Here is a 144,179-nt window from a genome sequence, read left to right as displayed (position 1 = left end):
GGTCTGAGGAGTATTTTTTTACAGCTGACTTGTGTCCAAACAACAGAACCCGTCCCGTAGTGATAACCCACTGTTAAACGAATCCAGGAGGCGGGTTACAATTGAAGTGAGGTATTTTGTTTTCCTTTCCAGCACAGTTCAGACCCATTGTTTAAACGATCCTTTATCGAAAATTGGCATGCCTTAACTCCAAGCTGGTCACAATGTCACTTTTTCTCATCAACCATCACTTTCCCGTTATCTTCACGTAAATGTCACTCACATTTCACATAAATGTCATGCTCAAAACTTGTTTGAGTCTACTCCACAGTAGGGGTGCAACGATTAGTCGACGTCGTCGACAAAAGACCAATGGCGGCGTCCGCTGCAACAGCATCGCGGGGAGAACTTCACCCTTAACATAGCCCGAAAAAAACTACGTGCAATATCTGTACGGCGGACCTGCTCTCCATGGAAGCAGGACACGCGCATTTGAGGAGAAGGTTTGACATCGTAACGTAAACTATGCGGACTCGCTTCGGTAAGATAGCCTGTTAGCTAGCTTGCTATATAAACGTATAAACCTGTGCGCAGGACTCTAGAATCCATTACAAAAATATGGTCCAATCGTTTTTTTAACAAGTTTAAAAACGCAATCTTATCTTATTGCCTGACAAACGTCTTTTTTAATCACAGTTATGCAGTCTGAAGAAGACTGAAGTTTCGGTTTTTTGATGTTTTTATTGCTGATACTTTCCCTGTCCTTTTTGTTAACAGGAACAATGGATACTTGATTTTAAATTTATTTTTAGTATCAGCACTTGGCCTGTTCTTGGTTTTAAATGGACAAAAACTTGATGTCTTTGCTTTTGTGTCAACAGTACCCTTATATGCAGCAAAATTTATTAAAAGACATTTTTTTTAAATAAAGTATCAATCTTTATTGTCTTTATTTTCAGTCATCACATGCCTCGAACAACCTCCCGCTAAATTTAAAAGCTGTTGGCTAAATAAGAGCAATTGAGAATTTTTGTCATTCATAATCCGATTAGTCGATTAATCGTTTCAATAATCGATGACTAATCGACTATCCGAATAGTTGTTAGTTGCAGCCCTACTCCACAGACTCACACACCACTCTTCTTGCGCGTCCCTAACCAACCGTGCTGGCTCCACCATGCACCTATATGAAGAACCGCCTTACAGCCTCTTCAAACCGTTGCAAAAAAGACGCAAACAGTGCTCAAAACAGAATATACTTGAATTTAGAGAACACAATATACAAAATATAATTCAACTATACAAAACTTAAACTAAAAAACCTGGAAATTATAAGAAAATATCAAAACATAAATATTTAACTATACACACACACTTGCTGCATAGTGGCTCTTACAGATATTGTGTATACTTGTGTGGTCCGGACAGATTTGAAGATTTTTTTTTTATATTCGGGTTAGGTCACGTTGGCTGGGCTTTCTGCTTTATTTTGTTCACTTCACTTGCCTGCAATCAGGTAAAACATCAGGCTCTGAGACAAAAAAACACCGGTTGGTATGCTTTCGGTTTTGAATACCTGTGAATTAGGGCTGCACCTATCGATTTTATTTGTATTAATTAATCAAAATAAAGATTTCAAAACTCGTGGGATTTATATTAATTTATTAAAGGTAAACGGTTTTGTATTTATAAAGCGCTTTTCTAGTCTTGCTGACCACTCAAAGCGCTTTACAGTAAAGTTTTACATTCACCCATTCACACACACACATTCATACAGTGCATCTATTAACAGCACTTTGTTGTTCTATGAGGGGCAATTCGGGATCTTGCCCAAGGACACTTCGGCATGCAGATGTGAAAGACTGGGGAACAAAATGCCGACCTTCAGGTTGGAGAACGAGCGCTCTACCCCTCAGGCACAGTCGCCAATCTTTTCCTAAATACAAACAAATCTAACGACAAGTCATTATTCCACTACAGAATTTAGCCCAGTCTGAACTGCATAACTGCCTTTTACAGTACTATATCTTTCCAGAAGAGCTTGTTCCATTCAAGTAAAAGTAATATCTACATTAAGCTGTCAATCAACAAAATGAATGAAAACCAAAGTAAGTTGTCGAGGAATATCAAAACACTGTGTAAATTCAAGTTTAGCAGTCTATCAAAAATATTATCTTTAAGTAGCCTAGTAGTTGTATAATAGTCTGTATGAGGTCAAAACCTGACAAACTAATAGTATTTCAATAATGTTTATTAATTTTCACACTGAAATAAGTGTACTAATGAAATACATATTATTTTCCCATTTCAAGTAAAATAAGGTTTGCATGAAAAATAAAGAGCTTTTGAAAACGTCAGACAGGAAGTCTGTGATCCACCTGCAGGTGGAGTTGGGCACACTCAGCTGGGAGAGCTTCTCCTGTAGCAGATTCGGGATCACTGTGTTGAAGGCAGAGCTGAAGTCCACAAACAGGATCCTGGCGTAGGTTCCTGAGGAGTCCAGGTGCTGGAGGATGAAGTGAAGGGCCATGTTGACTGCATCGTCTACAGACCTGTTGGCTCTGTAGGCAAACTGCAGGGGGTCCAGGAGAGGGTCAGTGATGGCTTTGAGGTGGAACAGCACGAGGCGCTCGAATGCCTTCATCAGCACAGTAGGGCTGTGCTAAAAAAATCGATATGGCGATATATCGTGAGGTCGTCATGCCGATGCACGCATTGATGCAGATGCTATTGTATCGATACGGCATCAAATGCTTTGACGGCCCCCTTGAAAACGAAACTTCACCTATGGTGCAGTGCACAATAAGGCCAAAGGGGGCAGCATAGGCAAAAACAGCACACGTCTCAACTCAAAACAAGCAAGGAAGAAACACCGGAAAAACTGGCGGAGTTATTGCACGTGAAATGCTTTGCTCGCAGTCTGAATTTGGCCGCTCAACGTGCGCTCGAGACGCCCACTGTTTCTTACTTATTCTCCACTGAGGTGTGGAAGAATGCCAAGGAGCTGTGGACCTTAACTGAAGCGGACCTGGCCTGTGCTGAAGATGAGGCTAATGCCCTTTAGCCGCTAAAACCTGCAACACTCGTAATGTCCGAAGGACATTATAGAACCGCTGAATGCCCAGATGTGCAACTGCGCTCATGTTCAAGCAACAGACTCGGCACTTACGAGGGAAATTAAAAACACCGTATCCGGGGATCTTGGAAGGAGATGCGTGAGCGACAGATCCATGGCATTGCTTTTTTTTATTGGGATTAGAATGATAATTATTTTATTTTACTTTTAAGATCTTTTAATGGCCAGAATTTTAAGTATTTTGAGTGGTGCGATCCCTAAGACTTCGCCTTTGCTGTTATATGGAATAATAAAGAACAACTGTTGTAGTCAATTCTGTGCAGGACATGGTCATTATTCAAAAGCGATACGTATCATATCGTGAGGTTGTAGGCAATACCCAGCCCTACAGCACAGAGGTCAGGGCGACGGGTCTGTAGTCATTGAGTCCAACGATCTTAGTTTTTTTGGGGACAGGGATGATGGTGGAGGTCTTGAAGCAGGCTGGTACGTGACAGGTCTCCAATGAGGTGTTAAAAATGTCAGTAAACACCGGAGACAGCTGATCAGCACAGTGCTTCAGGATTGATGGAGAGACAGAGTCTGGCCCGGCTGCTTTGCAGGGGTTCTGTCTCCTGAAGAGTCTGTTGAAATCCCTCTCCAGGATGGAGAGAGTCGTCCCTGTGGTAGGGGAGGAGGGGGGGGGATTCTGAGTTGGGAAGTTGTGGGAAGATGCAGACCCTTGCTGTGGTGGGGGAGGTGCACCTGATGGGCTGGAGTGTGGTTTCATGGGGGGTGGTTTCAGGACTGTCCCCTTGTCTATCGAGGCGACAGTAAAACTCGTTCAAGTCGTTGGCCAGGTGTGAGTCGTTAGTGGAGTGGGGGGCTCTGGGCTTGCAATTTGTAATCTGCCTTAGCCCTCTCCAGACAGAGGCAGAGTCATTGGCTGAGAACTGTTGTTGGAGTTTCTCAGAGTACAGTCGTTTAGCTTCTCTCACCTCCTTGCTAAACCTGTATTTGGACTCTATAAACCTGTCTCTGTCCCCGCTCCTGAACGCCTCTTCCTTCTCCAACCTTAACTTTTTGAGTTTCGCTGAGAACCAGGGTTTGTCATTATTGTAAAACACCCTGGTGCGTGATGGAACACAGCTGTCCTCACAGAAGTCACAGCCTCTGTAAACTCATCCAGACTATTAGTAGCAGTCCTGAACACATCCCAATCTGTACAGTCAAAGCACGCCTGAAGATCCTCCACAGCCTCACTGGTCCACAACTTTGAAGTCCTCACAACAGGTTTACAGAGTTTTAATTTCTGCCTGTATGCAGGGATCAAATAGACCATGACATGGTCCGAGAGTCCCAGTGCAGACCGGGGGACACCGTGATAAGCACTGCTTACTGTGGTGTAGCAGTGATCCAGAATGTTCTCCTCTCTGGTCGGGCATTTAATAAATTGTTTATATTTGGAGAGTTCACGGGTGCGATTTCTTTTGTTAAAGTCACCGAGGACAATCACTCCGGGTTAGTCCGCTCCACACACAGTATCTGATCAGCTAGCATGCGTTAGCCTGCGGTGGGATGTCAACACGGACCAGAATGAATGAAGCGAACTCACGGGGGGAGTAGAAGGGTTTGCAGTTAATGAAAAAATATTCCAGATCAGGAGAACAGTGCTGTTGAATCACTGTCACATCGTTACACCAGCCAGAGTTAATGTAAAAGCAGATACCTCCAACCTTCGTCTTGCCGGAGAGCTCCGTGTTGCGGTCCGCTCGGAAAAGTTGGAAGCCAGCCAGCTGCAGCGCAGAGTCCGGTACAGATCCACACAGCCACGTCTCCGTGAAGCACATAGCGGAAGATAAGGAGAAGTCTCTGTTTTTACTAACTAGTAGCTGGAGTTCATCCAGCTTGTTGCAGAGTGAGCGCACGTTGGAGAGGAATATTCCAGGAAGCGCTGTGCGAAGTCCCCGGCGGCGGAGACGCACAAGCGCGGCGGCTCGATTACCTCTCCTTCGTCGCTTCACGGTGTGAACAAAGGTGAGCTCATCTTTGACCAGAATGTCCAAAATATTTTTATTAAAAGAAAAAAAAAAAGTCACTTCAGGTGAGTCCATGCTTTGACTGTGCGTAGCCACCTTCCATACAACATGTCAACGCATGTTCCACGAGTCGACGTATTTACGTAATCAATGACGTCGATTAAGTCGTGGGTCGTCCCAGCCCTACTGTGAATACACCCATACACTGTGCTACAGACACATTATCTATCAGTCCCAAAAATAACTGAGGTTTGACACCTGGCATCAGACACAAACAACAAATCACCACAGCATCAAATTGTCCCCACTTAAAAAGACAACAAGAGAGAGTAGACAAAACACACACACATGCAACCACACACACTTTCACCCTTTGACCTTTGTGTGGGGGTTGTGTGTGTATGTGACACAGGCCAGTGGGAGGTCACAGTTTTTAATGGAATTGCCTAAATTTTGATCAAGTTTAGTCCGAAAAACATATAAAGTTATTATTGTCGGTGACTTTGTTATTCCTGTGACAATAATAATGACAGCCGTGGCGTTACATTTATTTCAGTACTAGACTCAATTGGTTTCAGTCAGTGTGTACACCAACCTATTAATTGTTGTAACCACACACCAATCAGCTGTGTGAGTTTCTCTAGGAAAGTAATGCATATGAAGACTTTCACTCAGGGTTTAGAGCCAATCACAGAACAGAGACAGCCTTGGCAAAAGTCACTAATAGCCTTCTAATAGCTTCAGGTCAGGGATTTGTGTCTGTCATCGTCATCGACCAGAACAGTTAATAAACATTAAATGAACCGCCCTAAACTGGTTTAAATCCTATTTATCAATTCTAATTTGTGCAAATTGATGATGAGTCATTTGTGTTGGTGTTGCACAGGGCTCTGTGGTCAGCCCAATTTTATTCTCATTATATATGCTTCCACTAGGAAACATTATCAAGACACACACTGTATATTTCCCCTGCTATGCAGATAACACCCAGAACAGTGTAATCAATTAACTAAACTCCAAGCATGTCTCAAGGAAATAAAAACCTGGATGACCCGAAATTTTCTCTGATTAAACTCAGATAAAACAGACGTCATAATACTTGGCCCAAAACACCTTAGAGATACATTATCTAATGATGTATCTGCGCTACACAACATTGCCCTTGATTCCAATGAAACAGTCAAGGCCCTTAATAATATGTCACCATCATACCTTAAAGAGCTGATGGTACCATATCAACCAACTAGAGCACTGCACTTCCAGAATTCAGGCTTACTTGTCATCCCTAAAGTAGAGTAGGTGCCAGAGCTTTCAGCTATTGTGGTATATTCAGCTAGTATACAGGTTTACAGCTAGGGCTTTCTCGTTCCTGGACTCTCAGAATTCCTAAGTATTATTCCATATGTTACTCGTTAAGTTTTCTCCCTCGGAGAAAGCTCTTAGACCGGTTCATAGAAAGGTCTGCACCCCTGTGTATGAAACATGTCTTTACTTAGAGGCCCCTATGTGTGATGTCATTTTATCTCAAGTCTTGGCGTAAACATTTTCCGTATGAGAAACCTTGTATGGCAACGGCGAGGCAGACTTCTGCATTGGCTGCGAATCGTCTCCGGGTATATCTAGGTGCCCGTCCTGACCACTTTCAGGCTGGGAGGCAGACAAACTCTGCACGTTTAAGAATAGGCTTAAAACCTTCCTTTATGATAAAGCGTATGGTTAGAGCCGGTCCAAGCTCATGACACACAGAGCCTCTCTTCCCAAGCTTCTCCTTCCTCTTCCCAATCCTTATTACATCAAAGAAATTAATATCTCATCAAAACATGTTACTGACTTCTATGGAGTCCCTATGCCTTATGGTCCGCAGATCCAGGGTCGCCGCTGCGGCCACATCGTTGATTATGATGGTGGATCGTGATAATAATGGTGGATCCTGAATTGTGTTGGAATCTGATAGTGGTAGTGGACCACGATCATAGTGGCATCTGATGGTGATAGTAGACCCTGATTGTGGTGGCTGCTGGCAGTGGAATATGATTACAACAAGACTGCTTGATATACAATAAGTCTCCTCAGATACTCGACCATTACTGACAATAATCCATCAATTAATTTTCCTTCCATTATACTACAAACTGTGTATTGTAATCAATTGTTATGCCCTATGAGACAAATGTGATTAGTGAATATGGGCAATACAAATCAAATTTGATTGATGATTGAATGTTCTACGGGGGCTCAGGTGTTAGAGCAGTCATCCTCTATTGAGAAAATAGGCAGTTTGATTTCAGTCTTCCCCGTTCAAAATGTCGAAGGGTCCAGATACTGAATCCAGATTTAGAAAAGTGCTTTATAAATACAGACCATTCTATTCTTTACGTATTAACTTGAGTTACTGTGAAACCTTTTCTGGAAAGAGTTGTCACATTTGAAAATGTTTATATTTTCACAAAAGGAATTTTTGTTTTGTTTTTTGTTGTAATACGGGAATCAAACCAACCTTTCTTTTTTGTATTGCCTTGAGGCCTAGACACACACAGACACACAATACATTGGCTTGTATCATTACTACAAAGTCTATTCTATTACAACATGCAAGTGGTACCCATTTAAAAGAAGGTTTGATTGACTGGAAGACTTAGCTACTTACACACTCAACTCAGACATGGATGTGGCTGTCTGCTAGGGTTGTGCCATATCATACCGTAAATAAAGTGTCATGTCGAAATATAAATGATATAGCTAAGCAATGACTTATGACGCATTTACTATCTGAAGTGTGCACAACAACGTCACAAGCCCAAACATGTCTGAGAGCAGCGTGTCAATAGTTTTGAAAAGATATCCAAGAAAACTGTTACTGCTAAAGGTGAAAACACAGCAAACATCACTTGAAGCGAAAACACACCGTGAAGTACAACCAGGCTGTGAAGGTATGCTAGTAGGAGACACGAGCAGCTTGTGATGTGTGGCCAAAAAGTAGACAAACGATTCAACCGAGCATCGCTAGTTGCTTTCGCTAGTGGCTCTCCATATGACAGGAAGAGCAACCGGTGGATGTAAAGTACTGATGCAGTTACATATCCTCCTGTTCAATGAATGAAGCATGCCGCAACAAACAAGCAGCTAAACTATCGTTGCAGGAGTTTTTTGCCTCAACCATGGACCTGTGGTCTAGCTGAACCACTGACCGAAGGGGGAAAATATTGCGAGTGGTTTAAGGGAGTTTCTTAACTACTGGAAGAGGACAAAAAGCGGGACAAATGTTTTCAAAGCCATCGCTCTAAATAACTGGACAACACTTTCATGCTTTGCCCATCGTCTGCACATTGCTATGTGTAGGTTTAATTTACCATTCTCAAATGTCAAATAAGAACCAATCACAATCGTCTCTATTATAACCCCCACTTATAGCCCCCAAGAGACCGAAAGAGAAGGAGAGAGATAGGGAGGGAGGGAGGGTGTGTGTATGTGTGTGAGAGAGAGAGATTAACTATCTATCTTTATCTTCAGAGAGGAGTGTAAAGGACCCCAGGATTAACATGTGGCTGCCTTTGCTCATTGATGGAAGAGGCATCTGGCTTCTAATGCTCAAGTCGAAATAGGCCTACCACAGCACAAACTGGTCACAGAAAGACAATATAGAATCCAGCGGCTGCAAGAAGGAGAAAAGGCTGCCAGACGGGTCTTGGCTGGTAACAGGTCAACCTGATGCTAACAACGCGGGAACCAAAAGAATGATGGAAAATGTCAATTCATTTTGTTCGGACCAAGGGGAAACATCCCGGGCTGAGCGATGAGGCCAATACAGAAGTGTAAAAAGCTGCAGTTCACTGGGTGGCCACTGCTGGCTGGCTCGAAGAAGGAGTCATTCCCATCGACTCCCATGTTAAAAAGTCTGATTTTAGAGCAGAATTAAACCTGTTTACAGCCTGGTTCAAAAACTCGTTTCAACAATATAGAGGTTTGAAATTCACATGACGTCACAGTCAGCGCGACGACTGCAGCTCCTAGCCTAATCAGTGAACACAACCTGCTCTGTGGATAGGGTATCACTCATATATCGGATAAATAATACGGTTTGATGGTCTGCTTGTTCTCCTGACGGACAAGTTAAAGACGTAAGGCTCTCGTTTCTGTGGTAAGTATAGTTTAGTATTTGATTTATGTGTAAGTAGTGATTCGCAGGTATCTGTTTCTCTGTACCTGGCTTGTTAGCTTAGCTCTGCTAGCCCACAGGCAAGATACAAGCAGTAATGGCGATGCTAACGGGACCAATCGGGAGTTAGTACCGACATACACCGACATGAGCCGGTCCACCCAGCAGAGAGAAACTTTAGAGTTTGATGATCAATCAATCAATCAAATTTTATTTGTATAGCCCGTATTCACAAATTACAATTCATCTCATAGGGCTTTAACAGGGTGTGACATCCTCTGTCCTTAACCCTCAGCAAGAGTAAGGAAAAACTACTAAAAACCCTTTTAACAGGGAAAAAATACATAGAAACCTCAGAGAGAGCCACATGTGAGGGGTCCCTCTCCCAGAACGGACAGAAGTGCAATAGATGCCACGTGTAGGAAAAATTCATCCCGATAACATTACATTTTTTGCAGCATTGATGAGGGTAAACATTCCGAAGGATAACCCCAACATGGCATGCCAAGCATCCAGACCAGATGCCACTCCAGTCCTCAGTCACCATCCACCGCCGCCCACCAGGACCGACCACGAGCCGCGGTCCTGGTCCACCGTCCGTACCCAATGCCAACGCGACACAGGGTCCGCCACCAGCACCTCGATCAGCCCACATGACACAGAATCCGCTACACTGGATCCACCACCGCGACCCCTGATGTGGGGTCTGGATCTGTGGATGATAAAGCAAAGGGATTCCGGAGAAGGGGGATAGGGATGGAGAAGAGGAAGGAGAAGCTGGAAAAAGACGCTCCATGTGTCATGTGTCATAAAATAGAACAAGTAACGTTCTGCCGCACTAATTAGCTCTAACTATAAGCTTTATCAAAAAGGAAGGTTTTGAGCCTACTCTTAAACGAACAGATACTGTCTGCCTCCCGAACTGAAAGTGGTAGATTATTCCACAGCAAAGGGGCTTGATGGCTAAAAGCTCTGGCCCCTACTCTACTTTTAGAGACTTTAGGGACAACAAGTAGGCCTGAATTCTGGGAGTGGAGTGCTCTAGTGGGTTTATAAGGTACTAACAACTCTTTAAGGTAAAAAGGCGCTATATTATTAAGGGCCTTGAAGGTGTGGAGGAGAATTTTAAATTCTATTCTAGATTTAACTGGAAGCCAGTGTAGCGATGCTAATACTGGAGAAATGTGCTCTCTTTTCTTTGTTCTCGTCAGGACACGTGCTGCGGCATTTTGGACAAGCTGTAGAGTCTTTAACGACTTACTGCTGGAGCCTGATAATAATGAATTACAATAGTCCAGTCTCGATGTAACAAAGGCGTGGACTAGTTTTTCTAAATTTGTTTTATGTGACTATTAAAGGATAAATCAGGATCGAAGATCACTCCCAAGTTCCTGACTGTTTCATTGGAAGCAAGGGCAATGTCGTCTAGCGCAGCTATATCATTAGATAATGTATCTCTAAGGTGTTTGGGGCCAAGTATTATAACCTCTGTTTTGTCTGAGTTTAATAAGAGAAAATTGCGGGTCATCAAGGTTTTTATGTCCTTGAGACATTCTCGAAGTTTAGTTAATTGATTACTTTGTTCAGGTTTTATTGAAGTATAACTGGGTGTCATCCGCATAACAGTGGAAATTTACCGAGTGTGTCCTGATAATGTTTCCTAGTGGAAGCATATATAATGTGAACAAAATTGGGCCGAGCACAGAGCCCTGTGGAACACCATGGTTAACTTTGGTGCGCACAGATGACTCATCATTAATTTGCACAAATTGGGAGCGATCAGAAAAATACGATTTAAACCAGTTAAGGGCGGTTCCATTAATGTTAGTTAACTGTTTGAGTCATTGTAATAACATTTGATGGTCAATTGTGTCGAATGCTGCACTGAGATCTAACAGAACGAGGACAGACACAAGTCCCTGATCTGAGGCTATTAAAAGGTCATTAGTGACTTTTGCCAAGGCTGTCGCTGTACTGTGATTGGATCTAAACCCCGACTGAAAGTCTTCATATATATTATTTTCCTGGAGAAACTCACACAGCTGATTGGCTACAACTTTTTGTAAGATTTTAGACATGAAGGGGAGATTAGATATTGGTCTGTAATTGGCTAAAACCTCTGGGTCTAGGATGTTTTTTTTGAGAAGGGGTTAGATTACTGCTATTTTAAAAGACTGTGGTACATAACCTGATGATAATGACAGATTGATTGTGTTAAGTAACGAACTATTAATTAGGGGCAGAATTTCTTTAAGTAATTTTGTAGGAATGGGATCTAAGATACAGGTTGTTGGTTTAGAACCTGAGATTATTTTGGTAAATTGATCACGGGTGATCAGAGAGAAGCTGTCTAAGTAATGGGTAGGATTCTCAGCCGTTTCTGAGATCTCTGTTGTTAGGGTTAGGGTTAAAAGATAACATGCGGCTAAACATGTCATCACCTGTTAGGTAGCGGGCCAGAGAAAACTACTGTGTCCGACATCGTTTTGCGAAAGCACACAACGACTCAACATTCACTTTAGTGATCTCCGACATGCGAAGCCGGGAGTCATTGCTCCCGACGTGAATTACGATTTTATTGTATTTACGTTTAGTTTTAGCCAGCATCTTTAGTTTAGATGCGATGTCGCCGGCTCTGGCCCCTGGGATACAATTAACTATGGTCGCTGGTGTCGCTAACCTGACGTTTCTCAGAACCGAGCCGCCAATAATCAGAGTTTGTTTATCAGCGGGGGCCTCGCTGAGTGTAGATAATCTATTTGAAACGTGAGCTGATGGTTCTTTAATTGTGGGCTTTTTAAGACTAGCACTATGCCCCCCTCCGGACCATCACCCAGCCGCCCTGGGCTCCCGGACTTAAGTTAAGTCCGGGAGTTAAGGCTAGGCTACGTACTAAGCTAGGTGGCTTCGCGGCTAGCGGGAGCCGGCTAACTACAGCTAACGGAGTTTCTAAGCTGCAGAGCCGAGGTTCTAAGTCGCTAAGCCTCGCCTCCATCGGTACCAACACACTACATTTATTACAAGTACCACTACTGTTAAGGGAGGCAGAGGAGTAAGTAAAAAATGTAATTAATTATAGCACACTTACTTACTTAAGAACAATTTACAATTTCAGGTTTTATATTTATTTTAAGCCTGGTGTACTTACGCCAGATAGTTTAAAAAAAGGTGTTATCTGCTCTGAGGGAAACTATTCTGATTTGCATTTGTAAAGCGCAGAGCATTGCCATTTCCACGTTAACCCCTCCCCTAGGCTTAGGAGCAGGGGGGTCACCTCCCAACATTCTCAGGCTTGTAAAACTGCAAGAAACTGTTAACGGAAATTCCTCCAGAAATTTCCTACGACAAGTACTGACACAAACTCTTCTTTTCATGCAGTGACAAGTGAGGTGAATGCCAAGTCTCCCTACTGCAGGTCCTAAGATATCACACACAGTGTAACACAGGAATATTGTGACTTCCCTGCACTTCTGACATACATACCAATAATAAACCTCTCCCCCCCCCACACACACACAAATAACTAAATAAATGTAATTGTCAGTTTTTGTTTGAAGACATCAGTCTCATCCTCTTTCTCATCATCCTCAAACCCGATATCGACTTTTATATTTTATTTACATATTATGTTTATTGCAATATAATACAACCTGACAACTTTTTGAGTTAATTTCTTGATGCCAGGCTGAGAAGTCTTACAGACTGCCCCGCACCACTTATTGTAGTGGAACAATAGGCCATTGGGAAATAAAAGGGGTTACAGGATTACATTCTAATCATTTTTTGCCACTACAATATCAGTGAAATAAAAGTCTCAAAATGATAATGATAATACTCATTTTAATTATAAGCAATAGTTATAATAATTATAATCTACTATTATTTGGGGTTTCTGAGTGACAGTTTCATCATATATTTTCTTTCTTTCGAAGTCAAAGTATGCAGTGATATGAAGAGTAAGTTAAGATAAAACCAAAGGGTATGAAAGGAGAAACAGATAAAAGAGAACAAAACTGGCAAAAACTACTTTTTCCATTCCATCTTAGTTTTTTTAAACTGATGTTTTCACATGCTCCACCTCCATATCTTCCTCTACTTGCATCACCCATTATAACAAAACATCCATGAATGGCAAGAATTGCTATCACTCTCTATGTTACATGTAGGTGCTCTCATCCTATTGGATAGTTAAGTCTAAAGTATACATAACTAAATCACATTGTGTTCTTACATCTTGCCACTGAAATACGCAAAACAGTGGAAGTTGGTGAGAGTTTATGTTGGTGCCTCTCTGTCTGGCGCATCGGTACTAGATATGAAAGTCCTTAAGCGTAGACACTAAAATGCACTGTTGGTCAGCCCTCTATGTATAACCTGACCTTGGGTGCTGCTTAGAGAGAGAAGGGAGTATCTGCGGACTTTCGTAGAGGGGTGCTACATTCCCAATCAAGATCGGCTGCCACACCACATAATGGCCGCAGATGAACACACCACAGCTCCCAGAATGTCTCAACACTTACACAGGTGTAGGTGTTAAAGGCCCATATTGTGTAAAATATTTTTTCTGGGCTTTTACTATCCGTCATTACTTGAAAGTACAGAGTTTTCCATGTGGTTGCAGCTAAAATTTATGTTTAAATTTAGTAAATACTGAATCCAACTGCACAATAAACATGCTATCCAATTCAACAGCATCATAAACATGCTATCCAATTCAACAGCATCATACACAGATAATCTAAGGACCTCAGTTCTTTAAGTCGTATTTTTAAATACATTAGCAGTGAGTTATGACTGTTTTCCCATAATTAATGTGCACTTAAGTTAATCAAAACACTAGTAATTGTGTACCGTGCTGCGAACAGATCAGGTCCAATCTAAATCCAGGACATGGTCAAACTTTACACCCCAGTCCGTCCACTCTGCTCTGCCTCTTCCAATCAGCTTGTTGCTCCCTCACGGCAAGCTAACCACTCAACAAATTCTAAAACCTAAATGGTGGAACAAGCTCTCCAATGACATAAGGACAGCAGAAAGTCTACACATCTACCGCCACAGAATAAAACACATCTCATCTGACTATATCTTGGATAAAAAAACAAAAACAAGTGGAATTTTAGTAGCACTTAAATGGTATTAATAAGGAAATACATATGTATGTGGCCAGATGCGTGCGCCCTCCCTGCTGCTTGGAGCGCTATACCTGCATGCGCTCTCCCCGCCAAGTCGGGCGCTATCGTCACCTATTTAAAGAAGCAGCAGACTTTTACTCGCCCTCTCTCTGGTGCCTTGTCTCTATTCTGGACTCTGGTTAGAGAGCAAGGTAGCGTGGTTGGGTAATTTCAGCTTGGAAATCTTATCCCTTGCAGTTGCTGAATTGGCGGACTGCACGGAATTGTTCCGCCGGAGACAGACGAGTACAGTAGCGCGCCAGCATGGTAAGTAACGTTGTCTGCCATCCTCGCAGCTACCTTGCTTTAGCTGTAACAGTATTCAACCTTACAGCTAAGCTACGAGACTCGGCTAAGGCTGAGAAGATCCCTCCCTCCGGGTTACGGAGACGATGCCTTGGCCTGAAACGGTGGTGCGTATGGTCCGTTAAGTCTTACATTGTGTATTTGTTATGGTCCATTTGTGGTGTTTGTGTTTTTGTGTTTATAGTTTGTTGCTGTGTCGTCTCCTGCCTTTCTGTGTTCTCCCTGTGTGTTGTGTGTGGCAGGGGGCGTGGCTGGCTGGTGACTGCAGCAGGACGAGGCACACCTGCCTCCAATCCACCTAATCATCCCTGCAATATAAGCCTGGTCGTCTTGTCACTTCGACGCCAGATTATTCCGTCTTCTACGGTAGCTAGTCGCAGCCTGAACGCTCCACTTTCGCTTCACCTGGATTTATGCTAACCGTTACTCTGCTCTTCGCTCCAGAACGCTTGTGTGCCTCCCTGCTCGGCTCTTCGTCCTCCAACCTGCCAGGACCTTGCCTCTCCAGCCTACTCCTGCCTCACCAGCAATAAACTTTGTTTATCAACTACCACTCCGTGTCGGCTTCGGGGTCCGAACCTTAACTTAAATCATAACACCATTACTGAAATTGTTTGTTTGATAGGGTGAGGCCCTTCCCCCTCATCGGCTACCAGCAGCCCCATGTCTCAGGACCTGCTGTTCTGGCACCACTGGAGTTTGGGGCCTTTGCTGAAGCTCTAGTTTTATACTGTATTTAATATCACATTAATATCACAAGACCTCAACTGCAGTTCAAGCATCTGAGTAACCGATACAAAGACCAGGAGTAAGACAGACACTACTCGTCTCTGCCGATGGACCTACTACATGGTTACAAATATCTTTGTTCTACACTCCGCGCCACACCTTCATGGCGCGTGGAGAGAACACGTTGGAGAGACGCCCATATTTTAGAGTTACCTTTTAAACCCAGTTATATTGTGTTTTGATAGTTTTGTATGTGTTTGTTTGTTTGTTTAACTTGTTTTAAACCATTGACTTGTTGTAACTTTCTTTTTATTGTAGACAGGTGCTGTGGCCCGAGGGCGGCTACCCAATTCCTGGTGGTGGGAGTTATTCACGACCCGTTTTGTTTGGTGTGCTATGTCACGGGTGGTTTGCATTATTAACCCCCCCCCCCTTTTTGTTTGGTTCTCGTTGCCGCAGTAGAGGCCGATTTATAGTCGGGTTTTACGCACGCATGCATTCACGCAAGACACGCAACACGCCCCTCACGCAGGCCACAGGGCTTGTGATTGGTCTGCTTACTACATCCCGTCCGGAGTCTAGTTTCCGGTTTCAGGCCCCATAATGCGCGGAAATCACGGAAGATTTAGAAGAACGAATATGGACCAAATAGATGAGCACTTGGCAGAAGAGATTTAAAGTATGACCACTTGTATAACCCGTCACTGGCTGGCCGATTTGTCTGCCAGAAATAGGCTATGAGGAGCCGGAGTGGCGACGTAAATAAACAGTCGACGAAGAAGAAGAAGACGTCTCTTCTTTGTGTGTTTTGTCTTCGACAAAAAACGTTACTCCGCCTAGTGTTCTGGCGGTGAATTGCGTTACAACACGCGCAACACGTTAGAGAAGCATAAACCAAAACGAGTCCGTCGTCCGTACGTAACTCAAGTGTTTAGTTTGTTTTGTGTGTATATTGTGTTTTGATTCTATGCATTTTGTTTATTAAAGTAATTCCTTATTGATTTAAACGCGTCTCTTGCCCCACTGATTCTAAAGAACCTGTGCTGTCGCACACATTATACATATTAATATTCCTGAGGTGAAACTCCTCAGGTGGCGTTGTGGCAACCATAATTACCCCGCTTTACCACCTCGCTACATGTACATCAAATTTTTTCACAAAAATCCAACTGTTGTGTATTGACAGCCTAAATTTGTCCCTTCACGGATTTTTTTACGCCCCCTTTTATGTTCTGGCTGACCTTGTTGCAAGCATCCGTTCTGTGTATAAACTAATACAGGTTTACGAGGTGTACTCATTATTGGCCTGATAACAGAGTGAGTACACAACACAAACAATGTTTTTTTTTTTTTATTTAAGTGTACAAATGGGTCCATTGTCGGTTGTGTAGCCCAACCTTTAAGCAAGTGTCCTTTCTGTAGCTTCTTCAATCCAGAGAGGATTACTTTAAAAAAGCAAAACGTAAATGCACTAAAGTTTTAACATAACATGACATTTAACTGTCTAGCGATGCGCGGCGCCAATGTGAACAGCACAATTGTGTAACAGGGCGGCGGAAAGGAGGCGCCTGGCTTTCCTTGGCACGGCGCTTCCTCGTCTTGTGTAAACCGGGCGTTCGTCTCCAAATGGGACATGTACTCATTAAAATGCACTGGAAAACCTGTCATGTCAACAGAATCAGGTCGTATCTCAGCTTCTGGATTGAGAAGCCTCTGCGTCAGACGGAAAGCAAAGAGGATCCCCCATCTATGTAGTCTCCTGCTGAATACATGTTCCTGACTTGACCCCTTCCCCGAAGTCCCTTTGCCTTATCGTCCGCAGATCCATGGCGGCCACATCATCATGGATTACGATCTGTGGATCGCGTATCAGGGATCGTAAGGGTGGATCTAGTTTTTCCTTACTCTTGTTGAGGGTTAAGGACGGAGGATGTCACACAATGTTAAAGCCCTATGTGGAAGTTGTGGTCTATGGCCCCAGTGCAGTATGCATCAATAATGAAGAGACCACAAGCTAACATTTCAGCCTTCAGCAAGAGATCTGCCTGACACCACAGCGCTCAAATATGTCAAAGACTACCACCATGAGGACACACAGGCTTTTATAAGTACACGCACGCTACTCACACATACAGAGGTATGGATCAGACATGTTGACACTCAAGCTGTGTCATAACAAATTGTACACAGTGTGGCATCACAAGAGGATGGGTGCTAGAGGGGAAGTATGTGCCTCTCCGGGAGTAGCTACCACGTCACAAGATGGCTGCCGGGAGCACTACATCTCCCAGAATGCACCACTCGGGGAAGTGCCAATGCCTCAGCCCTCATTAAAGCTGGAGCTAGGCCTGCTTGAGACCTGGCAGAAACTAAGTTGGGAATGATCCACATGAGGAGCAGGTTTATGGAGCCTACGTTTACCTTTTGATGAACTCTTATGTTTTGTTTCTTGGAAGATTTTTATTTGTTAACTAATGTGATGGGAATCTGGAGATAAAAGAGGCTGGAAACAACAAAGTTATCTACGTGTATTTAATAAGGGGCTTTCTGCAGAAAGGATCAACACACCGAGAGTCCTAAGGATCTCAGAGTGAAGATGGAGAACAGTCTTATTCATAGATCTTATATAGCAGGACTAAGGGCTGTCCCTCTGAACCAATCCAGACTGGTTCCATAGGTGGGGGAAGGAGAGGAGACTAAACACAACAGCTGATTCACATCAGTGATCGGTGATAAGAAGACATACACATGTAGAATCGAGTATTGGGCAGAACTACGACAAATTAAGGGAAGAGATACTGAGCCACCAGGGCCTTAACAAGTTCAGTTTGGCTCAACGGTTCCATGAGAGGACCTTTCAAACAGGGGCAACCCCCCGGTCACAAATGCATGAGTTGACGCGAGTAACAAACAGGTGGCTTGACCCGGGAAAAACAGTCCAGCAGCCATTGTAGATATCCTTCTCATGGACCGATATCTAAGAGGCCTGCCGTTTGAGGCTAAAAAAAGTTATCAGCCAGCAGAAGCTAACACAACCAAGCAGTTAGTAGAAGCCGTAGAACAGTCTCAGGCACCCATGGATATGCTGCGTCTCTCCCGGAAAGAACCAACAGCTCTGGCTCCTGTTCGGCGTAATGGAATCTGCCACGGAGTAGCTCAACAGGGTAGTTCTCCTGCTAGCTCACAGAGAAGAGTGCTTAACCTGTTTCAACAGCAACAGGGATCCTCAAACCCAGAGCCTCGTCAGTGCCTCCACTGTGGTCAAATAGGCCATCTCGTGGCAGTGTGACAAGCCGGACGAGCCAATGCCAACAGCTGCATCCTCCAGCAGTCTGCAAGCAAACTTTGCTGCTCTCCTTGCTCGATTCGGGAAGTGCCCAAAACCTAGTCCAGGAGTCTGTGCTGGAAGCATCACCTCTTGCTCAAAGTGAACACGTCCCGGTCGTGTGTATACATGGGGATACACGTGAATATCTAACCGCCAGGGTGAGGCTGAAAACTACCAAAGGCACATTTAATGTTGAAGTGGAGGTAATCAAGTCCCTCCCCCGTCCTGATCGGTAGAGATTGCCCAGCCTTCTCCATGCTGTGGAAAGAGGCAGGAAAGAGGCGTATGCAAGAACCACGAAAATGTAAGTTTTCAGTCACAAAAGTTTACAAGTCATGGGTCAATCCTTACCAGCCATGCGATTCCCTATCTGTTGTAGCTCAAGATTTTGCAGCAGACTCCGGTGGGGGGGATTGAGAACCGGAAGAGATGGCCAACTAAGAGCTGCAACCGGGGACAAGTGACGATGAGGCCGTGGACGTTGAAGCGAAACCCCCACTGAAAGGTCAGTTTGGAACGGCCCAAATACAGGATCCTACCCTAAATAATGCTCTAAAAAATGGCTTAACTCTTTCATTCCCTCACTTCGCAGTCAAGAATGGTCTCTAGTATCAGGTCATTAAAAGGCAAGATAAAGTAGTGGAGCAACTTCTTGTACCAAAACCTTACCATCCCACGGTTATGCAGTTAGCTCATACGCACATACTAGGGGCTCACTTGGGTGAGGAGAAAACCAAAGAGAGAATATTGCAGAGGTTCTTTTTGCCAGGTATTCACAGGGAGGTAGAACATTTCTGTCGCAGCTGCCCAGAGTTCCAGGTCACCGCTCCAGAACCAAGGCACAAGAGTACTCTCATTCCCTTACCCAATAGAGACTCCTTTTGAAAAGATGGGGCTGCATATTGTGGGTCCACTACCCAAGAGTGCTCAAGACCATTAGTACATCCTTGTCCTGATGGACTACGCTAATGCTAGACAAATAGCAAATGAGCTATTCCTCTTCAGCAGTAGGGTAGGGATACCAGAGGCCCGCAGAAAAGTGATTGAGGAGGCGGTGAGCAAGATGTTGGAGTTGAATGTGATTGAAGAGTCAAAGAGTGCCTGGTCAAGCCCTATCGTCCTGGTGGCCAAGCCTGATAACACAGTACGTTTCTGTAATGACTCTAGAAAGCTGAATGCTGTGTCTGAATTTGATGCCTACCCAATGCCTCCTGTTGACGAGCTCATTGAAAGCCTGGGTAATGACTGGTTCATAACTACTCTTGATCTTACCAAAGGCTATTGGCAGGTTCCGTTGGCAGCAGAGTCAAAGGAAAAAACTGCCTTCACCACTCCGGGAGGGCTCTGGCAGTGTCATATGTTGCCTTCCGGTTTGCCCGGAGCACCTGCAAGCTTCCAACGCTTAATGCAGTGGTTCTCAAAGTGGGGGGCGCAGACACTCTCCAGGGGGGGCGCAATGTCACAGACAAAAACAAAAAAACACGACCTGTCACTGGTTAGTGAAAGCTCCCTCAGTGGCAAAATGCAAGGGGCTGGACGTGCACAAACAAATCAAATACTGTTTCGTTCCTTATCCACCAATCAGAAGAGGAGTGTTATCATTTGAACGCGAGTTGCACGTACGCTTCAGGGTATAAAAGTTAGCGCAGGCATGGTCATGCCGCTGACATTGCGCCTCCCCCCGGAGAGTGTCCGCGCCACCCACTTGGAGAACCACTGCATTAAGCGTTGGAAGCTTGCAGGTGCTCCGGCCAAACCGGTTCAGGAGTCACCGGAGAAGAAAGAGGGTAAGGTTAGATTCATTAGATCCTTTTTCAGTTATATGTATAGGTGTGTGTTGTCATTGAACTGTGCTAATTGTACTGATTGTGATTACAGCTGATTGAAGCGGGACAGATGACATGGATCCATCCTTCCACAGCCAGGAGCTCTCCGACCTGTGTGCCACACTTCAAATAAGAGCAGAAGCTACACTGCATCTCACAGCTACACACCACAGACGTCTATGCACTGGAGAAGATTCCGACAGTCCTACAAAGAACATATGAACCAGAGGCTGCAAGGAGACTTTTCAAGCTTCACCTGAGTTTTTCACTGGCTAGGCCAGTTTTGTTTGTACAATATTTGGGCTTTATGTAAATAAAGCTTTGACTCAAAATATACCTTGTTCATGTTTTTTCCCTGTACAATATGTTCAACATATAACATCAAGCATCACACGAATGAATGTATAATCTTCATTAATTGCAGTTCTTTTGGTAAAGGCTAATATATATTAATATAAACATAATTAGTAACAACTATATATACAACCTACGTGTGTACTGCAATGAAACAGGGTGACCAATAGCAGCAGATCTACCAGCCGATCAAGTGACTTTTCTTTTCAAGAGTCTGTGGTTTCCTCCAATGGTGAATCGAGAGAAGCTCTGACCAGCGGATTCACTCTGATTCATATACTAATTCGATCGCACCTTCGCTCCGCGGCCCCCCTGGCGGCTCTCCCCCTTCTATCTATGTTTCCGCCCTTTACCAACCATTATTGTCGCTGGTGAACGCGGAACTGCCTTGGATCAGGTGAGTTTCAAGAGGTTTCCTTTGACGGAAATTCTGCTGTACCGTAATGATCCCGCCGCAGGTTCACCTTCAGAAACTTTGTTACGAGTTTAACTTCTTCTAGAGGTGACTGTGGCTAAGGGGTAGAGGGGTCATCCTCCAACCTGAAGGTCGGCAGTTCGATCCCCAGTCTGACCCATCTGCATGCCGAAGTGTCCTTGGGCAAGATGCTGAACCCTCAATGGCCCCCCATAGAATGGGGGAATGTAAAACTGTACTGTAAAGCACTTTGAGTGGTCATCAAGACTAGAAAAGCGCTATATAAATACAAAACCATTTACCATTAGAGAGTCAAGTTTGATCGTCTTCTAGGCGCTCCACCAGGGCCGTGACCGACTCTGGCAGGGCTGATCCGAGGATCTCCCTAAACCATCCAATCGGTAGTAGCGATGTGTGTACAAAGGGCAGGGATTTAATCAATGAGAGTCATTTCCCATCCATTAATTCCATTTAGAATTACCCAGGTGCTCATGCAGGAGCTCGGTTAAACTCAGTCTTTATTAGTCTGTCTGAAATTTGGCTGTCAGCAAAACTAGAATTGTCCAGTGATTTTTTTCTTCTCTGTACTAGCACTGTCCAGGCTGTTAACAAAAGAGAAACTCTTATTTTCTGTGCCTAGAACTAGTTTTCCTTTGCTGAGGGAGACCTTTAAGGCTGAAATATGCTACTCCTTTTCATTTATGGTTCTCCGAAGGCTGTGGGTGCTGAAAACAATTCACCGCCTGAACAGTAGGTGGCGCAACGGAAGGGTCCACGATTGTTTATTAACCTCCTCCCGGTTTTCCTAATACACAGTAAACGATGGCAACTAACAGACAAAGTCTGTTGATGGAGCTGGAGATGCTTGACATGGAAGAGGACTTGCTTGGCACGAGCTTAGAGAATCGTAGTTGACTCTGAACACGCGTAGTAAAGACAGCGGGTTTTTGTGCTGTTACCACCACCGCAGCTTGCATGGTGCATGCTAGCGCCTTTATGACAGGGCGTTATAACCGTATGTGACCGTACAAACATGCCGTTAGTGCTCTATCCAGCCACCGTTAGTCGGACAACTCCGCTGGCTTAACACACTTGTCACATTTATCGTAGAATCGTAGTTGTGTATGGGTTTTTCTGTGCTATAGGGAATGAAACAGGAAGATAGCCAAGGGCTATCCCTAGGCTCTCCGACATGCTGATGTGTAGTTAGAAAATCAGAGGTGCACGAAGAGCTCTCCGAGGTGCTCGGAGAGGGCGTTCCACAGTGGTGAAGCCGTTCCCATGTGTCCGTCTCCGTCAAAACGGAGTAGCATATATTGGCCTTTAGTATCTCATAATTATGAGATACTAAGTCATAATTATGTAATACTATCTCATAATAATGAGATAGCAAGTCATAATTACTAACAGGAGGTCACAGTTCAGGTCCTAAAAGTATTTAAAGCTTACTTACAACAATTAGTTATTTTTCCACTATAATTCTTAAACCCCTGCCTTTTGTGAAAGTGATTATTCATTCACTTTGTACCGGTTTGTTTATCTGTACAAGCTGTTCTCTCAGTTCTAAATTAATTCCCACGTGAAGTTGTTTGAATCGAATTTTTAATTCATTATCTGGCTTTCATGCTTTCACATTAGACGGTCTTTATGAGACAGTCTCTCTCTCTCATTTCATCTTTAATATAATACACCAACAGTTCATACTGCATGGTGTTATGCACACCATGAGAAAAATAATGGTGGTTTGATGCCGTTCTTTATTATTAAGTTTGTTTAATAATGAATGTGTTTTTTTCAAATGTTTGATTTACTGCTCTTTGCTTTTATCATCCTGTGTAAACAAGACACTCGTAGAAAAGAGTAAGCATAAAGACGCAGTAAAGCCAGATTACCAGATAAAGCACAACTGTTTTGGGAGAATACGGAGCTGTGTAAGAATAATATCTCTCATACAATACATCAGGGGGAATTTCATGTTCTTGTCCAGTTTTATTCCACAAATTGTCCTCATATTATTCTGAGCTGCAGCAACAGAATAGGTCTGGGTGTCAAAAAATAAAAAAACAATCTTTGCACGATTAAAATGCAGCAAAATATATTATTGTGTTACTTATTGTGGTCGACTAACCATTGTTTGTAGGAGGTCATTTTAAAACCACAAATTTAACGTAGTTGTTTGATTCATGACACAAATATAAGTTCTCATTTAATATTAGCTACTGTACCATTAGGCCTGAGGCACTGGAGGCTCTTTTTTAGGGACCTGACTAGTCAGTAGGGCTGTTGGCAGGTTTTGATCTGATCTGATGTTACCAGCTCCAGAAGCAGAATTTGCAGTTATCGGGGTAACTTCAGCTATAATTAGTTCAGGGCTTGTTGTCCTATAGCCTGTTCACCTATTGGGGTAAATGACCATGGTATAAAGAAAAAAAAGATCCCATGGAGCTTGGTGTGGATTATTAGAGGGTCTCTGAGGAGGATATTGCAATGATTTTATTTTGTTTGTAGTTTATTTGGTAATGATTTACCAATATTGTTAAGTATGTGCTGCTCAGCTTAAAGACATGCCAGTTGTTTTCACTGATCTAATCCTCTTGTATAAATAATGGCTGAATGAATTGACAAAACACACAATAAGATATTTAAAGATCTTTGAATTCTCTAGCTTTTGCATTTAATGCATTTCTTTTATAATATTATTTTTCCTTTTCCCTTTTTGGAAGAACTGGAATAAGCAAAGCTATTTATCACAGGTTTTATTTAAAATGTGTACACATAGCAATATATTACATGATATACTATTAATAGCATGTAAAAATTGTAAATTAATGAATGAGAGGATAGCTGTCAGAGCATGTTGAGACAATATACTGCCTTCATATAAAAATTTAACCACTACAGTGTTAAGTATAAAAAAACATTGTTTTACATTGCCTAAATGTTGTCTTCTTCTTCTGACAGAAAAATGCCACATCTTGGTTTAAGTGCACCAATATTTCCCCATCTAGCTACAAAAACAATTATGGATGTGAATCCAATGCTCATATGCATTTTTGGTGATTTGCCCCAGCGCCAAAAGAGTTAACTGGGAGCTATTAACACTGTTATACCATGGTAACCCCACTAAGCAGGCATGGCAAGTTGCTGTACAGAAAACATCCAATTCAAGCAGAAAATAACAATCAATGATAATGACTAAATCAAGTATATTTAAACTTTTTTTCTTTGAGGTTTTTTGGAAGTCGACACATGTTTCTGACAAATGTCACTATCCAGGTGGGCTCTGTGTGACAAGGAGCCTCATACACAGAAACCCCACAAGCACAGAGGAAAAAGAAGAAGAATCCCCTGGGGCATGTTGGAGTTAATACAATAAATTAGGTTAATTCTTCATGCTACTTTTAATTGATATCTATGTAAATGAATTGCAACATTAAATTCCTGAGTGACCAACTTAAAAAAATCCCCTATATATCCCAGCTGGTACTGGTTCTGTTTGACAGGCCGTGGTGGCAACAATGCTCCCATGTGACGCAAGTAAGGGGTTAGGCAAATATCAGTTTGTGAATCAAGTGACAGGAATCTTAAAAATTCTGAGTGTCGCAGACTTATTATAAGCCAGTTAGCCCAAATTTTTCTGCTTCAGGAACAATCATATTCCATGGGCCACCTGATGACACCCGAGTCTTATCAAGAGGCAGATGTTGGTAGCAGATTCAAAGTCATTTCCAGGTAAACAGTTCACATCTTTAAATATGAAGACAGGGAATGGTTTAAGTTCAGGCTTCCTTTTTTGGGGATTTTGTGCAGTTTTATCTTCACCCATTTCTCCCCTCTGTGCCCTGATGAACAGTACCGGGATGAGCATCTATCCAAAACCGACCAGTCAGCATGTGGGGTTGGTTGAGGATGGTAGATGGTGTGGTCAAGGCATTGCCTCACCTATTAGCTGAATAACAAGACTTTCACTTGTTTCTGACTTGATGAGCAACAAGCTGGCGTGTCTGCCTGCAGTGCTCGGCCTGAACTGGATGGGTAGCTTCAAATAGTGCTGTGATCTAATGTGTAGAGGAGAAAAACAACTGTGAAAACACAATCAACTTTAACACACACAAAACAGTAAAAGCATGAATACACAACACAAACATGTACTAGTGCTGTCAGTTAAACACGTTATTAACGAAGTTAACAAAACCCATTTTAACGACGTCAATTTTTTTTATCGCAAGATTAAAGCAGAGCTGCCAACTCTCAGGCTTTCGCCGTGTGACACGCGCTTTTGCATGTTTTCACACGCAGTCACACTACACATCCAATCTATCACGGCAAAAAAAAAACGGATCTTTGAAAATAAAAACTATGACTAAATCTATTTTAACTTTCGTTGACGAGACGAGACAAGACGAAAATGTTGGTGGTTGACTAAGTCACAATCATTTTTTAAAACATCATCATATCAGGCCGTCATGGGTGTGTGTGTGCTCCCAGATAGCGCACCGGTCCGGGGGCTCCGGAAACAGTGAAAACACAGAGTTTCTCTGGTCTCAGCTGCTCAGAGATCAGCGCCTCAGCGTCTTGATCAGAGCAGAAGCTGCAGTTGGTTTCTACCGATCTTCAGTATCTGTGTTCGCCTCCAGTCTGACCTGCTCTCGCTTTTTGTTTTAATATTTCGCCAACGAAAATTTATATTTTTAAGCTATTAGGCTGCGGCTATATGTTTTTATTTATTTAAAAATAGTGTACTTCTTATTTCATACATTTTCCACAAATATGGGGAGGACTCAAATAGCCCTACAAAGTTCTGTGTTTAATTTATTTCAAAGTAGGCCAACACTTGCCTATGTATTTTGTTTGTTTGTTATTTCGTTGCTTGTCTGTTTGAGTAGCTGGCTGAAAGCAAAGAAGTAGTAGGCTTACCTTTTATTGGTGACCTAACTGTTACGATTCATTGTTTCTGAAATAAGAGGCCAGACTGCTATGTTCACAGCCAACTTGAAAAAAAGAAAATATTAAGCCATGGTTTAACTGCACTATAGGCTGAGTCCTTGTTTACCTGAAATGTGCACTTTATAATTTTATTTTGTACCGCCCTGTTTGGCAATGTTGTTTTTCAATAAAATAAAACATTTGCATAAAGCAAGACAATCCACTTTCCCATGTTGATAAGAGCATTAAAATGGAAAAAAAAAATATGGAAAAAATATAAATGAAGGGACATTTAGAATAGATAAAAATGTGCGATTAATGTGATTAATTTTGAGTTAACTATGACATAAATGCGATGAATCGTGATTAAATATTTTTATAGTTTGACAGCACTAGTATTTACACATTCAAATCAAATCGAATACTCAAGATTGCACTGTATGAATCATGAAATGAGGCTATGGCTAAAATAATAATCTTAATTACAATGTACTGTAAATGCAAATCATCCATAACAAATAAACAATAACAAGGGCAGCATTGTGTTCAGTCGGGTGGACATGAGAGTGCGTGATACAAAGTTCAACATGCTGGGGTCACCATACGTTCAGAACAAACTCTCAAAACACACAACAGGCAAGGTTCAGGTTATGACGAAAATCTCCAGTAGGGCTGCTCGATTAACCGAAATTTAATTGTGATTTCGATTATGGGGTCAAACGATCTCCAAACTACTACAATCGAGTTGAAATGATTATTTGCAAAATTTTTGGGAAAGAGACGCGCATGCGGAAGTCAGTCCTTCCCCCAAAGCATCCAACGCGGCCCAGCTGACTGGCTCTCACTCTCAAGCAGCTGTAAAGTGAAGGAGTTGTGTGTGTGGTGACCGGTGGTATTTAAAAACCAGCGCGAGTGGAAAATGGCAGAGGGAGGGCAGGCCCGTTCGATCGACAAAAAGGGTAGAAAAGGTTCTCTTGTATGGGAACATGTATGGCAGCACCACACAGTGTAGCAGCCGCGCAGCGTTCATTCACTAGCGGGCTGACGCCTGGCTGCTACCCCAGCGTTTGAAGTGAGGGTCAGAGAAATCTACCTTTCGAGGGCTATAGAGCCATAACACTTGGCCCTACTCCTCTGGATTGGACCATAGATACGGAGTTTTATGAGAGAAATCAGTGTGGAGCCATCTCTGACAACAAACGGAAAAGTGTATAGCAGTAATAAGATAACACAAAACAGAGCTCAGCAATAATTACAAAGACGAGTTAAAGTTCCTGAAACCAGATTTTCAGTGGGCTGCTATCATGAATTGGAGCTTCTATCAGGGATAATAACGACTGGACTCACCTCAGAGAATATTTCGAATGCTTGATGTGGAATGGCTCCTTAGTGTTTACAAATTTCAGCTGCAAGACAATTAGAGAAGCAAGACATCAAATATCAAACCCAAGCACAGCGACAAATGTTAGTTTGTTGTTATTACATTTCTCATACGGGATGAATTAAGTAAATCATGCAAATTTCTACTTGCAACTCAGGGCTCCAGACTGCCACTATTTAGTTGCATTTTGCGACTGTTTTTTTTTTACTTTATTTTTATTGGAGAAACACAAACATTCCTTGACAACATCACAAATTATATATGACAGCGCTAAAGACAAGAGGAAAAAGAAAAAAAAAAACAAAAAAAACTTGGGGCCCAGAAAGTTGAGTAATACTGATTAGTGAAAAATAATAAATAAATAAATGGACAGTTAAGACATTCCATCATACCATAGGAGTCCCCTCAGTTAGAGAGGTATCCTGCAATAGGTAGCCACCTCCTCACAAAAACATCAGACCTTAATTGTAATTGAGCAGTTAAAGCCTCCATTCCATACACCTCCTTCAGCTTCTGTTTCCACTGTGCCACTGTAGGTGGGTGTGGATTCAACCATTTTATTGTCACCATTTTCCTAGCAGTCATCAAGAATATATGTAACAAGTGCTCTTGGTCTCTTGTGTACATGCCTTCAGGAGTTAGATCGAAAAGAAACTGACTTGGGGTGAATAGTATATTAATTCCCAAAACTTTATCTATCTCGCTCTTTATCCCCTTCCAAAAAGGAAGCATCATGGGCAATACCCAAATATGTGTGAGTGGTCGCCAACCATTCCACATCGTCTCCAGCAGTATATTTCCGCTGGATTATCTGCAAATTTGGAGACCACGGAGGGCGTCTTAAAGAACCTAGTCTTCATCTTCCAATCAAACTCCTTCCACATGTTACTATTGATACCTTTATGACATCCAATGCACATTGTTTCCCACTCCCCATCCTCAATTATAATATTTAACTCCAGCTCCCATTTGTTTTTAATATAAAAAGTGTTGTCTGATGTATCCAGTAACAGATTTCTGTATATATGGGAAACATGCTTTTTACTGGGTAATGATGTTTAGTTATATTAATAAAGTAAATTTCCATGTTCGTTGGAGCATTTTTTATTATATTCCAATCTGCATGGTTTGTAATGTAATTTCTTATCTGAAAATACCGGAACATATCACTTTGGGGTAAAAGGAATTTGTCTTGTAGATAGGAGAATGGCTGTATACCGGTGTCACAAAGCAACTGGTCAATAACCCTCAGGTTTCTGCCTGCCCACCTCTTAAAAGTGATATCTGTTGTTGAGGTGGGGAAATATGGATTTCCATTAATCTGCATAGCCCTTGAGACGGCAACTGATCCTGTAATTTTCTTCTGGACTGCCGACCATACTTTCAAGGTGTGTTTTACCCATACATTTTTTATTTCCTATTTCTTCTGGGACTGCTTGTTTAGAAACACTAACGTGGATAAAGGTATTGCTGGCACTGAGCTCTGCTCTATGTTCACCCATCCCGATTCTAAGTCATTGTTAATCCAAGCTACCACTGCTGTTAGTTGTGCTGCCCAGAAATAGTATTTTAAATTAGGGAGGCTAAGTCCACCCCTGTCCTTCCCAAGAGTGAGCGTTTTAAGTCTCACTCTTGGTCTCTTATTTTGCCATATGAATTTAGATATGAGCTTGTCCATCATATTGACGGCTGATGTTGGGATCCCGATTGGGAGAGACTGAAACAAAAACAAAATTCTGGGAAGTAGATTCATTTGAACAGCTTCTACTCTACCCAGAAGGGATAATGGTAGCACATCCCATCTTGCCAATTCATTTCTAAATGTCCCAAATATTTTTTTATAATCCGCCTGGTATAGCTGTGTTACCTGGGGAGTGAGTATGATCCCTAAATATCTGAAACCCTGTTTAGATCTGCGGAAGGATACTATATCATCAAGCTGACTAGGCCATGTCCTAGACACCATCATTGCTTCTGATTTACTAGGATTAACTTTATAACCGGATACTAAACCATTTTCATTAAGATTTTGTAGGAGACCCGGGACTGATTGAACGGGATTTTCAATAAACAATAATATGTCGTCCGCATATAGGGCTATTTTATGTTGTTCTCCACTCTCATCTCTTATTCCTTGTATAAGGGGGTTACTTCTAATCAATTCCGCAAGGGGCTCAATACTAAGAGCGAAAAGGGCTGGCGAAAGCGCGTCCCCCTGCCTTGTCCCCCTTCCCGGATCACAGAAGTCGGAACATTGGCCATTAATTCTAACTCATGACCTCGGACTCATATAAAACACTTTAATCCAACTCAAAAAGGTTTCATTAAAGCCCATATGAGCCATTGTTTGCTCCAAAAATGTCCAGTCCAGTCTATCAAATGCCTTCTCAGCATCTAAGCTAAGAAGCATTGATGGAGTCTTTCTACCAGAAGCAATAGATTGTAGATTTAGAGCTCGTCTGACATTATTAGTGCCCTGCCGCCTGGTTATGAACCCCGTTTGATCAGAGTTAACTAATTTCCGGATGTGTCTCTGTATTCTATTTGCCAAGATAGAGGTCAGGATTTTTAAATCCTGACATATCAGACTTATCGGCCAATAACCAATACACTGAGTGGGGTCTTTTCCATCTTTGTGTATAACTGTGATAATTGCCTCTGTCCAAGTTTTTGGGGGGTCCCTTTCATCCAGTGCATAATTATATACTCGACATAGAATTGGGTCTAGTTTGTGAACAAAAACTTTATAATATTCCCCGGAGTATCCATCGAGACCCGGGGATTTACTGTTCTTTAATTTACTAATACTATCTGTTATTTCCTGCACTGTTATGGGAGAAGACAACATCTCAATCTCATCCTGTGATAATCTATTCAATTGGATCGAGTCCAAGAGTTTTGTTATTTTCTCCTCCTTCCCTATCAATTCTTGACCTTCATATAATTTTTTATAGTATGCCGCAAACGCCTCTGCTACTTCTTTCAGTTGGGAGGTAATTCTATTTCTGCTGGGGTGTTTAATTTTAGGTACCACATGGTTCGATTGAGCTTTCCGTAACTGGAAAGCCAATAACCTACTTGCTTTATTCCCCATTTCATAATATTTTCTTTTCACAAATCTAAGCATTCCCTCTGCTTTATATGTGAGTAAATCATCTAATTTTTGTCTCTCCTGTTTTAATAATTCTAATGTATTATTTTTCCTTGAAACTTTGTGTTCTTTTTCTAACCTGATAATTTCAGTCTCCAATTCAAGTCTCCTGGCTTCCCTTTGTTTTTTTATTCTCGATGTAATTTGAATAATATGTCCCCTCACAACAGCTTTGGCACCATCCCATAAAGTACATGGGGTAACCTCTCCGTTATCATTTATATCAATATAATCTTTTATCTTATCACGTAATTCCTGTTGGATTAAGGGGTCATTCAATATTGAGACATTAAGTCTCCAGTATCTGAATTGTTTTTCTTGACCTAGATTTATTTTCTTCTTAATGGGACCATGATCTGACAGTTTTTTTTGCGACTATTTTAAGAGAAAGTGCGACAATTTTATAAACAGTGGAAATTACAAATATGCCCTCCATTTTTTGGGGTTTAAAAATCATTATCATATAGGCCATCACATTTAATACCAGGCACGAGCAAGAAACTGGGTGTGTGCACTCCCAGACTTATCAGACTGGAAACGAGGTTGAGTTTACAAAGAGTCCATTTTATAAATGTTTTATTTATTAAGGATATTATAATAGTTTTAATTCTAATTCAATTGTAATACTGAATATTCTTAAGAAGGGAATTGCTCTTTGAAAGGATGTACTTGCAGGATTATGTTCTCATATAATTTCAGTGGTATGAAATAGTTTCAACAGTATGGCAATAATATTTGTCACAATAATTTCTGGGACAATATATCATCCAACACACTTTGTTATCATGACAGGCCTACCTCAATATTTTACATCATGCAAAGAGTAAGAGGTTTCCTTTCACACTTTACTGCTTTAGTTCTCTGAGAATGTCTTTCATATTCAAGCAAAATTGGTATTGTACAATGAATTATCCCAAACAAAATCGATATTGAATGGAATCATATCGAATCGCGACCTTGTGAATTGGAATCTCAACCCCCTAAGAACCTGATTGGCCATCCCGTGTTGTGGTGATGTCAATCATTGTCTAAAGCTGATTGACACCTGTGGTTCTACAACAAAACGGAAGCAATGCGGAGACCTAGAGGCTGGGCTTTGTATAAAACTCTAGACGCCTTCCATCTTGAAGCAATACAGGAAGTAGTTCCTTGGCTCCACCAGTTAAATGCTGTCACTTCACAATGGACTTTCCTCATCGTGGTCACTGTAGCAGCCCAGCAATATTCGCCTGAGTTGAGGTAGGAATTCTATATTTTAAGGAATCCTTAAAGATGTCTCCATGAATAAGAAACAAACTGGGAGAGTTCTACAGTTTCCCACTAAATGAAGTAACTTGAATACCTACTTTTAATAACTGAATGAAGCTGGCATTGTGTACTGTGCAGTTTTCTTATGTGCTGTTGATAAATATCTGCACTTTATGCTACACTGTAAAAATCGAATTTGTAGTTTTATTTAGAATAAAATTAATTAAATGTTGGCTATGTCAATCAATCATTTTAGATCCACAAAGGGAGGAGACTGAACCTAATGATAACCGTGCTAAATGGGATTGCAGCAGCAAGTTCATCCTACTTTTGCTGCACCTAAAGGTATTTATAATCAAAACATTTATCTTACTCTCTCTTACTCCCACTTTGTAGTTTGGCTTTCTTGATGAAAATTGTACTAACTTGATTCTTGTTGTTCTGGGTTTGTACCCTCATATTTAAATGCACTTATTGTAAGTTGCTTTGGATGAAAGCGCCAGCTAAATGAAATGTAATGTATTAATATCTGTAAAACAGTTAAGATGGGAAAAAAACAGTTATGTGTTGTGTTGCATGTCGCAACAAGTGGTGCGTCTTGATTTTGTGCTGGTGCTCCTAAAATTTTCGGTACGGAGCGTCAGTGCTACCAGTGAAAAAAGTTAGTGTGGAGCCCTGCGACCCCATCCCATCTAGAAAAGCGAATGAAAGTAATGGAAATAACTTGTTAGAAAACAATTTGTGGTAACGTAAACGCTGAATATGTGTGTATACACTGTATTTCAGCTTCTGCTGCAGTAATGGAGAATAATAAATCCCTTCAAAAGTCTTGATGGGAATAAGTTGCGTCTCACCTCATGCGTGCTGGATGAGTTGTTGCGGATGCTGACCTTCAAAGTGTTGGACTCACCCACCCGTGTGGCAGGGAAGGTGTACAGATCCTGTGGAGAATACACACCCCTCCACACAGTCTCCTCCTGCCTGGGGGATTACAAATTGTGATAGTTTAAACAGGAAGCCTAACATAATTACATTCAGGGGATGTGAGATTAATTCCTAAGCTATCAATGCATCCACATATAGCTATCTCCCATACTGGCTGAAAGTTCTACAGGGAACTTGCTGAGGATCATATGCATATTTAGTTTTAGCAAAATATTTCTAACCTTTTTTTGCCTGCTGAGGCATCATCTCCCTTTCTGGTCTTGACTGTGGGCTCTTTTTTCACCACAGTGCTGTCTCCTTCCTGTGGTTCCTCCACAGATCCAGATTTTACACCCTTTAGACAAACAGACAACATTTTAGGATCTTGGCTAGTCATCTCAGAAAGGGAGAAAATAAAACTGAAAGACCCCTCAAAACATTGGGCTAATTAAAGACAAGTTCAAAGTAGGGCTGCAACTAACGACTATTCTGATAGTCGAGTTTCAGTCCAAGTGCACATTTGTATCAAATTAGACATACTTTGTGAGGCCAACATGACCTTGACCTTTGGCTACCAAAGTCAATTGATTCATTCCTCAAGTCCAAGTAAATGTTGTGCAGAATGTGACACTTGACAGCATTCCAGAGATATCACCTTCCCAAAACAAAATGTGCTTTGTGAGGCCACTGTGAGCTTGACCAACAAAAGTTAAACATACACATGCACGCTGGCACAACACGGTTGGTATATATAAATATATATTCAGAAAATCATGAAAATGATCAATTCCCTGATTTTTTGCTTGCAACAGTTCGAACTATGCAAAAGTAAAGCGAATTTATTTCATTATGGTTTACAAAAAGCATACATTAATGAGAAGTTATAATACTATGACCATTTTAAACTACACTACGAGCTTTTTCAATACAAGTATACGGCTTGTGCTGAAAATTTGGTTTAGTATGTTCTGAGAAAGACCTAGACAAAAAACTAAAGGCTGGGTTCTCTCACAGTGCCACAGAGCTGGAAGCGGGTTCTGGTTTTCTGCTGGGGCTCAGACACTGGGTGGCACTCCAAGTCCCAGAACTGTGCATAATCTCCTCGGTCCCTGGGCAGGAAAGTCATAGGCACCTGAGAGGATAAGAAAAACATTGGAGGAAAGGTATTTATATTGTAACTTTTTCTTATGCACTCACATGTTCTTCAACATCATAATGGTTTCATAATTTAAAAAAAATTGTTTTGACAAAATTTCTAGGAATAGGATAATATTTTCGGCTCAAGTACCCTTTTTTGGTGATTCTTACGACATCTTGTACGACTAAAGATGTACCTTCGTTACAGAAGCACCGGTTGGTTTGTATTTGTCAGTCTCCTGTCTGGGTGTGCTTCCTCTACACCTGCTGAACTGCGCTAAATTTATATTTTATAAATAAACACCAACACTAATTAGAAGTTATCAGGACCTGAACAGGACTGAAGTTAGACGACTCTGCATCGATGTAGTGACAGAACATAATCGATAAATGTTTTCCGCTACGTTCATTGTTTTAGCAATGTCCTGCCGCTGCAAAATTAAAACCACCGCTTGTTGTGGTGCTCTTCATTGTTAAATCATTTTTACAGTGTGCACCTCTGGTGCAGAGATTGCATGTTTTGTTTAAAGGACGTCGACACCAGCATAGGCCAGTGTCAACAGCGGAACTTCTTTATCATCCTGAGATATTTAGTTTTTCTTTTGTTTTTTTTCAGTTTTTCGACATTAGAAATATCATTCCCATGCCTACTCGCTAGTGGAGAATCCTCTTGATAATATCTTGCTAGTTTCTCAAATGGACTCACATTATCTTGACTTTTAAATTGGGGGCTGGCAGGTGAATCTATGGAGAGCTCTGGGAAATTTCAGGAGATTATCTGGAGTTAAGTGAAGGTCTGAAAGCAGCTCTCGTAAATCACACTGACTTTCTTTAAAAATGTGTGAATGCCTACCTGCATTTTCTCATTGGCTCCAAGAATTCCTGAGACCCTGGAGCATGTGAAAGCAGTGTAGGTAGCCCGGTAGACATCACCAGTGTTGTCAACACCCTGGGGAAAGAAATGGGTTGACATAAGTCACTGTTATCACCCAATGGTCAGTAATAAGACAGAACTACACGATCAATTAAACAAAATCAGGAGTGCAAACCTACAGAGAAAAAAATCATTAGCAAAGTCATTCATGAGACTTGACAAAAAACAAAACTAAATAAATGAAACTAGAAATAGTAAAAGGGAGGGAGACTAAAGGGAGGAAACATAAGCAGTAATAACAAAAAGAGTTGGCAGACGAAAAGGATAATGAAGAAAAGAGCACCTTGACATATGGTGGGGCAAATGATGACAGGTACCACCTCACTTCTACTTGCCCATTCTGCACCTCCAGCTTGGCCTCTGAAGTACAGCAGCAACACAAGAGTTTGAATAAGCACACTGTTTATTGACAGAAATGAAAAAAATTAAATGCATTATTTCCATTTAAACAACATGGTTTTATTGAGAAAATTTCACATGGCTATGGACGCAGTGAGAGGGCGCACAGCTGAGCCGCAGCGCCACCAATTCAGGGGCAGACACCCAAGGGAGCGGCTCAACAAAGTCCGCTTACAGTGGGGTCTGTTCATACATGTTTGGACAGTGAAAAGTTACGTTTGACAATTTTTACCGGATCTGACAGTAATTTACTGCCCCGCTCTGTGACTCTATCATTTGCACAACACTGCAAACCGAATCGAGCCAATCTGTGCTTGCCCTGCCATCTCGTCTGGCTCTCCATACATTGTCTAACTAGACAAATTATGTTGTTTCTACACGTCTGATGACACTGTGTTGTATGTCGGTGTTTGCATCGATGTGTGTGTGGAAGAGAGCGAGCAGGATGGACCAATGAATGCACACGTTGCTTTGAAGAAAGTTCAAGCAGTCTTTTGCGATACATATATCACGCATGTTGATGTTGCATGACAGTCAATTTTCAATATGTCATGAAGCCCTACCATCATCTACAATCCCTTAGAGGTTGTTTTTTTACACCAAAACACTTGTAGATTATCATTCTAAAGTTACTCAAACGTGACTGCTTATATACATTTAAAAAAAGAGAAACTTCTTTCTTCTAGATCAGGGATGCCAGGGTTACGGCCCGCGAGGTGATAAGGGGAGAAAATATATATATATTTTTTTTTATCAATTTTTTTTTATATAATTTTTTGTTAATTTTCGGTGGAATCCGTCAGTTGGTCTGTTGATGCTGCCCGCCTCAGCTGCAGCAGCGCCGGTAGTGGTGATCAAGATGTCGTTACTAGCTAAGAACACTGTGTTGAATTAGTACTGAGATGTCCTGAGGGTCAGTGAACAGGTCGGGGTGGGACATGTGACAGTTCTTGACCAATGGCTATTGAGTTGTGTGGGATGACAGGCTCTCATTGGCTGGTTTGTTGGCGGGTCAGGGGTGAATGAGGAAGTGGAGGGAGAAGATGAGTGTTGATGTTAGGAGTGTAGAGATGACTCACGGACATCTGAATGATGTTATGAAAATAGCCACTGCCCAGAAACTGTCCCCCGATATGGACAAGCTGGAGAAAGTTAAAAGGTGTGTGGCTTCGACAAGTAGCTGAAGTAGGCTGGTCTCCCCATTTATCATAATCCAGTGTGATATGGGTGGGGGGGAATAAAAGGGGTTGGGATGGACTGATAGCCAGGCTGGTGCCATATAGGCATATGGGTGTGTGGAAATATGGGTTGGGGTTGACCGGTGATGACTGGCAAAGTTAATGTCTCGCGTGCGCGTTAGACTCCTTGGTCTGTGTTTCTAGACGGCTGCCACGCCCCCCCCGAGCGACGCGACGCAGTTGAGGCGCACTGAGAACAGTCCGACCCGGTCGTCAGTCCCGACCCCGACCAGGGCGGGGCGGCGGTTGCCAACGTCCAAAGAAAAAATTGGGGGGTACGTAGCTGGAGATTGTGTGTCTGAAGGGGTACGGGACTGTGAAAAGTTTGGGAACCAGTGTTCTAGATAGTCATCTCCCTACCTGATGTTTCCCCAGTGGGAGTGGTGGCAAAGATGATACTCTTGTTGCTGATCTCAACCTGAGCTTGTGGGGTCTCCAGGGCCAGTGAGGGGTCAGTGATGAGTCTGGCCACAGGAAGAATAGGGGTGGCAGCATGAGGGGGCAGCGCTGACAGTGTCCTATCTGATGAGGCTGCGGACACATCCAGAGCCAGGTCCTGACGAATCTGGACCTTAATAAACTAAAAAAGAGGTAACAATGTTCACATTAAGCTCATGTTGAGTTCCCACAATTGAAGATAGCATTTGCTCACAAAGTTGGGAGTGCATTCTTAATATTTAGTACCTTCTGTCGACCATCACACTGGACATAAACCTGTCCACTCCATGGAAGCAGGGCAGATTTAGTTGTAAGTGAGGGGTTAGGGCTGATCCAAATCTGCAGATGGCACCTTGGTAAACAAGTAAAATGGAAAAAGTCACATATAGTCACAAAGATTATCATTTGAACCTCTTCCTATAAGTGTTCATCCATTAAAGATATGAAGAAAGCTGCCACAAACAAGTTTATTTAGTGTGTGCTGTGGACTCCTGTTTAACAAGTTGGTCAATATGCTCTTGTCTGGCTGATTACTGATGTTGCATGCATAAGGGAGAAGCACTACATCAATGACCTTCCAAGATTAATCCCTTATTTTCAGTGCTGGGAAGGATAGACTATCCTGTTTACACAACTTCGTAATTACCCAGTAATGCACACGTAATGTCTACATTATTTTACTTCTGTTGAACATTTACTCAAAGCCGTCTCTATTCAGATGGATGTAATGTCAAAAAGGTCAATAATGTGGCTTTGTTATTAAAAACCAAAGTGTCAAGTGGAACAACAAACATGACACATTATCTAAACACAGTAGTAGTATTAGTTTATGTAGCATGTATTTCAGAATTGACATTTCAATAAGTTTGGTATAAGTATATATTACAATTATTTAAGCCAATACGGCTACTAAATGTTTTTTAGCATGTTTCATGATTCAAGCATTTATTTAAGATTACACAGCTTTTACTGAGCCACCGAGTGTATTTTTTTCTTACTGAGGCTCGATCACTCCATGTTGAGGTGTGATGGTGAGGCAGTGAGCAGGCCAGGACAAATCAAAGCTTAGCTCTCTGGAAGTGTTGTTACAGATCTGAATCTGACTGGTGGTGGCCGCACCACCTGAAAATGAAAATCAACAATGTTAGATTCCATTGCAGCGCCACTTAAATGTGGTGTGTTGCAGAAATATAATGTAGACATCTATTATGATGATAAGTAATTTTGATGAAATTTCGATTCTACTCACTGATGGTAGGAGTTGTTAGAACAAGCTGTTCTGGATGGATGGTCCAGGAATCAGACTTCCTGCGTAATAGATTGGAAGCCTGAGGGAAATAGAAAACATCTTCTACAGTCTTTCTCATCCTGTTGAAAAAGCACTAATATAATAGCCACTCAAATAAACGTTATTTAATTTTAATTGAAGAGGATATCTGTACCTTTAAGGAGGTTTCTGTCACTCTCAGTGCTGGACCCTGGGGACCTTTGACTGGCAGCACATCTAAAGACACACCACCATTTACCAAACCGCTGAAAAACATATAAAAGCAAATGATGCAATGTGTTACATTACATGAGCGGACAATGATGTGGAGTCAGAATAAGATGCTTTCTTCTCTTTTCAGTGGTTTTGTATAAATAGATACAATATCGGTTGATAATGGAACTCTTCTCAAACCCAGTATTGGCCGGGCTTTAGACAGGTCTAATAACTAGGTTTATAACTGAAACCATACACTTCAAGTAGCTTTCAAATATCAAAATGATGAATGCCAAATCGAAAGATGGAAAAATGCTGATTACAACAAAAACAACTGGACTCAGCTAAATCCAGTTGACCTGGGGTTTTTTTTGGCACTTGGACAGACAAAATCAATCTTTATTTGTATTCCTGTCTTTGTGTTGAGAGGTGAAAGTGAAGGCTGGTATTAAGATGAACCAGGTCCTAGCATATGTACGTGGGTAATACTTTGGACAGTACCAGTCTGTTTCTGAATCTTGCCTAGCAGGGGGCAGCTGCAGCTCAGTATGGTCTCTGTCGTCACACGCAGTGTTCTTTCTACTTCCCAGCAACGACACAACCACCTTACTCATGTTGCCATAGAAGATGTGGGCCTCATTTGGCCGCTGGGGCAGGTCACAGGCTACAGGAAAAGTGAAATCATTAGTCAGACTTTAAACGTTAAGGCATAAATTCCAAAATGACAAAATTGGCTTTTCAAATAATTTATCAAATATAACATCTTACTCTCTGTGACATTTTCTTCCCCCAGGAACTTTTCATTGAAGTTGATGTTTTTCAGAAGACTATTCTCGGACAGAGCTTGCTGTGCAGCCTCTGGTTTGCTCTGAAGTAATCTGAAAGAGCAAAATAGTACAGTTTGGCCATTCAATAAATTTACAAAAGTGCATCTATGTGCAGTATTTTCTCTACGAGAAGGAGCCATTTTGGGGCTCAGTATCTTGCCTAAGGCAGGGGGAAAAATAAACTTCAGAGAGAGGCATATGTGAGTGAAGACAGAAGTGCAATAGATCCCGCATGAAGCGAAACACATCAACAAGATGTGTGGTTGCTATGTAGATTTCCTATTATTGAAAGGAAGAGTAATACAAATGATTTAAAGAAAGAATGTATACTATGTGTATATTCAAAAGACTTAGAGTGATAGTTCACACATTACCTCCTCACCACTATGCCAATGGAGGGGTGTATGTGTGAAGTGTTGGAGTCCACAGAACAATTTAGGAGAAAAAAATGTTTTTGCCTCCATACTGCTTGTGTGCTGTCATCCAATGTCTAGAAGCCCTGACATTCAAATTCGACTCAAACAGCATAATTTACACCGTGTTTTTAGCCTATGTCCTCTGATATCTTCCTCAGAGCTGCATTTATATCCGCAACACACAAACATTGCAAACAAGCTGTCACCCAAGGCTTTCTCTAGCATCCCTACTTCCAGTAGTAGATATTTATGCTAAAAACATGGTGCAAATTATGCTGTTTCGAGTCAAATTTGAATGTCGGGGCTTCCGGACAGATGGATGACACCAACCGAGCATGGAGGCATTTTATGTATTTTGTCTGTTTTATTCGATTTGAAAAATGTATCACCAGTTACTTCAATTGTATTTGATTTGGCTACAACAGTGTTAACCCCTGAGACAAGTGTAAATCACCATCACCCTGTTCAGACCTGATATTAACATCGAAGCGTTTTCTGAGTGGAGTGTATTCTTTTCACCTTATATTTTACATGCCCATTTATTTTTATTGTTATATTATTGCTTTTATGTGTTCAAGCTTTCATGTGACATAGCTCTGTTTATTAATTTAATTTGAACACTACCTCGTTTCTGACCACCTTAACCTGGTTGTCTGGCCTCCTTGTCACATTGCATTGGCTGTTAAGACTTTGATCCTCGTTTGAAAAGTGTCTATGTCTGTGTGTTCTCCTGTTCAACATTTCCATGCACTACATTTTTTTGTATTTTTGCACTGAAACTTGTAATCGTATTATACAATTGTAGAATTATAAGTAAAAAACACGATAACTGATTATTTTACAAAAGCCTTTTAGTTGTCAAGTGAGCGTAAAAGTGCTCTTCGGTGTGCGTAGATCCTGTTCTTGCACAAGTACGAAAAACATTGGTAAATGTCAGAACCTAGTGCAAACTGCGTCAGTGGGTTTTAAGAAGAAATTTCTTCTTATGAATTGGTGAATGAGGCCCATTGTCACTACAAAAGAAAATAAATTTATGAACTTTATTAAGTTTGACTAATAATAGTCGCACCTCCTGTATTGCTGCCTGGAGACCTCATCTCCACAGAACAAACAGACAGTAGCCAGCAGGGCAGTGACTGACTGACACAGGCCATGTTCTCTTTGGGTTGACTTCATGAGCACAGTTATCACCTGAAAACACAAACAAACACAAATGGTGAAAAAGTGTTAGTTAAGTACAAACCAAAGCAGAGCAATAGCACAGTTACTATTATTTAATTCTTCCCTACGTCTTACTGCATAATAGTGTCTTGTACAGTGCATCAATTTGATTGATTGATAAAGTTCAGTACAGAAATTCTCACGATTTATTTTCTTTAAGGGTTATTGTACAAGAGGAAATTATGTTAGCTGTATATAATCTTCTACCTCTTGTGTCCTTTCCTTAAGCACAAACTGTGATGGGGCAAGGCTGATGACAGAGGGCTCCAAAACTGATCGCGTCTGCATATCTGTAAAGGCCACTGCTTTGATGAAAGCTGCTCTTGATCCTGTGTTCCTCACGCACAAACACACTTTGCTGACGCGACCAATTGCAATGTTTGTTAGTGTCGCCACATAGCTGTCGGCCTGTTTCCTCTGGTCCTCCAGGATGATGTTGTTGGTCCCGCCATAGCCCGACAGTGGAATCTTAAGATGACAAACAAAAAATTACAACTATGCCACAAAACAGTGAAGGAACTGAAGCAGGAAAGAGTGACAATGTAACAAGAAAAATAATACTGGGAAATAAAAGAGCAGCGAAAAACGAATGGCCACATCCTCACCGTAAATTTGACCCCTGGCTGTGAAGGCTGGACTCCAGACTGTTTGATCTCTAGCTTGGACAACATTGAGGCAACCCTGGTGGGAGCAAAGAGCAGGTGGACAGCCACGTCCTCTCTGGGACGGATGGACAGCTCCCCATGTCGGGTTAGACGCTCTTCTGGACTGAACATACTCTGGAGCTGTGTGAAAATTAAGTTTGTATACTTTACATTAGAACTGGCAAGGTTATTCATTTAAAATTCAGAGAGCCACAGCTTTGTGGACTCAAACACTTCACCCACCCCTCCATCGGTATAGTGGTATGTTGATAATGAGTGAATTTTCATTTTTGGGTAAACTATCCCTTTAAGTGATCAGCTGTAATACTTGCTTTCCTCTTCCTTATTCCCCCTTAGATCCCAACCCCACTATCCTTGTTCAGTGAGACAAGAGAGTTCTAGCTTGTCATGCCAGGATTTTAAATATGATTTGGAATGGTATAGTGTTGCTTCATAATGCTGTTTTTTAACAATCGCCACAGTCTCATAGTGTGTACGCCTTTGTCCAGTCTTGATTAAAAACTCACAATGTGTACCTTTCCCTTTGGAGAGCACACCGTGTGAAGTTGCTTATTTACTTTTTACATCCATTCTTCCTCCTATCATCTCTACCTGGTGTGTTTTCTCACTCACTGGTCATTAGAATCAACACATTTGATTGCCTGAATGGCATCACTTGAGAAGATTTACAATGCATCCTGTTGGTCTGCAAGTTTGGTGGGCAACTAAACCAGTGCTGTAAAGGCGAGAAAATGTCAAAATATAAATTTACGAATCCCGAATGATTTATCAGTTTTTGGTCCAGGTTCAGACAGGATAGCGTAAGAGTCCGGATTTTAGTTTTAGATGATGAGAAAATTTAGCTAGGATGTGAAAACAAGTGTAATGTGAGAATATTCTGAACAATACGAAACACAGATGCGGCATTCAGTCATCAAGTACTCAAATATTAGAGTCTACCTGAAAACAGTCCTGATCTTGACCACGAATGAGCAACCGTAGCTGCTGTGTGACGTTTGTAGAGTTGTTCCTTAGAACCAGCTTCTGTTGGCTGACAAACAATGGCTGCTATTGGTTATGTGATTACAAAGAGTAAGAGTTCAGTTATAAATATGACAAACTTTGCATAAAAATTTGTGTAGAAGAAGGTAGCGACCAATGATTCAAGGTGATTGCTAAAATGTGCATTTTATTGAAGTTACTACTGAGGACTAACATCCTCTGTAGACAGCGTCTGTCCCTTCCCATGAATAACATTAGGGCTGCTCGATTAATTGAAATTTAATCGTGATTATGATTATGGGGTCAAACGATCTCCAAACTACTATAATCGAGTTGAAACGATTATTTGGCATTTGTTTTTGAAAGAGACGCGCATGCTCAATTCAGTCCTTCCCCCAAAGCATTCAGCAGCCCAGCTGACTGGCTCTCACTCTCAAGCAGCTGTAAAGTGAAAGAGGCGAGTTGTGTGTGTGGTGACCGCCGGTGAAAAAAACAGCGGTGGAAAAGCCGGGAGGGCAGCAGCACACCATGGAGCGGCCGTGCCGCGCACCGCTATTCTCAAGCGCGCTCCCGCCTGGCTGTTCAGACCGGTCAGACCGGACCCGCATTTCTCCGCGCCGGTCAGTCGGTCAGAGAGTGTTAGGGTTGCCATCATTAAGGGTTTGAATAAGCGGGCTCCGATATCCTGGTTTCACGGAGGAATAAGACACGCAGCCGTCATCGGTGTTTACCGGAGCAAGAAGCAATAAAAAAAATAAAGCATAGACTTCAGAATAATGGCATGTATTAATAATAGTTTAAATAATCGTGATTTTGATATTGTCCAAAATAATCGTGATGATTTTTTCCATAATTGAGCAGTCCTAAATAACATTATACAAACCTCAATAGAATAAGGTAGACCATAGCGCCTCCGTTTTTTTGATTATTTTCAGATGAATGACCGATATCTTGAATGACTAGAGTATTCTTTTGTAACCAAGTTATATATATAATGTAAATTGATGAAAACTGAAAAGTTGCTTACACAGCTCGTCCCAGAGAGACGCCTCCCCAAGCTATGAACTGTTTATTAGAGAGAATTGGTGGAATGTCTTTGGTCAGACCGGAGCCAAAGGCAGAAGAAGAGTGAACAGCAGGTTTCCCAGAGTCCTCTGGTACAACTTCTCCTTTCAGGGTTACCTCATACTGAGGGCCTGATGGCAACACCAATATGGTGAGGAGGCTGTAACATAACAACAAAGGTTATTGTACTGAGTGAATTGCATGTCCACTGAGCATGATATTTTGGCATATATGACACAATATAACTAATAATTTTGTTCAGGCATGTACTGCAACAACCTGGTTATAGTGTAAACCCCACATTGACATGCTGCTCAATTTTCTAACCCCATTGCTAGCTACATATTTGAACAAGGGCAAGCATTCTTTTTTTAATTTAATAAGTGGTTTGAGATTTCTTATTATTGATTTTATTTTGGTTTAGACTGGTGTTGCAGTGACAGGGCATAGTGTACAATATGAATGAAATATGTCTAGAGCCATTATGAAGTCTACTGTTAAACAATTGTGATGTTAACTTGTCAAGCCTTCATTCTTAATTTTGCTACTACTTTCAGTGTTAGAATTTGGATTAATGTTATGTATTATATAAAGACACAATATTAAAAATAATACATGTTTCCTTTGATCCCTCAGCACTGCTGTCACAGCAATACTTCACTATCTGAAGTCTAGAAACCTTACAACATATAGACGATCAAACTATCAGGTTCCTCCTGACTAAATAAAGTTGTCTTATCCTGGTTTCTCGGATTCTTTAAAACAGCTATTATATGGAGGAAACTGTTTCTTTTTTTCACAGGAATAATTTTTTCCCCAGAATATAAACTAAATTAACTTAAGAACTTGAAAATGCATTAATTGTATGCCAACCTTTCTCTGTTTTTCCTGTTTTTCTGTGCTTTGAAGGAAACTGTGACCTCCTGCTCATCTCCTACTCTCAGGAAGAGTTCATCAGGTGTCACAGAGAAACTGCCCTCAGCATCACTACTCTGTACACAGAAGAATGAAAGAGAAATAAAAGTTAGTAAATAGAATTGAGAAGAAGACGGCAGAACATAGGATAAAACCACAAAGGAATAGAAGGTTGAATAATAAGACATGGCCTCTAGACAAAGAGGCCACAGTGAATCCTGCAGAGGGTCTCCTGATATGTGCTGCCATTGGCTCCTCCAGAGTTTCTGCAGAAGTTCTAGGAGGCCAGGTGGAGGAAGTCCACAGAATCTCCTGAGGGCTATCACTCACTTTGTGTTCACACATACATATATCACTGGAGAAACTCCAGGGAAACTTTGGAGTTCAGTGCATGTCTGAAAGCAGTTTAGGAGTAAAAGGCAGATTAAATAGATGAAAAGAGAAAGGAATGGGGAAATAGTAGGTGAGAAGAGATAAGAGAAAAGGGGAGGATGAGTTGGTGAAAGAAGACCAAAAACATGGACAGCACAAGAAAAACAGAAGCAAAAATATTTAGGAATTCCCATTACATGTGCCATAGTATGAGCACAAAATGCAAGATACTTACCCAAAACCCTAGTATAATAAGAAAAGTAAAGGTCAGACTAACCTCGAGTTTCAGCTGCACATCAATATTTCCAGCATTCTTTAATGGCAGCATCTGTTTACTAGATATACCCAGCGGAGCAGACAGGCGGAGATTCTAGACAAAAAAAAAAAAGCACTTCTCACTGACAACTCTGATGTTAACAGTCAAGAAGTTATAGAACCTAGAAAACAACCGAACAAGAAAAAAAGAAAAGAAATATATATATATATAATCCTTAATAATAGCATCAGTAGAGTATTATATAAACAGTGGGGTTCAAAAGACCACAACTAACAGAGACCCTAAGGCAGGGGTCGGCAACCTGCGGCTCCGGAGTAGCATGCGGCTCTTCAGCCCCTCTGCAGTGGCTCCCTGTACAGTGCATATTGCGCATATTTTTCTCGAACGGTGAACTTAACGAATCGGTTTTCATTTGATGACCGTGAGTTCACGTAAATTTTTTAAATCATCATCATCGTATCAGGCCGTCATGAAATACCGGGAGCCTGTGAAGGTGTGTGTGTGCACGCTCCCAGATAGCGGACACACACACAGGCCCCGGGGCTCCGTGCCCCGCTCACTCGCTCAGAGACGCACACATTGAGATCAGAGCTTGTTCACGTGAAGCAGCCGCTCAGTGACTGACCGGCTGCTTCTTAACAGTGGAAACAGTGAAAACACAGAGTTTCTCTGGTCTCAGCTGCTCAGAGATCAGCGCCGCAGCTTCTTGATAAGAGCAGAAGCTGCATTTGGTTTGTACCGAGCTTCAGTTTCGGTGTCCGCCTCCAGTCTGACCTGCTCTCAAGTTTTGATTTAATATTTCGTCAACTAAAATATGTGTAACATCCTATTACGGCCCGGTGCTCTTCCCTACAGGTCGCTAATCTAGAGTTTCCGAGCACCGGCCTTGGTAAACTAACCAAGGACAAATCCCCAAAAAGAAAAGTCTGGTAGGAAAATAGAGTTTAATTCCGATAAATTTGCTTTCACTGCAGGGTTCCTACAGGCTTTAACAAGTTAAATTTAAGACTTTTTAAGACCTTTTTAAGCCACTTTGAATAGAATTTAAGACCTATTTCTCGGCCATACTGGCAAAAAAGTATGAAGGAAAATTACTATGAAAGAAGAAATATGTCCCAGAATTACTTGCAAAGTAAATGTATTCCTGTTCAACATAACAATGACTGAACATAACAGTACACAGAACTGTGTGTGTGAGTGTGTCTGTAGACCTGGTTGAGAAGGAATACAGGCAATAGCTAGCTAGCCCTGCACTGAGGCAAAGACTGAATCCCTGAACTTACAGCAGTCCTAACAGGTCCAAAATAGTAACAAATATATCAGAAATAACTGAGCCTTCTAGTCAATAAGGATGCTTTTGTTTGTCAAACAGTTACCAAGTATGAGTTCAATAAACGATTCTTTCAACATAGAGAAAAAAGTATGTTCCAAAAAAAATGGCCAGAGAAGAAAATTAAACATCCCAACCCAACACTACATACAGTGCCTTGCATAAGTATTCACCCCCTTTGGACTTTTCTACATTTTGTCATGGTATAACCGCAGATTAAAATTTATTTCTTAGTTTATGTAATGGACCAACAAAAATTGTGCATCATTTGGAAGTGGGGGGAAATATTACATGGATTTCACAATTATTTACAAATAAAAATCTGAAAAGTGTTGAGTGCATATGTATTCACCCCCTTTACTGTGAAACCCCTAACAAAGATCTGGTGCGACCAATTGCATTCACAAGTCACATTTGCAAGTCACATAATTAGTAAATAGGGTCCACCTGTCTGCAATTTAATCTCAGTATAAATACACCTGTTCTGTGACGGACTCAGAGTTTGTTGGAGATCATTACTGAACAAACAGCATCATGAAGACCAAGGAGCTCACCAAACAGGTCAGGGATAAAGTTGTGGAGAAATATGAAGCAGGGTTAGGTTATAAAAAAATATCCAGAGCTTTGAACATCTCTCTGAGCACCATAAAATCCATCATAAGAAAATGGAAAGAATATGGCACAACCGCAAACCTACCAAGAGGAGGCCGTCCACCCAAACTGAAGAGTCGGACAAGGAGAAAATGAATCAGAGAAGCAACCAGGAGGCCCATGGTTACTCTGGAGGAGTTGCAGAGATCCACAGCTGAGGTGGGAGAATCTGTCCACAGGACAACTATTAGTCGTCTACTCCACAAATCTGGCCTTTATGGAAGAGTGGCAAGAAGAAAGCCATTGTTGAAAGGGATCCATAAAAAATCCCGTTTGGAGTTTGCCAGAAGCCATGTGGGAGACACAGCAAACACGTGGAAGAAGGTGCTCTGGTCAGATGAGACCAAAATTGAACTTTTTGGCCTCAATGCAAAACGCTATGTGTGGCGAAAACCCAACACTGCCCATCACCCTGAGCACACCATCCCAACAGTGAAACATGGTGGTGGTAGCGTCATGCTGTGGGGATGCTTCTCTTCAGCAGGTACAGGGAAACTGGTCAGAATAGAGGGAAAGATGGATGGAGCCAAATACAGGGAAATCCTTGAAGAAAATCTGATGCAGTCTGCAAAAGACTTGAGACTGGGGCGGAGGTTCATCTTCCAGCAGGACAATGACCCTAAACATACAGCCAGAGCTACAAAGGAATGGTTTGGATTAAAGAATGTTAATATCTTAAAATGGCCCAGTCAAAGCCCAGACCTCAATCCAATAGAGAATCTATGGCAAGACTTGAAGATTGCGGTTCACAGACGGTCTCCATCCAATCTGACTGAGCTTCATCTTTTTTGCCAAGAAGAATGGACAAACCTTTCCATCTCTAGATGTGCAAAGCTGGTAGAGACATACCCCAAAAGACTTGCAGCTGTAATTGCAGCGATAGGGGGTTCTACCAAGTATTGACACAGGGGGGTGAATACTTATGCACCCAACAGATGTCAACTTTTTTGTTCTCATTATTGTTTGTGTCACAATAAAATTTATTTTGCACCTCCAAAGTACTATGCATGTTTTGTTGATCAAACGGGAAAAAGTTTATTTAAGTCTATTTGAATTCCAGTTAGTAACAGTACATAATGGGAAAAAGTCCAAGGGGGGTGAATACTTATGCAAGGCACTGTAAACCTCTATCTTCTCAGCCCTGCTGCCTAGGCCACAATTTCCTTTTCAATTGTCTCAAGCTCAGCCAACTTCTCCTTGCAGCCCCTACTCAGAATATTTAACTTGGAGATGACCTCGGCCATCTTCCTGCCAACCTTGCCCTCAGCCTCTCGAACACCGACGAGATGGCAGGAGTTTGTTGTTGGCTTTTCACTTCTCTTGTGTTTCTCTGACTATGCATGCGATTCTAAAGCCTTTATCCCCGATGTTCCTAGTTTTACTGTTCTCTTGCTAAAGGTGCAGTGGCCTTCAAAAACATTCCCCTCCACTGGTTTTAACCAAGCACTAAACGTGCTTTTATTCAACCAAGCTTTGTTGAACCTGCACTTCCCCATTAAGTTACAAAAGACGTTGACACACTAGTAGAATTTCCGTCTCATTTAGCTTGATTGCTGTTTGCTCCGCGTGTTGTCAATGGCTAGGCACTATGTATAAAGGCTGTCTATCCGCAGCGCGGAGGTTGCGCGCAGAGCACAGAAGGGGAGCGCGCGCTGCAATCCTGCAGTAAGGCCGGCGCATGCTTCTGCAACTGCGTATGTGGCCTTTCACGCAGCTGTGTTGAAGGACTCGTTGTCATTCATGCTTCTCAAATGGTTGCACGTGTTACAAAGCAATTCACCGCCAGGACACTAGGCGCAATAACGTTTTTTGTTGAAGACGGCCTGAGAGACGCCTTCTTTGTGTGTGGCAGTCGTCGTCGACTGTTTATTTACATCGCCACTGCGGCTCCTCATAGCCTTTTTCTGGCGGACAAATACGCCTGTCAGTGACGGGTTATACAAGTGGACATACTTTCGGATCTCTTCTGCCAAACGCTCTTCTATTTGATCCATATTCGTTCTTCTAAATCTTCTGTGGTTTCTGCCGGTATTATGGGGCCGGATACCGGAAATGCGACTCCGGAAAGGATTCCGGAAAGAATGACCGTATTTTCCGCACTGTAGGGCACATTGGATTACAAGGCGTACTGTCAATGAATGGTCTATTTTCTATCTTTTTTCATATATAAAGCGCACCATAAGACTATAAGGCGCATTAAGCGAAACAAAACAGTCAGTCAGTCAAACTTTATTAAACGTGTTGTCAAAGTCTTCCTCTTGAAAATGACCATGGGTGAAAGTTTCTGGCCATTAGCCTGGTAACTGAGAACTACAATGAAGGATGACTTCTCATTCCCTGTGGTGCGTATAGACACCGTTCTGGTCCCTGTTTTCTCCACGGTGCGGTTTACGGGGATATCAAAGGTGAGGGGAACCTCGTCCATGTTGGCGATTTGCTCTGGCCGGATCTTCTTTTCAGTGATCTTGTTTTTGCAGTATGCGCGGAAAGTTCGGTAGTGCGTATGGAGAGATTACGTCTTTTCATAAAACGAAAGCACCGAGAAGGAACGCCTCGAAAGTCATTGATATTCATGTTCCGTGCTAACGCTGTTGCCTTCAGTCGAATAGAGACTGTAGAGACGCTTCTACCTGCTGCTCTCTGTTCAATAACCCACAGTTCAATTTTGTCCTCTAACTGTGGCCATCTCGCTTTGTTTCCTCGGAAACTCTGTGTGGTCTTCTTTACTTGGCGCAGGTCAACTTCTTGCTTCCTCTACTTCCGTATCATTGATTCATTAATGTTGAATTCTCTCGCAGCTGCTCTATTCCCATGTTCTACTGCGTGACTGATAGCCTTGAGTTTGAAGTCCGCGTCGTAAGCGTGTCTCTTGACAGGTGCCATTTTGGGGTCCCTATACACACACACTGTAATATTATGGTGAAGCACAGTATGTATTACTCCGCGACGCTCCGGACTACGGTAGCCGTAATGCTGCAAGCGGTGCGGCTTTGTAGTTTACCAAAGTCGTACTAAAACATTTTGACAGAGCGCCGTGTACCACACAAAATCGCTTTGAGGTCAGTAAGCACAACCAGAATTAATCCATATGTAAGGCGCTCCGGATTATAAAGCGCACTGTCGTTTTTTTTTGAAAATTAAAGGCTTTTAAGTACGCCTTATAGTGCGGAAAATACGGTAGTTAGCAGACCAATCACAGCCTTACAGGCTGCGTGAGGCTTACGGAGCTTTGTATGTTATTAGTAGTTTCAGAGATCTTTATAAGTTAACTTGCACTGCCGGGGCTGCACGGTCAGCGTTATCTGTGGGTTCCTCGCTAATATGTATATACGGGTAGATAAGGATGTATATTGTTAATAGGGAGGTGTGTAGTCTGCATGCACGTATCTTTCCTTTCAATAGAACCACACGTATTCCCACCCATATCCTGCCCTGCCTTTCATAGGCATATGTTGTACTGTGCTGTTGCCAAATTAAAGAACATTAACAGAGAGAAGTCGTCTGACCAGTGTTTTAGCAGACACCTGGAGCGGAGCTGTAAATCAGAACCGGCAAAAAATAATAACTTCCTCATATACAGTCCTTACATCAATCCTCACCAACACACTGGGTGTTCTCCGATAAGTTTTCACCGGGGGCTGCAAATTTAGTGATGGTTCCATGCTGATTTATTTCCATACGAATTGTTGGGGGGGGGAACTGATTACCGTACTGCTTACTTTGCAGCAAGGACATCTCCTCAAGCACATCTACTGGAGAGCAAGTTTCCGCGAAGTCGCTTCCTAATCCAATTCAATTTTAAGACCTAGCTAAATCAAATTTAAGACTTTTTAAAACTTTTTAAGGCCTAAAAAAAAATGTTATGTTTAAAAGACATTTCCAGAGCAAGCACACAGCATCTGCTAAAAAGTACCAAGCTGGAGATGAGCAAAAAAAGCATAGTTCTGTGTTTCATTTATTTCAAAGTAGGCCTACACATGTATTTTGTTCTCCTCTTCATAAGAGTTTTGTGCTTTCCTTTTTTGTAACAGGTACAAATTGCAGTTAAATGTCTACAGATTTTGTTTTGTCGTTCTATAATTTAATAAATGCAACAATCTATAGTTTTTATATATATTGTATAACTATATATTTAACTTTATAACCTGTGTTATCAAATATGTTTTGCGGCTCCAGACAGATTTAATTTGGGGGAAGAGGGGGCAAAATGGCTCTTTCGATAGGAACAAATAGAAGAGCATTTGGCAGAAGAGATCCGAAAGTATGAACACTTGTATAAACCGTCATTGACTGGCGGATTTGTCCGCCAGCAAAAGGCTATGAGAAGGAGCAGTGGCGATGTAAATAAAGTCGACGACGACTGCCACACACAAAGAAGGCGTCTCTAAGGTAGTCTTTGACAAAAAACTTTACTCTGCCTAGTGTTCTGGTGGTGAATTGCTTTGCACGCGCAGCCCTTTGGTGAACCATAAATTTAAACGAGTCCGTCGACACAGCTGCGTGAAAAGCTTCAGCCGCAGTTGCAGAAGCATGCGCCGGCCTTAAGTCACCATTGACTTCAATTGTATTGGATTCAGCTGCAACAAAGTTTACTCCTGAAGTGTTCTGTGGACTCAAACACTTCTCCCACCTCTCCATCGGAATAGTGGTGAGTAAATAACGAGTGAATTTTAAATTTTCAGTGAACTATCCCTTTAAATGTAGTGTACAGAGAAACACTATCAGTCTAAAATAAAACGTAATTAAGCAGCTTGACTACCTGTAGGTCTTTAGGCGCATGGACTCTTGCAGTTCCAGACCTGGCACTGAGGGGAATACTCCTGATAACATGACTTGGACCAGGGGAGTCCAATTCAATGTCCACCCGAGCAAGGTACTCAACAGGCGGACCAAGCTCTCCTGGCAAGCACAGAGAGATTAAGTTAGCAGAAAATAACTCATTTTATTTCATCTGAAAAAATACAAGATTAAATAATTCAAAGATTATTATAGGTTCAGTGATCTACTGAATATTTGAGAGATCTTTTAAATGCCACTGAGGTAATCAGTCATGGTTAATCACCTGAAAATGTGTACTTCTGAGGGGCTTTGAAATGTACCCAGACCATGAAGCCTACTGTATTCTGGGGGGACAGAAGGACAAGTAATATTTATCATGAGTGTTTTCAACAGTTATCGCACCAGTTTAAATACACAAAATAATGTTTTGTGTATTTTCCATTACATCCTGGTGCATAATTACCATTCCATAAAAACCTACCTTAAAAAAAAAATGAATTAATAGGTGTAGCAAGAAAGTGTAAATGACTGAGATTATGTTTCAATGATTGAGTTATCTAACCTCTCCGTAGTTGGCAGGCATCACATGATTAATCACAGAGGGAGAAGACACTGGGGTGATGTGTCCAGCCTGTTGTGTTTCTTCGGGTGTCATGACAACTGGCTGCTTGGAAAAGGTAAAGCATCGGCTGGCTGTAGCGTTCTAGGAGAGAGATGTAGAATATGAAACAATGATTACATTTTTTTTATATTGCTGTTATCTAGCTGCATTACATAGCAAAGCAAAGCCAGAATGAGTTTATACAAAGTAAATTATTATCCTTCCTACCACACAACGTTTTATTTAGAGCAGATGCATTAAGATCACATTTATACTAGATATGGAACTTAATGCACCAGTAACTTTTAAATAGCTACTTAAAATTTCCATTATGAGAAGAAACCACAGCAAAATATCTTATTTGTTCTTCTCTAATATCCATATTATCAAAACAGTGATGCACTCAGATTTAGTGTTTGCTCTGTCATTAGCGTAGATGTCGTTTAACTCAGCAGACACTGCTTTAAATTATACATTTGTTATAGCCTTCACAGTAAAATCCATGGAGCTGCCACTGGAGGTCACTGCATTTCTGTTGTTGATCAGTGTGTGTATTGGTATATGGTTTAAAAATGTGGGAAAAAATGCTGTGGACTCACTGCACTGATTACGAGACGGATGGGCACTGTGGCATGAGTCTTGTTGACAAGTTTCAAAGGAAGAGATTTGGCACTGCCTCCCGGAAGGTCTCCAAAATCCAAATAGCAAAATTTACTTTCTTCAACCTGAGAATCAAAACGAATTAAAGTATCCTTCTTTGAGACACCCAATACAAAATATTTACTTTAATCCATAGCTCATTCAAGCGATGTCTTATCTGCAAATTTATCACCATCTCTTTGTGTGAATATTAACCTTTGAGTAATGTACTTCCTTTTATGATGGTTATTTTTGGTTAAGAATGTGATCCTTACCTCTACTGCAGGATTCTCCGCTATGGCAATCAACACCACCCTTTTAGCAAAGCTATTGGCCCTGGCAGCCACCTCTATCTCAGCAGACGCAGGCCAGGACCAAACAGTGAGGACACACTCGTAAACACCAGCCTGTGGAGCTATGAACAACACTTTCTGCTCCTCTGTGCTCTTTGGCCCAATGATAGTCTTGTTCTTGACTATGAGCCACTGATAAGGCAAGCCCTCCACCTGTAGGAGGTAACATTGAAGATAGAATTGAATTGAACTGCATTTTCACATACTCATCTAAGTCATGTCAGCTAGTTAAAAGGCCCCATATTTTACACCTTTCAGGGTATTCATTTTAGGTTTTGGTACCCCTAAGATGATATATAAGTGGTTTAAAGTCGAAAAAAACTGCTGCAATGTGTATTTCCTTGTCCTCTCTTCTGCCTCTCTCTGGAGCTGCAGACACAACAGGCAGTTTTCGGCTGCCTATTGAGCCCCTCCTCTGATTGGGTAACTGCATATTGAGTGACACGCGACCAGCACTGTTACCGGTCTCATTCTGGCGCATTAGATGATCTCTAATGTAAACAGCTGAAAGTCACATTATGTTTGGATATCGCTCTAGAAGACCAGCCACATATTTACAGTGGGTTACAATAGGATGTTTCTGAATGGTAAGTAACACCGTCCTCATGTTTGTTAAATTTTTAGAAAGACAGTCGGCCAATGTAGGAGTATCGTCCCGAGTTACAGTACGGAGTTTCAATATGGAGTAACGTCTGCAGTGTTTCTTCAGTGTTGTTTGTTGTTGTTAGCCTGTGGTAGCTAACAAGCTGCTAGCTCAGCAACATGTCTGCTTGGTGTTGCGTTCGCAGTGGAGGTGACGGGGAGTGGGGATGGTGGGATTGGGGACTGATATTGGCTGGGTGGGGCTGAGAGACGAGTGTGAACCCATATGACATCATACAGGGAGGAATTACGAAACGAGACGTTTCAATAACATATTTCATGGAATGGACTGAGTGAAAAAGATTGCGGAGTGACTGTCTTCATAGTTTGAGTGTACCTACTGCCCCCCTTCAAGTAATTATGGATAGTAAAAGCCCAGATAAATTTATTTTACACAATACAGATATTGCTCGGTTACAGATAATAGGAACTTGTCTTTAATCTGCACTTACTCAACATTTTTAAGTGATAAAATGCCATCAGAATTGTGTCCAAAACCCTGACAATTTAAAATGTGAAGTATGTATTTAAAATATGATCTAGGTGCTTTGATATTGCATAGAGCTCGACACCCCTGTGTTCTCTGCTCACCTTTTCTCCATCAATAGCAAGGCTGGTGACAGTGATTGACACTTGCTGCCATCTCTCCGAGGGGTTGAAGAGGCTGAGGGAGGTCTGTGAGGCAATGCCTACGCAGCAGGCATTAGGAAACCGCACTTCTCCTGGTACCACCACTTGGCCTGAGGATACCAGAAGAATGAGGATGACTGATGCAGGGAAATGCTGCTTCTCAATGCAGAAGAAGGTAATGTACTTATTAAAAGAGTGAAAATAATGAGATGCAAAGACTGTTTCCAACAGATTTCATTAGTTAAGGGTATCAAGAATATATATAAAACAATAACAGCCTAAATTGACATTTCTTAAACGTCTCCTCAGATTCTCTAATATATCTGAAAAATACATTGAAATATGTACAAGAGGGTATTTTTATAAATGCCAAAACCATTGCTACCTCTCAGTTCTTCAAGTCCACCTGTCCCAAGTGGCTCTGCATCATGGTGACTGTAAGGTTTCGCTATTATACCTATGTCCTGTTGATTCTGATGGAGTCTGGGGAGGCGAAGAGAGCCAGCAGCAGCAGAAATTTCCAGAGGCCCTGATGGTGGATGGGTGTGTCTCACTGTTGGATCATTATTGGATGTGCCTGAAAAAAAAAAAATATAGGACGCAGATAGTTTAATCATGTGTTTCAAAATTATTTGTATGACAGTTATATTTCCTGGTAATGTATTATTTTTCAGACATAGCATAATGACTATTAAGTTGCATAATCATAACTGGTTCTAAATGCAGATACAGTAGGAAATGTATTATGTTTTCTACTGGTTGTATTCATTCCACTCTTAAACATTAAACGGTACCCATATCACTCAAACGGACCCTTACAAAAATCTAGGAATTTGGCTAGATAGGTCACTCATTCAAAATACATATTCAACTAACCCAGAAATTTTAAATCAAACTCAGTTTCCTTTACAGTTCACTGTTACGGTTTTGATGAATTTATTTTTATGGTGTTATTTTCCTGTTGCTCGGGTTTAATTTTTAATGCTGATCGTGAATGTTACTTGTTCTCAAGCCTCTCTTGCAAAATAGATCTTGATCTCAATGTGACTGCCTGACTAAATAGAGATTAAATAAAATAAATAAATAAAAAGTGGATAGAAAAGGGACATGCCTGTAGAGGACACACTGTAGAGACCACTTCCTGTTGGTCCCACAGGATAAGCACCAGGATGTAATGGAGCTTCAGATCCCAAATAATGCTGAGCCAGCTGGGAGTTATAGAGAGAGCATCCAGTAAGGAGGGACTGCACATCTCCTTGGTGGGGAAGGTCAATAAAACCAGTGCACTGGGGCTTAAAGCTGGGGATGGGCACATAGTGAAAACCCTCTGATGAGCAGGACAGAGGAACGCCAAGGCCACCAGCATAGATGACAGATGACAACGCTGAGCTAGCAGCTCCCCATTGCTGGGAGCTCTGAGGAGCTGGGATGCGTCTAGTTTGCTGAATGTTCAGATTGCTACAATAACCTGAGTCCACTTTGGTGAGCTGCCTTACATTGGATTCAGAGAGGTGCCTGTGGGTCCTACAACCTGCTGAAAGATCACTGGTCCTGTCCCTGGCACAGTGGTAGTTACATTCACTCTGACTGCGAGTACAGCTCAGGGCAGAACCACTACGTGACGGCTCTTGTGTTTTACATTGCGTTGCTGGTAGAGGGTCCAGACTTTTAGAATGCTGTGGTTGCAGCTGATCTATGCTTTTAGATGAGCAAGGAATATCAAGGTTAGACTGTTCATCAGGTCCCACAGGTGGAGTTGGACTGAATCTGATGATGGTGGTGCTCAGTGCCATGGTGCAATTGTTCTGTAGAGTAAAACAAAGAAGACATTGGCCTTACTTGTAACAGATACAATTGATATTTTACATCTTGTCCTATGTCTTAAAATGATTACTACTGTGTTGACATTTTTTTTTCAACACAGATGAAAATACACTATATTGTATATTACCTTTTGTCTCTCAGGAGTTGGTATGACAGTGCCATCATTCATGGAGATGTATGTGAGCCTGCTGAGACTAGGGCTTGAGCAGGTTGACTGAGAAGAGAGGTCAAGACCTGGACGTTTGTCCGTCAGACATTCACTGGAGGATGAAGGTGACAATGTAAAGGCAGAGTGATTAATGGCTCAAAATGCTTACATCCTGCATATGTTAGTTAAAAGCATTAGCTTAACAACAGAATCAAACCAGAGACAACAGAGTAAATATTTAAGAAATATGGCATCTCCTTTCTTGTCTAATACTGTAACCAATTAATTTGGGTTACATTTATTTGAAAATTACCATTTCATAATATAGCTGACAGTAATACAATCTGCAGAAACGATGTGATTAAATACCCATTAGCACTGGGAATGGAGGTCTGACTTGGAGAGGAGTGGGTGAGTGGAGAAGTGGATGGTCTGAAGTTACACTGCGTCTCCTCCCCACATGGCTCTGAAAAACCCTTCGGGAGTTCTGAGAAACAAAGTCAATCCAATCAATCAACAAATTAGTTCATTATGATGATCAAGCCAGGCAATACCTGCCAACAATGTACAATATATCTGCTTATTTACCTGATGCAGGTTCTACTGATGACCAGATCTTTTGGGAAGGGGAGCCAACGTTTTTTTTCTCCTCAGAGCTACAAGGTAGTGGAGTTCCCACAATATTCCTGGATAGTGGTTTCTTCTGCAGAGAATTACTCAGTCTGTCCTGATGCTGCTGGCCTGCAGTCCTCATCCCCTGAGACGGGGGAGAGCAACCTTTAAGGTAGGGCAGACCTGACTGCCCTTTCCTCCATCCTGGGAAGGTTCTAGGCAAGCCAGTTGAGGAAGAAGAGTTGTCATCACTCTTTTGTTTTGCATCTAAAGAATACCCAGTATTGTTTTTTCCTGGTGGCTTTTGTTCTCCTGCCTTTACTCCATTATCTGTGGACGTGCTGCCTGTGGATCCACAAGTCTTGGTTGCAGAAGAAATTGTTCTATCACAAGCTGCCGTTTTGTTGGCAGGAATCTTCAGCATTGAAGATGGTCCCGATCTCATAGACATCCCAGCTGAGCTGAAAGATGTGTGGGGACAAGGAAGAGGGCTTCTTTTTGATACACTATTACCTGGCGATAATGAATTTGAAAGTGAGACTGCAGATGCCTTCTTTTGAGTCTCACTGTACACTCGCTGAAATGAGTTGTTCTGGTCCGCTGGATATCCTGTTTGAGGGTTCGTACTGAGGTTGTGCGCCCATCTGGTCAGGTCAAAGGTAGTTTGTGCGAAAGAGGCATCACTGGGGCAAGAGACATCAGTCGTTTTCAGGTACTTCTCCAGATCAAAGGCACTTGGCTCTCCAACATAGGTTCTTGTCTGCAGTGTGTCCAACATGGCACTCTCATCTGGTTCATAGAGGATCTATGTAGAGGCAAGTAGTGTTCTTTAAATTTAACATTCATTTTAAGAGGAACATTTAAAAGAGAACTGAGGAAATTATGCTTCATAATAACAGAATTAGTATTTAACGTCAGTCACCACAAGGAGTACATTTTCTTTGTCAAGTTCGACAGAAGGGTGTTTATAAGTAAACCAGAACATGTTTTAGGGTTTGTTATATTGAAACAGTACAGTAACAGAATAATTAAAGCTATTCAAAGAAACAAAATAGTTCAAAGGATGGAATGCTGGGATTAAATTTTTAGAATTAACAAATTGGTAAGCATTTATGTCATAACACCAGAAAGGACTGAGAACACTTTTGCTGTGCATGGAAATGAGCAACATATACAAACTAACAAACGTTACTTCAAAAATATGTATAATGATAACAAATATATATATATCCAAAGCTTTACATTTTCAGCTGAATGTTGATCCTCTGTGCTGTTAGAGGGGACTGAATCCATGGGTTGATTCCTCATCTTACTCTTCTTGGAGAGCGCCATGATCATGGCAGCCAGCTGTGATGGGTCAGTGCTGATCGATGCATCAGCAATGGCTGAAGCAATGGTGCTGATACTCAGCATCAAGTGACTGCTGTTGTTGTCCAGGGTGGCACCGGTTTGACTACCCAAGATTGACTCTGGAGAGCCTTCACTGTGGTCAGGTAATGCAGCACTAACAGAATGGTCCTAAAGACGTGAAATGATCTCATGTCAGAATGCAGGTTTTCCACTACATTAATTTGGCAAAAGTGGCCTGCCTCAAATTATAAGCCCTGTATTTTTTCACTATGTTGGAGTCTCCTGTCCGAGTGTCCTCCCCCAATTCCCCTGCTGACCTGCACGCACTTTACACTCTAACAATTAACACCAACACTAATCAGAAGTTATTAGGTAATTTACAGGCTACTATGTGCTTGTTTGATTTGCTACAGAATAGTATTTAAACATGTTGAAAAAAAGTCACATAACTTATAAAGGAAAAAGAAAGTAATTCAAAATGGCATAATAAAGATATGCTACAGGTAAGTAGTTGGAAAAAGAGTGGCGGGGAAGAATCACTGGTTGAGTAGTGTGGAGTGATGTGTCACAATGCAGTAGCACTGCCAAGAGATTGTTAATAAATCTAGAGGAAACACCGGAATGCTATGAAGATGTTAGTGTAACCCTAGAGAAATATTTAAATATAAAATATATGACATAAAAATATAAATAACATACTCATACCTCCTGTTCACTGGATTCTTGATCAATATCACCTTTTGGTGAAATCATTTCACCTGGAGCCTCAAGAGTTTTCTCTAGGTCCTCTGCATGTAAAATAAAAAAAAAAAACAGTTCGTCATTGAAAAGAAATACAACATTAGGTACTATTCTATGATTCTGAAATAATCATTCAGCCACAGAAACACGGTGGACACACCTGGGTTGAGTGTTTTGTCTCCTTCACTGAGCTCCATGGTGTCAATGTGAGGCGATGTTACGACTCTTTGGGGGTTAATGAGGGGAAATGGTTCCCTCTTCTCTGGAGAGGTAATAATGTAGCCAAAGGACGGCTATAGAACAAAAAACAAACTTTTAATGCACTTTACAATGTTGATGAAAACCTCAACTATAGATTTATGTTTAAATAACTTAAATTATTAGCCGAGGAGGTACAATTTTATTTTTCAATATCAATAAGCAATTTAAGCAAGCAGATCAATTACCCGTTTAGTTCCATCCACATCACTAATGCTGCCCAAACAGCCCAGGGCTTCAGAGCGTTGTCCAAAAAACTCTCCTAAAGAAAGCCGCAGGTAGCTCTGGTCTCCCTGATTAAATTCAGAAGTGACCTGGGAAGCCCTCATCAGGCTGTTGCTGGGGACCTTCCACAATGAGTCACTCTGAAAGGTGCTGCTGTTGATCAGTTCAATCTTCTCTTCCTATTTGAAGAACATTAACAAATCAAGTCTGTGCTTCACATTTAATGCAAGTCAAGAGTTGTAGAAGTTTTTAGGGTACAATTTGACAAACAAACTACAATAAATGATTTCTCATCCATTCATTCATTAATTTATGTTTAATTGAATAATAAATCAAATTTGTTCAAATTCATTTTCCGTAGTGACAACAGTAGAACTGCTCTTTAGAAAAAAAACTGCTGAATTCCTATTTCTGTTCATGGATAAATAGGGCATTGCTTCTTCTGTATCAATATAGTTAAAACACCGTTTCGTCATCAACACTTCTCTCCTGTCTGCAGGAGTGTGTGAGTGTGTGTGTCTGCACGTTTCTGTCGCTCATGACACATTTATTTAGTTATAGATCTATGGTTTCAGATCATGAATCCGGATTGTTCATGTCACGTCTCGTGTTATGTATAGCAAGTAAGCTTCATGCGCACAAAAGGTTGGATTTTTTTCCCAATGTGTTTAAATGCATGTCTCATTAACTCTAGAGCAAATCAAACAAACACAATGTAAACTTCAAGTCCTGTATTTGTCCTAACTTTTGATTAGTCAAGATGTTCATTGTTGAAGTGTAAAAGGAGCTAAGATCAGCGGGGGAGTAAGGAGGCAGGACATACGGCAGGGTTATACCTCATGGTACAAGGTACCCGGGGGTGCAATGATAAAATGAGCATAGTAGAAACCCAACGGAGTGAATGAGCAAGATTAAATCGGTTAGAGGTTATTAATGTTGGTTTCGATACATTTTCAATCAATTGCCCAGCCCTATGTGTATGTTTACCTGAATGAACTGGTGCTCTTTTTCAAACTCCTCTTCATCTTTAGCTAACTTTTCCAAAGCACTACCTGTAAAGGAGGAAAAAAGGGGCCAGAACACACAATTCACACATTTTTTGCAAAAAAACTAAAAAGAAAGTAAACAATGACATTGTATTATAGTAGTGCTGTTAACTTACTGGGATCAACAAAGTCCTCAGTATGAAACTGGCCAGCAGTCTCTGAGGTCTTCCCATCAACCTCTTTCTCAAAGGAGGAGTAATAAGCCAGGTCTGTCACCCACTGCCCTTCTTCATTCTGGTACACAACATTATGAGTGGTTCTGGCACCTAAAGACACAAACAATGTTGCAGTGTTAATTTTGGCAGCTATTTTTGGATTAAGTCTTAGTCTTAAGACGAAAATGCATATTATTTTTAGTAACATTTAGTCATTTTTATCCTTCTTAGTTTTAGTCTTCCCCCAAATAAAATTTGTCTGGAGCCGTAAAACATATTTGATAACAAATCTAATGCATTTATGAAATTATAGAACGACAATAAAGAAAACTGTTGACATTTTATTGCTATTTTTACCTGTTACAACAAAGGAAAACACCAAACTCTTATGAAGAGGAGAGGAAATACAGAGGTAAGTGTAGGCCTACTTTGAAATAAATTAAACACAGAACTATGCAGGGCTATTTGAATCCTCCCCATATTTGTGGGAAATGTATGAAATAAGAAGTGCCCTATTTTGAAATAAATAAAAACATATAACTGCAGCGTAATATCTTAAAAAGATATATTTTAGTTGGCGAAATGTGAAAACAAAAATGAGAGCAGGTCAGACTGGAGGCGGACACAGAAACTGAAGCTCGGTAGAAAACAAATGCAGCTTCTGCTCCGATCAAGAAGCTGCGGCGCTAATCTCTGAGCAGCTGAGACCAGAGAAACAGCCGGTGAGTCAGTGACCGGCTGCTTCAGGTGAACGAGCTCTGATATCACTGTGCGTCTGAGCTTGTGAGTGGGGGCGGGGGGCAGAGCCCCGGGACCGGTGTGTGTGCGCTAATCATATCTATTTTTTGCACATCATTCATTTCATGCATACATTTAAATGTTTTGTTCACTCTGAAGTTTAGTTATTCGATTCTGCTTTGTGTGAAAAAGAGTGAAAGTGCATTCTTAGATTTCCAATTCCTATTTCCTTTACAATATTGTAAACTCATTATAATATACAATAATTAAGATCAGTGAATATGATGGAATAGTGGCACTAGAATGTAGTAGAAGCAACAACTTTGGAACTTTACAACCCAATGTTCTCTGAAAGGGAATCTCCCCTATACAGTGCCTTGCATAAGTATTCACCCCCCTTGGACTTTTTCCATTATGTACTGTTACTAACTGGAATTCAAATAGACTTAAATAAACTTTTTCCCGTTTGATCAACAAAACATGCATAGTACTTTGGAGGTGCAAAATAAATTTTATTGTGACACAAACAATAATGAGAACAAAAAAGTTGACATCTGTTGGGTGCATAAGTATTCACCCCCCTGTGTCAATACTTGGTAGAACCCCCTTTCGCTGCAATTACAGCTGCAAGTCTTTTGGGGTATGTCTCTACCAGCTTTGCACATCTAGAGATGGAAAGGTTTGTCCATTCTTCTTGGCAAAAAAGATGAAGCTCAGTCAGATTGGATGGAGACCGTCTGTGAACCGCAATCTTCAAGTCTTGCCATAGATTCTCTATTGGATTGAGGTCTGGGCTTTGACTGGGCCATTTTAAGACATTAACATTCTTTAATCCAAACCATTCCTTTGTAGCTCTGGCTGTATGTTTAGGGTCATTGTCCTGCTGGAAGATGAACCTCCGCCCCAGTCTCAAGTCTTTTGCAGACTGCATCAGATTTTCTTCAAGGATTTCCCTGTATTTGGCTCCATCCATCTTTCCCTCTATTCTGACCAGTTTCCCTGTAACTGCTGAAGAGAAGCATCCCCACAGCCTGACGCTACCACCACCATGTTTCACTGTTGGGATGGTGTGCTCAGGGTGATGGGCAGTGTTGGGTTTTCGCCACACATAGCGTTTTGCATTGAGGCCAAAAAGTTCAATTTTGGTCTCATCTGACCAGAGCACCTTCTTCCACGTGTTTGCTGTGTCTCCCACATGGCTTCTGGCAAACTCCAAACGGGATTTTTTATGGATCCCTTTCAACAATGGCTTTCTTCTTGCCACTCTTCCATAAAGGCCAGATTTGTGGAGTAGACGACTAATAGTTGTCCTGTGGACAGATTCTCCCACCTCAGCTGTGGATCTCTGCAACTCCTCCAGAGTAACCATGGGCCTCCTGGTTGCTTCTCTGATTAATTTTCTCCTTGTCCGACTCTTCAGTTTGGGTGGACGGCCTCCTCTTGGTAGGTTTGCGGTTGTGCCATATTCTTTCCATTTTCTTATGATGGATTTTATGGTGCTCAGAGAGATGTTCAAAGCTCTGGATACTTTTTTATAACCTAACCCTGCTTCATATTTCTCCACAACTTTATCCCTGACCTGTTTGGTGAGCTCCTTGGTCTTCATGATGCTGTTTGTTCAGTAATGATCTCCAACAAACTCTGAGTCCGTCACAGAACAGGTGTATTTATACTGAGATTAAATTGCAGACAGGTGGACCCTATTTACTAATTATGTGACTTGCAAATGTGACTTGTGAATGCAATTGGTCGCACCAGATCTTTGTTAGGGGTTTCACAGTAAAGGGGGTGAATACATATGCACTCAACACTTTTCAGATTTTTATTTGTAAATAATTGTGAAATCCATGTAATATTTCCCCCCACTTCCAAATGATGCACTATTTTGTGTTGGTCCATTACATAAACTCACGATGAAATAAATTTTAATCTGCGGTTATACCATGACAAAATGTAGAAAAGTCCAAAGGGGGTGAATACTTATGCAAGGCACTGTAACTATAACTTTTTCCCACTAGCTAGCAACTCCATATCCTTGTGGAAAGGCAACGAGTATTAACTAAATGGCTTTAGTAAGTAGTTCAGAAATGTCCTACAGAGGATTTCCGGAGAATTGGGTCCAAACTTTCTCCGCAGTTTGCCTTTCACATATAAACAACACAGGGTTCTCTGCTTAGACGTGTACAACCGCAAAAAAACCTCCATAGGAATCATGTGGCCGGTGGTGTGGACTAGTGGTTAGAGTGGTGGCTCTCCAACAAGAAGGTTGCCAGTTCAAACCCCACTCTCACCCATCTGCATGCCGAAGTGTCCTTGGCAAGATACTGAACCCCTAAATGGCCCCTCATAAATGTTGAGTGTACTAATTGTAAGTCGCTTTGGACAAAAGCGTCAGCCAAATGACATGTAATGTAATGAATCAGGGGAGAGGTGGTGCAGCAGGCAGAAGCAGGATGTAATGTGTTAATTCTGATGCAGAGATCACGTGATTTTGTTTACAGCACATCAACACCATCGCGGCTCTTAAAACAAAGTCTCTTGACATCTTTGTCTATCTTGAAAATCCATGACAATGCCTTTTAACCTGGATATTGTTGGGACATGGTTTTTGTGCAAACCACAGGCCTCCCTTCAGTCAAACTTGAAACAAGGGAGCCGCATGTTCTGGAGTGAACTCAGTCTCCCAGAGTGCCACATGTTCCCTTTGTCTTAAGACAGTCAATGAACTCAGTCTCCCAGAGGATGTAACAGGATGCTGCATGTCCTGGGATTTGGGCAATATCACACAAAGGTGTCAAGAACCTGGGGGGGTCACTCCTATTGGTCACTCTGGTCCAAGACCTGTGAGGTCACCGGGGCCAATATAAGGAGAGGTCTCCCCTCTCTCTCTCTCTTTCTACAATCCTTCGAAGGCGGAAGGCTGCTACAGCCTCTCTTCTTCCATCACGCCGAGGGCGGAAGGCTATCTCTCTCTATCCAACCCACAACCGGAGGTCAGAGGTGCAGCTCCCAGCTCACCCCTCTCAAGGAAATCTCCTCGCCCTTCAAGCTCTACAAAACTCCTCGTAGCGACGCGATGTCCTGCAGGAGAACTTCAACCAGCATCTGAGCACACGGCTCGACAGAATCGCGAATGCAGAACTCTACGACCACCAACCCAGGAGACGTCACAGAACTGCAACTGGACTGCAACTTCTTTTCCCCTTTCCCTCGGACTGGTAACATAATCTGGGCTTAATAATTATACTACGCTAAGCAAGACTGTTTATTTGATCGGTGTGTGTTTATAAGTTTGATATGTGTTGTGATATTGTGGCAACAAGTTATTTGAAAGTAATTGTTAGTTAGGCCCTTCATAGGCCTCCTTTGTAGGTCTCTCTGACTCTTGCATTATCTGATTAACATCTACACAGACACACGCATAGTCTCCACCTAATTAAACCTACCCCCATAAAGCAACCTCAGAAGAAGGGGGGAGGGGGGCTCTTATCTTAGGGACCATTTTTAAAGCATGCTAATTTACATTCACACACACACTCACACAATTCCTTGTTAGTTAGTTTGATTGTTTAGTAATTTGTGTTTTTATACTTTATTATGTTCATAATAAATGTTCTTCTTTCACAAATGTTCTGTCATTAATATTGCATAAGTGAATCTTGCCAACTGTTACACTGTTAAGAACTCCATAGCCTTCATTGTTCATTATATAATCTTTAATGGTAAAATATTGAGATTTCTAATTGAACTAGATCTAAATGAGACTGATCTTAATCAATCAATTGGCTATCTTTTCCCTTCTATGAAGGGTGGTGCCCCGCGAGAACTTTAACCAATTAAAGTTATGATTTAATATTAATATTTTAAATATTAATGTTTTACATTTTATTTTGATAACCAAATTTATTGAGTGCCTAAAGACACACCATTCTATGGTAACACTTTTTACGTACTGTTGCACAACAATATATTTGTTTCCTTTACATTTATTTTTATAAATGTGAGAAGCATCATCCCCCCCCCCCCCCCCCTCACTCACAGTGATAGTGGGAATCTCTGCTGCGTTCTCAAATTGACTTCTGCAGACTTCTTGTAGATTTTATACTAGGGGGTCAAAGTCCACAAAAAGTCTGGAGCCTCTCACTCTGACATTTGCTTCCACACATACACCTCCTCCATAGAAGCTGCGGTGGATCTCTGGAGTTCAGTGCATGTCTGAAAGGAGCTTAAGTAAATTGTAAGTAAACAGCTTCTGATCTGAACATTGAGAAGAAAAAGGCAGCTTGCCTTGTTGAAACTCCAGCTCCAGGTTGTCTGGACAGTGATTCCACTCATCTGAATCTTCTTGTTCCTGGTGGAAGCTCTGGGAGAAATACTTGGGTTCCAGGGAGGTGGAGAGAGGATTTGTGTCATCCTCACTGGTACCACCTGATGCCTCTGCAGTAGTAACATCCCCACAAGGCCCTCCTCTCAAGCCTAAGGAGGGTCTGGCACTATCAGGTTCATCTACTCCACTGTGATCATAATCATCGTTGTCGTCCCCATCCTTGTCACAAAATTCTGGGAGCAATACCTGAAAGAAGGTGGACAAGAAGAAAGGAAGAGCTGAATAACCATTTTACATTGTGCCAATACCATTGTCTTACTTCTGAAATAAATTTTGAAATGAGTTAGATGTATGTTCAACTAATTCTGCAAGGACTTCAGAGTGGAAATAGAAGCAAAACTTTATCAAACTGTAATTATGTGTAACAGACAGAAATAAGTGATTTGCATCAGATCTTTGCAAATCACTTATTTCACCTAGTCCTGTATGTAATGTGTACCTGGGAGAGGTGGAAACTCCCCTGAGTGCCTTGAAGATGGGAGAAAGTCATATTTGCAACATCTTGGGGTCTTCGGAGTCCAGCTCTATTTCTCAGGTAGACTGAATCCAAAAATCGGTCAACAGTTGGCCCAGTCTCCGTGCTTTCCATTGCATCCTGCGATCCCATTAGAACCACAATGATGTCCACATCAGTCACAATAATATCAATGGATTTAATATTTAACACAGGTTGGAATTGGGATGACACGCCATCCCAATTCCAACCTCTGAATAACAAACACATTTATGGGTTATTAAAATGGCCACCAGTTGACCAGCTGTAGTTGAATTACAGTCAGGCATCTGTACTGACCAGTGTCTCCTGTCGATCCAGCACCATGCTCCAGTTCACAGGAGAGGGCTTTTGAGTTCCCAGTGACATTCCCCAAGAGGAGGTTGCCTCCCCTATTCCTACAGGACCCACCCGGTGACCAATCTGCACAAGGACAAAAAAACTCTGCAGGTCTCAAAGTGAAAAACTATAGTATATGAGAAAGTGCTATTAAAATCAAAAACTTCTTAAAATCCTAAATAATTAAATTAGCATTTGAAGCTTTTTTTCAGTACACATGTATATGTGTAAAAAGTTATGTGTACACCAAGTAGTTACGTGTTACCAAGAAATGGACTAGCAATTTATACTATAAAGTGAACAAAAGGGTGGATAACCAGCCTCACTGCAGGTTGCATTGTTACTTGATGAATGTAATGTAATGTTCCGCTAGACCGAAATTAATGTGGAAATCAGTGTTTTTATCCAGCCTTAGACACTTTTGTTTTGGGTGGTCTACTGAGACACTTTGCTGTTATATGGAATAAAACCATTGTATATACTATTCATTGAACCAATTAGTTGCCTACAGTGTGTCTGTAGGCACACCTCAGTTCTCACCTCAGTATGTCTGGAAAGACTGTTCCTTCCATGTCCAACCAGATTATTGAGATCCTTGTCTTCATCTTCACCAACAGCACTGCTGCCCACAATCCCTAGCCCACGCAGGGCATCATAAGTAGTCTGAACATTAGTTGTTGGAGGAGGGATGGTTGACGCACCTGCATAATTTCCACTTTCCTCACTCCCACTGCTCCCATCCCCACCGCCTCCATCCCCTATAGTTACACAAGGACACAAAACAAACAGGAGATCTTTTGAAGGTCTGGCATAAGAACTGTGGCAGAAAAAACAAGCCAGAGAGCCAAAAAAGAAATAGATGAGGAAGCAAAGTTCACACCTGTAACAGGAGGGTTGATGACCTGTCCCTCAGCAGATCGTCTGTGTTCGATCCCTGACACAGATGGACCACTGCGGCCACTTAAATACTCATCATCAGAACTGCCTCCCTCTAAACCCGGCCTGAAACTGGGACAATTACTCTCTCCAACCTGTTCCAAAAGTTGATATACACAAACGTAAAAGCACAAATTGAATGATGCAAAAGTTGTTCTACAGTGCATTTTAGTAAAAAAATATGAAGATACCGGACACTGAATTTTTAAGGCCATCAATATTGCTCATTATATTTTGTTACTAAACAAACTATCACAGTTTGAGAATTTTCTTTTTATTTCTGACCAGTTGTCTGGAGGTGCTTGACAGCAGCCGTGTTCTGGATGCATCATTGTTCCTTCTGGCAGATTCCAGCTCATCCTCAGTGTCCTCATCACTGGCAGGACAGGAGTCCATACCTGTAGCAGCCAGACGCACGTCAGGCATCATGAAGTCCTCCTGAAATAAAAGTGCAGAAGATATAGTAAACATTACAAAAAATCTCCAAAAGGATAAAGAAGCTCAATTTGATGGAAAAAGAAGAAAGGCTTAAGATATTGTAAACATGAGTTACGACTGAATTTTAAAAGTTGAAACTAAACTATATTTTTAAGCAGCTGTTGTCCATAAACGTAGCACTTGGCACAAAGGGAGTGAGTGGGCTCACCTGATGATTGTTATCAAAGAAGTGGTGCTTATACTGTACTGACTCTGCAGAAGGTATGTTTAATAGGTCATCAGTAACATCAGGCTATGAATGAGACATTAAGTGAATGAGAGCTGATTGAGAAGTTACGTTAAATTAAAATGCTCCGTAATAGCGGACAGCAGATGCAACCTCCTGACAGCAGGTACTGCTCTTATGTGGAAAAAAACTGTACAGTCTACGAAACAAGAGAACGGTTTTAGGCCTAATCCCATTTCACCCCTTCTCCCCACACCTTAGCCCTTCTTCTCCCTTTTGTGTGTTTGCGTATAGGGGAAGGCTGTCCAAATACCTGTTGGGATTAAGAGGGAGGGCCAAGTGTAAGGGCTGTACAGAGATTTTTCAGACCCACACTTTAAACTGACTGCTATGAGAATTTCCCAGAATACCTTGTGAATCACCGGCAAGATGGGAGAGAGACCACATTTTTTTTATTTTCTCCATTAATAAGGATTTACAAATTACGATAATAATTATAATATCTTAGTTTAATATCGTTTGAATGTCTGATGGTCATTGTTTTTCACAATAACCCTAACCTTTTTGACATAACGTCATGTCGCAACACCCTTTTTTGAAGGTAAACGATGCACTGAATTTAACCAGCGTATAGCAGCAATGTTACTAGCAGCCTGAAGCAGTGTGCTTTTGATTCATACATGAAATAATGCAGCGCATCCAAGCTTTTCAATTTCCATTGAATGAATGGCAAAAAGTGCTGTCCCAATTCGCAGGAGAAAATGTCCACTACTCCAAGGGGCAAGATGACCCTAAAAAACAAGGGGTAGGGGTTTTGAAAAGGTGTTAAATGAGATTGGGCCTTACTGTTGAGACAAGCTCCTGGCCCTCCACTCTGCCTCTCTGCATGGCAGGAGGAACCAGCTTATTGAAGTAAAGCTCCAGTTCGTCATCAGGCAAATTGTTGAAGTCAGTGTCATCTAAGAATCAAACACAGAAGATTCGGACTCAACCTTTGCAAACATGTGAACAATTTTACAGTTATTTCTGCAATTAAAATAACAAGTGAGTATAAAGTCTATTCGGTAAAATAAGAAATTGATACTGTGAAAGGATTCTAGCAGAAATAGACAAGTCATACCTGTGATATCACTGTTCATACTGTCCACAGACATGAGCCTCTCATTTGCCAGGAAGCTTGAATTGCTGCCACTGAAATGGTCACTGTCCACTCCTTCACTCTGCACATTGTCCTTCCCCACTATGGCTGAAGAGGCCTGAGTGTGTGTGGAAAAAAAGGAAGGAACTTTATCAATGATTTTTATAAGATAGGAGAGGGTAGGGCTGGGTATTGACACCGATTTGTCATATTGTCAGATTTGAGAACACAGCAGGGAATCCCCTTGCTGGATTGACAGCGAGCGAGCAAGCTTGTGTGTGCTTGTGTATGTACCAATTTTGCTTGAAAGTGATTCTCAGAGAACAAAAGGTGTAAATTGTGAAAGGAAACTTCTTACTTGGTGCATTATTAAAATTATTGAAGTTGGCCAGTCACGATAACAAATTTTGTAGGATGATATATTGTCCCAGAAATTATAATAATAGAATAACTTATATAATTGTCATCTTCTTTAGACAATTTAATAACCACTAACATAATGATAATATTAAAACATAATAATGCAGGTTAACTCTTTCAAAGAGCAATGAACTTTATGAATATTCAATAATAATAACAAAAAAAACAATAAATAAAATGGATTGAATAAAATATTATATAATTTGGCAGGTATATCTTACCAACCTTGGTAAACTGGTTATAGGAGGGTTACAGTGTTAATTTCGTTGACGAAAACTATGACGACAAATATTCGTTAACGATCTTTTTTCCATGACGAAGACGAGACAAAGACGTAACGAAAACGGATCTTTGAAAATAAAAACTATGACTAAATCTATTTTAACTTTCGTTGACGAGACGAGACGAGACGAGACGAAAATGTTGGTGGTTGACTAAGTCACATCATTTTTTAAAACATCATCGTGTCAGGCCGTCATGAAGTATCAGGAGCGGGCGAGTGAGTGCGTCTGTGTGTGTGTGTGTGTGTGTGTGTGCGCCCAAGATAGCGCACCGGTCCCGAGGCTCCGCCCCTGTCCCGCTCACTCGCTCAGAGAGACACAGTGAGATCAGAGCTCGTTCACATGAAGAAGCCGCTCACTGACTCACCGGCTGCTTTTTAACTATGGAAACAGTGAAAACACAGAGTTTCTATGGTCTCAGCTGCTCAGAGATCAGCTTCTTGATCAGAGCAGAAGCTGCAGTTGGTTTGTACCGAGCTTCAGTTTCTGTGTTCGCCTCCAGCCTGACCTGCTCTCACTTTTTGTTTTCACATTTAAAACTAAATATATATTTTAAGCTATTAGGCTGCAGCTATATGTTTTTAGTTATTTCAAAATAGGGTACGTCTTATTTCATACATTTTCCACAAATATGGTGAGGACTCAAATAGCCCTACAAAGTTCTGTGTTTAATTTTATTAAATTTACTCTTTTGAAAGTAAAGGTTGCCGACCCCTGCTATAGACTTATGCTGGTAGGGATATCTAATGGACAACCTAAGTACTGCAAGCTAGACTATTATGCAGTTTTAGACATAATAGTTTTTCTCCCAATATGTTTGGAGGCTCGAACATAGCCAAAACATACGTAGCCAGGTTGCGGTGGCTAGCTTACATCGGTCACATGTGGGATCAGTATTAGGGTATATTCTTATTTCTCTTTGGTGAAATGGAGACGATGAACTATCTTAAACTGTATTAGACCGTGCCTAGCACAGGGGGAAGAGGAGTGAACCCCTCCAAGGATTGAAGCCCACTGACCATCAGCAAATGAAAGGCCTAGGTCTTGTTCCCAAATTGTCGTTAGGTTATCCAGAGACTGTGGGTTTATCGCGTCAATCTCCCCATAAATCCAAGAGATGGTGCCCTTGAGACCAGCCTTAAATCCTAGGAGACTATCTAAGGGCGTGCTTGGGGGGTTGCTCTGGGAAAGGGTGGTAAACCTTTTGTACAAAGTGCCTAATCTGTAGATATCGAAAGAAATGGGAACGGGGCAACGTATATTTCTCTGACAATTGATCAAATGAGGCAAACACCTTGTTAACATAAAGATCCTTAACAAGTCTAATCCCATTACCATGCCAGGCCCGAAAGGCCAGATCTAACTTGGAAGGGGTTAAAAGATGATTTGCAAGAATAGGTGCCTGTATGGATGCACTCTGCAAGCCAAAATGCTTCCGAAAATGTACCCAGATTTTCACAGTGTGGGCAACTACAGGGTTTTTAAAAGAACCAGAGTTAAGAGGCAAAGGGGCTGTAACCAGTGAATGGAATTGTAATTTCAAAGATTCCAATTTAACCCAAGCGGGAGTTTCCACATCTGCACCACTATTAGCCCACATTATGACCTTTTGAACATTGCAAGCCCAGTAATAGTGAAGAAAATTAGGCATTGACATCCCTCCTAACTTTTTTGGCCTTTGTAAAAAAGTTCTGCGAATCCGGGGATCTTGCTATCCCATATAAATGCAGATAGTATTTGGTCGAGTTTAGAATGTGTTTTTTAGGAATGAAAATCGGAATACATTGATACAAATACATAAATCTAGGAAGAATATTCATCTTAATTAGATTGATCCGGCCAGCTAATGATAAAGGTAACGTGCGCCAGCGGTTTATGTCCTACCTGCACTGATCCCGTAATGGTGTGAAGTTTAATTTATAGAACTTGGGAAAAGATCGCGGCACCACCACCCCAAGGTATTTAAAATGGGAAGACACTCTCTTGAATGGGAAGGCTTGGGTTGGGATATCGAGAGCTGCTTTGTTTATGGGATAAAGTTCACTTTTTTCTAAATTCAGTTTGTAACCTGAACAAATCGTTCCAAAGTAGAAAGTACGTGCGGCAAAGAAGATACTGGGTTAGCAATGTAAAAAGTAAATCATCGGCATAAAGCGATAGCTTATGTGTTGTGTCTCCTCGAGTTCCTTCAATTGCCTGGCATTGACAAATAGAAGCCGCAAGCGGTTCAATCGCCAGAGCAAAAAGCAGGGGACTCATAGGACAGCCCTGTCTCGTGCCTCTATGTAGTGGAAAATATTTTGAGTGAGAGTCATTAGTATGGACAGAGGCTAAGGGAGAGGCGTACAACAATTTAACCCAGGAGATAAATTCATCACCGAAGCCAAATTTCCTCATGATCTTAAATAAATATTCCCACTCCACCCGGTCGAACGCCTTCTTTGCATCTAAGGAAATTACAAGTTCAGAATCCTCCGAACAGGTGGTAGTATATCTAAGAGCCGGATATTAGAATGGGAATGTCAACCTCGGATAAATCCGGTTTGGTCAGGTAGCACCAGCTTAGGACTTAGCGAGAATTTTACAGTCCACATTTAAAAGGGAAATCGGTCTGTAAGACCCGCACAACAAGGGTCTTTGCCCTTTTTAGGTAGGAAACAGATAGAGGCTTGGTTCAGGGTTTCAGGGAGATTCCCAATTGATATATATTGCATATATTTGATGGCATCACAAACCTCCTCCAGTGTCAGGGGGAATCAAGGGCATCTTCATGGGAGTCTTTAAGGGTTGGTAGATTCAAATTTCGGGAAAAAACGACTGAGTCTGAAGCCTCATCCTCATATTCAGACAAGTATAAGTTTGTATAAAAACGCTACAAAGGCATCATTAATCTCCTTGTGGTCTGTGGTCACTGAACCCGAGGTGGTCTTAATTTGAGTTATCTGGCGTGAAGCTGCAGTTTGGCGCCCTTGGTGAGCGAGAAGCCGGCCTGCTTTGTTGCCAAACTCATAAAACGAATGTCGGGACTTTAGTAACAGCTGCTCTGCTGCTGAGGTAGAGGCTAGATCGAACTCAGTCTGTAGGTGAATCCGCTTTTGATAAAGCTCTGGAGTAAGCGCAGAGGCATACAGATTGTCCAGCTGTGAAATTTTTACAGAAAGCTCTTTCAATTTAGCCATCCTTGCCTTTTTGGTATTTGAGGCACAGCCAATGATTTGGCCTCGCAAGTATGCCTTCAGCGCTTCCATTATGGTGCTATGAGATACCTCCGGTGATGCATTGATCTCAATAAAAAAATGTATTTGGATGAATTTGACAAAAGTAGAATTAGACAGTAGAAGAGAGTTCAGGCGCCACTGTTTATATCGGGAAGGATGATCAGGAAAAGCCGCGTATCTAGAATAAAATAATCAATCCTAGAAAATGTATGGTGAACTGGTGAAAAGAAAGAAAAAGCCTTTCCCGTAGGGAAGTTAAAACGCCAGGGGTCAACCATTCCGTACTGCTCAATAAAGGTACTAATAGCTGTGGCCATTTTAGACACAGCTAAAGTCACCCCCAACAATCAAGTGGTGGCTATTGTCCCCAGGGCGAGTAGAAAAAGAAGGAGTTAATAAAAGCGCCGTCGTCCCAGTTTGGAGCGTATACACTGGCGAGAATAACAGGTTTGTTGAAAAGATGACCGGTGACTATGATGAACCGGCCATTCGTGTCTGCAATTATATGATCACTATCAAAGGTGACACTTTTGTGTATAAGAATAGCTGCGCCCCTGGCCCTAGTGTTGAACTTGGAATGAAAGACTTTCCCCAACCAACTCCTCTGAATACCTCAAACATCTGCACTTTGTAAGTGGGTCTCTTGGAGGAAGGCTACCCCTACTCCAAGTTGACCTAAATGTGCCAGTACCTTGTTCCTCTTCACAGGGTGATTCATGGATTTCACATTCCAAGAGATGAGCTTCACATTTCTACCACTATTCCGAGTTGTGATGTAATAGCATATATAAGGCAAAAAGACAGAACATTGCTCTGTGTAGTATAAAGGGTATCACAATAAAAAAGCATGGCCATAGATAATAAGAATAAGACATTCAAAAACCAAAAAGATGCGACATGTACATTACAAAAAAACTAAAAAGTGAAAAGCATGCTTTCCCCCCTCCCCCAGCACTTACCCAACCTAAGTGCATTAATACCCCAAAAAACAAGTGCAAAAAGGTGCATATTAATGTTAATAAACTTTTTGTGATAAAGCTAGCCAGAACATATTAATCCTACCAAGTGAGCTGAATCTTCATTTCCCTCAAAGTCTACTCACAACCCGCTGTGTTTCCACTTGTTCCCTCGCCATCACCGTGGAGGAAGCTCCTCAGATCTGCACCGGTCATCCCGTTCGCTCTGTTTGATGTTGAAGTCCGAAAAGTTCCGCCCGGAGCGTCTCCCGTTCATCCAGGTGCACATGGATACCGATCTCAGCTAGTGTTTGTGCCGCATCTGACAGTGTCATGAAGGTCTTCGTTCCGGATTTCAGGTGAATTTTCAGCTTGGCAGGGAACGGCGATTGAACTTTTATGTTTTTCTCTTTGAGCTGCTTTATCACCTCCCTTACTTGTTTACGTTTCTTCTGGATGTCAGACGTGTAGTCTTGGTCAAAAAAGATCTTCAGCCCATTGTATATCACTCCTCATCGGTGTTTCCATGCTTCCTGAATGACCAATTCCTTAGTCGGGGGGCTCCCCCGGTCTGTCGGTTTCATGGTCAGAGATCGGTGTGCTCTCACTGTTTAAACTCAGATCCTCTGGTAATGTCAGTGAGGTTCAGATGAGATCGCTTATGTAGCTCAGCATATTGTTGTTTTCTTTATCTTCTGTTACTCCGTATATACGGAGATTGTTGCGTCTCGCTCTGGGCACGAGATCCACACATTTTGCTGTTAGGTTCGCATCTCGTTGTAGCAGGTAGCGAAGGGCTCTTTCGTGTCGCTCTGTCTTATCCTCGGCAGCACCCAGTCTTTATTCGTATTCTGTCACTCGTTGCTCAAGCTATGTCGTCCTTTCAGCTACCTCACTGAGCGCCGTTTCCACTCTTGCTAACAAGTCTTTGGTGTCTTTGGAGGCTTCCGAGTGCTCCTTACCGAATGTGCGCAGCTCGGCTAGCATCGCCGCCATGCTCTCTTCGTTACCTGAGTCACTTTGACTTTGTTGGTCTGGTTGGGGATTTGGAGTCTTTTTGTTCCTCTTTCCTGCCTCTTGTCGAACGCTCGTCATCACGGTTAATTGCTGTTAGTAGTTTAGATTGGAAACGAAATTGTAATTATGTTTTCTGGCTAGTTGTCCGGGAGCTTCTGGAACAGGCTGTTGCCTCGATCATGACGTCACCGCACTCCATTCATTCATTCATTTTTTTAATCATCATCGTATCAGGCAATCATGAAATACCACGAGTGGGCGAGTGTGTGCTCCCAGATAGTGAGTGTACGAACACACTATATATAAAACTTTATAAGCTGTGTTATCAAATATGTTTTGCGGCTCCAGACAAATTTTATTTAGGGAAAGAGGGTGCAAAATGGCTCTTTTGATAGTAAAGGCTGCCTACCCCCTGCCCCAACATGCTATATCAGTGGTTTAAAGTCAAAAAAACTGCTGCTATGTGTATTTCCATGTCCATCCTCTTCAAGACCAGAATGGTTCTTAAGAGGAATGTCCATGGACTGATTCTATTCCTTTCATCCCTCCATTCTGCAGTGTTTCATCAATGTCGTTTGTTGCTAGCTCAGCAACATGTCTGCTTGGTGTCACGTTCGTTGTAGAGGGTTGGTGTTGGTGGTGGGGAGCGGGGAGGGTGTGTTCGGAGGCTGCACTGGTACCGGCCGGGTGGGGCTGAGAGAAGAATGCGATTCCAAGATGACATCATACGGAGAGGAGGTACGAAACGAGACGTTTCAATAACATATTTTTTAGAATGGACTAAGTGAAAAAGTCCGGGGAGTGACTGTTTTAATAATTTGAGGGTCCCTATTGACCCCCTTCAAGTAATTACGGATAGAAAAAGCCCAGAAAATGTACTTTCCACATTATTGGCCATTTAAATGAAGATAAATTTTAATCAGAGAATTGTTTTTTAAAACCCAGCCCTAGAACAGGATATGTTTACATTCTGATTAGAGAACGGCCGCTCTAAATCCTCAGCCACAGCTGCCCAAATAGCCTTTGGAAGATGCAAGATACCAAATAAATAGCTGATTATGACCCCCTTTGATTTTGATGCAGGTTGAGAGAACATCAAAAAAAATATGACCTATGAACAGAAGTGGTTATACATTATTGTAAATGAACCATCACATATAATAGGTAATCCTGTATTATAGAGGAACTAAGATTGGGTACCTTTGCCTCTGGATTGTCTTTATGTCCATACTGGGGAAGGGCCAGAAGCCCCGTTGACAGGTCTGTTAAGAGTAAAAAGATTAAATTAGTATCATTGAAAAATATGTGTTCAATTTATTTCTCCCGTCAGGCTCAGGTCGAGTATCCACAGATGCTCAGCTGAGGGTTCACCTCCACAGAGTTTACAGTGATGTGCATCTCCAGCTCAGATAATTCTGTGCACCTTCCTTTTCTTTTTCCCCCCATTTCTCTTCTGTTTTTGTCAATATTTATTTTCACTTCAAATCTGAGATCAATAAAATAAAGAAAAGTACGCTAATTATGCGACTTTATCCCGATACAGCTTTACCCGAACATGTTAATCCAGTCCATTGTGGTATTTTATATTCACTACTTGGACTACAAAACATAACTTTTTTCATGGTTTGAGTCTGGTGCGGCTCTGTCTTTAGATTTTTCTTCAATCATTCCTGGCCTCTTAAAAGATATTCAGTTGTGATTGGATTATTGAATGATGGTGGTGGTTGTGACTCTGGTAAACATAATTAAATTCTTTGATAGGTGGGCTTGATCATCTGAACAATGGTCGCTTACTGGTGTAAATCTCAAGTGCTCTAGTTAAGAATGGGCTAACGGAGTCTCATGCTGGGTAGTATGGATAATCTAAAGCTAGAAAGGAGCCGCCGCTTTTACCTGTTCCAAGTTCTGCGGGCCAGCCATGGACTGAACCAATCTGTGTAGGATGCAGATGAATAATTGAGCCCTGGTTTTGAGATCCGCTGTCATCTAGATTAATCTTCACCAGCATGTCTGATAGACGGTGGGCTGCAATGAAGTCATCCGCTTTGTCCCTGTGAAGATGATGCGTAGCAAACAATTAAGACCACATACAAATGACATGTAAAATATAGAACATATTATTTCATAATAATTAGGCTTGTCCACAAGGCAAAATACAGCATTGTGGTTGTACGCCTCGACCAACCAGTGCAGTCCATCTACATCATTTTTGTTTTTCAGAGTTATATAAGGTCACCGTGAACTTTACTTTTGAGTCCAAGTGACAACTGATCAAATTTTGAGAAATCCCTAAAGGCGGTCTTGAGATATCACATTCAAGAGGCCAAAAATCGTGTTTACCAAGGCCACCGTAACCTTGCCCTTCGATCATGTGACCATTTCATCAAGAGAACATGTCTGCTAAATTTGCAAGAGTTTCCTTGAGGTGTTCCGGAGATCTCACCTTTGCCGTCAAGACACCAAAAACAAATCAGTTCATCGTGTGTACTCAACCTAAAGAAATTCCGTTAGGTTAAAAAAGGGTTTTGGTAGTTAACTGTGACCTAGATGTTTGACCTTTGACCATCAAATTCTATCAGTCTATCCTTGAGGTTAAATGAATGTGTGTGCAAGATGTAATTAAATTCCCTTTGGGCATTCCTGATATGTGGCATTCATCACAACATGCAGTCACATGCGTTTGACCTTTGAACTTCAACCAACGAAATCAGTTCATCTTAGATTCCAAGTGACTGTTTGTGCCAAATGTGAAAGGATTCCCTCAAGGCATTCAGCAGATATCGCATTCGAAAAGCAAAGAAATTGCTTCCTGAGTTCACAGAGACCTTTGCCTTTGACCACGAATATGTTATCATACAAGTGAATTTTTCTACCAAATTCCCTTAGGGTGTTGCAGTATGGAGTACACAGACAACCCGAAAACATAATGGTGCCTGGCTGTCACCTGCGCGGAGGTATTAAAAAGGAATTCACCTCTGCACTTAACTGTAAAAGTACTCAGTAAAATAATCTAATGACAAGGTTTGATTTAAAAAAGATAAATATACACAGTTACATAATTATTACAGTATTGTAAAACAAGCTTTTGCCTTTTGGTGACAAACGTCTGCACCAGTTTAAATACAGCAAAAAGAAGTCAATCCAAACCCAGACTAAAGGTCTACAGAAAAATAAGCAATAATAAAACAGTTCTAGGAACCTGAAGATGAGATTTAGCTCATACAAGACTTCAGACAACACTACAAATGAAATTCTGCTATGTGATCTACATGCAAGTATAAACTCACAATTCATCTTTAAAGCTGAGGGCAAACTTGGGCTGTTCTCCAACTGATGGCTGTGAGCTGGCCTGCTTCAACTTATTTTCATCCAGATATGACTTCCAATGATCTTCTCTGTAAAGCAAAAGCATAGGGCACTGATTTCACAAAACAGATGCTTTTTAACATACTTACAGCTCTACATTATTTTCAGTGCTCCGAAAGCTGAATGCCGACTCAGTGTGAACACCCTCAGCATTGATGAAACAAAGACAAAAATCCCCCCAAAAAACTGGAATGATTTCAGTATCCACTCTCACACTGAATGGCCTGTGTGATACAACAAACAAGTCACATCTGCAGCAAGCAGCAGCCAGCTCCCACCTGTTGTCCGAACTGGGTCGGATTTTTGCCACTGTGGAGGCAGCCACTGGCAATCCCGGGCCTGAGCCCAGTGTCACATTCCCTAGTGTGGCACGGCCACTGGAGCTGTCCATAGACTCACAGAGGAAACTGGGAAGGACTTCATCTTCCAGCTTGTAATAACCTGCCATGGTGTTTGAAATGAGCAGGTTGACAGCCAAGTGTGGCTTGTCTTGAATTCAAACGAAGCTCATCTGTCATGTCTAGGAAAGATAATTAGACAAGGCAGGGTATTGTTAGTTGAACTCAAACAAAAAGGTCAAATGGATGAATTAGCAGATTTTTTTTTATAAAAGAATTACTTTTTTACAAAATTGTACACATTGTTGTTTTCTTAACCCCAGAATGGGCCCTTTATATTTAGACTGGTCCTCTCTACGTAGATCGCCCCCTTTTTTTTTAACAGAAGTCCAAACTGGAGAAACTAAACACCTTTTGATTTTTTATGACAAATGAAGGCTACCACTGTTTCTCTGTCATGTTTGGAAGGGGAGGGGGAAGCTGGGGTACATTTCTGGGTTTCATTAAAACACCAACATTAGGAACAGCAAAGAGAAGAACACTAAAGAACATGCTGGACTTGACTTAAAATAAAACTACATGAAGAAAAATAACCAAAGAATAGGAAAGAGGTGAGGGTGTGTGTGTGCTGATTACAGTCTCAACATCAAGAGTTCGAACTGTATATATACAAAGTCTTTCAGTCTACCACACAAGCCCAACACAGTGCAGTCTAATACAGTTCAAACAACGGAAAACAGATACAACAAAACTTCTGGGTTTTACTGCGGATCTTCATAAACCAACAACTCAGGAAAGTAAACAGAAAGAGATGTGTCCATGACGCTTCAATAACAGTCTTCCTATATACAATATGTTTAGGCAATCAAGATACTTTTGATGGTCAAGTCAGTCCATCAGTCGGGCATACCCCACTCGACGTGGATCAATAATCTAGACCAAATCATCATTAGCATTAAAACCAAAAGCGTTATTTGGGATCACTTGCAAAAAATGTAAACTATTGTCCTGCAGCAGCAGTGTATTTACTTATAAATGATATCCCTGCTGTGGCCACGAAAAAATCTCTTATTTTCACCTCACTGCTACCACCTCGATGATTCTTTTCATCGCTTGACGACACAATTCACGTAGAAACCCTTTGGTCAGCAAGATAATACAGCATAATAGTCAATTTGCATTGACCTCATTAATGGATGAATGTGGGTGTCAGGGCAAACGTTTCCGCTAAGAGAGTGTGATTTATAAAGTTAACCGAGCCTTCAGATGTGCATGCTCACGGTCACACACACACACACACACACACACACACACACACACACACACACACACACACACACACACACACACACACACACACACACACACACACACACACACACACACACACACACACACACACACACACACACACACACACACACACACACACACAGCCTACTTGCTAAAAACAATTGGGTTTGTCAAATTCGCCAGTACGCTCTACATTTGAGTGGCTCCTCTGTCTTCGTTCAAAACTTAGACGGACATTGCTAGAAGACAAGTAACCGAGAGCATAGTGATGTTAGTTATTTAAATAATCCTGCGAGCTTATATAAACCAATTCTCTCAGAAGTGGTCCATTTCACTTAAACGAAAAAAAAAAATATCAAAAGATAACGCGAGAGTTAGCTGGAATTCAACTTACATTGAAAACTCCGAGACACCGCTTTTTCCCTTCCAACTCGAAGTCTTTTCTTTATAAACTAGCAGCAAGAGGCTGCAATACGCAGTTAAGTTCCAAAAGTAGCTTCCCAAAGTCGTGTGTTAAACAATGAAAGTCTGGTACGTTTGAGGAACACACCGTGCAACAGTTCTCAGGACCGAGCAGCGCCCGGAAACTACAGGAAGCCCGCGAGAGCGTAATGTCGAGAGGGGCAAGACTTAATCCCTATAAACCACTCTTATTGGATAATAGAAACGTGAGGGATGTATTAGTCGACCATGATTCGATTGCACACACGTCAATCATTTCTTTGGGTTTGTTTGACACACTGAAAAACAGACTTCTCTCAACGCAAGAGAAAAGAAAGAAACTGGATGCTTATTTTGAATCGGGTAAAGACAGTTTGAATTAATGTAGAAATCAGATGTATCAGTGTAAAAACAAGTGAATTCTCAGAATAAAATTATATTTCGAAGAGCTCCCCCAATAAGCAAAACATTTTTTTTACCACACAGCAAACGAGGCCAGAGATGCTAGAGCAATGATAGTCCCTGGTCCAAGAGGGGATTTTATTGTATCACGTGTTCTGCCAAGCCTTGGTTAGCAGACAGCTGCCCTCTGAGAGAACTGCCTACACATGCATTCCCCTGTCAAACGAAACGAAACGCTATTTATGTCCATCATTTTTAAGTAAAATCAGGGAAAGAATTGCCTTATATTTACAAACATTAATCCCCACTGCACCCCATAGGGAAAATCTCTAATTTCAGCCCCAATAAGGGAAGAGTAACCACAACACAAATTGATCAGTAACTTGTTTAATGACACTTAAGTAGGGAAGATGTTCATATCTGGAAAACAAGGACTTCTAAGTTTCCTAAAACAGACAAGTTGACAATCAGACTCTAGATAATCACATCAGATCATAATAGCTAGAATATAGTGTAAAAAAAAAATAGAACACTTAATAACAATAACAATAGCTTGAATTTATATAGCACTTTTCAAGAGACAATAGGACGATTAACATGTGTCCGTGGTGACAAAAGAGAAAAAATAAAGAAAAGAAAGTATTTCGCACATAACTGAATAGAAATTAACAGCACTTATGACATGGTGGAGCGTTAAGTGAGGCCAAAGGCCTTAATGAACTGGTAGTGTTTGAGGAGTGTATTGAAAGCGTTGCAGTATTGTGGTTTTCGGCGGGGAGAGAGCTCCAGAGGGTGGAGGTTCTTAATTTGGTGCTGGGGATGGAGCAAGAACCTGTGTTTGAGGACCACAGCCTTCTGAGTGGAGGAGGTCAGTTAGATATGGTAGGGCTAGGGCGTGGAGGGATTTATAAGTGACAAGGAGTCGTTTGTATTTGATGCTGGCTTTGATTGGGAGCCCATGGAGGTGAATGAAGGTCGGGGTGATGTGCTGCCAGGGCTTAGTGAGAACTTCCAGGTTCTGGACCTCGGGGATGTGAAGAATGAGCAGCTGTCAATGTAGTGGACAAGATCCCCAACCTTCCGGCGCAGAGCCTTGAGGGCCACAACAAAGAGCTCAGACCTGTTACTGTTAAGTTTGAAAAGGTTAAATGACACCAAGATTTTTATGTCATTCAGGCAATTGACTAGTGACTTGGGGGTTGGGGGGTTATTAAGGCCATGTTGACAGTTTGATACGACCAAACAGGAAAATGTAGATGGTGAACAAAAGGGGGCCCAGCACTGAGCCTAGGTTGACTGGAGGTCCAAACCTTGCTTTTTCAGGATAGGTGTGACGGATGCCGTTTTGAGGCAGCAGGGGACCATGCCAGAAACCAAGGAGGAATTGATTATGTTGACCATGGTGGAGCAAAGGATGGGTAGAAGTGGCTTAACCAGGGCAGTGGGCGTTGGATCCCAGGAAAAGTGTTATTTAAATGTGTTTATTTGTTTAATTATTCAATATATCTATACAGTACTGATAAATACCAAAAAAAATACCCTCTTTTTTATTTAATCTGGACTGTTCTTGTATTTCTCTCCTTTTTCATTTATTTGTGTTTTAAAGGTGCTACATACATCCAATTATACAGCTTATTGACTTTCAAGTATCCATGAGTACTGAGGGAAATATCAGTAGTTACTAAAAGTTTTTCAATGTATCTATCAATGACTATGCCAATGTTGCATAACCCCCAAAACATATAAATCAATACGTGTTTGTTTGTTTTTTTTAACTTCCATGCACTTAAAGGTTGTTCAGAATTTAGGGACATCTAGTGGTTAAATTGCATGTTGCAGCTGAACACCCCTCACCTAACCCTCCTCTTCCAAAGATGAAAGTGAATCTGTGGTAGCCTTCAGTTGTCATAAAAACTCAAAAGGTGTTAAGTTTGTCAAGTTTAGACTACTCTAAAAAATATGGCGGCCTCCGTAGAGAAGACGTGCTCCCGATGTAAATACAAAGGGCCCATTCTAACCTAAAGAAAACAACTATAGATAAAACACACTAGCGAAATCATCAGTGTGATTATTTAGGGCCCGAGCACTGAATGGTGAGAGGCCCTATTGAAATTGTAAGGATTATTCTTATTCTTATTATTAGGGCCCGAGCACCGAATGGTGAGAGGCCCTATTGAAATAGTAAGAGTTTTTATTAGGGTCCGAACACCGAAAGGTGAGAGGCCCTATTGAAATTGGAAGGATTATTCTTATTAGGACCCGAGCACCGAATGGTGAGAGGCCCTATTGAAATGGTAAGGATTTTTATTAGGGCCCGAGCAACGAATGGTGAGAGGCCCTATTGAAATTGTAAATTATTCTTATTACTAGGGCCCGAGCACCGAAATTGGTGGGAGGCCCTATTGAAATTGAAATGATTATTAGGGCCCGAGCACCGAATGGTGAGAGGCCCTACTGAAACTGTAAGGATTATTCTTATTCTGACCCCAATGAATTTGCTTTTTGAGGGCTTTAACATGCTCAAAAAGTTTCTAAACTTTACAGTAAATTAGAACGTGGTGAAAATGTACGTATTCTGGAGTATTTGGAAATGGGCGTTGTAAAAAGGCTCAACAGCGCCACCTGGAACGCAGCCCCTAGGTTTCCACATAACCGATTTTCACCAAAATCGGGACACAGGTGTATCTTGACTAATCATAGAAAAAAGTCTCAAGGGTATGAAGGTTATGAAAAACCCAACAGGAAGCCCGCCATTTTGGATTTAGTGGCCATTTTGGCCATATTCCACATTTTTACTTTGAAGTACTTGTCCCAGGGCGTTCTTCAGATCAACTTCAAATTAAGATGAGTGTCATCACAAGATGGAGATAAAAACTGATTTAGAGATCGATTTTTCATCACACCTTGTGACCGTGGCATGGCGTAAAAGTTTGATTAAAGGCCATCAAAACACGAGGTTCTGTATCTCGGACATACATTGTCCAATCGAGTCCGAACTAGACACGCAAGACAAGAGTCCCGGCCTGATGACATCTACACAGAAATTATGACTTGAAATCACAGCGCCCCCTGGTGGCAAAAGGAAATGTCTTGTTTTTTGCATGTCTTACACCTGGATGTATTCATTACATTACATTTCATTTAGCTGACGCTTTTATCTAAAGCGACTTACAATAAGTGCATCAACCCCGAGGGTACAGACCCAGAACAAGAATCAAGACAGTACAATTTCTTCAAAATAAAGCAAAACTACAAAGTATTCCTCCTCATCCACTGACCTCAACCATGTCAAACTGTATCAAATGGGTCTCAAGACATTGATAATGAAGACATAAGATTAGTGACTTTTCGTCAAACGCCATATTGATGGCGTGGCATAGAAGTTCATTAACTCGCCGTGAAACACGAAATTGCTGTAACTTCAGCGTTCATGGCTCTATCTGACCCAAACTACATGTGTGTATCAACATCCCCAACACTGAAGTTATACATATGGTTTTAAGGCGGTCCGACCGTGGTGTGGCGTCAAAGTTTGATTAAACGCCATCAAAACACGAGGTTCTGTATCTCGGACATACATTGTTCTACCGAGTCCAAAGTAGAAATGTAAGATAAGAGTCCCAGCCTGATGACATCTACACAGAAATTATGACTTGAAATCACAGCGCCCCCTGGTGGCAACAGGAAGTGACATGTTTTATAATTTGATGAACTGCTCCTGGCTGCTTTACGATATACAGCTAAAATGAGCTCAGTCAAGTCATTGGACCCCGATCAGAATTGTGACATTTCCTCAAACAATTTAAACACTGAGGTGCGGCGAAGGATGGTCCTTCGCCAAATGACACGATGTTGTCATAACTCCACTGTGCATTGTCCTATCAGTACCAATTTTCTGTCACATGATTAGAATCCAAGCAGATATATATGTCTTTAAGTAATAATAGTGATGGCGCCACCTACTGGCAACAGGAAGTAAGCTTTATTTTACAGATATCATTCGATTTACATAACATTTCAGTGTGATGTGCTATTGATAGCGTTGACCGTAATAAGCAGGGAAGGATCGACATCGCGTGACGGATGCAGAAAGTGAAGCATTTATCCTTGCCGCAGAGCGCAAAACGCATGCAACGCGGAGACGTGCACTTGATCGCTCTCCACCAACTGCAACAGGCTTCAACGTGCGGGTGCTCGGGCCCGCCAGTGCTACAACGTAGCCCTAGTTTATATACAAGTTCTGCCAAAAGAGCCCTATCACCTAAATCTCACACACTAAACCTTTAAATACAAAGCTAAATATTGGAAAAGTATGTTTATTAGTCACTTACTAGCATATATGTTAGACTATTATAGCAGTTGTCAAAATGGCTGTCCTTGGCCATATAATGTAAAATTCCCACACTCAGTTGACATTAAAAACACAGAATGAAGGTCTTTATTAGAAATGAACGACAGTTCTGTGGCTCCCTGCTTATTTTAGCTAAAACACTCCCAATATCACTGCCCTTCAGCCTCTGGTAAGGTCAGCAGTGATCTAGAGGAGTGTCTGTTGGGCAGAGCCTGTTGCTGAGGCTGAATGGGCTCAGCATCACAGTGCTCTATGAGGGAGGAGGGAGGCAGCAGGTGACCGTACCTGGTTCCTGCTCTGGGAAAATCCAAAGGTGGAAAGAAATACCTGAAGCAACAAAAATAAAAAGGAAGGAGAGGAGACGAAGACGACAAATACGTGGACAGGGCAAAAACAATGGAATACAGGGGGAAAACACGTAAAAGGAAGTAAAGATGAGAAATCAAAAGGAGAAAGGATGGATTTTGTGCTGTACAAGATTATTGATTTTAAAGGGGCCTATTCAAAGAGAACACACCAGACATAATTTTGTAATTACAGCAAAGTTGATGCCATGAACAGAAGTAACTCATGTATTGAGCTACGACATAACAGACATTTGTGATGCATTACCAAAGAGGGAAAATGATAGCTATGCAGAGGAGATATTATTAATATGCAGGATCCATGTATATCTTTGGAGAGGTCAGCTGCTGCAGGGGAGGGGCAAATGGAGCTCTCTTGCCAATCCTGCATGCAACAAGCAGTACAATATCATATTAAATGTCACAGTTTTGTCAACCAGAGAGAAAACTGCATTACAAAAGTTTACTTGGTCGCAGAGTGGATTATTCTGTAACATAGATCATCATACTGTGCACAGATCCAATGTTACTCAGGTTAGAGTTAAATGTAAAAAAAATTAAAGTCAGGTTATTAAAATAAAAAACATGACTTCAGCCACATACATACTCTGGCAAAACAAGCATTAGCTCAATTAGTTTACTGCTCCTTTTACCATCAGTAAATATGACTAATAATATTTTCTATTATATAGTCCAAATCTTAAAGTAGACATTTGTAACTTTTGCTACACGTGACTATTAATAGATAATGATAAATGCTTAAATTTGATGTAACAACTGGAGAGAACTGAAGATCTGCAATGACACTCACGTTTTATGATGAAATTAAAATGTTTATTGCAATTATGTTACCTGTAAAATATGTATTAGCTTGTTTCTCAAAAGTTACATAGTCGTGTAAGCTGTCAATGTCAATGGCTGTATTCATGCCCACGTGTATAAACTATTTACAATTTTTTTTTACAGGTAGTTAATACGATTGATTCAAGCCATCCTTCTGCTCTGCAAAGAGTTTGGCAACATTTGCTCAGATGCAATCAAATGTATTGAAAAAAAAGAAATGAATGTGCTTCTTTTTAAATGCAACAGTCATATAGCTACTATATGTTAAAATGTTGTAATCAAGTTTATGACGTATACAATATGTTGCTTCCTACCTACAAAATGGTTCTGCCGTATATCGCAATATGAAAAGCACTCAAAATAATTTCAAATGCATATGAACGGCTTTATTTTACTTTTTATACCAAGAAAGTGTTAAGCCCTAAATCATTCTTACAACATGCATCCATACATATCAAGAGGGAAAATAAAATAAAAAACACAACACATTGGCCTCCACAGGCTTGATGCCCTTCAACTCGTATGCTGGAAGCCAAGCTCTTTGCATAAGTGCAGCATTGGGTCAGTTTGGGCCCAGGAGTTTGACAGTTAGAACCTGCAGTCCCAGTCAGTGTGAGGCAGAGTGAGTTGTCAGATTGACTGGCTCGGGTCGGGCTGGGTGAGTGGCGTCTAATGCACCACACCACCTACCTTCCTGCAGACATCCCGTTCAGTGCATTCTGAGGTGACTGAACAGAGGAGCCCACAATGGTGCTCATGGCTGTGGGCTGACCAGATGAGCTGGTGAGCGGGCTGCCGTCTCCCTTCAGGATGCCTGTGCACTTCCAGTTGTCCATGTAGTTTGCTGCAGAAAGACACAGGTGGCACAGTCAGGGATTCACTACTTGTAATATGTAAGTTCTTACGGACGTAATCAAAAGGGAATGAAATGATGTGACAATTTGAGTCAGGGTGATTTGACCATACTTTACCTTACACACACGCACATTGCAGTGGGAGGTTCTCTGCACAGATGCATTAACAACAGCAACAAATCCTCCACATTATTTAGGCGAGAGGTTGTAAAGCAGAAAGAGGCAGAACGTATCATATTAATTCCGCTGCAGAGATCACGTGATAATTTTTACAGCACACCCACACCGTCATCATCTTTGTCTGTGTCTTCTACGCCTGTGTCACCACTTTTTCACCGGGAGATGTTGCTTTACTTGTGATAGATACGTACATCTGATTTTGTGAAGATGCATAACCACTGGCAGGGAAAATCAGTTTTTTTTTCTCTATTGTTGCTGTTATGTTATTGTACCTTATTTTGTATTTCTGAAGGTTAAGTTTATTTCTCTATATAGATGATGCAAACTTTTGTATGTATTTTCACTTTACACAATAGTTAAAATGTTCAGCTATAATAAAGTTTTCTTTCTCTGTTGGTTGTATTCTTTGTGGATTTCCAAAGCATCTGTTTTATCTGAAACAAAAAAGCAAGTGCGAGACACAAGATCGGCAATAGTTGTCGGCTCACCGACTTCAAGACTGTTCGAAGTTTTTTCTGGCCACCCATGCAAACGGTTTGTATTTACATAGTGTTTTTCTAGTCTTGACTATTTAAAGCACTTTAAGGTACAAATTTAGCAATTCATCCATTCATACATACAGTGCATCTATGAGAATGGCACTGCAATCATCTCGCCGCTTGGGCATTCGGAATTGGGTAGACTGGGATTAAACCACCAACTAGGGCTGCACGATATATATAAAATGTATCGTCATCCCGATATCAACATGCGTACATATTTACAGACAATTGCTCAAAATGTGGACAAATCAATGTCTGAACTCGTTGGCACTATCAGCATGTCAGCTGGTAAGAAAGTAAACAAGGATCTCTCCTCTCGCTGTGAACAGTTTTTGGGCCAGCATACATTAGCTAGTTTAATTTTTTACCTTGATTTGTTCATACAGGGATGGTTGATGATCTCGAAGATGTTGCAACATGTTTGACGTATTTTAAACTTTGGCAGTCACTTTTGACAGCACGTTTTGCAGATTTAATATCCGTCTTCATTGCCCTGCATTTTTAGATATCCAAAATGCTCCCACACTGCACATTTAAGGCATTTTTTCTTGGTGTCAATAAGGCTGGTACGTCATTTCCCTCTTCTCAACTAACGTTTCAGTTAAGTGGCTCGCACGCACAAACAAGTGCATCTGCACACACAAAACGTGATTCATGAGGAGATCTGCGAACATACAGAATACGTGACTCACGAGATGCAGGAAACCATAGTAAGGTATTCAGGGTTCCCACGCTTGCCTTGAAAAAAAATTCCATGATACCTCCTGATTTTCCAGGTACCATATTAAGTGATTATCTATAGGCCCCTGAAGCTTTCCGCCCCCATCCGCGCCCCCTTCCTCACACACAGACAACCCCCTAGGCCACCTGACTACAGTGTTGCCAACTTGGCGACTTTGTCGCTAAATCTGGGGACTTTCCAGATCCTCATGGCGACTTTTTTTGTTAAAAGCTACTAGCGACAAATCTAGCGACTTTTTCCGGTGATATTGGAGACTTTCTGGTGTTTTGGAGACTGACGTGAAAGCACGTATCGTTCTGCAGTGACTGTCCTCAACGAGCAGCTGCCGTGAGCCCCTCCGCCGTCACAATGCACTCACAGGCGGTCAGTCTCCCAGTAGCCTTGCGCAGCAGTCCCAGCTGCAGTCAGAGCAGAGAGGAGACCCACACTCCGCGTTATCCAGACTGCAAATGAATCGCGCGTGCGCAAGGCCGCCGCTGTTCTGGCTTACAGACCGGGATGTAAGTGTCAATGTATCTTCACTGTCACTGGAAAACGTGGATCATTGAGTTCAGTCTCTTCATCGATGCAGAGTCCACATCGCGATGCATCTACCAGAGTGTCTCTTTTGGATAATTTTGCCGGTCCCAAGCCCGGATAAAGGAGGCTTGGATGTAGAGCTCGCAATTCCGCCCCACTTAACAGCCTTTTGATTAAATTTGATATTCTAAGATTTAACAATACAGGACAAAATTGATTTATATATATGGGTCTGGATACAGCATTAAGTCATGACGTTATTTTGAGAAGTGATGGCCTATTTCAATGGCAAGATAAAAAATAAAAAAACAAGAATCAACAGAAGACAACGGAAGCGTATTGCATTCAAAAAACAGTTTGTTTGAAATAGGAAATACGTGAATGAAATACGCTTCCGTAGAAGAAAGCTCATTTTTAGTTCAAACATATTTAGGCTTTTTTTTACGATTATTACGATTATGCAAATTAGGCGATGACGTCATTTAGCGACTTCTAGCGACTTTTAGGACAGCCAATAGCTACTTTCCTTACTGAGGAGTTGGCAACACTGCCTGAGTACTTACTTGATTTAAAAGATGTGACAGTCAAGTCTACATTGTAAATGCTTTTGAGATTATGAGTCTTACGTAGAAGGGCTGTAGTATGCCTACTCTTACTCTGTAAAAGCTTTTGTAAATCAAACTAATGAACCTAAAAGGGAAAACATAAGGCTGGTTCCCCTGTGGTTCCTCAGTACAGCAACCTCACTAGTAAGCTTAGGTTAACAGTATAGATGTATAGAATCAGTCTGGTCATGATCAATGATTTTTTTAAAATGTCTCACCCCAAATGTTCCTATTTAGTAGTATCATTTTTTTGAAAGAAATAAAAACGAAAAATCACAAAATAGCTAAAAGTAGATATAAGATTGAATGTTAAAAAATGTATCAAGACTAGACTGGTCATGTCAACTAGTATAGAAGTAATGTCACAGCCTAATGTGAAAATGTATTGGTAGTTAGCTAGCAATGCAAGCTAACTACCAATACCAACTACGAAGATTGCACTGCATGTGCTTGCTAACCATCATTAATGAATCCAAATTCAAAACAAGCTCCCCTAAATGTGGTGAATAACACGGTTTTAGGATAAGTCAATGAGTGAAATACAGATGGGGATCAAACATAGTTCTAGTATTTTAAAAGCAAGGTAAAAATTACCTAAACAATTATAGTGTAAGCTGCTAGCTAGCAAATTGCAATTAGCTAGTTAGGAAGATTGCACTGCTTACTAACTAACGTTGATAAACCCAGGTTTACCACACAGTTAAAACACAGCTACTTACATTTTGAGGATAAACTTGCATAAGAAGTTTCACTGTAGATGTCAAGGCTTTCGTGTTGGCTGGAAATGCATGTATTTGACCCTTCTATTGAGATTGCGAGTAATGTTTCTCGGTTATTATTCCCGAAGTCCACCAATCCGAAACTATACTTTTAAAGTCCATATCACCAGGTTTCCTGCATCGAATTCCAACATCAAATATACCAGATAGGATGCCAAGAGAATGTTCTACAACATGGGATCATCCATTTCTATCTACAGTGAAAAGCTGTTCACATGTAAAGGGTTTTTATAAATTCATCTTAATTCTGTGCTCAATAGTTTAACTATATTACTATTTTACACATCGATAACATTTTCCAGGACAACTGTTTCAATTTCAATGTGAGTGTTAACTTTTGCTCAGTTTCCATGACTTTTCCAAACCTGGAAAATGAACAAATAAATTCCATGTTTTCCATGGTTTCCAGGTACCGTGGGAACCCTGGTATTGTAGTTTTTACAATTCTTACAGTTACAAAACCGTGGTTATCATAAAGGTCCCTAGGTGAGTCTATGCTTACTCATAAAAGATGTATTCTAAATATTTTTATTAAAAAGAAAACTGCTTTTTCAAGATGAAATGAAGAGAAATGAGTAGTCATTAACAGCAGGCAACACCAAAAAATCCTCCCAACCTTTCCAGAGCCGCACACAGCCATCATCCCCAGAGGAGGCCAGCAGGGTGCTGGTGATGTTCCAGCTCACACGCCACACCTGGGAGTTGTGGTTGTCAAACTGAGCCATAATCTGCACTTCAAACTTCGTGGGTCCTGTTGAGGTGCTATCCTTCCTATAAGATGCATCAAAGATATATATTTTTGTATAGATTTATGACATTTTTGAAGATTCACTGACACGTAGAAGGCAGGTATAAAGCAATGACACTACAACCTCTATGTGTGAGTCCTTCATATGACAACTTTGACAATTAACATAGGAAAAAACGGAATTGATCACCTCATAGGAACAAGCTTAAAGATTCTGACATCTTTCGTTGCAATGGCAAGGACATGGAAGGATCTTCCCAGGTTTGGAGCAAATGCAATGTCATGGACTGCATCAGTGACAGTCATCAGCGTCTCTGCTTTGGCATATTTCCTTTTAAACATTGATAAATAATTTTTAAAAAACAATACATTTTACGAAAACTAAAAAAAATACAAAGATTTTTTGTTTATATTGGTTAACTTTAAAAGTTGCTTAAGGAACCCTAAAGGACACATACCTTGTATTTTCATTGTACTCATAGATCTGAACTTTCCCACCGTATGACACGTTGCTGTCGTCACTCCCCACTGCAAACATTGGTGGATGTGCACGTGAGCTGGTTGGTACGGAGAAAAAAAAGTGTTCAAGTTAAAATGCTCAAAATCTAAATTCAAGGCTGTTGTCTTTTAAGAGGGAATTGGAGATTGAACACTTATTGATTTTATGACAGGTTTCACCCAAAACACATTTATGAAGAATAAAAGAGGTCAACTGTTTAGAAACATGGCTTAAATACACTTGTACCTCATTAAAATTGTGCCCTAAATGTTCACAAATGTGTATTCAATGAGTTCTAATCCACACTTAAATACCTAAAACCAATTTACCAGCTGAAGACTCTATACGGCAACCAATAAATGGAATGTCTTAAAAACAGGACTTTTTTCTGCTGGAAAAACATCAAGTCCTTTATACTCCTTTCTGCTACAGTGGATCTGAGGCCCAGTACACTAGGCCTGCACCTATTAATTATCATTTTTATCGATTAATCCAACACATTAATCCATCATTTTCAGATTGATCTAATGATTATTTTTTAGATTAATCTATAGATGATTTTTAAGTACTTGATTAATATAATAATGAATTTATAAAAAAAATTATTCAAAGACTTACATACAAACAAATCTGATGAAAACAAAGTATGCACTACAAGGCATTTTTCCATAAGAAACAAAAATAGCCAAGTCAGAACTGCTTCAACAGTCCCATACCTCTCCAAAATAAAATAAGTGGAAGAGCTTGTTCCATTAAAATTAACGTAATGAATCAGTCTACATTAAGCTTTCCAACAACAAAATAAATGAAAACTAAAAGGAAATTCAAGTTATTTTCTGGAGAAATATCAAAACACTGTCTAAATTCAGGTTTAGCAGTCTATCAAAAAACAATCTTGAAGTAGCTTAGTTGTTGGATCAATGGGCCTCATTTACTAACAGTGCATACACACACATCTGTGCATAAACCGTGTGTACGTCAGTTGACGCACAAATCTGGGATTCATCAATAGTTCGTACCTATATTTGTTGGTACTCTGCGAACAAATTTAGAATTTTCTCAGACCATGCGTATGCACAAATAATGAAGGCCCGGTTGTCCTGGAAAATGTAAACACACACCCTTTTGACTAAATGCATAGTATATTAAAACTCCATTTATAAAAATTAAAAAAAAAGTAGATAGACAGCAATAATTTAATTTATTAATGCATTTACAAAATGTTTTAAATTGCTACGATATTGATGCTCTTTCCTCCTCATCATCTCTATAAAAACCTGATGAATTTATATTTATGTTTCTGGATAAATGGGGCTTCGCTTCTTCTGCAACAATGAAGTGTCCTGTCTGCAGGACTGTGTGTGTGTGTGTGTGTGTGTGTGTGTGTGTGTGTGTTTGTTCGTCTCTGTCCCTCTTCACACGAACTGATAATCACATGTATTCAGTTATTAATCATGATGTCAAATCATGTCTCTTGATCATTCCGGTCACTTTAACCGTAATGTCCTGACTGTGCACGTCAAGTCTCGTCTCGTGTATCAGGTTTATTGCAACCATGTGTCTCAAACTCTAAAGTTAATCAAGTAAACATCGGCACTGTACGTGTCCTAATAACTTGTTAACAATCGATTTAAAAGGATTCTGATTCACAAATGTATGCATGGTGGTGAGAACAAAAATCGTCTGGTCCGCACTTGTCATGAAACTGGCGGCGATTTTGCGTTTTAGTCGACGAAAACAAATTACATTTTAGTCGACGAAAACTACTTACATTTTAGTCAATAACTAATTACATTTTAGTCTAGTTTTAGTCACATTTAATAGCCACATTAAACTCCTTTTCTTCCCTTCTCAGGCCCAGGGACCCTGTGTTGTGTCTAAAACTGCATAATGGTCTAGCTTGCAGTACTTAGGTTGTCCATTAGATATCCCTACCAGCATAGGTCTATAGCAGGGGTCGGCAACCTTTACTTTCAAAAGAGTCATTTTGCCCCCTCTTCCCCCAAATAAAATTTGTCTGGAGACGCAAAACATGTTTGATAACAAAGCTAATAAAGTTTAATATAATGTTATACTATACTAAACTATAGTTTGTTGCATTTACGAAGTTATAGAACGACATAAAGAAAACTCCTGACATTTTATTGCTATTTGTACCTGTTACAACAAAGGAAAACACAGAACACTTATGAAGAGAATAAAATACACAGGCAAGTGTGACCTACTTTGAAATAAATTAAACACAGAACCTTGTAGGGCTATTTGAGTCCTCCCAATATTTGTGGGAAATGTATGAATTAAGAAGTACCCTATTTTGAAATAAATAAAAACATATAGCTGCAGCCTAATAGCTTAAAAATATATATTTAGTTTTAAATGTGAAAACAAAAGTGAGAGCAGGTCAGACTGGAGGCGAACACAGATACTGAAGCTCGGTACAAACCACCTGCAGCTTCTGCTCTGATCAAGAAACTGCTGCGCTGATCTCGGAGCAGCTGAGACCAGAGAAACTCTGTGTTTTCACTGTTTCCATAGTTAAGAAGCAGCCAGTCACTTAGCAGCTACTCAACGTGAACGAGCTCTGATCATGTGTCTCTGAGCGAGTGAGCGGGGAGCGGTGCGTACACACACACACACACACACACACACACACACACACACACACACACGATGATGATGAAAAATTATGTGACTTAGTCAACCACCAACATTTTCGTCCCGTCTCGTCAACGAAAGTTAAAATAGATTTAGTCATAGTTTTTATTTTCGAAGATACGTTTTCGTTACGTCTTCGTCTCGTCTTCGTCATGGAAAAAAGATCGTTAACGAATATTTTTCGTCATAGTTTTCATCAACGAAATTAACACCGAGTGGCGCTCATATTATTTCACATTTTTGTACACAAGACGCTTTTTAAGAGAGAAATTATCAGATCTGTGAAGCTGAAGCCAAAAATTCGTGAATAAAATATCGATTGGAATATGCACAACTAAAAACACACAATTTTCGAAATATTAATTTAATTTGTAGATAAACTAATGCACATATTCCCTATTTTAGCACAGCAGAACATCTCTAATCTAATGTTGACCAAGTTTGGTTATCCAGAATTAACTTTACACATCATCAACAACATCATTTCCATTAGTAATACATTACAAAGAGTAAGAATGTTTAGGCAAGATATCAATAAGATCATTCTGAGTTTCTGACTAGTTAAAATAACATCTTTAATTTAGTTTGACCACTCAAAACTCAAATCTTTAACATCTGTAACAGCAGGGAGTAGTAAGAACTACTTTTGCCATTTATTTGCATGGGGTTTCTCTTCATAAATATCCACAATTCTGTAGAATTATTACCATCTTTCATGAAGATGGTATAAATATCTACAGTTAAATCCTGAAACAACACCATTCTGATGTATAAATTGAGGCGAATTAGATATCTTGAACTAGAATTATGACAGGATGTGTCAGGATTAATTGTTAATATCTGAAACTGGTATGGTCATACACAAGTTGCAGATATCTGTAATACATAGAAAAAGGGCACTGAGAATGAAGTTGCTTTTCAAATAAACTGCTTGTAGGGATTTATGTGTTTTGTCTTTTTATCCGATTAATAATCAATTAATCGGACAAATGATTGAATATAATGTCGAATAATTAACAGATTTATTGATAATCAAAATAGTTGCAGCCATATTAAAATATGCGTTCAACAGTCCTCCTGTATTTGTAGCAGTTCTATATTGTTTAGAAATAAAAGCTTATAAGTTGTTATGTAAACATCCAGTTGTATTTACCCATTTTAACTATGAAGTAAGGCCAGGTTACTGGGGAGCAGTGACAATTTAGTGAGTGGAGGAATTTCAAGAAGAGGAGTAAAAATGTTAGACCAATAGCATTGGTCCTTATTCACAGCTGACAATTGGACTCATCATAGTTTGAAAAGCACAGGTATCAATAACATTAATAATGAGCTGTTCTATTAAAGCAACACAGTTAGCCATGACAATGTGAAAGCGAGCCTGTACAAATCTGTACTTTTCCTATCAAAGCAAGTCTAAATGTCTTCTATAAGGGCCTATGGCTTATTTAGGAAGAAATGCTGTTGGATGTTTATAGAACAAAATATCTTTCATTCATCACTAGCCCCTGTTTACCCTTCCAATAATAATTCTATAGAATGTATCTGACTGGCTTCAGTGACATTAGAGCATACTTAACAGGCACGTGCACAGACATTTTGGGGGGCAGGTGCTCAAACCCCCAAAAAAGGGCACCCATCGTGAAAATTATTTATGAAATTAAAAATAATAATAATAAATAAGGTAGGATATTTTCAACTTATATATTCATTTTTGTTAACAAACTAACTCAAATTATCAAATTGAATAAATAAATGAATAACAGGCTAAAACAGACAAAACAAGCCAACTGACAGAGTTGAAGCATAAGCAGCATTACACTAATAATATACCACAATATACCTCACCAGACTGTCATGTAGCTCAACTTAAGACCTTTCATTCCAATAATTACGAAACAAAAATTTTAAATGAAACAAAACTAGTGAACTTGTCTTATTTGTAGAACAGTAAAACTGCCTTTAAATTCTCTGCCTGTATCCCTCTCCCTCTTCATTAAACATGACAAACGTCAGTAAACAGCTGGACAAGGCTTTGAAATCACGGATTTCGTGAGTTTTTGTTTATTTATTTTTTAGGAAACGTCGGACCAGTTGCAACTTAATGTTTTCGTAATGCGATAATGTTGTGGTTAATTTATCACCAAACTTCGGAGGATTGCACAAACACCGTCATTACCTGTTTGTCTGATGCTGCGGGTCAGAGAGGAAGTGGCAGCAGCCGTTTGGCGCTCAGCGCTGCATGAGCACTAAGTGGAGGAGGAGGAGGAGGGAGCATGTCGGGGCAAAATTCTCACAAGAACTCAAATAAATGCCCGTCAGATATCAAAACACATTTGGGGGGAATTGATGACAGAGAGAGTAATTTTTATTCTTAAATATTGATGAATGAAGAAAAGATTGGGCTCCAGCAGAAGGGGCACTTTTCTCATCCAGGGCAAAAGGGCAGGTGCTTGAGCACCACTAGGAATCTATCTGTGCACGTGCCTGGTACTTAACATCAACTCTCTCTTATGTAGCCTCTATCTATTCTATTCTTTTCATTTTTCACTGTTGGGAGAAAAACACAATTACTTTTTCAACATTTGTCTTGATTTAAAATGATCACACAGCAAATTGTGTTCTGTAACAGCAATTTGTAGATTATACTATTGTGAAAAAAATACTGTAGCTAATGTTTTCACTACAATGAAGATAATAGATTTTTTTTTTTATCTTTTAATTCAAATCCTTCATTAAATTGAAATGTACCTTCTAGAACTAACATGTATTGTAAAGTAAGATATGTATTAATCAATCGAATCAAATTTGAATGGTATAGCCCATATTCAGAAATGTAATTGTCTCATAGAGCTTATGAGGGATCCCTCTCCCAAGACGGACAGAAGTGCAAAAGATGCCATATATAGATATATATAGATATATATCTATATATAGATTAGGGATGGGCATAATTAATTGACGATCGATTAATTGATCATTAAGAATTTCGTCGATGAAATAATTTTTTCATCGAGAAATTCGCTAATTACACATTTGACCACGGGGGGGCAGTGTTTGAAAAAAACGCCACAGTCCTATTCAGTTACCTGCGACTGGCTGCGAGTTACCGTGTAGTTCCATTTCCAAAGTAAACATGAAGAGGTCATGGCGAAGTGTTGCATGGGACCATTTTGAGTTAAAAAATGACTTGTACACCGGGGGTCGCGGTGGTGGATCCATTGTGGCGGATTCTGGGCTGATCGTGGTGCTGGTGGCGGACCCTGTGTCGCGTTGGCATTGGGCACGGGCGGTGGACCAGGACCGTGGTGGTGGCTTGTGATGGGTCCTGGTGGGCGGCGGTGGACGGTGACTGAGGACTGGAGTGGCGTCTGGTCTGGATGGTGGATCGTGGTCTGGATGGTTGCTGACCATGGACTGTGCTTGCAGCGGGACTGCTTGGCATGTCATGTTGGGGTTGTCCTTCGGGATGTCTACCCTCATCAAATGCTGCTAGAGACTTTAATCTTTAATCTTGAAGACTTTAATCTTGATGATGTTTTCCTGCACGTGGCATCTATTGCACTTCTGTCCGTCCTGGGAGAGGGATCCCTCTCATGTGGCTCTCTCTGAGGTTTCTACATATTTTTACCCTGTTAAAAGGGTTTTTAGTAGTTTTTCCTTACTCTTGCTGAGGGTTAAGGACAGAGGATGCCACACCCTGTTAAAGCCCTATGAGATGAATTGTAATTTGTGAATATGGGCTATACAAATAAAATTTGATTGATTGATTTGATTGATTGACTTGGTTCACTGCCAACACTGCGAAGCTATCCCAGTGCTGGGGGAGACGAGGAGCCTGCGTTGTCTGACACGGACGAGGGGAGCGCAAACACCGGAGCCGCGGCCAGGCTAGCCAAGTTAGCGCGGAGCTACCTGTGTATCACGGCGACGTCAGTCCCCTCAGAGCGGGTTTTTTCGGCGGCTGGACTGACGGTCACCAGGCTGCGTTCGCGTCTGACCCCAGAGCATGTTAACATGCTCATCTTTAACAACACAAATCCGTAGGCTGGTGCTGAAGTTGTATGTGAGTTACTGGTTATTTTTATGAAGCTTTCTCGACTCTGTACCTTGTTTGATAGTTTTGAGTTACATTTGGCAAAACCTGTCAGACCTAAGTATTATAAATTTGTAGTTGTTGTTTAACATTATGTTTTTTATATTATTATTATTTTATTTTGGAGAAGAAAAAAAACGAGGGTCAGTTGTGTTTAGTAACACCGGCTTCTAGCTGTCGGCTCCGCTGCTTAAGATTACGGCAGCACATATTTTGTTCATCTTGTAATAAAGATCTCAATGAGGAAACACGCTTTTTTTTCTCCACTGCATTTTAATGTAGCTTATAAATAGTGAATTTTTTAACTTGAAAATATTAATGATTAATCGAAAATTCGTCATTAACTCTCCCGACGATCGACGAAGACAATTTCGTCGAACGCCCATCCCTGATATAGATATATATAGATAAATGAATCTATATCTATATAGATATCATATACATTGCAGACACTGCATTGTCACAGTATTTTTTTTATGTGAAGTTGTGTTCTAACCTGGAGGGATTCCAAGAAATGCAGCTGCAGCTGAGCTTGCAGGAGATCTCGTGCTGCAGGGACCATTGACTCAGGTTCATCACATCAGGAGCCTCGTAAATCCTCACCACTCCATCCGCAGAGCAGGTGGTCAACATCAGGCCCATGTGTTTGGGGGCAAATTTCACATCAGTCACTGAAGTTCTACTGTCCACCAGTGTGGTTCTCTTTATCTAAAGCAGAACAATGTGAAATACTTGGGTCAGAGCTTTCATGAAAAACAAAGAACTTTGGCAAAGTAAGTGGATGATCATCCCCGTTATAACTGCAACAGAAAGAGCAGAATCTGGTGGTACAGTTGTACTCACCCAGTGGCTCAATCCTCTCTGTTTGTCATTGGACTCGCCTACAATCTCTTCCCACACAGCAGCTGTCCTGTCAAAGGAGCAGGAAGCCAGAACCTGCCCAAATTCTGGATGAGCCCAGGTCACTCTCCACACTGAACCGCTATGTGTCTAAGGAAAAGAGAGTAGAGATTCTGTCAAATCACTGATCTCCAAAAAGAATATTATCAAATGATGTGTACTGTTTGCTTTGTGTCATGTTGTTGTTTGTTTCATGGGTCTTGGTTTGAAGTGGGGGATGTGAATGATGTGCATTGTTGTGAAACTGAATTTCCCAGATAAAAGACAATAAACTTACTAGTTCAAGCTGTATCCTCAAGGAATTAAAGATAACTCAAAAATAAAATTATGAAAATGTATTAGCTTTAATCGGATGGTATAATATAATTTTAGCCGTAAGCTTCTAAAGGTTAAAAGTGATCGAGCAGCATGTGGTTTACCTTCCAGCTTGCTGTGCAGTGCCATGCTCCATTTTCACTTTTGTCCCAAACCTGAGAGAAATGAGATCACAATTTAAACAAGAGTTGCATTGAAGTACGTGTGTAAATGTCAAGTAACATAACACGCACTAGCATAACTGGAAACTAAAAAGGTCTTCACTTTGTGGTCCTGAATCGATCAGATTACAGCTTCTTAATCACAAGTGTACTATACGTGTATATGTAATGTAATGTACATACTGGGGAGTTTCTTGTTGTTCCTCCATGCTAACTCTGAAAAGATTACCTACAACTACAGTAGCGTACAACTTTCCCACAGCGTCACTAGTTTATGTGCTAAAAACATGTCTAACCTAAGCTAAATAAAACAAGGTAAAACTGCAATCAAAAGTCAGAATTAGCAACATACTTAATGTTGTTTAAGTCCGAATATTAAGTGATGAGCTCAGGGCGCTTGTGGTGAGGCTCACGTTAACTAGCTAGCGATGAAAGCTAACGCTAACGTTAGCAAACTGATGCTCCAAGTAACTTACCTTAACACTTTGGTCACTGGAGCACGTTGCCATTCTCCGGCCGTGGAAATCATACGACACATCGTGGATCAGATCTCTATGATCCGCAGCGATACTACGCGCTACAAACATGATTGCAACAACACAGTCCTAACAACACTGGCGACACAATTCAGCTAGCAGGCCTGTCATGTGTCTATTTGAGCGTGTATGTTTGGCGGGTCGCCGTAGTATGTGTGTGTGTTAGCAGTGAGTGTGTGCTCCCAAGTTGACCACAGAGGGGCGCATATTCTTCTTTTTCTTTTTGTTGTTTAATGGCGGGTTGCACCTAACCTTAAAGGTGCATTACCTTCACCTACTATGCTGGAGTGTGGGTCCGCGTCTCTACCGAAACTTTACTTTCAAAATTAAAGCATTTAATACAAAAACGGAAATGAGATTGTCTGACCTCAAAGTGAGCCAATATTTCACAATGAAATAACAGAAAGACACTTCATCCATATTAACAATAACATAAATTGGGTTATTTACAGATACCAATGCTTATAGTGAATCTGAACATACTATAACCTTTTTTTTTTTTTTTATCTTATTTTGCTATGTCCATTGTAATGCCATTGTTATTGGCAACATCTCAAGTGTATATACTGTCAGATGATCCTGTGTTCTTTCCTTTATATTTATTTTAAGGTCTGGGATAGCAAAAGCAAATCCCGTTTTTCCCGTTTTTGGCTCCTTTGACCGATCTGTATATATTGGGAACAGGGTATTGTGTGTAGTCCTTAACCTTTCCTCTCGGCCTACTATGTCTACCCAATTTCCTTTTCATTTGTCTCTCTTCAACTGTTCCTGGATATAAAAGTCTAATGATACAGGTGGAAATAACCATGTTGGTGTCACAGGATAAGGAGCTTTTGCACTATTTTATCATGTAAGCTTATCTCTTTTGCCATTTTACTAGCTGTCCATGCATAGCACTCTGTCTTAGCTTTCTCACTTTCCCAGCATGGTCTAAGGGCACTCACAGTCCCAGTAGTTTAGCATTAGCTGTTTGTATCTGAGGTTCTCCCATCTCCACTTGGACAGCTATGTTTGGGGAGGTCTTAATAGCCCCAAAGCATATTGCCTGATTTTGTATTCTTCTAGTTTATTTAGCAAGGTTTTTGCTGCTGGCCTGTATACCACACTTCCAAAGTCAAATACTGATCTAGTTATGTGCAATATAATATATAATATATAATAATCTAGTACTGTACATTAGATTAGATTAGATTTTAGATTAGATTCAACTTTATTGTCATTGCACAGTACATAATCAATGAAATGCAGTTAAGCATCTAACCAGAAGTGCAAAAAAAGGCATTAAAGTGCAGGGTATTGTGCGTATTTAAAGTGGAATGTAAATAAATAAGATATGTAAAGTAAGAAATATATATGGAATAGTACAGTATTAAAAGGTATTGTATGATATAAGAACTATGAGCAGTAAGAAATATATATGGAGTAGTACAGTATTAACAGGTATTGTATGATATAAGAACTATGAGCAAGATAAATATGTAAAAATATATAAATATGAATATACTATAGGCGGGATAATACAGTAGTAAAAAAGGTGTAGTGCAAATGTACAATTGTTCAAATGTTCAGTGGTTGGAGGAGGGTGTGTGGCAGTCCAAGCCAAGGTGGAGGGAGGAAGTATAGTCACTGAAGAAGGTGTGTGCTGGGGTGGGGTGGCTGCTTCTATCACTGTGGAGCAGAGTTCAGCAGGGTGACAGCCGCTGAATGATGAAGCTGTTCCTGAACCTGCTGGTCCGGGAACAGAGGACCCTGTAGCGCCTCCCAGAAGGGAGGAGGGCAAACAGTCTGTGGCTGGGGTGTGAGCCGTTGACAATGCTGCGCGCTCTGCGCAGACATCTCTTGATCTGGACAGCTGCAACGGTGGGGAGTGAGGAACCGGTGATGTGTTGGGCAGCTTTCACCACCCTCTGCAGTCATTTCCGGTCCGCAACAGAGCAGCTGCCATACCACACTGAGATGCAGTTGGTGAGGATGCTCTCGATGGTGCAGCGGTAGAAATCCACCAGAATCTGAGGAGACAGTCTCCTAAGGAAGAAGAGTCGCTGGTGAGATTTCTTGACCAGGGTTGAGGTGTTGAGGGTCCAAGAGTGGTCCTCAAATTTTATTTGTATAGCCCACATTCACAAATTACAATTTGTCTCATAGGGCTTTAACAGGGTGTGACATCCTCTGTCCTTAACCCTCAGCAAGAGTAAGAAAAAACTACTAAAAACCCTTTTTACAGGGTAAAAATACGTAGAAACCTCAGAGAGAGCCACATGTGAGGGATCCCTCTCCCAGGACGGACAGAAGTGCAATAGATGCCACGTGCAGGAAAACATCATCAAGATTAAAGTCTTCAAGATTAAAAATTAAAAGCAAAGGGATTCCGGGGAAGGGGGATAGGGATGGAGAAGAGGAAAGAGAAGCTGGAAAAAGAAGCTCCGTGTGTCATGTGTCATAAAATAGAACAAGTAACATTCTGCCGCACTAATTAGCTCTAACTATAAGCTTTATCAAAAAGGAAGGTTTTGAGCCTACTCTTAAACGAACAGATGGTGTCTGCCTCCCGAACTGAAAGTGGTAGTTTATTCCACAGCAGAGGGGCTTGATGACTGAAAGCTCTGGCTCCTACTCTACTTTTAGAGACTTTAGGGACAACAAGTAGGCCTGAATTCTGGGAGTGGAGTGCTCTAGTTGGTTTATAAGGTACTAACAGCTCTTTAAGGTAAAAAGGCGTTATATTATTAAGGGCCTTGAAGGTGAAGAGGAGAATTTTAAATTCTATTCTAGATTTAACTGGAAGCCAGTGTAGCGATGCTAATACTGGAGAAATGTGCTCTCTTCTCTTTGTTCTCGTCAGGACACGTGCTGCGGCATTTTGGACAAGCTGTAGAGTCTTTAACGACTTACTGCTGGAGCCTGATAGTAATGAATTACAATAGTCCAGTCTCGATGTAACAAAGGCGTGGACTAGTTTTCCTGCATCTTTTTGCGAAAGGACATGTCTGATTTTTGAGATATTACGCAAGTGGGAAAAGGCGGTTCTAGAAATTTGTTTTAAGTGACTATTAAAGGATAAATCAGGATCGAAGATCACTCCCAAGTTCCTGACTGTTTTGTTGGAAGCAAGGGCAATGTCGTCTAGCGCAGCTATATCATTAGATAATGTATCTCTAAGGTGTTGGGGCCAAGTATTATAACCTCTGTTTTTTCTGAGTTTAATAAGATAAAATTGCGGGTCATCCAGGTTTTTATGTCCTTGAGACATGCTCGAAGTTTGGTTAATTGATTACCGTTGATATGCATGGGGGTGTGTGTGCCACCTTTCTTCCTGAAGTCCACAATGAGCTCTTTGGTCTTCTTGGTGTTGAGAGACAGGTTGTTGTCGGCGCACCACTCCGCCAGATGCTGGACCTCTTCTCTGTAGGCCGACTCATCGTTGTTGCTGATGAGGCCAATCACGTTGTATTGTTTGTAAACTTGACAATGGTATTAGAAACATGTACAGGTGTGCAGTCATAGGTGAAGAGGGAGTAGAGGAGAGCCTCAGCACACAGCCCAGTGGCACGCCGGTGCTCAGATGAGGGTTGAGGAGGTGTGGTTCTCTAAATTAACAGACTGGGGTCTGTTGGATAGGAAGTCCAGTATCCAGTTGCAGAGGGAAGTGTTGATGCCTAGGTCACCGAGTTTCGTTATCCGTTTGGAGGAGATGATGGTGTTGAAAGCTGATCTGACGTCTATGAACAGCATTCTTACATAGTTGTTATTGTCCAAGTGAGAAAGTGCGGAGTGAAGTGCCGTGGAGATGGCATCCTCCCTACTCCTGTTCAGATATAATTAGGAGACCAGGTCCCCACACACAGCTATCATAATACAAATTAGATAGCAAGCAGCATCGTTAAGTTACTTTGGGTTGCCAGCTTAAGTAGAATTTTTACACTTAATGTACACCGACATTACACCAATCACTCACAGACAAGAATTTATTTTGTATTTTATGCTGATTTATTTGTTGTTTTAATGTTCTTTGCTGTTAAGTAAATCAATTTTTTTGAATTATTTTACATAGCTTTAACTAACTAGTTACAATATAATTCAAATTAAGTTTAATGCAAATATCAATATTCAAGATTCAAGATTCTTTATGTGGTCAGACGCATAACTGGCCCCCCATTCAGTCAGAGTGCATGCAGCACTGTGCAGCAGCAGAAGCAGCAGACTTCCCGCAGGAATCCTTGGATTTAACACACTGCTGTTTAGATGGCTGACAGAAAGGAGTAACTTAACGAACGGTGCTGCAAACTCTCCGTGGTCATACACAAAGTGTCTCGGGGCACAAACTGTGACATTATGGAAAAGAAATTCGAAGACATTGATTCGTCAGGGAGATGGCAAAACCTTTACAATGTAAGTCCGGACACAGGGCCTCTCGTGTTTCTATGACGATCAGTTGCTAACTTACTTAGCTAGCTAAGTTGGTAGCTAGTCGGTTAGACACCTTTTTAATCGCTATATTGTAACTTTTAGCTTCATGAGTTACACATTTCAGTGTGTCAACTTAACGACTATGAGCACATAGTAAAGACGAATGGAGAAACTGGCAGTCCGCGTTCCCAGCGGCTTACTTCCGTAGCTACAAAGCTTGTCGTTACAGAACGTGCAGTAGCACAGTCTTCATAGTTGAGCTCAGTTAGCTAATGCTCGCTGACGCTAGCAGACGTCAGCTGCAGTTTCTGGGAATTCATGAGGACTTCCAGAGAAAGCGCATGTGCTCTACCAACAGCTGTTCAGAAGGACCCAATTTTTAACGTTTCTGTTCCCGTTTATCTCGGGCTCTGACCCCACTAGTAACTGGAAGATAACATGGAACTGACGATATTTCGTGGCCACCAGTTAATCTGTTCAGAAGTAACCGAAGCACAGTTAGGCCTATGCTTCAGCATAAATAATACATTTATACATCAATATTTATTAGTAAACCTGTTAATTTAGCCAGGTGACTCAGTGGAGAAGTCGAAAGTTAAATCGAAACTAATTTTGGTTAAGTTTGTATATGCTGAGAAGTGGATTTTTTCACTCATGTCTAAATGTTGAAACAATTCTGATGCGTGATAAGTTTTTTTTGCTCAGTGGAACAGTTTCTGTTGATCTGTCATTTAGAAATAATGAGATAACAAAGGTGCTGTCCAGCATAGGCTGGGAGATCATCTTTAGCCGCATCCTGTACACACAATGGAAAACAATAATTGTAAAACAAATATCATACGACAATATAATATAGTAGTTTGACAAATGAAAGCCAAGTGGAACAGTACATGTCAGCACAGATGAGACAAATTACAGACTGTATAAGATTCCTTTTATTTCTCAGCTTAATAATTAAATGAATTTTGTCTCTGTAACTTGTCAGGCAGGAGGCATATATCATATGTCTGCATTGGTCTGTTAATGATATGTCTCTCATTTACGTTGCTGACATAAAAAGAAACTACTACCTGTCAGTTTGTTTTCTTGTCTCCAACAGGAGATCCGTAACCAAGCCAGCGAATATCCTTACAAAGTGGCAAAACTTCCAGTGAATCGGAATTTGAACCGTTACAGAGATGTCAGCCCATGTGAGTTTTATGATAAATAAGGTTGTTAGTGAAAGTTTGCATTATTGCCAATGATGTCTATTTTTTCTGTCATCTTTCATCTGCTTTCAGACGATCACAGTCGAGTAAAACTTGAAAACTCTGAGAATGACTACATCAATGCAAGTTTAGTTATGATGGAAGAAGCCCAAAGAGCTTACATACTGTCTCAGGTATGGTGCCAGATAGACAATATAAATTACACTATCTGCATTAATAGATTAAACAGTAGATTTAAGAAGCCTGTGGATCACTTGAAGAAGAGTGAGCAAGATGTCACTTTAATGTTCGGTGATCTTTTTGTTAACATACTTTTCTTTCTTGAACGTCTTCAGGGGCCTTTGAGGAATACTTGTGGTCATTTCTGGCTGATGGTTTGGGAGCAGTGTTGCAAAGCTGTTATAATGCTCAACAGAGTCATTGAAAAGGGATCTGTAAGTACATATTTCTACCTGCTAATCATTCATTTCACACATTCCCCTTTCTGTTTTATATAAAAGTTCTGGATGACATGTTTCAAGGTGTCAAATTGAGACCAACATTAGCTCTAGAAGTTTCTACAACATAGCATACATATTCAATGTTAGTTTCTCTGTAGGAAGTAGGGGTGGGCGATATATCGAATATACTTGATGTATCGCGGCTTGTACCACGTGCGATGTATAAAATGGCTATATCGCGACCATCAAGTATATATTGTCATATGAATGTTTTAAGCCGTCAGCATGAAATTCTCTTTGAGTTTCATTTCGCTCTTCTCATGCCCCTCTCACAGCAGACAGCTCTCTCCCCTACCCATCCAGAAAACTCTCCTGCGCTCATGCGTATTTTTGTATCAGGAGAGGAGGGAAGAAACTCAGAGTGCATGGAGAGAGCGAAAGAAATTGAAGAGTCGAAGCAAGTTTACGAGAGTTCAGAGACGGTTATTGATAGTTTGTTCATATTCTTGGTGAACGCTGAACCGAACATATCAGTTTACAAAAGAATGAAGATGGGCAGCGTTTACTCATGACAAGAGAGTTGAAGTTCACACACACACACACATACTCCCACACACACACACACAAACAGGACTCCGCCCAATACACTCACTCACTGTGAGACACGTTCACGTGAAGCATCCGGTCAGTGACTTTGTTGAAGAACAGTGGAAAAATTTTTTCTCTTTGACCCACAGTTTCTCAATGATCTGAAGGCATGCACCTACATTTATATTTGACTCGAAAACGAAGTAATTTACACCATGTTTAAACTTAAATGTCCTAAGTGCCTAAGTGCATGACTAAGTGCATTCAGGGACCGTCGGAATTAAAGATAAACATAATTTTCATGTTGGTCCATCATACAGTATTTGAAACTAGAGCCAGCAGCCAGAGTTTGCTTGAATAGGTTCAGTATAAAGACTGCTAACTGGGATCAAAAGTTTGCCTGACTATGTCTAAAGGTCACATTCAAAAACATATTATATTTATTATTTTAAGAATAAATCTGACAAATTGAGGACTAGGGCAAGAGTACTACTTCCAGCTATGTTGACGGCAAGAAAACAAATTAATGTGTTGGTAAAAATGTTACAACAATTTTTTGTGGAAGAAGACCCATTCTGATGTAGATATAAAAGGTTCAAATCAAATCAAAGTTTATTGTCACATGCACCAATGACAGCGTCATCGGAGCAGCGAAATTCTTGTTACATGGCAGGCAACATCTGTGGAAATAAATAAAAGTTGGAATAAATAAATAAATGTGGAAATAAGTTTACGACAGGGCCCGCCTTTCTAATTAGCATACGGACACAGAAATGTGGAAATAAATAAATGTGGAAATATATTTAAGATACATATAAATATATTTTGTTATTTCCTTTTTTATTTATTCATTTATTTATTTATTTCTGTATTTATTTATACATTTATTTCTGTATTTATTTATACTTAAGTCATGTATGGTCCTCCATAGAACACCATTGCTACTCTCAAATATTTCAGATGACTGTATTTACCTTGTTACCTCTCAGCCCTATTGCTTTCTAGGCACTGTTAAAGGATTGAGACCGGTGGAAACAAGCTACCAATGACTATGTAGCATAGTAATACAGTAATAATTTAGAGGATAAGTAACATAATGACATGTGTTGTTGCTATGCACAGCACATTTCTTTAATCTGTCAAAGGTATTTTGGTATTAAATAAGAGTGATGCGCTAAATTAAATGCAGCTAACCGACAATGCTTCAGTCATCACACCTGCCATGTGTGTTAATATCCAAAGCTGATTCTGTCTTTTCAGGAAAAGTGTGCACAGTACTGGCCCACCTCAGAGGAGCTACAGATATCTTTTACAGACACGGGGTTTGTTGTCAGGCTACTTTCAGAGGAGGACCAGTCCTATTTCACAATCCGATTGCTGGAACTGCAAAACACAAAGGTGAGCATGGGAGGTAGACAGTTAAATGATGTAAATGTTTTAGAATCTGTATTGGTCAAGGATTTTGTCTGGTGAAAAGTGCTGTGTGTGTAGTTCATGAAAATTATAGTCCAGCACTAAGGTAATTAGGGTCAGTCTGAGCTAAACGTCAGACCATTACTTAACCTGTTCTGCAAAGGGCTCCTGACCAACTTTTTACATTGGTTGCACTGTTGCACTTAACTTTTTAATTTGTTTGCACCAGGACATAAATCCAGTCCACCTACAATTTGTCACTATGCCTTCTGGCATAGCAAAATTACACTTATTATACCTTTTCTTGACAGTTCACATATACAATGGGGATTTTTTTAACTGTGGCTGGGTATCGCCACTGATTTCCCAAAACTATTTGATTCTGATTCACAGGGTCTAGATTCGATATTGATTCAGTTATGGATATTTCATTGTACAATACCAATTCTGCTTGGATATAAAATAGATTTTCAAAGAACTAAAGCTCTAAACAAGGAAACCTCTAACTTGGTGCATTATTATTTTTGTTGGATGATATTTTGTTCCAGAAATTTTGATAAATGATATTGTCATCACTTTAAAACCATTTTTAAACATATTATAATAACAATATAGCATAATCATGCAAGTACACCCTTTCAAAGAGTAATCAACTTAATTCTAAAGAATATTCAGTATGACATTTGTATTACAACATTTTAAATATCCTAAATATATGAAACATGCATAAAATAAACCACACACAACCAAAATTATAAGTAAAAGGAATTCTTTGGCTCTCATAACAAAAATTGATCTTGAATATATATATATATATATATATATGCACTCACCAGCCACCTTATTAGGTACACCTTGCCCCACAGCATTACACGACCACCACCAGCCTGAACCATTGATACAAGGTAGGATGGATCCAGGCTTTCATGTTGTTGACGCCAAATTTTGACCAGGCAACGTTTTTCCAATCTTTTATTGTCCAATTTTCGTGAGCCTGTGCGAATCAGAGCCTCAGTTTCCTGTGCTTAGCTGACAGGAGTGCCACCCGGTGTGGTCTTCTGCTGCTGTAACCCATCTGCTCCAAGGTTCGACGATTTGTGCGTTCAGAGATGGTATTCTGCATACCTTAGTTGTAACGAGTGGTTATTTGAGTTACTGTTGCCTATCATCTCGAACAACTCTGACCTCTGACAATCGCGTTTTCGTCCACACGACTGCCGCTGACTGGATATTTCCTCCTTTTTTGACCATTCTATGTAAACCCTAGAGATGGTTGAGCGTGAAAATCCCAGTAGATCAGCAGTTTTTTTTTATATATATATGAAAATATTCATTTAACATTTGGCACAAGCTATATGTTACCAGTTCAGTTAACAGAATGGGATGGTTATGATTTAGATGAGATTTTTACTTTGTATTGCTTTAAGTTAGTATTCCAGCATTTCCTGTAGTAGTGTGTGTGTGTGTGTTTCTGCCCCTCTATGTCAGTCTTTACACAAAACCTGACCATCACATTTATTAATATATCAATAGATGATGGCAGATAATGGATCCGGATCATTCCGGTCACTTAAACACCGATGTCCTGGCTGTGCGTATCTTGATATGTGTGTTGCGTGTGCACTAAATGTTGGACTTTTTTTCCAATGTGTTTAAATAATAAATACTCAAGTAGTAAGTAAATCAAACAAATGCAAAGTAGACTTCAGTACTGTTTAGATTCTAATAACTTGTGATTAGTGTTGGTGTTTATTGTTAAAGTGTTAAGTGAGCGCAGGTATGGAGGGACGACACACAGACGGGAGACTCTGACGCCGGGTTCACACCGGACGCGGAAGCGACGCCAAAGCGTTGCGTAAGCGCAGCGTCAAGCCTTAAAAAACAGCTGGCTCCCATCCACTCCCATGTTAAACCTTTGTGCTGGTCACACCAGACGCTGAATCGCCGCGCTGCACCGCGGCTGCCTAGCGACTCGCAGCGATCGTTTCGGCATCGAGTCTATTTTTTTCGCTTGACGCGAGCGTATCGCGACACATAGGCTTGAGTGGAGAATACGTAATTTACCCTCGACACCTGACATTTAACGGAGCAAACAGCGGAGAAGTTCTTCAACATGGATGACATTAAATTAATAATTGAAGTGGAGAAGTACAGTGAGTTGTATGATCCTCGGAACATGTTGTATGAAGACAACACAAAAAAAAAGAAAAGTTGGGACGCTGTTGCTTAATGTTGGAGCAACAAGTAAGTATATGCTTTTATACTACTGGATCAACGGGTGATATTATTAGCGCTGCCCGGCGCTTCGGCGGCGCTTCCGCGTCCGGTGTAAACCTGGCGTGACACAGTACAAACTAGCCGCTGCTTCTGCTCTGATCCTGAATCAGTGGCACTAATCGTTTTGCATTAGTGGTCCGTCATGGAAAGCCTGTATTAAATATTTTTTTCTCCACTCCAAATATACACGTTCATGTTGCTGATGTCTCCTCTCATATCCCTACATCAATGTCTATATGTCTGAGTGAGTGGGTGGGGGGCGGGGCTTGCCCGGGTGTGAGTGTAAACTCCATAGGGGAGATAAAAGAGAGGCGATACATCTTGATCATATACAGAAACAGACCAGCTCAACGTTTTGTGCATCGGTGCGACCAAGGAAATATTTCTGTCGCACTTCACAGCACGTGTGACCTACTCCAGTATCACGTGTCTAAATGTGTGGCGATAATAAATACTGTGATTTCATGTTTATGTGTGTGATGTTTTTTCGTGACAAATCACCCCAGTCAGTCAGAACTCCGTCATGCCCAACATCATATGTTTTCTGCCACAGACGGGGGAGTCGAGGGAGGTCTACCACTTTCATTACACCACATGGCCTGACTTTGGTGTACCAGAATCCCCTGCCTCTTTCCTCAACTTCCTACTCAAAGTTCGGGAATCGGGCTCGCTGAGTCCGGAACATGGGCCCTCAGTGGTGCACTGCAGCGCTGGCATTGGGCGCTCTGGTACCTTTGCCTTGGTGGACACTTGCCTGGTCCTGGTGAGAACTGGGAGGGTCAACGCCACTAAATGCAGCCAACCTTAAAAGGAAACATTACCTGATATCAAAGTTAAAAGTTAAAACGCTACTCAACATTTTATATTATTTTCGAGAGGGCAAGATGAGATGCTTTATAATTTTACTTAGTGAAAGCTGAAGAGGGAGAAGTTGAGGTATGTTCATGCTCTGCCAAAAAGTATTTTTTCTGTGATTTTTGCATTGAATGAATAACTCTTTACTTCCTGCAATACCATATAGGTCTGAATAGATTTAAAATAATTTGCTGATTTGTAGGTTCTTTTAGTTTTGAATCATTTTTCAAATGGAAAGAAAAGTTGAAAATCTTGGAAATACTGATGTTCTTGTATTGGCCTAAAGGCAAATTTTCTGTCTTCACATTTGCATATCCACAATATGATATGTGGCAGCTGATAAAGCAAGATGACCATAAATACGTTAAGTCCTGATATAACAGCACCGTATATTTTTCAAAATCATCAAATTAAGAGATGTAGATCTGGATGAAGTATAGAATTTAAAATTGTAAACAGACCTTGAAAGTGACAGCAGAAAGGGAACAAGACTGCGGTGGAAGAGTAACAGATTCTTCACTTGAGTAAAAGTATCAATGCAGCAATGTAAATATACTTTTAATACAAGTCATGCACTCAGAATCCTACTAAACCAACATTGTTCACGTAAAAGTTCAGAGAAAAATGTCCCCTGTGGCCGAAACCATATTATATTATTTATATTATCATTATAGTCTTAAACGCACTGTTGTCTAGATCGACAATGTCAATAACATTGAGCTCCAGCTAATGCTGCAGCTGGTGCTGCTCCAGAGCGCTGGTCGCCTGTTTATTAAAAGTTTATTAACATTTATTTTGAGTCCAAATCACATCGAATGGGACCGCATATCTCTGGGTCATTAACAAAACACATGCCAAGTGTGAAGGCAATAAGACAAATAGTTCTTGAGATATGTGTGCCACATACAAAAAAACAGACAGATCTCTAGAATTTGTACATAGTGTTTTAGTTTTTTTTCTGATGCATCAAAAGAAAAGTCGCTTATTTACAATTTCAAATTGATCCAAACAAATGATATGTTTCTCTGTCAAAGGGATAGTTCACCGAAATTGTTTAATTCACTCTCGGCCAAGGGTAAGCGGGGTACGCGTTCGTGTGGCTTCGTCCACTAACTTCACCACTTCCGAGAGGGGACTATTTGGCTTAAAACATGGTGTAAATGACACCCTGTCGAATATGAATGTTGGGGCTGGCAGACACCTAGATGACACCACACAAGCAGTATGGAGGCATGTTGTGTTTATTTTCTATTTTATTACATCTAAAGAAGATATCCCCTCGGCTGAATCACTGTTTACCCCTGAGACTCCCAAAGTGTTTTGTGGACTGAAAAACTTCACCCACCCCTCCATAGGCATAGTGGTGAATAGATAAAGAGTGAATTAGCTTTTTTTGGTGAACTATCCCTTTATTCGGTCTTATAGTCTTTTGGTATTAAGTAAAAAAAGCATCTTTCCACTTGTTTCTTCTCAACATGTTGATCTGGTTTGCAGATGGACAGATGTAAGAGTCGGTCTTCAGTGGACATACAGAAGGTACTGCTGGACATGAGGGAATACCGTATGGGTCTGATCCAGACCCCTGACCAGCTTCGCTTTTCTTACATGGCGGTCATAGAGGGAGCCAAGATCCTCCTGACAGATAACTCAGCTGCACAGGTAGCTCAATAAATAGAATTTCAAAATATATATTTTTTTGTTCTCAACTGTTACAAAAAGACGTGTTGTTACAGTGCATCTAAGATTTTGCCAAGAGAAGATTTAAATTAAATATTAATAAAATAACAATCTGTATATTGTATCTTTTATTCATTTGTGTTTGCATTTCTGTAAGTGTAGGTTTTCTTAATTTGAGTCTTTCTATAAATTGACTATGTAAAAAAAAAGAGATGAATGTGGGTATCAAATAATTCTGTTAAGTGTAGAGGAAGTTAAAATCTTGGGCATTCAAAAGTATATTCATTGCTTGTTACAGTGAATAGATGAAGTGTCGTCTTTCCCGCTGTCAGAAGTTGGTACTTGGGAGAAAACTTGTGTGTTTGTGTCTTGTCCCCTGTAGCAAAACAAGCAGAGACTACTATCTAAATCTGCCCCCTACTTGGAGTCAGATCCGCCCCCTCCGCCACCTCCTCCTAGACCTCACCTCAATGACAGCAGGCCCAATGGCCAGGCAACATCTTGTGTGGAGCTGCATGCCCCCTCAGGAGACCACCTGCTGCCAACAGAGCCAGATAGCCATGACCACAATGTGGAAGACCTTTCTGGGCAGTAAGTAATACAGCTCTGTACATTTTGAAGTGAATTTTGTCAAGTCATTTTTGGAGAAAAGACACACTTGTAGAAAAGTCTGTTGTTGGTTTGAACTCCTCATTGTGCACAGTGTTGCCATCCAAGCACAGTTCAAAAGCTTCACTCTAATCATTGCACCTTGAGACAACTTTTCATCCCCAGAAAATCTGATTCTAACCCTCTTGTCCTTCTGACGGGTTCATTTGTCATTCTTATGTAGAAATATTTGAATCATCCGGCATGTAGTGTTTTGTGGGGATGTGCTTTTCACCCAGTTGTTTTCTGACCTTTTCCTCTTAACTGCCGTTTATTTTAGTCTCAGAAAGCGACACCGTGAGGAGAGGATTGCCAGCACTGCGCAGAAGGTCCAGCAGATGAAACAGAGACTGACAGATTCGGAGAGAAAGCGAGAGAAGTGGCTGTACTGGAGACCCGTGCTGCTTAATGTCGGTGCCGGGGCAGCTTTGGCTGTCAGCCTACTGGTTTGCTGGATCTACTCGCAGTGAAACACTCGGGGTCACTTAAAACTGACTTATTTTGCACCAGTACCTGTGGTTAGGTACTTCTATAATCAGATTTAGATGATAAGATGTGCATATCTGAGGGTATTTATTTCCTTAAGGTCAAAATGCGGGAGCGCTGGATCAAATGAGCTTGTGTATATTTTTCATGTAACATCTAAAGTAGTAACATCTCAGGATCTCGTTGCCAGCACGATGATTTATTTTCCTTTCCTCTTTGTCACTGTTGATGAATGTACTGTATCATAGCAAATCGCTTTGAAAGAAACCTACTTGAGGGGCAGTAAAGACCAAAAAAAATTATTCTGACAGATTTATTTTTGCATTCTTTATTTGCTATAGTCAGATTTGTGTTGATCATGATGGACATGTTTTAACATTTTGCATTTCAAAATGAGTTCTGTTGACTGTTTATCCTACCATAGATAAGTTGGATGATTCCTTTCCCTTGACATCAGCCATGGGAGTTTTTCTTTTCTTTTAGAGAATTCACATTTCATGCATGCATTTAAAGGTTCACCAGAACACCACTTGTTCTTCCATTTTTATTTAGCGGAGAATCGCAATATGTTTCAGACTGTGATGGTTGTCACATGGCTCATAGTGATGATCTAGTCCCTCACAGCTTAATGTGTGTATTCACCCACTTGATGGGTTCATGTTTGTTCAGGTTATCTTACTTTAGGAAACCAAAGCAAAGCTGTCCAGTTTTATTAAAATACCAGCCAAGCAAGCTGTTTATTTGTACTCCCTTTATGTGTAATGTGTTTTCTATTGGATCTTTGACATAACTGACACCTGCATTGCAAAATTATATTGGTCACAGCACCTTTGCATTGCATGTGACTTTTTAATTTGAACCCATGATCTAGCCATGTTTTCAATTGACTGGGACCAATATAAAGCTATAATAGTGTTATTTAGAAGTTGGAGCAGAGCATCTTGGATTGAATTCTAAGTTAGGTGAGAGTGATGGCAAACATGTCATCACCCCTTTGTTTGCTTGTTTGAGATAGCTTTTAATGTGCCTTGAAGTTGGCAGAGTGTGTGCTCCAAGGTTTCTTTAGCATGATCAGTACAGAAAATGGATTATGTGACCTGCTGTTTTGCAGTAGCCAGAGGTGTGATATAATAAATTGTATTGGAGTTGATTGCACACGAAATGTGACATTAGCATGTGCTGACTCCTGAGATGTAGCAATTTGTTGGTGATTGGCACTGTTTGGACATGACTTTGACTCAGAGTTCATTAAGCCCAGAAAAGATCAGTTTGACCATAACATTCCATTCATTCTTGTTTTCCTTTAACAATTACAGGGGAGATTTGTACATTGCCTAGCTGCAATTAGAACATGACAGATGTTGTGTTAAGAAAAGAAAACATGAAATGCAGATTAAAATAAAACATTAATCTTTTTTAAATCCAAAGTCTGCTTGTTTGTGTGTATTTTTACTTGAACTCTGTGTCAGTGAAGCAGCTCCAATGTCCACCCAAATCTCACCCCAGTCCCCATGCCTCCATAATTGCATTCTGGCCATGAGCTAAATCAATGCAGTCAGACTGAAGGCCTCTCACCGTGGATTCAAGGAGTTTATTCAATATTTCAAGAAGAGGCCTTGCTCATATTGACCACTTCAGTAATTTTATTTTCTCTTGTCTGCAGTGGTGTTTTTTGAGGAAGTACCTGTTGTAGTTGTTTAATCCACTAAACGAAACTAAGAAAAAATAAGCATATAAACCTTATGTTTTAATTTAAGAAAGACTAGAAATAATTAATAGTATTAGGTTGATTTCAGGTAAATACTGAAACCGGTACATTGATCTTATAGGCCTATTGATACAAACTACTAATTGTACTACAATAGGGTCCTGTATTGGTTGTCGCAGACAACACGTAGGTGTCTAAGACAATTCCTGAATAAAAAGGGAAAATAATTCTTATAAAATATATAAAGCAAAAAATGAACTATCATATCACTATTGTGATATTCCTTACAGTGTATATTGCTGTGTTCTAGGCCAGGTTTCACGAATTTAACTTAATCGCAGACTGTAGTCAGGCAGCGACACCGCAATATTTACTTTAGCTTTTCCGCCACAGTTTAAACTGACGGTAGGACGAGTGCCTTGGCCTAGATACAGAAAACAAATGTGTATACAAATATAAGATCGAGCTCAGAAAGGACAAACACGTTTTTTTATTGTTCCTGATAGCGCCCTTCTGCTAACGTCGGTAGCCACTGGACTGTAAAGCTTACCAGAGTTCGTCGTTAGCAGTGATGTCTCTGCCTCCAGAGAAAGTTTCCGAGCTGAAGCAAATCATTCACAACCATCTGCTCAAGGTGAGCAACGTTAGCTGTTATTTCAACTCATGTTAGTTATATAAAACATAAATATCTGTTTACTCATGGTCCGATGTGCAAACATTGAGATAACACTACAAAAGAAGCCGGGTATATTCATCATGGATATATGTTAGTATTACCTTGTTGTTTTCACCACAAAGTACTACCAGTTTATGCTTCACTATACTTTCTGTCTATCATCATGTTAAATAAGATGCAATAGAGTGGGCCCGGTAGATATACCCTATTATTGTCCTGTATGTGAATAACAAAGAAATATTCAACTTATCCAGTTAGATTTTTTCCAGTAATTGGCTCATTATTGAGCTGCTATTTGTGTTTGTTTTAACAAAATTGTCATTTAATGAATTTGTACAAAAACTAATGCAGTTCTAAACCTGCCTGTTTGGAAAGCACATATCATGTGTCCAAATCACACCAAACTTGGCACTGCACTTCTCTGGACCAGTTACAATACACATAACAAGTGTGAAGCCGATAAGTTGTAAATTTTGCTAGATATTTGCTCCACATACAGATATATAGAAATACATTTGTGGAATTAGTAGGTAGATTTAAATGATGATGATACCATTGATAGGATAATATTATCACACAACTTCAGGTTTACGTATTTACCTGATGGTTTTAACTCCTTGATATAGACCTATTTATGCAGTTATCTAAAATTGTGTTTAAAAATATTGTTGATGGGCAACTCTTATGCATATTTTCAAGACACAAGAGCAATGCTACATTTTTCCCAATCACTCTCTCCAACACAGTGAGGATGGATGAGCATTAGGAGCAAAACACACAAGTGGGGGGCAAACATGTGGAAAGCCAAAGCTACATGATAAACTTTGAATGGTGAGGGTCAGGAGTCCATCTTAATCAGATGTCATTATATCAGGTGATGATTATAAAGCCTGTATACAATGAAATGTCTCCTTGTGACCTTTGTTTAGGCAGCGTAAACGAGAAAGAGGTGTTAATTCTGTGTATTTCTTTTTTGGGTTATCAGAGTGGTATACGTGGGAAGATCCGAGAGGTGCTGGCTGAAAATGTGAAGGATGATCAAGGGCAATCACATCAATCTTTATCTGAGGCCGATTTTTTAAGAACTCTGCAGAACAGGGGTATCATAGATGATGTAATGAAGGACCTACACTTTGACCAGGTAGAATGACCGTTTGGCAGCAGCTTTGAATACTTGATGATTAGTGAGAGAAATATAATTATTTAACTAATATTTGCTTATATTTTTTTATTTTTACTTTGATCACATGCTCACTGTTCTGCAATAACTGTTGTTCTGTCTACTTTTTAATAGGAGGCAATCATGGATGAAAAAAAAGGATCTCCTCCCAAGTGTGCTCCTGACTTTAGTGACAAAGAAATCACTCAGCTGAAGAAATGTAAAAAAACATAATTAAAGTAAACCAACAGCAACAAGCAAAAATACTTAGACTAAAGAGTCAGAATGTAATGAAGCGAAGACTTTATTCTGAGCTGAGCTTTTGGCCCTTATAATAATAATAATAATAATAAACTTTTTTTATATAGCACTTTGATAACAAAGCAAGAAGAGTAAATTAAGACTTGAACAGGTAATATAGATACAAATAAGTGAACAAGTAAAACAAAGGGTGAAAAGAAAAAGATAATATCACAGGATCACATGAAAGCAAGTCTATAAAAGTGTTTTTTTAAGAAGTGATTTAAAAGAAGTCACTGACTCTGCGAGCCTTATCTCCTCAAGTAGGCTCTTCCAAAGCCAAGGGTCCCTGATGGCAAAAGCACAGTCACCTTTGGTTTTCAACCTCGACTTTTGAACAGCGAGCAGGGCTCCACCTGAGGATCTAAGGCTGCGTGCAGGCACCTAAGGGGTCAGTAATTCTGTGATGTAGATTGGGGCCAGACCCTGGCATGCTTCAAAAGTGATCAGTAAAATCTTAAAATCATTCTAAAATGGCCAGGGAGCCAATGAAGAGAAGCAAGGGTCAGGTTGATGTGATGTTGCCTTTTAAGACCAGTGAGAATCTGGGCTGCTGCGTTCTGACTACTTTTTTAACTTGTGGTTCGAAAGTGAATGATTATCAATCAGAACTCCTAGGTTTCTGGCAACGGGCTTTATATTGATAGACCAGGTACCAAGGCTGTGTTCAATCTCAGTGATGGGTTTAGGTGGATTGATGAATATTATTTCTGATTTCGAGTTGTTGAGTTACCAATAGTTTTGTACCATCCAACTGTTAATATTATTAAGACAGTCTATCAACGCAGCTAGGCTTTCAGGGTCATCAGGTCTCAGCGGAAGGTAAATCTGTTTTTCATCTGCATAGCAGTGGAAGGAGAAGTGGTGTTGGAGGATTTGGCCAAGAGGAAGCACATAAATAGAAAATAAAATTGGGCCTCAAATTGAACCTTGTTGTACACCACAGGTAACATTCATTATAGAGGATGTGTAATTACGTATGGGAACCGGGCAAGTTCTTTGTATAAGGTAAGAATCCAACCAACTAAGTGCAGTATCCTTGATGCCAACCCAGGTTTTAAGTTGGTCAATTAAAATGGCCTGATCTACAGTGTCAAAGGCTGCATTTAGGTCTAGGAGGATTAGAATTGTGCTCTCTCCTCTGTCAGCTGCTAAAAGAAGGTCATTGGTTACTTGGAGGAGGGCAGTTTCTGTACTGTGTAATCATCTATAACCTGATCTAAATTTCGCAAAGATGTTATTATGACACATAAAAGCTTGAAGTTGGGTTGACATCACTTTTTCTAAAACCTTTGATAAAAATGGAAGTTGAGAGATCATCCTAAAATTGTTAAGAACAGAGGGATCAAGGTTAGGTTTCTTTAAAAGAGGTTGGACCACAGCATGTTTACAACTGGAAGGGAAGATTCCCTTTGTTAGGGATCTATTAAGAATCATTAAAATACTGGGACCCACTGTGTCTTTACAAATGTGGAGGGAAGGATTTCAAGGATGCATGTAGTTGGTTTCATGTGGGTTATGATTTGTGACAAAGGTTCAAATTTGCAAAAATAGGTATGAATGTCCCTCTTGGCAATAAAAGAGTTAGGAGGAATGATTTGTTTCCTAATGTACTCACATGCCCTTTTCAGAGCTTAAAGAACAGAACAAATGACATCCTATTTTAAAGCTAAATTAAAAGTTCCAATATTGGTGCACATCAATACAACAACCTAGCATATTGATTATATGTTACACTGAAGCCTTTTTCATTTTAATACCAAGTTTATTTGTATAAAGTTGGCTAACTTTTTACAGCAGTGAGAGTGGGATGTATACTCCTGATCAAAATCTTAAGACCAGTTAAAAAATTGCATGAATTTGCATTTTGCACTGTTGGATCTTAGGAAGGTTCTAAGTAGAGCTTCAAAATGCAAAAAGAAGAAATGGGAACAAGAGACCAAAAGTTGTGAGCAGGCACTTTATTGAAAACAACAATTTAACTCAAATAGGCTGTTCATCAGCTGATCAAAAGTTTAAGACCACAGCCTTTAAAAGCCAAAATCAGTGCAAAAATTTGGATTCCATGTCATTTCCTGTCAAGTAATCACACTGTGAAGATATCTTGATGGCAAAGGCAAAAAAGCTCACCGTCTTTGAACGTGGTAGGATTGTTGAACTGCATAAACAAGGCCTCTCACAACGTGCTATCGCTGCTGAGGTTGGACGCAGTAAGACAGTCATTTTGCATTTCTTAAAAGATCCTCAGGGTTATGGAACAAAAAAATCAAGTGGTAGACCCAAAAAAATCTCACCGGCGCTGAGCCGGAGGATCCGAATGGCTGTCCGTCAAGACACGGGACGATCCTCTTCCCAAATTAAGGCCATTACTGGTGCTGACTGCTCCCCAATAACCATCAGACGGCATCTGCGAAGGAAGGGCTTCAAAAACAAGAAACGTCTTCAAAGGCCACGTCTCCTTCAACGCCACAAAATTGCCCGTTTAGACTTTGCAAGGGAGCACCAAACATGGGACATTCAAAGGTGGAAGAAAGTTTTATTCTCTGACGAGAAAAAATTTAATTTTGATGGTCCTGATGGCTTCCAACGTTACTGGCATGACAAGGAGATGCCACCTGAGATGTTTTCTACGCGGCACAGTGGAGGGGGCGCCATCATGATATGGGGTGCTTTTTCCTTCAATGGAACAATGGAGCTCCAGGTTGTGCAGGGGCGTCAAACAGCAGCTGGCTATGTGGAGATGTTGCAGCGGGCATCCCTCATGACTGAGGGCCCTCGTCTGTGTGGTAACGACTGGGTTTTTCAGCAGGACAACGCTCCAATTCACAATGCCCGTCTGACCAAGACTTTTTTCCAGGAGAATAACATCACTCTTTTGGACCATCCTGCGTGTTCCCCTGATCTTAATCCAATTGAGAACATTTGGGGATGGATGGCAAGGGAAGTTTACAAAAATGGACTTCAGTTCCAGACAGTGGATGCCCTTCGTGAAGCCATCTTCACCACTTGGCGCAACATTCGCACTAGCCTTTTGGAAATACTTGCATCAAGCATGCCAAAACGAATTTTTGAAGTGATCAACAATAATGGTGGAGCTACTCATTACTGAGTCAGTTTTTGAAACTTTAATTTCTGTTTTGGGAGTTTTTTTTTTTGTTTTTGAGCTGTGGTCTTACACTTTTGATCAGCTGATGAACAGCCTACTTCAGTTAAATTGTTGTTTTCAATAAATTGCCTGCTCACAACTTTTGGGCTCTTGTTCCCATTTCTTCTTTTTGCATTTTGAAACTCTACTTAGAACCTTCCTAAGATTCAACAGTGCAAAATGCAAATTCATGCAATTTTTTAACTGGTCTTAAGATTTTGATCAGGAGTGTATGTATGTCCATACAAAGGTATAACATCACTTCGATTACTCTGAACTGTCTGGGAATACATACAACATTCATGTTTTTTGTTGTTCAATGAAAGAATCCGTTAAAGTTCTACTCACAAATGGATTAAGTAAAAAATTTCTTTTTTTAAATTTGTATTAGAAATGTTTGCATGCATGTCTGCTTATTAAAAAAAAAAGTTTATATATATGTCTGTATATGACAAGGTAAATACAGTTAGTTTAAATTACCCCAATATTTCCAGTTTATTCCCGTTAATTCTCGTATATTTCCGTTAATTGAATAGTCCGGGTTGAATATTCCCGGAATTTTTTAACATACTAACAATGTGAAAATTCTGTCACATTATGACAGTAGAAATTCTGAATATCCAATCAGGGTTTTTGGTGACAAAAAAATCATCGTGCAAAATATAAATGAGAGGAATAATTAGCCAAACATCAAAAAGGCAATTGCTAACACTGATTTTACAATTGTATAAACAAATAGAAAAACCAGGATACTAAAGTGAATCATGACTAAGTAGTGTCAACTCTATCTATCTCTTATGATATGCAGTATTTATCTATTGACCTTTTTTTTTATTCATACTCTTTACATACATCCATGTTGGGTTTTGCTGTTTAACTTATTAAAATAAGTTTAACTTTTTCTTTGATCCAATGGTTTCTCTGTTGGAAATCTATCTTTGATTATAGCTTTTACTGCATAGAAATTAATCAGCTGTGTTGTAACATTTAACATAGTGTTCCTGCCTCTTTCAAAGTAATTCTTGTTCCCTCTATGTACGACTATTAAGACATCTTGTACAGCTGAGCACTGCTCCCTACAGTTTTGAGTATGTTAGTTATAAAATATCATTGTTAATGTGGACACAGTGAGTGATGACATTCTTTTCTTTCTCTAAGCCAATATTGATCCATCAAGACGTTACCTGTATCTGCAAGTACTTGGTGGTAAGGCCTTTCTGGAGCACCTCCAGGAGCCTGAGCCTTTACCAGGTCAAGTGTGTTCTACATTTACACTCTATGTGCACTTCCGCAACCAGAGGTTTCACTCAAAGCCAGTGCCATGTGCCTGTGAACCCAACCTCGAGGAGGGCTTACTCTTCGAGATTCATAGAGATGGAATAGGTACTCGTCATTCAGGTTCATGTTACAAACTGTTGCATCATGTTGATTCAAATATTTTCTCGATTGTATTTTTCACTTTTCCCACATTTATTTGACATGAAATGTTTTGAAAATGTCACAGACTACTGCTTTAAACCCACTTATGCATATCTTTTCGTTTGATGCTGCAGGAGAAAGCAATAAAATGGCAGATGCAACTGCCTTGCTGTCAGTGAGTGACCCTGTTCACTTGGTGCTGATCAAAACAGACACCTACAGTGAGACAACGCTGGTCTCATCCTACTTCCTGGACTGGAGGATAGTCCTCGGCGCACCCAGTGGAAAGACCTGCCTTGGTGTAGAGCTGATGGGAGTTGGTGAGGAAAAATTCTTCTTCTGCAGTGTACATATATTCAAAAATGTATTCATTTTTTAGGGCATCATATCTATAGCTAAGAGCTAAGAATAATGAAGTGTCCAGCACACATGGACAAATAAGACATAAGAAATACAATAGTAAAATAACTTTTTTTCGAACTTAAAACTCCTTACATTTAACAATTTATTTGAAACAAAAAAGTCGGTCTCCTCCCTCAAAATGGATCTTGTTCTTTGTGTAGCACTTCATTTGTTATACAATAAACAAAAAACCTAAATGGACTTAACCTAAATGTGTAGTGATAACAATGAAAACCCTTTCCTCTTCATGGAGACTGTTTAATTTCACATATTTTACTGCTAATGATTGTGTATCTGAATGTAGCTCTTTACACACTGGTATCATGCATCTATAAAATCACTGTAATAAAAAGCAACCGGCTGTTGATGTACTGTTTTGAAATATTGGTTTAAAAAATGAAAAGATTCTGAAGTCATCTTCCAAGGGAACAGAGCCTAATGCGGTTCCTTTTATCAATACATGTTGATCCAGTCTCTGTAACAGAATCTCATGCATTTTATGAAGAGGTTTTAAGTACTGCTACCTTTAAGCCGGTTGATAGAGATACATTAGACTGATTTACTATAAAACTGTTGATTAGAGATTCAAAACTTCCTTAAAACGTCTAGTTGGGATAGAGTCTAATAGAGAAGTTGATGGCTTAGAGACTAGTTAGGCCAGCTCAAAAATAAATTTGGATAATGCTTTTTACAAAAGTGTTGTTCACACATCTCTTGTATCCATTGAGAAACCATCCTGAAATACAGTATACATTTAATATTTTATGATATATTGTTTATATGCTGTGCCTACAGAAAACAGATGTTTGCAAACTAATGTCAATTCATAAAAAATATTTTGTGTAAAATAAATGTTTGCATAAATATTCACCCCCTTTAAAGTGACTCACCTAATTCAACAGAGGTTCAGCTAGTTGATGCCAGCAGTGTCACAATAAGTGAAATGGAAATCACCTGAGTGCAGTTGATGTGTGTCAAGTGATTGTAGTATAAGAAAACCTGCAAAGAGAAAGGCACTGTTGAAAAAAGCTCATATGAAATCTCGCCTGGAATTCGCCCAAAGGAATGTGGAAGACTCCAAGGTCAATTGGAAGAAGGTTTTTTGGTCTGATGAGACAAAAATTTAGCTGACTAGTCGCTATGTTTGGCGAACACCAAACACTGTACATCACCACACACCATCTCCACTGTGAAGCATGGTGGTGGCAGCATCATGCTCTGGGGATGTTTCTCAGGGGGAACATGAATGCTGGAAATATCGCCAAATCCTGGAGGATAATCTGACACAGTCTGCAAGAGAACTACGACTTGGGAGAAGATTTATTTTCGAAGGTTCAAAGACAACAAGGTAAATGTTCTGGAGTGGCCAAGTCAAAGCCCAGATCTCAATCCAATCGAGAATTTGTGGCTGGACTTGAAAAGAGCTGTTCACGCCCGATCCCTGAGCAACCTGACAGAGCTTGAGCTGTTTTGCAAGGAAGAATGGAGAAAAATGCAGTGGCCAGATGTGCCAGCCTGATTGAGACATATCCGCACAGACTCAGTGCTGTGATTGCAGCCAAAGGTGCATCTACCAAATACTGACCAGAAGGGGGTGAATATTTATGCAATCATTTACTTTACCTTATATATTTTTAATTAATTGACATTATTTTGTTAAAATCTGTTTTCACTTTGATATGAATTAAAGCGTGCGTGTGTGCGTGTCTCTCTCTCACCAGGCAGTGAATCTAAAGTCCCAGCTGGTGTTCTGATAGTCAGTATGGAGCTCTACCCTCCTCTCACAGAGACTCTGAGCACTGATATCATCAGCACACAGGTCAGCACACTGGAGTCTCTCTATATCTGTGACAGTTTATTCATCAGCTGTATAAAGGGGTAGCAGTTACAGGTAGCAGTTACAGCTGCAGTTACAGCTGCTCTCCTCACCCGCAGCAAGAATGCCGCGGGTGAGGAGAGCAGCCCAGAGCCCTTCTCTCTTTCGCACGTTATAATCGCGCACGTTGCGATTAGAAAATCGCGTTTTATCATATCGCGATTTTATCGCAAATGCAATTAATCGTTCAGCCCTAGTCTGAATATAGGTCACTAATCAGCTACACTGTTTACCCCTGAAACTTCAAAGGTGTTTTGTGTACTCAAACACTTTACCCCCCACCCCCCATCGGCAAAGGGGTAAGTAAATATTAAGAGAATTTTCATTACTGGGTGAACTATCCCTTTAAGTCCCTGAAACAGCACTACAGAAAGACAAGAGAGGGGGACAAACCAGCCCTTGCCTACAGGACATCCTGAGACAAGCTCATCACCCTCAGGCATGTAGAGTGACACAGGAGGAGTGGCAGGGAGAGGGCCTGCAAGCGCACCGCCGTGGCGAAACCATTAATGTTCCCTTAAGTGCTGCTTGGACAGAAGAAAAGTGGGTTGCTCTCATGATCCTAAGAAGAGATTAACCAACATTTCACCGAAATATACAGAAACAACAGCAGAAAGGAAGACCTGGCCCACTGCATAGAGCTAATTGCACCACCTGAACTCTGTATCCCTTACAACACCAAGTATCCCACTCTGGCAGAAGTCAGGAATACAATCAGATCAGCAAGGATCAGCTCAGCTCAGCTCCAGGGACAAGTGGAGTACCATTTAAGGTATATAAACACCGTCCAAGATTCCTGGAGAGACTGTGGTGACTCATCAGGACAGTATGACATAAGGGAAAAATAGCCAAGCATTGGAGACATGTAGAAGGAGTCTTGGTACCAAAGGAGGAGAACGCAGTCAACGTCCCTCAATTCCACAACATCTCCCTGAGAAGTGTGGAAGGCAAGGTATTTTTCAAGATACTTGCAAACCGCCTGACAGAGTACCTTCTGAGGATCTCCTATACTGACACTGCAGTGCAGAAGGGAGGAGTCCCAGGCACGCCAGGCTGTATCGAACACACACAAGTGGTCACTCAGCTGAGCAGCCTGGCAAGAGAGAACAGAGGAGACCGAGCTGTTGTCATGTCCCAGAGAGGATCACAAATCTCATTCTGGACTATTATTAACAATTACCTCTGGGACTACCACATTGTAATGGCATTGTTGAGAGGAGTGGTCGCCAACCTGTCGATTGCGATCGACATATCGATCTCGACAGTGTCCATAGGATATCGATCCCCGCTTTGGACTCACTGGCTGCGTTCAACTGTAATAATTGTTTATTCGGGTACACAGGACTACTTTTATACAAGGAAATAGTCAGATTTATGGCCATATTCAAGGCAAAGCCTATTCAAAAACATTGTAATGCAGTAACAGCTCCTTTAATGAACATATTGCTGAACTGAGAATCTAAATATTTAGCATTGAACAGAAGTTGTAAATATGAATTTGTATTAATGTGAAGATTGTGCATTGATAAATATTGTATACTTTTATACAACATTGCTGAATTGATATTAATATATTACTGCATCTCTTTGTTTATAGTTATGCTCGTACATTGAGCCTTTAACAGAAATATAAGAAAAATAATAAATATGCGTGGGTTTTTTGGAAGATATCAGGGCGGTAGATCTCGGCTTATGTTTAGAATTAAAAAGTGATCTTGGGCTCAAAAAGGTTGGTGACCACTGGTCTTGAGAAAGGCATCATAACTGGTTGTACCTTATCAGTATACCTGTTTGCCTTGGCAATGAACATGCTGATGAAGTCATCAGAAGTGGATGTAAAGGACCGCTGTCTAGGTTGGACATCCTTCAACCCCCAATTAGAGCTATCATGGATGACTTGACATTCACAACAACATCAGTGCCAGGATGCTGATGGTTCCTCCAAGGACTGGTCATTACTTGGGTTAGGATGAGCTTCATGCCAGCCAAATCCAGAACCTTGGTTCTGAGAAAGGGAAGAGTATGTAATAAGTAGCGCTTCTCTTTAGGAGGTGTCCAGATTCCATCAGTGTTACAGGAAAAAGTCATCAGCCACTCAAAGTGAATGAATACAACTAAATGCCTTTTGTGATCAATATTGCTGAGATTGGATATAAAGACTGTATAGTTAAATAAACATCAAAGCTCTATATTTAATGCATCAGGTGACTGTCTTGTTCTCATTCAGCAAACCCTGGAAAGAAAGAGGACAGCTGAGAAGGAGAGACTCTTCCTGGTTTATGCCAAACAGTGGTGGAGGGAGTTCCTTGAGATACGACCGTCGCACCAATCCAAAATGGTCAAGATATTTGCGCAGGTTCATCTCAGTCACATGTTCGGCTCAAATTAATAATCAAAAATTCATCTGCATATTACGTAATTGCTTAATTTTTGGGACATGTACATGTTATGTTTGTCCACACAGCAAAAAAACAACAACATTTTAGTTGCAGTTTTCAACTCAATCAAAGGTGTATGCTGCAGGAATGGGGCAAACATTTTTTTTTTAGGGATATTTAAATCTGGAACTCCTAATATTTATATGTGGCTCCATGCTGTCCCATGACTTCTGGTTTTGTGTCTGTGAATTATGCAGGATGAAAATGGCGTCAACCAACCAGTGTGTTCCTATGTGCGTGTCCTCCGGGTGGGCCGGCTGCTGGAGAGTCCTCGACAGGCAGCCCGTTTTGTCAGCCTGCTGGCCCATGAGAAGGCTCCTGTGGTCGGAGGGGGCGGGCAGGAGCAATGGTGCACATTAATGGCTTTCCTATGCAGAGGGAAGGTAAGGAGAAACAGACATCTGGCATCTATAAAAGAGGTTTGCCCATTTTTCAGAAGACAATGCATTTGCTGTACTGCAGATTTATTGCTCTTCATACCTGAATTTCTGTGAAGAATTACATGTTCCATTAGTTCTAGAAATAAACCTTAAGAATATATATACAGTATGCAGAATATAACTCATCTAGCTTAGTACCTTAATGTAATAAATCCACAGTCAAGTTAATTTTACTAGTTTATTTACATATTAAACATGAATCTCATATATGTAGGTAATTGGAAGATAACAGAAATGTTGTGCATTTGCATTTGGGAGAGAGTCCACAAAACAATTCTGGAGTCTCAGGGGGTAAACTTTGTTATAGCAGAAACCAATACAGTTGAAGTCAATGGTTAGTCCTTCTTGAGGCATAATAAAACAACAGAAAAAAATAACAATACTGCTATTGTGTTGTCATGCGAGTTTCGGAAGCCATGATATTCATATTCGACTCGCAAAGGCGTCATTTACACCATATTTTATTGTAAATATCTGCTGATATCTTCTGACGAGGTGCATTCAGGGACGGTCGGAAATGCCAACGTCACCTAACTTATCATATGAATGTCGGGGCTTCAGGACACTTGGATGACGCCACACAAGCAGTGTGGAGGCACGTTATGGCTTTTCGGTTTTATTATGTCTGAATTAGGGCTGAACGATTTGGGAAAATAATCTAATTGCGAAATTTTCCCAAAATATTGCGATTGCGATTTAATATGTTATTTTTTAATTTTATCCTCTTTCCCCCCCCCCCAAAAAAAATGTAATGAATGATTTAAATATCACCAACACAATATTAGATACATTTACTGTACAAAATATTCTTTCCCACATTTTTATTTAACTGCTCATTACAGAAACAAGAACAACAAATCGGTGTGCATTTAAGTAATTTAATCAAAGTCATTGTAAGTATAAGGACAAGCCATGCACTTTTTAAAACCTGTGTGCAAAATGTACCATCTTGAGAAAAACATTTTTTAAAGTAGATTCCTGTTCATGTCCGGGTGGTCGTGCAGCAGTATGGAGGCGCCGGGCCTCAGCAGGAACTCCCCCATGCTGAACACCTCCGTCTCGCAGATGTGCATTTAGGTGTCCGGGGGGCTCTGGAGCCCCGCCGCCCCGGAGCTCGGCTTGCTTTTCCGGGGCCCGCACCATGGTCACCAGCGAGATGAGCTCACTCTGTGTGTCCGCCACGTCGGCCGAAGACTTTAGGACCCTGTAGGTGATGCAGGATTGCTTCGCTATCTTCTGGATCAGAGGAGTTTTGTGGCCCGCGGCATTCTTGCTGCGGGTGAGGAGAGCAGCCCAGAGCCCTACTCTCTTTCGCACGTTATAATCGCGCACGTTGCGATTAGAAAATCGCGTTTTATCATATCGCGATTTTATCGCAAATGCAATTAATCGTTCAGCCCTAGTCTGAATATAGGTCACTAATCAGCTACACTGTTTACCCCTGAAACTTCAAAGGTGTTTTGTGTACTCAAACACTTTACCCCCCACCCCCCATCGGCAAAGGGGTAAGTAAATATTAAGAGAATTTTCATTACTGGGTGAACTATCCCTTTAAGTCCCTGAAACAGCACTACAGAAAGACAAGAGAGGGGGACAAACCAGCCCTTGCCTACAGGACATCCTGAGACAAGCTCATCACCCTCAGGCATGTAGAGTGACACAGGAGGAGTGGCAGGGAGAGGGCCTGCAAGCGCACCGCCGTGGCGAAACCATTAATGTTCCCTTAAGTGCTGCTTGGACAGAAGAAAAGTGGGTTGCTCTCATGATCCTAAGAAGAGATTAACCAACATTTCACCGAAATATACAGAAACAACATCAGAAAGGAAGACCTGGCCCACTGCATAGAGCTAATTGCACCACCTGAACTCTGTATCCCTTACAACACCAAGTATCCCACTCTGGCAGAAGTCAGGAATACAATCAGATCAGCGCGGATCAGCTCAGCTCAGCTCCAGGGACAAGTGGAGTACCATTTAAGGTATATAAACACCGTCCAAGATTCCTGGAGAGACTGGCAAAAACATATATAATGTAATATAACACTACAATATGTTTAAGACTAAACTTAACTTGTGTTTCATGGTGGGGTAAAGTGAGACACTGTCCCACTTTACCCCACAGCATTTGTCCCAATTTACCCCGAAGCCACAATTTTTGAAAAACAACATCTCTTATCAATTCAGGCTAATCTTCAGCTAGCCTCAATCACATGGTTGTATATGTTGGAAGTTCATTAACATGTATGATATAATTTTTTCTACCTGAATCAATTTGTTTTGACACAAAAGTTGATTAAGTCCAGAGCAATAAAATGTACTTTTACATGCATTTTTGGGAAAAAACATACTTTCCACAGCACCTGCACCAACTTCTCCTTCATTGCAAGGGGGGAATGGGAGGGGCTTTTAAACATAATAGTCACATGACCACAAATGTGTTCCGTTGCCTAGATACAGGGGGTGTTTCACATCACCCGGTGTCCCACATTACCCCGCTCTCCCCTATACTGGAATATTTACCCCCAAATATCTAATGGATTCAGCATCCCACTTCAAATTATATCGGAATTGGAAGGTCCTTCTGCGCATGCGTTAAATGCGTTAAAAAAAAAAAACGAATTAATCCTGTAATTTAATCATAACGCGTTAACGCGTTATTTTTCACAGCTCTACTTATAATGTGTCATTATCATATGAGTTGTAATTTTGTGTGTTTAAATAATTATAATGAATTTGTATCAGTTTTATATTTAATGTGGTTTGTATTGTAGCTAGCTAACTACAGTTTGTTACCTAGCTAGCTGCTAGTGTTTTTGTTTTGTTTTTTTTGCAAAAGTTTACTTTGCCAAAGACCACCTTGAATTTGGCTTCCAAAGCAGACATCAAAGATGAGACAATCAAAGCTCTCATGTTTATTGAGTATGGGTGTCACCGGGGGTTCACAGTTGAGGAGCTATTCCAGCATGAGTTCACCAACTCTGCATTATTCTTGGTTGACAAAGACGGTTACTTGAGGAAGAGTGCCAAATCACAACTTGGGATTGAGCTGTTGAAGTTGTGTCCACAAATTGATATAAAAGGTCCAGATACCCCCCTGCCAACACACGCCATCATTATCGACTTCATGGCATTGGTTAGAAAGGTCTCCTTAAAGAAACTTGATCCACCCATCAAGACATTCCACGACTTTGCTATTGCTTTGACATTTATGGTCACCAAAGCTGGAGGCAACTGTGATGAAATCCATATCGTTTTCGACACTCACCGAGAGGACTCGCTACATGGCCTTGGACCACCCCCCACCATCATCTCACCGGCTCCGGGGAGAGACGGCCCGGCTTCCTGGCTAGCATTAGAGGGTGGAGCGCGTTTGCTCACGAGGTAGCGCGCTCCGCCCTCTCCCCGTGGAGACGGCACCGACTGAGCCGGGCCGATGGAGCCCGGGCTGACACTGCCGACACTGTGCATTAGGGTCAAGCTCGGATCCTGCGGAAAGCGTTTAGTGTCCCAGGGGTCTCCGCCTCGACGATCGGCATGTTTATGCAGCCACTTAGATATCTGAGGTTTAGCAGCAGCGAGCTAACGCTGGCTGCCCTCGCGATCCGGGCTGTCCGAGGCGGCGACGTTAGCTGATCCCAGCCGCTATGTGATCGCATCAGCAGATCCGCAGGTGCCTCGGATGTCCCCGCATCGCACCGTGTCACCGCCGCTTCCCCGGCTACACCACAGGAAAGTCTCCAATGCTCCCAGTGAGCTGCCCTCGCGTAGATCTTGATCTAAGTTACTGCAAGCTAGCGTTAGCTCGCTGCTGCTACCCCTCAGACATCTAAAGGCCAATGTATGCTTCTCCGTTTTGACGGACACGGACAGATAGGACTGCCTTCTCCAACGTGGAACGCCCTCTCCGGGCCTCTCCGCGGCTCCTCGGAGAGCTTTTCGTGCAGCTCTCATTTTTCTAAATACACGTCGAAATGGCGGACAGCCCACGGATAGCACTTGGCTGTGATTGGTCCACTAAAAACATCATTTCCGCCCAACGTCATTTCCGGACCTCTAACTTCCTGTTTCATTTCCTAAATCACAATAAACCTAAATCACAACTACGACTCTATGATTAATGTGACAAGTGTGTTAAGCCAGCGGCGTTGTCCGGCTGACTGTGGCTGGTTAGAGCACTTACAGCATGTGTGTATGGTCACATACGGTTATAACGAACTTTGATAACGGGGATAGCGGGCTAGCCACCATGCTAACTGCGGTGGGAACAGCGCAAAAACCCGCTGACTTTAATCCCACGGCTCTCATGACACTGTTTCTCAAACACCGTCAGGTTAGAAGCAAACACTTGGTAGTAGTTAGTATCGGGTGTCCCTGCTGACTGTGTGTGGAAGCTGGGGGGAAGCCTCCGTGTAGCTTCAAGCTGTTGCAGCTGTTGAATTAGCAACGCAGTTTGGAAACAAGACCGGGGAACTGCTGCGTTAAGACACGATAACATAAGCATTTTGACCCGCTGGGTGTCACTTTATTTCAGCAAAACGGTCGCGTCATCAACAGCCTTTTTCTGTTGTCATCGTTCACTGTGTGTGAGGAGCCGGGGTGACGTAAATAAACCAGCGTGGACTTCTTCTATATACATCATGAGGTAGGCTTCTCTAAGCTCGACTTCCGTTGCGCCAACTACTGTTCTGGCGGTGAATTGTTTTCGGAACAAAAAGGCTCGTAGAACTATAAATCAAAAAGTGTCCGTCCGCTCCGTCCGTCCGTCCTTCCGCAACGGACTCGGAGAAGCATACAGAGGCCTTAAGTGGCCGCATAAACAGGCCGATCGTCGAGGCGGAGACCCCGGGACACCTCTAAACGTTGACTCAACAGTGTGGAAGGATCCTGCTGCTGCTCCAGCTTCATCTCCCACTGCTCCCACTGAGGGGCTGCGCTGGGGCTGTCGCAGGCAGGCTCTGGCCCACCTGACTCTGGTTCAAAATGATATGGTTGCAAGATTGTATCTTCGTCTCCAGTAGCCATATACAGTGGATATAAAAAGTCTACACACCCCTGCTAAAATGCAAGATTTTTGTGATGTAAACAAATGAGACAAAGATAAATCCTGTCCGAACTTTTTACACCTTTAATGTGACCTATAACGTGAACAATTCAGTTGAAAAACAAATTGAAATCTTTTAGGGGGAAAATTTAAAAATAGAAAACTTACAATAACCTGTTTGCAGAAGTGTGCACAACCTTAACCTAATACTTTGTTGAAGCACCTTTTGATTTTATTACAGCACTCAGTCTTTTGGGGTAGGAATATATTAGCATGGCACATCTTGACTTGTCAATATTTGCCCCATTTTCTTTGCAAAAGGCTCCAGATCTTTCATATAGCGAGGGCATGTCCTGTGTACAGCCCTCTGCAGATCACCCCACAGATGCTCAATTGGAATCAGGTCTGGGGTCTGGCTTGGTCATTCCAAAACATTAATCTTCTTCTGGTGAAGCCATGTTTTTGTTGATTTGGATGTGTGCTTTGGGTCGTTGTCTTGCTGATAGGTGAAATTCCTCTTCCTCTTCATCTTCAGCTTTCTAACGGAAGCCTGAAGGTTTTGTGCCAAAACTGACTGGTATTTTTTAACTGTTCATAATTCCCTCCACCTTGACTAAGGCCCCTGTTTCAGCTGAAGTAAAACAGCCCCAAAGCATGATGCTGCCACCACCATGCTACATTGTGGGTACCGTGTTCTTTGGGTGATGTGCAGTGTTGTTTTTGCGCCAAACAGACCTTTTGGAATTATGGCCAAAAAGTTCAACCTTGGTTTCATCAGACCATAGCACATTTTCCCACATGCTTTTTGGAGACTTCATGTACGTTTTTAAAAAGTTTAGCCGGGCTTGGATGTTTTCTTGGTAAGAAAAGGCTTCTGTCTTGCCACCCTGCCCCATAGCCCAAACACATGAAGAATACGGAAGATTGTTGTCACATGTAGTACACAGCCAGTCCTTGCCAGAAATTCCTGCAGCTCCTTTAATGTTGCTGTCGGCCTCTTGGAAGCCTCCCTGACCAGTTTTCTTGTTGCCTTTTCATAAATTTTGGAGGGATGTCCAGTTCTTTATAATGTCACAGTTGTGCCATATTTTCTCCACTTGATGATGGCTGTCTTCACTGTGTATCATGGTATATCTAATGCCTTGGAAATTATTTTGTACCCTTCTCCTGACTTATACCTTTCAACAATGAGATCCCTCTGATGCTTTGGAAGCTCTCTAAGGGTCATGGCTCTTGCTGTAAGTTGCAACTAAGAGAATGTTAGGAAAATCCTACTAAAACAGTTAAAACTTTATTTGGGATTAATCAGAGTCACTGCAAATGATGGCAGTAGTGTACTCAATACTATTTAACATGAGTTTGAATGTGATTGGTTAATTTTGAATACAGCCACATCCCCAGTTATAAGAGGGAGTGCACACTTATGCAACCACATTATTTTATTTTTTTATTTTTAGTTTCCCCCCTAAAAGATTTTAGTTTGTTTTCTCAATCGTATTGTTGACGTTATAGGTCACATTAAAGGTGGAAAAAGTTCAGACAGGATTTATCTTTGTCTCATTTGTTAACATCACAAAAACCTTGCATTTTAACAGGGGTGTGTAGACTTTTAAATCCACTGTATATCTACAGAGGTAGTGGATAGCTAAAAATCTGGGCGCTTTTATCTCGTGAAGGCGGGAGGAGGGGAGAGGAGGAGAGGAGGGGGGCGGGGCACTCACAACACGTCAATCTGAGGAGGGCTGTTTTAGACAGGGTAAAAAGGTGCTGTTTTAAATTATCCTTGTGGTATTTTGACAAAAGTATGTTACAGACATTTAATTAAGACCCCAAGGAACCATATCAACTTGTGGTAAAATGGGTATACGATGAGTCCTTTAAGGACCAAGTTAAAGGTAGACTGCCACACAAGGACCAACGAACCCCCGATTACTTTGTACCATTCTGAAGGGAACCCGTCTGGTCCTGGGACCTTATTGGATTTAAGATGTGCTATAGCTGAACTTATTTCTTTGACTGATGTATTTTCATATCTTGACTTGATAGCGCAGAATTTCCCAGACCACTACGGGATAAACGTTTCCTGCGTCTTCTCTGGTAGCGGCTGGCAAGACAGACAAAACACAAGTCTCACAAAGTGGCCCTTGTCAGCTCTGATTTATGAGTTTCATTCCAGGGAAAATGTATTTAGCCTCATCACTCCCCAACCTGTTCTGTATCTGCCATCCAAATTAGACTTCTGGGGAGCATTTATCATTCTGACTTTCCCGTAGCTTGAGCAAGCACATAGCAGCAGCGGCAGCAGCAACTACAACAACTTGCTCAACCCAGGCATGTACACCAGGAAAGTCAAATGCAATTGCTTACTGTTATAGACAATTTGATATCTACAGAGCTTACTTCCTATCCTGCATACTTTTCTTGTGTGTTCAACACTTCTGTGAAAGGCAAATAGAGCAGTGAGAACAGGATATAGTAATTCTGTTTAGACGGATTGCTGTAGTGACATGTTAAATAAGACAAGCAACAGTGAAGGAACAATTGAATCTGTTAAAATTTGTTAAATGTTATAATATGCAGTTATTCAATTTTGTGTTGTCAACTTATCACAGTGTAAATAAGGAATTTTGCCTGGAACTGAGGCTACACCTAAAGTTCAATATTAGTAAAGTAATATTTTAGACACAAATATTTTCAGAACAAAGCTGTAATATCTTTAGAACAAGGTGAGAATATAAAGAATAATTACAATGCAGAATAACTATTTACTATTTTAGAAAGCCATGTTGTGATAGGTAAAGTTGTAATAAGTTGCAAGTCATAATTTCTGAAAATGTTATTGTTTTAGAAGAAAAGTTGTCAAAATACTTCACGATAGTAATCATAATAACTCTGAATGAAAGTCTTTATCTTTTCAAGATATAACAAAATACATAAAGATAAGTAATAACTTGTAATATTTTGATAATAAGGTGAGATGCATAACAAAATAATCTAAACTTGAACAAGCCTTCAGAACTTTCAACAGGAACTCATTGTTCCAGAGTGAATGGAGCAGGCCAATAGCTTCAAGAGGTTTCAGCAGGGTTTAAATAAACTGTTGCAACTTTGCAGCTTCAGAGATGCAGGATTGAAAATGAAAGACAACAAAATGGTGTTACTCTCAAAGTGCAACTCTCAAGGCTAAAATGTAATAAATGAAGGTCAAGGACATTTGATTCACTCTCATGTTACAGTTAATATGGTAATCATACAATTATCTGCAATTTGGTTTCTACATTTTCATCTCTGGAGAGGAGCTGAACCCATTGCTGTTTTTGCCCCCCAGGGGGATTGTGAAGACCACGCCACCCTGCTGTGCAGCCTCCTGCTGGGCTTTGGTTTGGATGCGTATGTGTGTGTAGGCACCAAAGCAAAGGGAGTGCCACACACCTGGGTCCTGACCCGCGGTACTGATGGGAGCATTACATTCTGGGAGAGCCTAACAGCACACAGGTCTGTTGTTGTTGTTGTTGTTGGTGTGGTTATTAATGTAAATAACTTCTGCCATGTGGCGCTCTTATAACATGTTGGATGCAAGCTGAAATGCACTATATAATAGATTTTGTGTGTGGATACTTATAAAATTGAAGGAGGAGAAAAGCCATATTTCATAAATAGACTTATTTACTAGATATACTGCCTTTCTGTAAGTGCTAAATCAGATGTGGCCTAAAAAATTGCTTGTTTTTGCTTCAGTTTGCCTCTTTACACAGTTTGTGTATTTGTCAGCAGGATATCTCTGAATTGGTTGGCCAGGCTTTAGGTCAAAGAAAGACTTTTAGTTCTTATCCACTTCTGGGATTTTGTAAATCAGATGTTTTAGCTTTAACCCTGGAATTTAAGACCTGATTTCAAATTGGTCTGTCAGATGAGTATGGCAAGTTATAATAAGTGGAATTTTGACCTTTAACTTTATGTTTTCTTCATAGTTCTATTTTTATTTAACTATTTAAATGGTAAATGGTGAGTATATATATAGCGCTTTTATTCTTGGTGACCACTCAAAGCACTTTACAGTACAGTTTTATTTTATATTTATACAGTATAACTCTGAAGAGATACATTTTAAATTTTGCATAGGGTGCAATTACATTTTTTTCAATAAATATGTGGGTTTGTAATTGGATTAAGTATGTGTGGTCAGATACCTCCATCAGGCCATTGACCCAGAAGCTCCGCCTCTGGCCCCACAGCACAAACCCTCATCCCCCTACCGCACTGTGGGTTGTGTCTTCAACCACCAGAACTTCCTGGCCAACTGCCAGCCATCTGATGCTGTAGAGCTTTGTGTCTTTGACTTCCAGGTAGGAGCGACTTGTCCCTTACATTTACTGTGATCCATCTCTCAGATAACATAATTTTTATGTACATCATGGTCTTTTACACCACAATACTGCACTTTTGATTTCTTTGTTGGTATTGTGTTAGTGTTTGGGTTTTGTTTAAATTAATTTGAAGTGTAAATCTTAATTCATGCAGCATCAAACTCTCCATAGATCTAATCCATCGCTTAATTTCCCCTCCTTTTTTCCCCTTTAGAATCAATCTTGTTGGAAGGCGATGAGTGAAAATGCACTGAAGTCTGTCTGTTACCCAGGCTCAGTCACCTCTCTGCCCCTTCAGCCTTCGCTCTGTGCCTCATCTCTGGATCCTGCTTCATCTAGCAACCAGTTGGAGTTTGAGATGCGCTACCTGGTTTCGGAGCACAGGAAGGTAAAACATGCTGCTGGATGTCGACACTCTAAGATGATTTCTTACTCACCTTCGGCCTGTACTACGAAGCACAATTTATTTATTTGGGTAACTTCAGGTTGAGTTGAGGGTTTTCAGTCCTACGAAACTTGTTAACTTCTTATATGGGTAAATCACCATGGTAACTTATGCTGAAATGCTAACCTGCTCTGGAGCTGGTTAAGTTGGAGGTAAGAGATTAACCAGTATAAAATCTCCGCCCACTGACCAATCAATTCATTTGAAACATGACATCACAGTAGGATCCCGTGGAGCAAAAAAAAAGGATCCCATGAAGCTTGGTCCGCGGCTTGTTAGAGGGTCTCTGAGGAGGACAAGGGTCTTCAGCGACAATGAGTATCTTTATGAAAGATAAGGATTCTCATCGGAGGGAATGATAAACCTTTGTCAGCTGCTGGAGCTGAACATAACCAACCTGACACGAAGTAGAAATGTGCTCACAGTACCACAGACTGTCTGCATTGATCTACGTTTCTTTACTTGTTAAAGTTACTTAAATGTATCTAGTGGGTTAGTTAGCGGCGGGATAACCAAACAGTGTAATGCCCCTGCTCCCAGGTCATGAAAAATACGGAGATGGACACAATGGATGACGGAAGTTTAAAGTATTTATTATAAATTAAACAACCAATAAGTAATGATAAATGTGGAGTGGGCGGCTGTGGCTGAGGGGTAGAGTGGTCGTCCTCCAACCTGAAGGTCGGCAGTTCGATCCCCAGTCTGACCCATCTGCATGCCGAAGTTTCCTTGGGAAAGGTGCTGAACCCTGAATGGCCCCCCATAGAATAACAAAGTGCTGCAAATAGATGCACTGTATGAATGTGTGTGTGAATGGGTGAATATGAAGTTTAAGGTGCTGTGGAGCTAAAGCATAATAGAAGTCAAACAAAAGCAAAGTGTGCAAACGCTGGCTAGGATAAGTCCAATTGAGACAGAGCCAGCTGGGATTTTATCCTATTGGAGTGCTCGGCCAAGGTGATCTGAATAGGCTGGCTGGCACCACTGCGCTCCTCTGGTACCTTCAAGGACACATACGAAAACACAGAAACTGTCAACCACACCAACAGTCAGGCAGGGCCGTCACAATAGTTGTATACTTTTATCCTTCTTTTAAGTAGGTTTATCCTATGAAATAAATATTTACTTAGAATGGGGGATAGATAATTTACAGATTTACCTTGTGACAGCCCCCATCCCTCCCTCCCTTCTCTTGGAGACTCGAACAGTCAGCCCTCACTAAATTGACACTACACTGTTGTGCGGTGCGCACTCTCCTTAAAGTAATTCCTTATGTTTTATTGACTAGTCATTTTAAATGTTTCCACCACAGTGTGTCTTCAGAGACAGTGCAGACAGTGTGTGCCAAACAAAAGCTTTTTATAGAGGCTACATCATGTGATTAAGTTAAACATTTCATCTCTTATCCAAGAGGCTTCTTAAATTCAGTTCCACAGGTCTTGTGGGAAAAGAACAGATTCATATCCCGTTATTATGTCGTGATCGCGTTATGTATTGGTTTCCTTTATGGCTCCGTAACCACCACATTCTTTCACATTAAGATGTTTTACCAGCTGTCCTTCCTACATTTAGCAGCTGTTACTGTGTTTCTTTTAATCTGGATAATGTGTTTGTACTCCTTGTCCATGTCTTTGATTGTTCATATGCTGTAAACCATGCCCCTTTCATGTGCACACGCTAAGATCTTGATGACGCAATCATGGGTTTACTTAACGAGTTGATAACCAGCTTTGTGTGACCGCTCAGGCTGACTGCCATTGTTAGATTAAGTTCATCCGGATATCTGAAAGATCTCCTGGGTATGTTGATCTTGCTTCGTAGTACAGGCTACAGGCCACGGGTCTTTTGTTATTGATTTGATAGACCAAGAGAGGCTTAAGTTTTACATTGTATGTTAAAGAGCCACTGGTTAGTTACATGTTAGGTGATTTATCCTAACATGCAATGTAATAAGCCAACGATGGGCTCTTTGGTGCTCCCTCCCTTAGGACCTGGAGCTGGCAACAGTGTGGGATGATCACCTGTCCTACCTGCTCTCCTCTGCTTTATCAGCCTATGAGCTGGAGCGCTGCACTGGTGTGTCTTGTGGAAATGAGGAGTTCCAGGATGCAGTGAGGAGGGCAGTGCCAGATGGACACACCTTCAAAGGCTTCCCCATACACTTCCTGCACCGCAGTGCTCGTAGAGCCTTTGCTACTTGTCTAAGGTAAAATACATTTCTTAATAAACTGTAGATAGCAGTGTGTATGTGCATTGAAAATGCTTTGACCAGTTAAAGGGATTACACTTCCTGTTGGCAGCCATGTGGTCTGTTTGAGTGTAAATAAAATCCCAAAATATAATCATGCAACTTCAAGTTTGTGCATTTTGTGGTATTCTAGTCGGATGGTTGCAAGAGCAGACACAACTCTAAAGTTCCTCAAAACACACACTGAACAGTTTTATTAGTATGACTGTGAAAGTGCAGTGACTTTGTCTGAAGCCAGCCTTTGAAACTGCTGTAGATGGCATGAGAGAGGAATAATGGGCCTCATTCACAAGCACTGCGTACACACACATCTGGGCTTAAATGTTTGATGCACAAATTTGGTATTCATCAATATGTTTTTACCTAAATTTGTTCACATAGGACGATAAAATTTAGAACTTCCTCAGACCATGCGTACGCACAAATGAAGGCCCGGCTGCCCTAGAAAATGTAAACACACACCTTTTTATCTGAATGCATAATATGCTAAAACTGTAAAAAAAAAAAAAATTGCCTTTAATACACAACAATAATAATATTTACTAAGGTATTGACCGAATCTATTAAATTAGAATGAAATTGACACCCTTTCACCCTCATCATTTATTGTTTATTTATTTACACCTCTAACACATGAAAGACGCAAACAGAAAGAAAACAAATACCTCCAGATTGTAGGGCAGTGCCATACATGTGGAAAACACTGACAAAGATTTCAAAAGAGTGTAAAGTGATAAGAGCTGTCGCAGGTGTCGATGTTGTTAGCTAAAAAACAAGATCTCTGAGAATCTCCTGCTGCGTTGTGGTTGTGTGAAAGGAAACCTCTGGAGGAAGTCCGGACCAGAAGCTCTGGAGTTTCCTTGGAGCTCATGTCTAAAAAAGGGAAAGTTCACAGAAAAATTTAAATTCACTCATTATCAACTCACTACTATGCCGATGGAGGGGTGGGTGAAGTGTTTGAGTCCACAAAACACTTCTGTAGATAGAAAGCATTGCAGCCAAATCCAATACAATTATAATTAATCATAAAATAAACACAGAATTCGAATAGTTTTCATTTACACCATGTTTTTAGCCTAAATGCCCTTTGATATCACCTGGAACTGCGTTCACATTCCCACGCACACACTTAACAAAAGCTCTGCTTTGTAGCATCACAAGTTCTGGTAGCATCGCTAATTCTGGTAGCATCGCTAGTGCTGGTAGCATCGCTACTTCCGTTAGCAGACATTTAGATAATGGGTGAATCTTCTTTTTTGGGTGACCTATCCCTTGATGAAAGCTTGTGTTTATATAGACATAAAGCAACAGTACATAAATGCGTTAACACATGTCCACTTTCTTTAGCAAATTCAACCAGAATTCAATACAATGTCACTCGTGTCTTGGCTGCTGGCAAATTACACACGAGTAAAGCGTCTTTATCATGTGTAAGTATATTGTCTGTGAATCAGCCTGGAAGGGTCCATGAACACAGCCTTTAAACTGGTGATCTAGGCAAAGGAATCCCCTGCACTTATATTTAATGCAATCTATTTATTTGTTATTATTTAATAAAACAATCTTTGTACTACCTCTTATTTCTTGTCTCTTGTCACTTTCTGTGCAGGTCTCCTTTCTGTCAGGAAATAGTAAGTTGCAGTGGTGACCATGTGCGGCTGGCAGTACGAGTTCGGGTGTTTGTGTATCCAGAGAATGTTTGTGCAGTGTGGTTCATGTTTGCATGTAAATATCGTTCTGTAATCTAAACAACTGAAAGATGTTCTTCAAAAGACTAACAATTTGTGTAGTACATTGGCCCCAGACAAAACTTTTATAACTTCATGACGACATAACAGGTTTCTGTTTCATAGGGACAAACTGCTTTATAAACATTGCATTAAAACATCTGCATCCATGAAAAGACTTAATTAAATAAAGTTGTACTCTGTGATTAAGACATTTAAAAAGATGTTTGTGACTGGTATCTCTACTCTGGTGCTTAGGCCTTTATTTTGCTGACTTTTATGCACTTAATTGTATGTATTCATATATCTATTTTTGAAAATAAATGCAATTAAAAGAATATATATATATATATCTTACTGTGTACTTTTTTGCTATCATGAATATTTAAAGGATTTCAATTTTAGAAATTGATCTAAATAATTCTAGAAGATCCAGTTATTGGTATACATGAATTGTTTTGTCTAAATTTTTAACTTTCAAAAAGCAAAACTCAAAACACTGCCATAAAATCAATAGCATACCTTAAAGTCTTGCACAGTAATTTAAATGCCATGTACAAAGGATGGGAGAAGATGAAGCAAAAGGTTTATTACATCACAGTTTTTATCAATTATCATTGTCATCACCATAATTAAATGGCATGATTATATTAATGATGCTCAAAGAGTCGCCAACTCATCAGAATAGTCTGCAGCAATCATTACGATTATACAGTAGGAAAAAGCTTAAAAGTGAATGGCTAAAACTAAAAAAGGTAAATACAATAAAATCATAATTCACGTCGGCAGCAACGACTCCCGGCTTCGTATGTCGGAGATCACTAAAGTGAATGTTGAGTCCGTGTGTGCTTTTGCTAAAACGATGTCGGACAAAGTAGTTTTCTCTAGCCCGCTCCCTAATACAACAGGTGATGACATGTTTAGCCGCATGTAGTCTTTTAACCGCTGGCTGTCGAAGTGGTGTCCTGTAAACGGTGTGGGCTTTATAGATAATTGGCTAACTTTTTTGAGAAAACCTGGTCTTGTTAGGAGAGACAGCGTTCATCCCACTTGGGATGGAGCAGCTCTCTTATCTAGGAATATTACTCAGTCTATAACATGACAACCCATAGTTGGGACCAGGAAGCAGAGCTGCAGTGCTAAACACTTCTCTGCGCTCCCTCTGGATCAGTCACACAACCCGATAGAGATTGTGTCTGTTCACCGTCCGATTAAATTATTGAAATTAAACAAAAACAGAGCGAGAACTCCACACAAAAATCGAATACAAATTAAAACAACCTCTGAAACAACACAGGAAACCCAGACTTTTAAATGTGGTCTTTTAAACATTAGATCACTGTCAAAAAAGGCTCTT

At 40.8% G+C, this 144,179-nt stretch overlaps 5 protein-coding genes across 13 annotated transcripts in view; 2 read left to right on the top strand and 3 right to left on the bottom strand.

The window, feature by feature from the left end:
• The window catches only part of ldlrad4b (low density lipoprotein receptor class A domain containing 4b), a 22,846-nt gene extending 17,962 nt beyond the window's left edge, over positions 1-4,884 (bottom strand). Inside the window, 2 exon segments of the mRNA XM_053433231.1 lie at positions 3,633-4,127; positions 4,764-4,884. Coding sequence (XP_053289206.1) covers positions 3,633-4,127; positions 4,764-4,884 — 616 coding nt within the window.
• Positions 4,885-24,099: 19,215 nt separating this feature from the next.
• cep192 (centrosomal protein 192) lies at positions 24,100-87,981 on the bottom strand. Of its 9 annotated transcripts, none has more exons than XM_053431888.1 (51): positions 86,404-87,981; positions 79,572-79,813; positions 79,215-79,322; positions 77,821-77,978; positions 77,128-77,189; positions 70,018-70,153; positions 69,744-69,856; positions 68,519-68,671; positions 68,178-68,328; positions 67,838-68,055; positions 67,259-67,381; positions 66,905-67,060; positions 66,366-66,651; positions 61,302-61,451; positions 61,127-61,191; positions 60,103-60,318; positions 59,817-59,949; positions 59,621-59,703; positions 58,808-59,083; positions 57,542-58,370; positions 57,323-57,440; positions 56,933-57,065; positions 56,093-56,786; positions 55,367-55,558; positions 54,943-55,091; positions 53,632-53,862; positions 53,317-53,442; positions 52,679-52,819; positions 52,400-52,460; positions 52,097-52,236; positions 45,357-45,449; positions 44,666-44,784; positions 43,755-43,952; positions 42,686-42,776; positions 41,687-41,866; positions 41,289-41,549; positions 40,930-41,051; positions 39,386-39,495; positions 39,119-39,281; positions 38,577-38,667; positions 38,384-38,462; positions 38,133-38,256; positions 37,381-37,486; positions 37,057-37,276; positions 35,343-35,419; positions 34,979-35,074; positions 34,001-34,120; positions 33,231-33,343; positions 32,919-33,045; positions 27,632-27,690; positions 24,100-25,416 (listed from the first exon to the last, which is right to left on the bottom strand). In XM_053431888.1, the coding sequence occupies exons 2-51, from the start codon at positions 79,739-79,741 to the stop codon at positions 25,284-25,286; spliced, it is 8,253 nt and encodes a 2,750-aa protein (XP_053287863.1). In that variant the 5' UTR covers positions 79,742-79,813; positions 86,404-87,981; the 3' UTR covers positions 24,100-25,283. The 9 variants fall into 9 exon arrangements, 8 of the variants coding, with proteins under 8 accessions (XP_053287863.1, XP_053287862.1, XP_053287860.1 ...); XM_053431887.1 differs by lacking the exon at positions 86,404-87,981 and adding an exon at positions 81,475-81,541; XM_053431885.1 differs by lacking the exon at positions 86,404-87,981 and adding an exon at positions 81,319-81,526.
• Positions 86,177-101,700, bottom strand: seh1l (SEH1-like (S. cerevisiae)). The gene is made up of 9 exons (XM_053431894.1): positions 101,374-101,700; positions 100,841-100,891; positions 100,365-100,511; positions 100,018-100,229; positions 92,733-92,831; positions 92,465-92,605; positions 92,143-92,297; positions 87,996-88,149; positions 86,177-86,445 (listed from the first exon to the last, which is right to left on the bottom strand). The coding sequence occupies exons 1-9, from the start codon at positions 101,482-101,484 to the stop codon at positions 86,268-86,270; spliced, it is 1,248 nt and encodes a 415-aa protein (XP_053287869.1). The 5' UTR covers positions 101,485-101,700; the 3' UTR covers positions 86,177-86,267.
• A 3,879-nt stretch (positions 101,701-105,579) lies between these two features.
• On the top strand, positions 105,580-116,859 carry ptpn2a (protein tyrosine phosphatase non-receptor type 2a). The gene is made up of 9 exons (XM_053431884.1): positions 105,580-105,822; positions 106,940-107,030; positions 107,121-107,221; positions 107,384-107,482; positions 109,337-109,474; positions 112,320-112,529; positions 114,116-114,280; positions 114,681-114,889; positions 115,227-116,859. The coding sequence occupies exons 1-9, from the start codon at positions 105,766-105,768 to the stop codon at positions 115,414-115,416; spliced, it is 1,260 nt and encodes a 419-aa protein (XP_053287859.1). The 5' UTR covers positions 105,580-105,765; the 3' UTR covers positions 115,417-116,859.
• Positions 116,860-117,406: 547 nt separating this feature from the next.
• cep76 (centrosomal protein 76) lies at positions 117,407-143,172 on the top strand. The gene is made up of 14 exons (XM_053431883.1): positions 117,407-117,545; positions 117,647-117,774; positions 118,802-118,957; positions 119,111-119,195; positions 123,579-123,803; positions 123,974-124,159; positions 125,963-126,060; positions 128,345-128,473; positions 128,753-128,938; positions 137,364-137,530; positions 138,222-138,381; positions 138,617-138,790; positions 140,836-141,053; positions 142,705-143,172. Exons 2-14 carry the CDS (start codon positions 117,712-117,714, stop codon positions 142,841-142,843), a joined length of 1,986 nt encoding a protein of 661 aa, XP_053287858.1. The 5' UTR covers positions 117,407-117,545; positions 117,647-117,711; the 3' UTR covers positions 142,844-143,172.
• The last annotated feature ends 1,007 nt before the right edge of the window (positions 143,173-144,179 follow it).

Source organism: Pleuronectes platessa, chromosome 10, assembly GCF_947347685.1.
Source record: "Pleuronectes platessa chromosome 10, fPlePla1.1, whole genome shotgun sequence".
Classification (NCBI taxonomy): Eukaryota; Metazoa; Chordata; class Actinopteri; order Pleuronectiformes; family Pleuronectidae; genus Pleuronectes; species Pleuronectes platessa.
The sequence above is the reverse complement of the archived record's forward strand: the minus strand, read 5'-3'. Positions and strand labels throughout refer to the sequence as shown.

What these genes read in the sequence shown, in the direction of transcription:
- cep192 (XM_053431888.1), bottom strand. Translation starts at nt 79,741, where the DNA reads ATGGCAGGTTATTACAAGCTGGAAGATGAAGTCCTTCCCAGTTTCCTC. An exon ending in AAGAATCCAGTGAACAGGAG is followed by an intron (nt 59,084 to 59,620) that starts GTATGAGTATGT and finishes TCACGTCTTTAG; the next exon opens with GACCATTCTGTTAGTGCTGC. An exon ending in TTGCCCCACCATATGTCAAG is followed by an intron (nt 35,075 to 35,342) that starts GTGCTCTTTTCT and finishes TTCTTTCCCCAG; the next exon opens with GGTGTTGACAACACTGGTGA.
- seh1l (XM_053431894.1), bottom strand. Translation starts at nt 101,484, where the DNA reads ATGTTTGTAGCGCGTAGTATCGCTGCGGATCATAGAGATCTGATCCAC. An exon ending in AGAGAGGATTGAGCCACTGG is followed by an intron (nt 100,230 to 100,364) that starts GTGAGTACAACT and finishes GTTCTGCTTTAG; the next exon opens with ATAAAGAGAACCACACTGGT. An exon ending in ATTTCTTGGAATCCCTCCAG is followed by an intron (nt 92,832 to 100,017) that starts GTTAGAACACAA and finishes CGTACCAACCAG; the next exon opens with CTCACGTGCACATCCACCAA.
- ptpn2a (XM_053431884.1), top strand. Translation starts at nt 105,766, where the DNA reads ATGGAAAAGAAATTCGAAGACATTGATTCGTCAGGGAGATGGCAAAAC. An exon ending in GATGGCAAAACCTTTACAAT is followed by an intron (nt 105,823 to 106,939) that starts GTAAGTCCGGAC and finishes TGTCTCCAACAG; the next exon opens with GAGATCCGTAACCAAGCCAG. An exon ending in CAGATAACTCAGCTGCACAG is followed by an intron (nt 114,281 to 114,680) that starts GTAGCTCAATAA and finishes TGTCCCCTGTAG; the next exon opens with CAAAACAAGCAGAGACTACT.
- cep76 (XM_053431883.1), top strand. Translation starts at nt 117,712, where the DNA reads ATGTCTCTGCCTCCAGAGAAAGTTTCCGAGCTGAAGCAAATCATTCAC. An exon ending in TTCACAACCATCTGCTCAAG is followed by an intron (nt 117,775 to 118,801) that starts GTGAGCAACGTT and finishes TTGGGTTATCAG; the next exon opens with AGTGGTATACGTGGGAAGAT. An exon ending in TGGTTTCGGAGCACAGGAAG is followed by an intron (nt 138,791 to 140,835) that starts GTAAAACATGCT and finishes TCCCTCCCTTAG; the next exon opens with GACCTGGAGCTGGCAACAGT.